The sequence below is a fragment of the Oculina patagonica genome, chromosome 1 (genome assembly GCF_052425735.1).
Source record: "Oculina patagonica isolate OP01 chromosome 1, crgOcupat, whole genome shotgun sequence".
In the NCBI taxonomy this organism is placed as follows: Eukaryota; Metazoa; Cnidaria; class Anthozoa; order Scleractinia; family Oculinidae; genus Oculina; species Oculina patagonica.
The window spans coordinates 1,053,434-1,168,810 of record NC_135758.1 but is presented as its reverse complement, the minus strand read 5'-3'; the positions used below and the strand labels follow the sequence as shown (position 1 = coordinate 1,168,810).

The 115,377-nt window shown below is 39.5% G+C and overlaps 14 protein-coding genes and 1 non-coding gene across 16 annotated transcripts; 7 read left to right on the top strand and 8 right to left on the bottom strand.

Annotated features, from left to right (window-relative positions):
• Nucleotides 1-1,399: 1,399 nt before the first annotated feature.
• On the bottom strand, nt 1,400-3,626 carry LOC144647854 (adenosine receptor A3-like). Its single transcript, XM_078507556.1, has one exon. The coding sequence runs from the start codon at nt 2,652-2,654 to the stop codon at nt 1,620-1,622; it is 1,035 nt and encodes a 344-aa protein (XP_078363682.1). The 5' UTR covers nt 2,655-3,626; the 3' UTR covers nt 1,400-1,619.
• Trnas-gcu (transfer RNA serine (anticodon GCU)) lies at nt 3,263-3,335 on the top strand. The gene has a single exon. It is a non-coding gene; the product is annotated as a tRNA-Ser (tRNA).
• A 640-nt stretch (nt 3,627-4,266) lies between the features above and the next one.
• LOC144654455 (WD repeat-containing protein 93-like) lies at nt 4,267-18,135 on the bottom strand. Its single transcript, XM_078514639.1, has 15 exons — nt 17,563-18,135; nt 16,886-16,950; nt 16,154-16,220; nt 14,669-14,796; nt 14,147-14,218; nt 12,507-12,808; nt 11,933-11,997; nt 11,630-11,707; nt 11,037-11,168; nt 10,387-10,603; nt 7,577-7,637; nt 6,998-7,189; nt 6,434-6,573; nt 5,442-5,568; nt 4,267-4,442 (listed from the first exon to the last, which is right to left on the bottom strand). Exons 1-15 carry the CDS (start codon nt 18,005-18,007, stop codon nt 4,422-4,424), a joined length of 2,112 nt encoding a protein of 703 aa, XP_078370765.1. The 5' UTR covers nt 18,008-18,135; the 3' UTR covers nt 4,267-4,421.
• Nucleotides 18,136-18,178: 43 nt separating this feature from the next.
• Nucleotides 18,179-25,460, top strand: LOC144667203 (peroxisomal membrane protein 11A-like). The gene is made up of 3 exons (XM_078528634.1): nt 18,179-18,371; nt 23,449-23,564; nt 24,148-25,460. Exons 1-3 carry the CDS (start codon nt 18,307-18,309, stop codon nt 24,663-24,665), a joined length of 699 nt encoding a protein of 232 aa, XP_078384760.1. The 5' UTR covers nt 18,179-18,306; the 3' UTR covers nt 24,666-25,460.
• On the bottom strand, nt 25,408-61,783 carry LOC144648448 (dmX-like protein 2). 2 transcript variants are annotated; one of them, XM_078508015.1, is made up of 38 exons: nt 61,599-61,783; nt 60,636-60,761; nt 60,375-60,443; nt 60,176-60,254; nt 59,504-59,618; nt 58,204-58,270; nt 58,046-58,085; nt 57,301-57,445; nt 56,395-56,888; nt 52,929-55,627; nt 52,052-52,304; nt 47,847-48,040; nt 46,779-46,944; nt 46,029-46,237; nt 44,934-45,104; nt 44,066-44,163; nt 43,789-43,954; nt 42,355-42,502; nt 40,436-41,617; nt 39,364-39,525; nt 38,575-38,770; nt 37,696-37,871; nt 36,859-37,155; nt 35,654-35,886; nt 34,826-35,090; nt 33,926-34,133; nt 33,341-33,461; nt 32,857-32,946; nt 32,247-32,383; nt 31,622-31,706; nt 30,854-30,914; nt 30,274-30,404; nt 29,870-29,947; nt 29,533-29,624; nt 28,915-28,967; nt 28,252-28,341; nt 27,818-27,945; nt 25,408-27,035 (listed from the first exon to the last, which is right to left on the bottom strand). In XM_078508015.1, the coding sequence occupies exons 1-38, from the start codon at nt 61,689-61,691 to the stop codon at nt 26,832-26,834; spliced, it is 9,321 nt and encodes a 3,106-aa protein (XP_078364141.1). In that variant the 5' UTR covers nt 61,692-61,783; the 3' UTR covers nt 25,408-26,831. The 2 variants fall into 2 exon arrangements, with proteins under 2 accessions (XP_078364141.1, XP_078364190.1); XM_078508064.1 differs by having other exon boundaries at nt 39,364-39,522.
• A 92-nt stretch (nt 61,784-61,875) lies between these two features.
• Nucleotides 61,876-66,965, top strand: LOC144652229 (tRNA-uridine aminocarboxypropyltransferase 2-like). The gene is made up of 7 exons (XM_078512242.1): nt 61,876-61,985; nt 62,253-62,343; nt 62,789-62,948; nt 63,548-63,675; nt 64,414-64,542; nt 65,116-65,216; nt 65,832-66,965. Exons 1-7 carry the CDS (start codon nt 61,882-61,884, stop codon nt 65,929-65,931), a joined length of 813 nt encoding a protein of 270 aa, XP_078368368.1. The 5' UTR covers nt 61,876-61,881; the 3' UTR covers nt 65,932-66,965.
• Nucleotides 66,966-66,973: 8 nt separating this feature from the next.
• LOC144652220 (uncharacterized) lies at nt 66,974-69,177 on the bottom strand. The gene has a single exon (XM_078512233.1). It carries the CDS (start codon nt 68,712-68,714, stop codon nt 67,443-67,445), a length of 1,272 nt encoding a protein of 423 aa, XP_078368359.1. The 5' UTR covers nt 68,715-69,177; the 3' UTR covers nt 66,974-67,442.
• Nucleotides 69,178-72,047: 2,870 nt separating this feature from the next.
• Nucleotides 72,048-72,748, bottom strand: LOC144629871 (histone H2B-like). The gene is made up of 2 exons (XM_078488149.1): nt 72,569-72,748; nt 72,048-72,493 (listed from the first exon to the last, which is right to left on the bottom strand). Exon 2 carries the CDS (start codon nt 72,489-72,491, stop codon nt 72,120-72,122), a length of 372 nt encoding a protein of 123 aa, XP_078344275.1. The 5' UTR covers nt 72,492-72,493; nt 72,569-72,748; the 3' UTR covers nt 72,048-72,119.
• A 4,212-nt stretch (nt 72,749-76,960) lies between these two features.
• Nucleotides 76,961-77,458, top strand: LOC144629791 (histone H2A-like). Its single transcript, XM_078488036.1, has one exon. It carries the CDS (start codon nt 76,961-76,963, stop codon nt 77,339-77,341), a length of 381 nt encoding a protein of 126 aa, XP_078344162.1. The 3' UTR covers nt 77,342-77,458.
• A 687-nt stretch (nt 77,459-78,145) lies between these two features.
• LOC144630149 (histone H4) lies at nt 78,146-78,752 on the bottom strand. The gene has a single exon (XM_078488466.1). It carries the CDS (start codon nt 78,564-78,566, stop codon nt 78,255-78,257), a length of 312 nt encoding a protein of 103 aa, XP_078344592.1. The 5' UTR covers nt 78,567-78,752; the 3' UTR covers nt 78,146-78,254.
• Nucleotides 78,753-79,073: 321 nt separating this feature from the next.
• LOC144629446 (histone H3) lies at nt 79,074-80,194 on the top strand. Its single transcript, XM_078487686.1, has one exon. It carries the CDS (start codon nt 79,074-79,076, stop codon nt 79,482-79,484), a length of 411 nt encoding a protein of 136 aa, XP_078343812.1. The 3' UTR covers nt 79,485-80,194.
• Nucleotides 80,195-81,499: 1,305 nt separating this feature from the next.
• On the top strand, nt 81,500-82,844 carry LOC144628581 (histone H1.2-like). The gene has a single exon (XM_078486735.1). It carries the CDS (start codon nt 81,651-81,653, stop codon nt 82,224-82,226), a length of 576 nt encoding a protein of 191 aa, XP_078342861.1. The 5' UTR covers nt 81,500-81,650; the 3' UTR covers nt 82,227-82,844.
• Nucleotides 82,845-88,179: 5,335 nt separating this feature from the next.
• LOC144655406 (uncharacterized) lies at nt 88,180-97,699 on the bottom strand. Its single transcript, XM_078515693.1, has 7 exons — nt 97,225-97,699; nt 95,002-95,315; nt 92,643-92,778; nt 91,951-92,121; nt 90,937-91,616; nt 90,151-90,259; nt 88,180-89,605 (listed from the first exon to the last, which is right to left on the bottom strand). The coding sequence occupies exons 1-7, from the start codon at nt 97,235-97,237 to the stop codon at nt 89,286-89,288; spliced, it is 1,743 nt and encodes a 580-aa protein (XP_078371819.1). The 5' UTR covers nt 97,238-97,699; the 3' UTR covers nt 88,180-89,285.
• Nucleotides 97,700-98,269: 570 nt separating this feature from the next.
• On the top strand, nt 98,270-104,187 carry LOC144659760 (synaptotagmin-7-like). Its single transcript, XM_078520297.1, has 5 exons — nt 98,270-99,809; nt 101,224-101,396; nt 102,019-102,163; nt 102,680-102,803; nt 103,523-104,187. Exons 1-5 carry the CDS (start codon nt 99,264-99,266, stop codon nt 103,825-103,827), a joined length of 1,293 nt encoding a protein of 430 aa, XP_078376423.1. The 5' UTR covers nt 98,270-99,263; the 3' UTR covers nt 103,828-104,187.
• A 624-nt stretch (nt 104,188-104,811) lies between these two features.
• LOC144652209 (nuclear receptor subfamily 2 group F member 1-B-like) lies at nt 104,812-111,292 on the bottom strand. The gene is made up of 3 exons (XM_078512222.1): nt 110,864-111,292; nt 107,693-108,241; nt 104,812-106,172 (listed from the first exon to the last, which is right to left on the bottom strand). Exons 1-3 carry the CDS (start codon nt 111,273-111,275, stop codon nt 105,838-105,840), a joined length of 1,296 nt encoding a protein of 431 aa, XP_078368348.1. The 5' UTR covers nt 111,276-111,292; the 3' UTR covers nt 104,812-105,837.
• Nucleotides 111,293-115,377: the final 4,085 nt, after the last annotated feature.

The following is a 115,377-nucleotide window of genomic DNA, read 5'->3' as shown; positions in this document are numbered from 1 at the left end:
CTAGAAGATGGTTTTCCTATGTCCTATAAGAAAATAATGCACTTTTGAGGTCTATAAAAGCAGCTGAATGCCCTCGCCTTACGGCTCGGGCATCCACTAGCAGCTTTTATAGACCTCAAGCGTGCATTATTTTCTTATAGAACATGGAAAACCATCTTCTAGTAGGTAAATAGAAATATTTTTCAAAAGCTGAGCAGAAATTCGCTATTATTAAATAGCATCTACAGTGTGGAATTAGAATTATTATTTTTTTATTTTTACAAATACCTTTTTTCCACCAAGTGCGAAAGTAAAACTGCTTTTATTAAAACAACTTTACCAGCTGTTGTGCTAATTTCCTGAAAAAATATATGTATATAGTGCCACAAAGCAAATGAACTTTTCAGGAATTACCTTCCAAATTTTCCAGGGTGTTTATCTTTAAAGAATATTTCTTTTTAAATGTGGCAAGATCAATATGGGAATGTATGTACGAAATTAACTCCAAAATCGTGTCGCTCACATAAAGACGTATATAAAACAAGCTAAGTTTGAATTAAATTCTTGTAAAAGTGACGTGTGGTGTAATAAATATTCAAAATCCTTTATGAGTATTGCTAAATTGTGTATTTGACACCGTGTTAATGGTTCCAGTTTAGATCGGTACTGATCATAATTGAGTATTGGCAAATTGTGACATTTTGAGAGCAGGGGAAGACCTTAACCGCACGTACGGAGGCGGCTGTTTTTTAAAATCAGATAGTACTTGCTCATTCGTAACAAGTCAGTGATGAGAAAAGATTGGTACAAGAATAGTGCCTGGCTGCCCTTAAAACTAAACAGAACGGTAACTGTTTAAGTTCACTCAAACAAGAGGAATCATTATCAGCAGCTGGGCCAAGTCCTCTTTGTAAAAACTTTCATAAAATTATCTTAAAGCGCCTTATCTTAAATTGTGCACTTAAAGACTCCTTAAATTGCGCACTGTTAAACTCGTAAATTGCGCTACTTTTCTTAAATTGCGCACTCTAAGACTCGTAAATTGCTCACGTTAAGACACGTAAATTGCGCACTTTTAGACTCGTAAATTGCGCACTTCTAGACTCGTAAATTGCGCACTTTAAGAGGAGTCTAGATCACGTTTCAGTAAAAAATTAAATAGCCCTGTCACGATTTACGAGGCAAAAAGGGCCTCTCGCGGATCACGAAAAAAACCCTTTACCATCCTCCATTATGTTTCACGAAAAAAATCCCCAGCCATTTCACGATTCATGAGGAAAAAAGGCCTTTCACGGATCACCAAAAAACCCTTCAAAAATTACCGAAGTTTACGAAATTGAAATAGACTGAGATTTTTAGCCATGGTGTTTAATAATGTAATACTTCTAAGTATAAATTCTCTACAGCATTCTCATGCTATTTATCAACGAATGGGGTTATAATTATGCGTGAGCAGCATGGCCCTTACAAAAGCGCATTCTCGAAGACCCAGGCGCAGTTAGTCGGGGTGAAACGAAGTAAACCCTGCAAAAATTGAAGCGACGAAAGTTTTCAAGAGGGGCTTAAAACGACGACGTTCTCGAAAATACCATTATAAGCTGTAGTACAGACCGAGTCAGGCTTGTCATAGCACTTGTTCTTCACACTGTGGTTTCATGGTATATAAATTCCTGTTGCAACAACGACTGATATCTAGGATCAGTTCGCAATGTTCTTAGCTGTGTGGCCGAAGTCAAAGTACTTGACCGATTTCTTCTCCTTTCAGTATTTTCCATGCTCATTGCCGCTTGCCTTTTAAAACAACACAAAGTCAGCACTTGTCTAAACTCGGCAATTCTAAATACATAAACGATTGGATTGATAAAAGAGTTGGAGTAATTTACAAGAGTAATTATGTAATAAAAGTTATCTGCAGAAATCGTGACACCAAATATGTATTCTAAAGCGTCCATGATAATTAAAGGGAGCCACGACAGCAAAGCAAGAACAGACACAAACAGCAAGGTTTTTGTTAAGCGTTTGCTTCGTGAGACTCTGTTTTGCTGTTGGAAAGTGACGCCGCCCTGTTGAAACTTTCTCCAAATGGCGATGTTACAACCGCATATAATGGATGTTACAATCAAACCAAAAGATATCCACGCACACATTTCGGCTTCCGAAGTTAAATATCCCAATCCGGTTTCAACTGCTACTACAATGGCCGTTAGTATCCAAGACATCAAAATAGCAATGCGGTATGTTCTTATTGACAGTGTTCGCTTATACGGCGAGTAAATGACGTAAAATCTCTCACCAGATATCATTACTGCAGAAATTAAAGAAGCGTGCATGAAAAACGTATCAACAACATCGTGAGTGTAATCTAAAGATATAGGCATAATCCCGGTCCACAGATGGAAATTTGTCGCTCCGATGAAAAAAATGTAGCCAGGCAGAGACAACGCTCCTAGCATCAGATCAGCAAACGCCATGTTTATGATTAGAAATAAACTTCTCTTACGTAGTTGCTTGTTAACTGCAAAGAGAACAATCGTGAGCAAGTTTCCAACGACAATAAACAAACTTGTTAAGATAAAAGCGCTACACCATGCGATGCCTTCCGCTTTGGAATAAACAATCACTGATGAACCAGGGAAGTCCGCCAAGCTAGCGTTAGCTGCCGTTGAGTTGTTCATGTCTATATGGCTTTTAGCTGAGCAGTGTTAACTCTTGCACTTCGCCGAAGAGTAGATATCAAGCCCCTTTTTTCCTCCTCCAAGTCAAGGCGATAAGTCAAGGATAGTATGTATGGTCGGTGAATATAAAACAAATATATAACAATTTGGTAATGACTAAGGAGACGATAAGGCCAATTATCATCATATCCAGCTGTTTTTTTCGCCGCGTTTCAACAAACATAAATGGACTTAATGAAGAATCTATGTAAATAAGAGCTATTTGTCATTTCTATCTTTATCAAAGATTGATCTCGCCAGTTGTCCCATGTTTCACCTTGCACCCCTTTTCTTGACAATTTGAGTGTCAAATTACAAGTATGGGCTTGTAGCAAATATTAGGTCATATTAAAAAACTCATTAATAATTCATAAAGAAAATACAAAAGAAATTAATGTTTAATGAGTGTCTTTATATCTGATAAAGACACGGCTAAACTTTACGTCCAATTTTCTGGGCCAAAATAACCCCAAATATAAATATTAGTGCAAGAATGAGTTGATCTACATCAGAAGATTTTTAAGCCGTTCAATAAATTCGCAGTTCGTGTTTTATCAAGTCCAGTCGCCGCCTGGTTAGCTCAGTTGGTAGAGCGCCGGACTGCTGTGCGGGAGGTCGTGGGTTCGAACCCCAGACCGGACCTACACTCAGGGTCTTAAAATAACTGAGGAGAATGTGCTGCCTTTGTAATTACATCTGCAAATGGTTAGACATTCTAGTCTTCTCGGAAAAGGACGATAAACCGTAGGTCCCGTCTCCTGTATCTTCAGTCTTATAACAGGGGACGTTAAAGAACCCACACACTATTTGCAAAGAGTAGGACATGAGGCTCCCGGTGTTGTGGTCTGGCCTTTACAATTGTGTAGTAAAATTGCAGTCCGTGTAAAGCGCATTTGAACATATACATATGAAAAATGCGCTATATAAATACATTATCATTAAAACACTCGGCTGCGCCTCGTGTTTTAAACTTGACAAAACACTGCTGCTCATTTATTAAACATTACTTAACCTGTGGACGAAAAACTTCCTGTCACTTAGGCTAATAATTCGTCCAAAAGAGATCGCCACCTGCCACACTTAGTGTGGAAATGGTTTTTTAATTGCGAATTGGAGGCGCTTTGTCGCGTGTTTAACTAAAAGCAAATTAACAGCAACACGTTTCCACTTCGCAACAGGTGTAAATTCACTGCAATTGTAGCTCTATTGATTACTTCGTTTTCTGAGGTTAATTCCCATTTACCAGCTCGGAAATTATCAATGAAAAAGAAACAATGGCGTCTGATAATGCGTTTTTATTTACAACAAAATGTGATCGATCTCTAAAAACACTTAAATTTTTCCGTGTCGAAGAAACTTTTTTTGACAATAATGATCTAAAAAACATTTACAAACCTGTGATAAACTGTAAAACACCCAAGAATGCTTTACTCTTATATACAAGACTGGTGTTATGTTAATTGTCCCGTAGATTATAGGGTAAATGTTTCGTAATTGAGCGGTGTCTTTAACTTCAATGGCCATGTCGCAGTTCGTATAAATTTTGCGTAATGTCTCTGAAGATGTCTTCTATCGCGAGATTCTTTACCCTTGTGAACTGCAGTTCAGCTAATCTTCCTCTTCAACTCTTCGGTATTGAGGTAAAATTGATGAAATGTGGATATGTTTTGAAGCTGCGTTCGTACGGCCTGCCATTTCCCCTTATTCGTTTTGATTCCAGCAGCGTCATCACAGAGTTGTAAATACGCTCTATAAAATGAAGGGAAAAAAGGCTACGTGAATTACAGCTCACAATGTTTTACTTTACAAACATTGTAAACGGAATGGATAAAGTTCACGCTTTTAAAGAGACTACTGTTATGAACAAATAAAATGTGAGCAATGACGTTTTCTTTAAACAACCACTGCCACGCTTCGGTTCTTGCTCTTCCCGTTTATTTTTCAGTCTTCAATATACCTTAAAATTCTGATAATACTGTGTTGAAACCAATTGTGGAATTGCACGCATTTTAGGCATCCTACTGATGAGCGGTTATGGCAATTGATATTTACAGGAGCGCCATTACGTTCATGTTCTGTCCCCTTAGAATTGTTTTAAAGACATTTTTGGTGGCCTTGTTAACGGAGGGTTTTTTATTTGTGCCGTAAAAAATGTTTGACTTTATATGTGTAATTAAATTGAGGATCAAAAAAGTTTACATGTATAGAAGAAAACCTAACCTAGATATACCGTAAAAGCTCTATTCAGCCGGGCGTGGGGGGTTGGCTATTTCTTTTCAAGACTTTTTGATGGGGGAGGGGAGGGAAGAAACAGGAGATAGGGAGTTTATTTCAAACCATATATCTGTTATACTCGTTCAAAACTAACTAATAAACAAAATCAACGGGGTAAAAATGGAACAAAATTAAAAGAACAGGAATGATTTTGGCCCAATTCATACGTTGAGTTGAATTTCATTGAAGGCACAGAAATCTCGCTGGCATTACTTGATTCGAATATAATGTAGATTTATTAGAAATTTTTTTTTCTTTATAATGATGTTTTTATACCATGTTTAAATAAAGTTTTGATTGATTTGATTGATTGAGCACACCTTAAACCAACGTGTCTTCTTTGCTATTTACATGTTGGCATTGCACTGAATTAAAGTAATTTCATCAAAGAGTTTTCTGTAAGTTTTATTCCCGGTGGTTTTATTACATTCGCGCCGGGTCTGAATTGCGACACATGAATCGAGCAGTACTCACAGATTTAGCGGTGAGCCATGTTGAGTGGTTTCTTCTCATCTTGGTGTTCTGAATATTCTTCAGTTCAGTTTGATACTGCGACCATCGCTGCTGAAGTCTCATCTGTCTGCTCTCTTGGCTGACAAGTCTTAAGAAAAAGGAAACAAAACTAAAAATCAACGAAGGAATGACGTGTTCTCATTGCACGTAATTCTATAAGGCGGACACCTCTCTTAGACGGACAGTTGGTGCTGGGCCCGACAGTGTCCGTCTTTGTGGAGACAGCACGGCCTAGTGGGGAGGGTGCTGGGCTTGTAATCTGGAGGTCCCGGGTTCAAATCCTCCTCCCTGACACTAGATGGATTTGTCTTCGGTGGTCCTGAATTCAACTTCTCCACGCTTTGTAAATAGCCTACTGGTCAGCCTCTTTCCAGTTGGGATTTTAACAAGTTTCCGACAATGTATACCACTGGAACACCAGTTACAGAACCCTATGAAGTTGACTGCAGTATCGATCCCTTAGGAAGTGCGTGCGAATGAGAACGATATTCTGAAATTGGACACCAACAACACAAGTTATATTGCCTGAGTACAGTAAAACCCGCGAGTAAGAACCTACCTGTTTCCAGGTTAGCCTAAACAGGTTCTTACAGAAATGGTAGTTAACACAAATTTAGGTTATCGAGGTTCGTAATAGGTTCTTAATTTCTGAAGAAGTTTATCTTGTTACTAATAAAACTTTCAGTAGTATTCGGCCTATTCCTTGTATAAAATTTGCATGCCCTATAGGTGTTTTCGTAAAAATGCGGCATTAATCATTCTGAACATTATATACAAAAACAGAAATTCCTTGCCCAAACTTATTTTCCCAAACGCAAACATTTTTAACTAATAGGTTCTTATAAAAAGGGGGTCTAATTTGCAAATTTTAGCCTAACAGGTTCTAAAATGTTAGGTTCTTACTCGCAGGCTTTTACTGTATTTTCTAACGTTACAGTAACACGTGAATGTACCTGTCCTGTATGAGAGAATGTAGTCTAGCGTCGATAGTGTTGTTTGGTTTCCATGCTGACACACCAGTGGTCATCTCTTCCTTCCAGTATTTTTTAAGAGTAGGAAAGAGTTGCAGATCATATGAAAATGGCACAGCCGTCTAAAAAAACGACATTGCTATTTTTATCAGTGCACAGGGATAGAATTAAGTAAATGTTACTCAACTTTGAAGTGGAAGTATTTCTAGTCTGAATTCAGAACTCAAATGGACCACTATTTAAAGAGTTAATTGGGTCTTCTTTAGTTAGTGGTGGGGTGGGGGAGAGGCGTCCAAGGAACCAGTACAGACTAAACAACAGCCACGACCAGCTTCTTTATTCTAGTGATAGAGTTAAAAAATTAAATCTATTTATTTAAAGAAACGTTCACAGAGACTAAACACTGAATATACTTGTGTGTTGGTACGGTGTACAAAGCCATCATGTTTTGCCAGATCACCGCTAAGTATTGGATATGTCTCTGGCCGCCAAGTGTAAAGAAGGTGCTTTCCATTCGTTTGCAAGATGTGACCAGACTGCACTTACCTCTATGTCCAGGCTCTCGTTGTTTTCTTCATCTATCTGAGCGCCAATCAGCACCAAGACCTTCCCATCAGCGCAGATGCATGGCAGTTGTGATGAGAGAAGGAAAGGCACAGGCAGCCCAACATGGCAAATTGCTCTGCAACTATTCACATCATACAGTGTTATTCTTCCACTCTTCGTTATGGCGGCAATCTGGATAAAATACAAATAAAAAGGTTAAGTTAGTAGTGAAAAATATGGTTTAGCAGCCACATTTTCTAAAAGAAAAAGCAATGGGATTGTAGTTTCCACTGACCGGTCATATGCTTTCCTTGCGGTGTTATCTCGTATATACACCTGTATCTGATTCGTGGCTAGACAACTGACATGCCAAAATTAAATCAGTGTCCTGGCTTTTTGACTTTCACAGTTAAGCAGTTTCGTATAAATAATGAAAATGCCCGAGATATTGGACAATTTTTCGCTTCTTCTATTCAGATAGCAGTCTTCTAACAAACTGATATTTCAACAAGTTTGGTTAATGACTAATTGTAAGTTATAACATGGAGGAAATGAAGCAAGTCGAGGGTTTCATCTTACCACTTGTGGTGTTTGGGGCATTGTAACAACCTCAGTGATGACTTCAGTGTCTATTGCTGATCTGCAAAACAACAACAACAACAACAAGTTGATCAATTATACTTTTTAACAACTAAGTTAGTGTGCTGGGCTTCGTTTTGAGCTTGGGTCTGGAAAAGACATTGTACTCTCACAGTGCCTCTCTCCATCAGGCTATATAAATGTGTACCAATAAATTAAATGTTTGGGGCAACCCTGTTATGGGACTAGCATCTCATCCAAGGGGGACTTGAAATACTCCATTGTGGTTCTTGATGCAAAACCGCAGATAAGCACCCGCCAGATAGGTCATTAGTCTAGAATGTTGCTTTTGCTTAGAAACTCCGTACATTTGACAGACGAGATACTTCATTCCCTGTGCTAAGCCTGCAGTTTTCGTACTTGTAAGTCTGTCTACAGTTGTACACAAAGAAAACATTTTAGGCCAAATAAAAGTTTGATCAACATTTTTTTCATTTTTCAACAGCCAAAGAAGCATCCCTTTAAGGTCGCGCAGGACCCTTGCTCATTAATAAATTCATAAGCCAAATTTCTTGACGGGGTGCTATCTTGTAATGCTTTAATTCGTTACGTTTTGAACACCGATTCCTCTAAAATTTATCAAGGATATTAAGGGATCATGGAATTACAACATGACTGTCCTTCTACTGAGAGATGACCGTTTACTGTAATGTTACAGGCTCTTAAGAGTTCAACTGCAGATAATGCGATTTTGTGTCCAAGTTTTCGGCTACAACAGCGCACCGAATTAAATGATTATATAACCTAGTGATGTAACCTCTTTTGTGTTATGACAAGAACGAAATTTTCCATTTCAAAAACCGCTAGAAGTTATCTGCTTCTAAGAGAGTAAAAATGTGAAATCTAAACTTTGAAACGTGCTACATGTACCTTCATTTTGAGAACGAAATTTCAAAATTCGGTCTTGTCATAACACAATAGAGTGCACCAAGTTCATGTTCCTCGCGAATCAACTCCTGAAATTCTATAACGGCGAAGAAAACTTGGACACAAAATTGCAGGATTTTCCGCTTCCGAAGACCTGCATGCATGTTTACAACCGACGTGTGCTACATTCACAGCTATGAATCTAATTATGATAATTCGCTTTGTTTCAGCGCACGGCACGCAAAGCTGAGAACAATACCGTGTAATTACTTGTACAAAGAACTTGAAGAAAAACGTTGTCATGAATATTTCGTTTGTTGTCGGCATTAGTCGTCGCAGTTCGTGCATACTCTTTAAATAAATACATACATGTATAATGATCTCAAGGCCCGGGGGGGGGGGGGGTACTCCCTACAATGGCCTATACGGGGAGGCTCCGCCCGAAAGGGGTACCTTTTTCAGGCTCCAGGTATATAAAAGGGTAGGGATTTCACAAGTTTAGGTATATGAAAGGGTAGGAAAATCTGCCATAATGTTATTTTAAAAGGCCTTTATATCATATATTTCGAGCAGACGCAACTTTTGGCTCTATCGTTTTAATTTATTAAGCGCTTCATAAAAATAACAAGAAAACTTCCCGTTTTAGGTAAATGTGATGTCGTGTAGGTATATGAAAGGGGTGCCTTTTTGCAATAAAAGGTATACAAAAGGGGTACCTTTTTCTATCAAAATGGTATATAAAAGGGTAAGGGGTTGGATCTCGGGGCGGAGCCTCCCCGTACAAAACTTTTTTGAGTGCCCCCCCCCCCCCGGGTCTCAAGGGTCCTGCGCGACCTTAAGGTCGCGGGGGATACCTACAGCATGAATAAATTCATGAAGGGAAATTTTGCTTGACCTGCATCTTTTAAAACGCTTATTTCTCAGCTGTTATGGGTGCGATTAAGCTCAAATTTTACAGAGACATAAAGAATTGATGAAAGATTGTGAATGTCGTCTTTTATCTGGTAGATTGCATTTAACGTCGATGTTATAGCCTCGTGAGTGCCAAATTGGGAAAAACATGATTTTGTGGCAGAGTTTGCGGAACGAGTAGAAGACAGCACACTGGGATCTTGTCAAAAACTAATCAGTCAATACCTCTAGAGTGTCATAACAGAAGCGGATTTTTAAATTTAAAGTTTGCCAGCAAATTACGGCGGTTTAAGTGCGCAAATTTGAATTTAATGTCTTCTACCTCTTTCTAAAAGCGCTCTTTTAAAATTCCGCTTCTGTTATGACACACTACAGTATTCATAGTTTACCTATCTGCAGTGGCAAGTCATGAAGTTCTGTATCCGTGCTGTATTCTCTGCCACAAAATTGTCGGAAAAGTCAAAACTTTGAGATTTCCGAAGGTGTCCCGACCTAAATACGATCATTTTGCCAAGGAGAGATGTAATTATGCTAACGTAATGATATTCCACGCTTTTACGGCGAGAACAATGCGTTTTTTAATAGGACACGATTGTTTATGCCGAATATTTTTGTGATTACTCTGAGTTGCAGAAATATTCAAATTTAAATGAAAATAAGCTCAAAGACTTCCTACAATCTATATGAACGTATATCGCTAAGTGTTGTTTAAATTGGTTAAAATATCAAAGAAACAGGATTTTTTTACAAATCACGCGCACGCGTCCATATTTTTATCCAGTCATAAATATCTCGTAAAGTTGTCGATGTCAGTCGTTGTACTTCGTGCATACGCTTTAAATAAATGCATAATGATGAGCCTAAGGTGTCCCCCGCGACCTTAAGCAATTAGTTTCTGTTAAATTGTTTACGTGCAGCAAAATGTATCCAATATCACCATATAACAACTACAATTAACCCTGTAAACTAACCTGTCAACAAGGGGTCTTGCTGGAGGAGAATGAGCAACTCCACATTGCAGAAGGCAAAAGGTTCCATCATCACAACTCACTATCAAGTTTGTATGAGATGATGACATTGAAGTGGATTCACCATCTTCTGTCATGGCAGGGACAACAGCACCGGACAAAAAGCACAGGACAAGTATTTTTCCTTTATCAGTGACAGGGCAGACTGTCAACAGAGTACCTGTAAGAAAAACAAAATGGGCAACAATGTTGAGCAACAAAAACCAGAATCACAGAGCCAGTTACTATATCTATTGGCAAATTATAACCTCTGAAAAGTACAAGGAGCATTGTGTAAGCCAATTAACCTTCAAAATAAGATGCAGCCAACATGGACAACAAAGCCTGAAATTCAAACTTCGGTTAAATCATCAGTACCTGTGTGCTTTAAATGTAACAACAGCTCTTTGTATCTAAATGAAAAGGAGATGTGCAAAACTGAAAATTACAAAAATTACGAAACTGCAGATACACTGAAAGCTTTTGCAGGAAAAAACGTGTTGTTTTCTTTGTGTCAGAGACCTAAGTTGGAAGTGTGTTGTACCCGTTTGTGTTCCATCAACGAAGTGCTGTTGTTTCAACTGTGACTGTTATTTGATAATTTGGTATCTCACCTCTGTAGACATCCCACACAACGACTGTTCCCGTTTTGAGCCCCATGGCCATGAAAGAGCCACATTCACTCACTGCACTGATGTTTATCTGCTCTGAATGTGGCCACACTATGTCTGGCTTGTGCTCTAGATCTGACAAGGAAGCAAAACAGACTTGCATTAACCAACTATTTTTGCTGGGACTTCAGACCTTCCCGCATCTTGTCATGTGACCAACAAGGTCACATAAATGACCTATACGCCACTTAGGTAGGACTCAAACATTTGGCAAGACAAACGTGCACCACTACTGTAGTCCAAATGTTATCATAATATAAGTATCAGTTGTGTAAATTCTTTATTGCTTCCTATGTCTGTATTATCTGTAACTATAGTATGGCTTATACATGGACTTTTACGGTATGCCATTGACTACAGTACCTGCAGAGACATCAGATGAAAGTGTACAGTGCCAATACACGTTCCTTGAATGTGTATTTTACATTGTTTTTCTTGTACATGTAGCATATACTTCAAAGACTATGGTCAACAGGCATTGAAGTGATTTTAAAAAAATGGAAGTAATCGTAAACTTGCTGTGACAAACTCCATACCTTTGGCAGTCTTGACCAGTGAATAAATGAATAACTGAGTTCCTCCAGACCACCATACTGACAAGGAGTTGACCTTATCTGAGGAGAAAGGATTGAATCCTTAAACATGCACATCATGCTCTTGAATAAAAGATACTAAGATCAATCTATCCTGGCTTAGTCAGCCATATAATGAGTTTTGAGAACAAAAGTGATTTTACTCAGGTGCAGAACTGTGACACCAAAGTGAGGTTACCTTAAAAAGATACTTGATGCCCTGTTTATATTGTTTTTATTGCATCAATAAAGATTGATTCCACTTACTTGGTGCAGACTCTAATCCTGAAGGAACTAATCTCCCAGGTGTTAAGAAATGTAATCTAGGGAAGCTGTAAAAAAAGAAAAAAACAAATATATCATTATTTACAACAGCTTGATTGCCTCTACCGACAAGAAGATGCATGTAATACAAACGTTTTTGCATGTATGCTCTCTTAATTTTGAAAGAATGAAAAAACCATTAGTCTGAGAGAATACCTGTACCATAAAGTATGTCTCGCGATGGGCCCAGTTTTGTGAATATTTATACGAAATAACTTCTTAGGCTGTGATATACATAAAATTTTGAATTATAACAACACTACATCTGACATGAATTAAGCCCGATTGAGCAGCAAACCTGCAAGTGCTTCAGAACGCCTTTCCTATCTCTTTCTCCTTAGTTCTTTCATCTCAGGAATTATTTAAAAAAAAATTAAAGCATCAAAAAATAAAACTATGACAGTATTTTAGATCAAGAGTAATGGAAGGGTAATGTTCAAACATGACCATGTAAACTAAGGTATTAATAGTGAATTATAGGAATTCAAGAATTCAAGGGGATTCAATGGCTAATAACCTTGTCAGATCCTCCTCGTCTGTATTCAGATATTGCAGTTCATCCTTGTGAAGCTGATTGAATGCTTTATCACAATTGTCAAAGAACTGCGACATCAACACATGACTGGAACCACTACCAATGACGTTTCCTTCTGAATCAGTAGCTTTTAGAGCTACAGAACAGTTGGTGGCTGAACAAGGGCCAACGGGAGCAGGGGGTCGCACCCGTAATACTGCTGTAGGCTTAGTGAAGGAGACAGCTGAGACGCCAGGCTGGGTCTGACCTCCCTGTGCAGAGCTTGGTCTTGAACCTGGTGGAGACTTACAGAGTTCATAGAAAGGTAAGTAAATAATCCAGGCTTGTTAGGTTAGGTCCTAATAGCTGCAGTGTCAGACAGAAATGTTGATCAGGGCATGATTAACATAATTAATAAAATTGCTAACAACTGGGTAGCATCTTTGATGCTATTAAGTTTGACAGTGCAAATTTACCGACATTCATTAGGCTGCCTTCATTATTGCCTATAATTTTTTCTTTGTTCGTGAGCGGGCTGTATTCTTCAAATCCTGCGATCTGATTGGTTCCGGGAGCGGGTGGTATTCTCCAATCTGGCCCGCTCACAGCGGGCGGTATCCGTTGCGAGATGAGTCGTTGAGTGTGTTTTCCGCGCAAAATCATTTTGCAGCGTTGTACGAACAAAAACATGAAAGATATGCTCTGTAAAATCGAAATAGCTGCTCACCAGTCGTTTATATGAGAAAGGACAAAATAGAAGTGGAATTAAAGGCCTCGAAGTTCTTCCAAAGGCGAGTAAACATTTCTTTATCGACAAAATCGAGTTCTAGTTTCGTAGTTTGTGGTTGTTTGTACATTTCGCAATCATTTTAACGCCATCGCGGTAAGCTGCACCGGTTTTTAACTTCAATTTTGAGTAACAACTGCCTTTTATCTGCCACTTTTTTGCCAAAACAAAACACTAGTTGACATCATTCAAGAAATTAATTAAAAACAGTCAAAAAACAGTCAAAATAATTCTCGCAATATTGTGCCGTACGTCCAAACTACGCATTTCATTCAGTTTCACTTTCGCACTGTTCATCACAAAGAAATTCTGCTGGGAATCAACGCAGAGTTTATTAATTCGTTAAAAACAAGTATGTTTAGCTGTACCGAAACTGTCTTTCAGGAGATAATATTTTTTAGTCCGAGAATTACTATCCTACGAACACAATTCCTTTCAAAACATTCATCGGGAAGCCGAAATCGATTTCAGTTTTGTCAATGATATAAATGCTTTGCCTCGATTTTACATTTATGCCATAAAAATAACAAACAGGCAGCATTTTACACTCTTGCTAATCCGTCGATCGACACAACATTGAAATGACGCGCGTATACAAACAAAGATTTGGTGAAAAAATCTTCCTAGGTTTCTTTTAAAAACAAATAAAGTAGGAAAAAAAACCCGTTATTCACCAACCTTGGTCGGTCCGTATTGGGAAAAACTGTGCCCTCGGGCACAGTTTTTCCCAATACGGACCTCCCGGCTGGTGAATAACCTATATATCTGGATAGACTCGAGTTGGACTCCAGTTGATCTCCATTAGATTTTGTGTAATTTTTGTAACTGACCAAGTGCTTCATAATTGGTAACTTACAGTTCCAGCCACTGGGTCTTGATCCTCTGAGGATTTCAGAAGCTGGTCAGCAGTAGTAGAGTCTTCCACATCCTAGTAAACATTTTGACAGTTCATTACAACGTGGCCATGGTGTGATTTACTCAGGGAGGATCATTGCAGCTATAATAAATTTATGTGCATACCAGGCAGTCTTCTAAACCTCCATACAGACTTTTTTGTTAGTGTTCAAGAAAATGTTTCTTTAAAGGATTAGTCTTTGTGATGATGAAAAAGGTTCAATTTTGAACTCTCTCTACTACTGTTCACAACAACAGATGAGAAAACATTTTCTTCTCAATCTGCCAGTGATCTTCAAGCAATAGTTGATGAATGTGAAAAGCCTAATACTGTAGATAAACATTATTTTTTTGCATTTTGTCAGAATTTATGGGAAATCAAGCAGGCCCTTGCTATCATTTCCTTTCTTTCTCTTTCTGGCATTTGACGCACCCCACTATAAATCAAAGCATGAATAAAATTTGTTAAAAACTGAGCTCTGACCGGTGCTGCTGAATCAACCAATGTAGGTTTCCTTGAGCGAACCACAGCTGTCACTGCTGCTTCCATTTCCTTTACCCAAGTATCCTTAGGAACTTTATAGATCTCCAACCAACTTTCCTTCATGGGTACTGCGTCACAAATAAATGAAAATAAAACAGTTAAACATTACTAACAGTGTATGTCTGAGTAAACAGGTACATGTGCATGTATGAGAGAACATCTCTCAGTTGGAACCCTGAAATCTCCATACTGAAGCGATAGCTACATGTAGTTAAACATGAAAAGATCCTTGTCCCAAATGATGTCTGTCTCAGATAACTGTATATACAGACCTGTGTAGATTTTGGTCTGATGATCAGTCAATGAAAAGCACAGGGAGCAGAGGAGCCAAATTCAACCTTTGCAAATATTAAAATGTTTGATCTATTTTGTAGCGCTTGTCATACGTTATCCAATCTTTTTGTTTACGCGGCGGTTAAGCCAGCGGTAAACTCGTTCAATAGTCTGTTGTGTAATCGCAGCGGTTTTCAGTTCGTTTGTTGCCCAAAGGGCAATGGACAGAAAGCGAAGCTTTCCGAGCAAGGCACGAAGTGCCGAGAAGAAAAAGAGACAAGGGATGAAACATAGTACCACGTGACTCGTTCGATGTGAACCGCAACATACTGGTGACGGAAGTGAAGTGCCGTTTGTCGTATCATCTTTTACTAATTAAAATTTCTGATCTTCATCGAAATGGTTAAACAGCGTTCGAGATACTATTAATGTAAGACCGTATACCGAAAATCAGGCTTATTGTTTGAATCTGTAGCGAGTTATCGGCGATCGAAAATTTGGCTCAAATCTGTTTCATCCCTTGTCTCTTTTCTTAGTGTGTAACGATCTTGTGGTGCCCACGGTCATTGAGCCTGCGGCTACGCTAAGTGCAACAAGATTCCTGCTGGTTTAACCGTCGCGTAAACAAAATGATCAGATAACCAGCAACCAGGACAGGAGAAGCGCTACGAAATAGATCGAACATTTTAATATTTACAAAGGTCGAATTTGGTTCCTCTGCTCCTTGTGTGAAAATATGACAAAGTTTGTTGTCCTCTCCCAATCAGAGCTCGGTTTTAAAACTTTACTTCACAAGCCATGTAGCCCACAACTGCTGGTGCTTACAATAATGTAACTCTGGTTTCTGTGGCTCAAACCACTTTTGTTTCAGTTTCGCTTTTCTCTCTTGGATGGGATGCTACTCCAATTCAGGCTACCCCCTAATATTTTTGCCAAAATTCCCCACTTACAATATTTAATGGTTTTATACTTCTGGGTTGGTTAAGTAGACCACCGTGAGAGTAAATTAAAGTACATGTAGCTTGTTATAAAACATGACACAGTGATCCCAGCCATGACTTGCCCTGACTCACAAGATCCAGAGTCCAATGAGCTACATCATTAAACCAGATCTCCCATTATTTTTTTTAAATTGATTTTAGATACATGTACCTTCCCATCCAACTCCAACATATCCACCATCTTGACTTATTTCAACAAGGGTTGCAACAGTCCCTTCCTTTAAAAAAAGTAATTTAAAGCGACACGGATTGATTAAAAATTTAATTATTCACAATGAGGGCTTTAAACGGGTGTGTGTGTGTGTGTGGGGGGGGGGGGGGGGGGAGGAGAGCTCTTTCTGTACATGTAGGTTTCAAGATAAGGAATTACAGTTTTAATGATTAACAGTGCAGTTTTTAAGCTACTTGCTGATAACAAAGGCCTCCAACTCTTGCACAATAATTCATAACTCTGGCTTTAGATCTACACTCCTCTCACAAATAATATTTTTGCATAGTCCAACCTGCCTTGAAAGGCTGGACTAAGCAGACAATGAAAATGTAAAACAAAGTACTTACAAGCAGAAAAATGATGAACTGGAAAATTTGAAGTGTGTAAATTGCACTGCTCTAAAACTAATTTCAAGGAAGGATTTGAAATTTGCAACAACAAAAAAATACAATTATTCACTTTTGAAATACTGGAACCAGTAGTGCGATCAGTAGAAGACATTTCAAGAAGGTTTTTTAAGCCGATCTGTTTTTCTTGTCTAAATTTTTGGCGACATCTGTTCACCTTCATCAGAGTGACTGAAAGTTTGAAATGTTAACCTTTAACTTGTCTGTAAGTTCTATTTTAAAATGAAATAAAAGGAGAAAGTAAAATACATCAATCACAACCTACCTGTTCGTTAAATGATCTTATAAGAAGAACTTTATCACCAGTGAAACAGAACAGCTTAGCAAAACCTAGACAATAGGACAGATTTTAAATAACAGTGTAACGTATAAGGGAGCTACATGTGTATCACGGTATTTACTAATAGTCACGTTTCTGATAAGTAACAAGTATTTTTTTATTGAATGTTTTTTTTTTCTTTAAATAAAGTGACATGTCCTTACGGCAAGTAATAGTACTTGGACTGAGGGGAGTACAGTTCAGGAGTAATCAAAATCTTGCAAGGTCAATTTGAAATTACAAGCATGATTACTCTCTGAATTACTAATCAATTGTATCAATAACAAAATTTGAGGTAAGAAATTCTTTGAGAACCTTTCTATGTGAAAAGGTCAAAGATATGTTCAATCGGTTTTACAAACAGCTGAAACAGTAGAACAACAAGAAAGAACCCATCTATATAAGTCCACGTGATTGACTTACAAATGCCATAATTATGTGTCCAATTACAGGTATCCAATTACAAGAAGTTGTAATTAGACACCCACATGATGGCATGCCAATTTATACACAACAAATAGGTGCATGCAGAACCAATCAAAATCGAAACCTTTGTTATAGACACGATTAGTTTATAAACAGAACATGTAAATTATTTACATTATTATTACATCAAAGCTTACCCTCATTATCCACGGTAGAAATCAGATAAAAACCTTCTTGGAGACAACAAGCTGATATCTGTACAATGTTGTTTCCTGGATCCTCAACCGAAGCAACGGTAGTTCCCAATAAACTGTCTACCACTGCAAGAACATTACTGTAACACAGGAACAAGTAACTCCCATCAGCAACCGTACAAACACAAGCAGTTTTGTTGCAATCAGACAGCTGCTTTGCAAGTTCAAACAACGGTAAAACGGCCTTGGAACGCTTCAAAGCTTTCCGTTCTTCAATGCCTTCAATAATTTCCCAGGCATCGTCGAAAATGCGTTTCACAGTCTTGTCAACAAGTCGGAAAGGCTGAGGCAAGTCGTCGAAAATTTGGTCTGGATCCACGACAAAATTGTCATCGCCCTCATCTTCTGAAGGGGGTGTTGTTGGTCGTTTTGGTTTCCTGACACGCATTTTTGATACTCGAAGGGTTCGAACGTTTTCAATACTTTTAAACAACGCAGTTAAAAAGATATTAAAGTTTCCCCGAGATGTTGTTTTGCCGCCATTTTGGCTTTCCTTGACAACAGCAAGCTAACTCGGATCTAGTCTCCCGCGAAATAATTTGTCCTCGTCCCAGTTTTTCTGTGGAAGGTCAAAGTTCTTTTCTCGATCGTGACTCGTGGAGAAAAGCACCATTTCGAATATCTGTGAATTTCTCTCCGATTCCGCTTGTAAAACAGTGATAACTGCTAAATTTGCTACAATACGACATGGACGTAGTAACAGCAGTGGTGAAATACAATCAACAGACTTTAGGAAGGGATAAACTCTGTAGGTAAGTGAATTTGAGTCAGGCTGGGTTGTTTACGTGGCTTCGATGTTTTTACTAAGTCATTTAATTCTTTAATAATAACTTTAAATTTTGGAATATTTCATTGTATGGAAACGATTTTTTTCGTGTTTTAAACTACAAATTGTATGTTTGTATTGTATTGTTTTGAAACGTTTATTTGCAACTGGGGTTTAGTACTTTCGTGGAATACTTTGAATGTCCTGGGATCAGGAAAACCATGTGATGCGATATATCTACTTGCAATATCAAACTTATTAATTCATGTTACGTGAATCTAACAAAGATCGGTATTTATTGCATGCTGCAGCAAATATCCTTATTGTATTTCGAGGTTTGCAATATAGAGACAAAGCTTCATGTTGGCCCATAGGGTCAATATGTGCTCATATTACTCAGCACTGAGGGGGGTCTGATATTTAGTCATGCAATCTCTGTATCTCTTCTGCATAGTAAATGATGTCACTTGAAAATGTTCAGCCCTAAAATTATAAAAGCCGACTGAGAGTTGATAATTTTGTGAGTTCCTAATAATATAATTATTTAATAATAAATTATTATAATGATTGTACATGAACCCAAAGAAGATTAAGTAATGGTCCGTGTAAGAACTAGGCAAAAGAACAATAGGCTAGTGAAATAGCGGCAGTAAGGCTTCAGGCGCTAATTTCTCTAATCAAATTAAATCTGTACGACCTGATTGGCCCATACGCGAAAAGCGCGAAATTTGAATTTAAAATTTAAATTAAGATAACTCGTAAATCATTCAAACAACATTTTATTTCGGCTACCCATTCAATACATTCAAAACTGTAACATATCTAAAATTTGGACAATTTCTACGTGCCAAAAGGGAGAAAGTTACAATGATATAAAATAACTTTGGGATTAGCTCAGCGATACATCAATCAGCGACCTCGTGAAAAACATTTTGCTCGGATTTCACAAAGGAACTGCCAATTTGTGATCCAAAACAGCAACAATTCACGCGGATATCGGGAACGCGCCAAAGTCGCACGAAATATCACCAACAGCAACAAACATTCTAAATACAGACTGAAAACAAAAATACCTCAGTGAAAACGTTCGATAATGCTTTTCAAAACGAGTCTTCTAATACATCTTATGCTGAAATAATGTCCACCACATCAACAATAATAATAATCGCCGTCTGCCGTGTCCGTTTCCAGGTCGAGTTCATTTCCGAGCCGCGGGAAAGGTTTTGATAAAAACAGACTCCATGTACTCCAAATCGATCCCCCTGGCACACATTTCTTTGAGACTCTACAAAGAACAGATACAAGCGATGACGAGAACGCCGAAATGTTCATTTTTAGCTCATTCTCAAGAATGAGGTATTAGAGTCATACAGATGTTGACGGAAGTTGTTTTGCACGCGTGTGCGTGTACCAAAATTGTGTGGACGGAAGTTGTAGAACGGAAGTAATTTTACATGCTACCCTTCCCCCCTTAGTAACGTCAAAAATAACTTCAATAAAGCTCAGATGCAAATGTGAAAAGAAATGAAATCCTTGTATAGGGTAATAAATAAATTTAGATGAAATCACAATTTCGGAACTGTCTACAATGAACCAAAGATAAAGCTACGTCAACTCTCTTAATTGTAGTAATGCACGACCCGCACGCGTCGTTATTACAAAAATTTATCAAATGTAAATTTTCATTTTTTTCTTTTCTAAGACCCCTCAACATGTCTTCGACCCTGACCCCAATCTGTCTACGTCCAAGAGAAAGTATAAAGAGCGATCTAAAAAATAAAATATTCAATGGAATTTTTTGGTACGTTTGAAGCAGAGTTGGTTTTAGCTGGTGACGTGACGCAGCTGATGTTCACCCGCACGCGACCCTGCACGCATTTCTGTTCGTGCACAATGAACCAAAAATAAAATTACGTCAACTCTCTTTTTAGAAATGCACGATCTGCGCACGTGGCAAAATTAGTATCAAATATCTATTTTTTAGCTCTTTCTAAAAGAATGAGTATTATAGTGGATCAGATGTGGACGGAAGCGGTTGTCGTCCAGCGCGTGGGCAAAAAATGTGTGGACAAAAAATGTGTGGACGGAAGTTGTAGAACGGAAGTAATTTTACATGCTACCCCTCCCCCCTAATGTGAAAAGAAACGAAATCCTTTTATAGTTTAATAAATAAATTCACATCAAAACACAATTTCGGAACTTTTAAAAAGGGAAACGTGTATCAAAAAGTCGAAATGTTGACAACCTGGGGGTTCATTTTATCATGTGCTGACACGTAATCAAGGTTCATTTTAACGTGCGCTGTTACACGCAATGAAGTCCCGCCAGGCAACCGGAAGTAAATTTAATACACTACCCCTCTCCCGTTAGTAAAAGTCAAAAATAAGTTCCATGAAGAAATCTCAATATGGAGTGACGCTTGCCATATAACGTGTTCTAATTAACGTTTATAAAGCTCACTGATAAAAACACGATATCCGAGCAGCACGTTTTTGTCTCCTGTCACGTCATCTCATTTCCCGTGACTCACGTCATCCGTTTAACACGACGTGTTCGTGCGCATCTTTCTCTCAAATTTCATTCGCTGCTCAATCCATGAACAATGATTGTCACTGCCCGGTAGATGCGTGCTGACAGGTTTTCACATGTGTATCTGAGCTTCGTGGAAGATGTGAACTATTTACACACTATCCAGCCAGAAGAAAGCTCGTAACCACAATGTCCACACGTTTTAGCAGTAAAAACATGTTCTTCAAATAACGAAATTATATTTGTCAAGAAGACGAAAAGCTTTGCAGTTTAATTACACAATAGAAATACCAAACGACTGCGATCCTTCTAAGATCGATTAAAGCGATTTATTGGTGAAAAATATTGTGAAAGCCCTTTCCGTGTTTAATTGTTATGTAAATATTCTAGCTTTTCTCTCTATGTTGTTGTTGACTTTGTACATTTTCCATCAATAATAGCGCTAAGAAGAGCAAACAAGACTGGATGTCTTCGGATGTCTCGTGTGTTTGCTGGCACAGAAGGGTAAAGGAATGTGCATGCATGCAAAAACTCCACTGTTTCGCAATTCCTCCCCGCGTAATACTGATTCTCGACCTAGGATCTTCTCTTCTTATCATTTATATTTTTATTTTGCTTATCGTTCCGCGATCCGGAAACGAAATACTATTTCTTTTTTAAATAACTGCTTGTGGACATTTACGTAGCGGGGAATGGGGCCATGTAAAATTACTTCCGGCTGCCTCAATGGACTTGATCGCTTGTGTCAGCGCGTGTTAAAATACGTGAAAATACGTTTAGGGTCCCTTAGGTCTAAACAGCTGGGCAACTTGATTCACGTTGCACCATTTTAAGAAGATGTGAAATTGTGATTTCATTTCTTTTCACATGCGTATCGGATTTTGACTTTACAAGGGACTGTACTTGACTTACTGTACCAGTACATTTTCATTACCCACCACCACTCCCAAACCCTACCCCCCCCCCCCCCCGAAAAAGGCAGAAGAATGAGCTGGCTCTAAGTGCCCTTTGATTGTAAAATGTTTATGCTTTCTTGTCAAGAATCGAAGCGACGGTTCAGCTTTGAACAGCGCTTGTTCTGTAATTCCGGCACCAGACTTGTATGTTCAATTCCTGAAGTGGCGTAGCAGTTGAAAATGAAGCAGCCTAGAAAAATAACAACGTCGAATGAGAGAAGAGTTTTAAAAGACAGACGCGTTTCGAAAGAAACAAACAAGCCAGTTGTAAGAAGTCACACGCGCGGACGTACGCGTGTGAAAATATTTCCACTGCCTTCAGCTTACCTCAATTCAAGTGCTAAATTCGCATCTCGTTTGGAGTGGTATTCTCCCTACAAAAGCATATCTTTTGCTTTCACTTGTTGTGACCAGTTAGACTCCATTTACCAGTGCCACAAAAATTTTCTTCTTGGCAGGCGACAGCAAACAACTGTTCCAGGTCAACATTTCCAAATCCGTCACCCCTCGTGTTGTGGAAAGCAGCAGTCACTCTTGAAGGTCATTTTCATCGATATTTTCGACGATATTTACTTTTCAATTGTAATAAATAATATTTTTGTATTCGAGAAATATATAATAAATAAATTTGGTGAAAAATACGACAAGATTCGCTCATAAAGGACTAGAAAGCTCAGAGCTCCGATCGCAAATCCAACATGGCGTCGCATGAGATCGCGCTTGCTGCATGTTTTGCGTTCTATCTTTTGATTGGCGCATAGAACAATGCTGAAACTTGGCCGTGAGAGGGATAACAGGGGCATGGGGAAAACTACGTGAAAAAATGTTGTTTTTGTCAGGATTTTCTTGTGTTTTGGGGCGATTTTTTGATATTGACCAATCACATGCGTCGATTTAATTGAAATTAATAATTAAGACTTAACACCTTTTAATCGATTTTGCGTTTGGCCTGCCTAGTTTTTACGCGGACCATTACTTAAGATATGGACAGATACAGTAGAATCCCGATTTCTCAAACTTCCAAAGTTGAACTCATGTCTACTTCGCGCAACATGTTGCTGCAACTTGCAACACGTATGGTGATACGCACTATTATACATTAACAAACGGAACAAACGGAAATATCAACTCCGTGATTAAACATCATGCAGAAATCGGCCACGACATACATCCAAGTTACGCCGAAATTCTTGAAACAGGTGTAAGCAGCAAGAACAAAAGACTGTTTCTGGAGTCTTTACATTCTTTCCTCGCCAAAAACACTATAAATGAAAGAGCGCCCTTCCCAAGGCAATACACATCGCTAGTTGCTCCCCAGGGGGGCAACGAATAATAACCTTGCAAAATCCACCATTCTCTGAAGAAGACCGCAGAAGGCGATCGAAAATTTAGAGTATCCTTTTATATTTTTAGATCTGTTTTAAACATTTTTTTTATATTTTAAATTATAACTTAAATTGCAATGGAAATACATGTATGTTACCAGACAATTTGAAAGAAAATGTTGCCCATATTACTGGGCCTTTAGGTTCAAATAATATATTAAAATTTTCCTTGAATTAAATTTTATTTTACCAGGATCATCCAGTATGCATCCAGATTGTCAAGTTATCTTCTTCAACAAGCTGGTACAAGTGCAGATTGGGTGAACAGGGCTAAAACACTTGATAAGCAAGCCAGCACTTCAAGGAAACGTAAGCCGATTCTGTATTGCAGTTATCATATGATTCTTAAACCTTGGGTGGGGGGCTCCCATATGAAACAGACTGGGATGCTTGTCAGAAATTATACCCCTAGAGGAGACCAGTCTGGGTGTGACACTAGCTTTTATCCACCCCTTAAAAATACCAAATTAAAAAAAAAATAGAATTTATATTTCTTTATTTCTTTGCCTTCAAACCTAAATGAGAACCCTTGACAGCAAAAAAGAAAAAAAAAAGCCTGGACGGCAAAAAAATATATATATTAAGTGTTTTGCCCAGGTCACCGTAAATGAGACTAAAAGCCGAAAATGACACCCGTGAGAAGGACAACATGCATCCCTGTCTCTTTCATATGGGAATTCCCCGTTCTTCAATAACTTGATGCAAACTTTTCTTTCTCTTCCATTTTTATACAACATGTAAGAGCAAAGCAAGGCTCTAACCTTTAACCTTAGACATGTAGCTGTACTCTCTGGTGCACCCTAGAAGCTCACCAACAGCCTCACACAGACATGCAGTACATGTGTGATATAGAGCCTGCTCTCCACTAATAACATGTTGCTTACATTTCCAGTCTTTAGGTTGGGAAAGAGCTTGGACATGATGCTGGGAGCCATAAGAGCAAGAGACATCCATCACGACAATGTGTTAAGAGTCCTCATCATGTGCCGCCGCATTACATATGTCATATATTACATCATTGATCACATCACCTGGGCTGCAAGACTGGGACTCTATAAGGCTACCCCAAAAGAGTGGTCAAAATTTCAAGCAAAATTCTGGCTCATCGCTCTCGTGTTCGGCCTTCTTAGAAATCTGTATGACATCTTAAATCTAATTTTTGTTCCAAAGAAGAAACACGATGGTGGAGAGGAAAGCTTTGCACAGGGAAGTTCGGCGGCTACCCGTCTGATGTCCCGCCCTCAAGTTTTGCTAGACACAGTCAAGAATTCAGCCGATTTCCTTTTGCCTTTCAATGTTATGGGCGTGATTGAGTTGAATGTTGGCCTAGCTGGATTGCTTGGATTGATTTCGTCAATTGCTGGTGCTATCCCTGTTTGGAGTCCTAACATGAAGTTGAAGCCTTCTTAGAGTTTAAACAAAAAACAATGCAGCATCCTTACCGGACACAGCTAGGGTATATTTTTGCATATCTTTGTCTACCGCCCCCCCCCCCCCCCCCCATAAGTTGTTTTCGAGTAGTATGTTTAATACTGTTACATGTGTTACATCACTGTCAATAGACATTTACACAAGTATGGAGATTATCTGGAACAGAATTTTTAATGCAAGCAGTTTCACATGCTTCTTTCAGAGAGTAGAACTTGAGCAATAACGTGAGGTAGCAGCTGAAAATTAATGCAGGATAGACTTTATTAGGTTAACGTATTTTATGAGTTAGGAGCCAGGTGCTAATACTTAGGTTTATATGGTTAGGTGTTGTTGGAGATGTTCTTATTCCTTGTAAGGACTTGCACAGGCATCCCCAGGGAAGGGTCCTGGATGCCCCCATCGCAAAGTTTTTTCTAGGAAATTGCTATAAAACAATTTTTCCTGCTTGGAATCTGAGAACTCGCTTGATCTTTGGGGTCACTTACAAATGCAGCAAGACCTTAACATACGCGGTAAGATTCCCCCCCCCCCCCCCCCCCCCCATATTTCGCTGATTGTGAGAAAGCTTTTCTTTCAGAATTGCTTTGCTAAATAAATATCTCACAGTGGCCTACAACCAAAACTGTGAATGTCCCATTTTTGGATATAAAAACCCTCTACCAAAAAGGGGAATTGTTGGCTTGGTAGAAATAACTCACCTGTCTGTTCCAATAAATAATCATTTCTTGCTTTGCAAGTAATATGTAATAAAATTTCTTTTATTTCATACAACAATGACGTACTTTATCCCTACATTTTTACGTAATATTTCAAAAACTCATAATTGCTTGTTATAAATTAACTTTGAGGAAACATCTGCTATTCATTGGCTTATAGCTCAATTAGTTCACATAGTTTGTGCGTTGGGTGGCCAAACGGACTCGCAAGTTTACAAAGTTGCAAAAGACAAAAAGCTATTTCAAGGCGGTAAAATGTAACCAAAATGTAAACCAATCATTTGCAATAAAATTGCGTTGACTTGCGTTGTGTGGCATAAACGGTAGCAGAAATAAAGTTGCGCTGACTTACGTGAAAATTTGAACCCGACGAAAGTAAGCCAACGCATGTCCTGATCAAACAGAGTCACAAGAAGACGCAAGTTGCGACTCCGTTTGGCCAGGACTTGAGGACATGCACTGACTTGGCGTTCACTTTGATCGGGATCAAACGTGTCAGCAAGTAACGCAAGTCAACACAAGTTTTGTTTACTTCAAGTACTAAATTGCAGCGCACGCGGTAGAGAAACTTAGGATCCGTAACAAACTCAAATACAATTCTATAATCTGCTTCATTTTCAAATATATTATACGTAGGTTTTGTTATAAAATGTTATAAATAGCTAAATTAGTTATATAATATTCTAATATTTACACGGGATCAATCGCCATGCCAATTAATTATTCTTTCGTAAAGAAATTACGCAAACAGCAAAATGTCATTTCAATATAAAAACAACGGTGGATTTACCATTTATGAATTCGTAATTAATCTAATCAACAAGAGCAATTAATTTTCACTTGATTGTCGAAAGTAATTGCATTTGCTTTGGCTTTGAATTACAACGCTAAGTCATTTGTTTAGAAAACTCGCGCCATGCACTTTCACAACCAATCAGAAATAAAACCAAAACCAATCGCGACTTACTAACGCACGTTTCCCGCGCTTCGCAACGGCTACATGGGTTTGCTTCGAGGTTTGATTGGTTCACTGGATTGTCTGTGTTCTTTGTGATTGGCCAGAGTAATGGCCATAATATGTAAACAACTGTCAATAGTATGAAATCCAGTAGTCATCTTTGAAACACAAGCTCGTGATCTTCCTCAGTACATTTGTTAGACATTCAACGCCATTCTTTGCAATATTTAGACAAGCCTTTCCAAAATGAAGCCACCGACAGTGGAGGGAGTACAGAAGCACTTCAGCCTAGTCCTGTTCTCCAACAAAGCGAAGAAGGGCTCCACTTCGTTCCTACCACCCATCAATTATTTCAATGTCTCCAAAGCTTGACACGCGTTCACTTTATTGTACCCTGATGACTCCCGCTTTTTCATGGAATTTCCCATTTAACGAAAACCCTTGGATCGAGAATAGCTCGTGAAACAAGGTTCAAGGAAGCTTGCTGTTGACAATAGTCTCTCTAACAGACAACTGTCTCCACTTGACCGTGCCATCTCCTCCACAAGAGAACAATTGACCATTGTGGAGGTTCATGAGTGACACACCCTGTGTTCCGTACTTGAGAAGGTACGCTCCTTTGCCGTGCTCTTTTGGGTAACATTCCAGTTCTTCGTGTACAGACAGGCCCCAGACCTAAGATGAAAATACAATCAATTACAATTTTCTTCCGATGAAACAACTGATGTATCAATAAATCAGTTAAATTGCTTTTTAGTAAGCGTTAGTCCTCTGAATTTCTTCCAGAGGTTTACTAGAGTAAGGAAATGATACTACATGCATCAAGCATAGTAAAACTTTGATCTTACGTTATGGCGGTTACAAGACCCGACTGTAATAGATCGTAGCTACATAAGATACAGAAGTTTAAATTGTCATACTTTTACTGCAGTTCTCGCCGCGTTGTAGCCAAGTCAAGCTATCGTTAATAAAAGGTCAAACGAAGTCACAAGGTTCCAACTATAAGCGACTGGCGACTCCGTTTGGTCAGATTTTGCGCACGAATTGCATTCAAATTGATCAGTATCAAAGTTGTTTACCTCCCAACACAAGTCGCTACAAGTTGATCACAACTAAGCCGTATTTTCAATCCCAGCACGCCAAATTTATTTTTTAGCCGTATTTTACAGCACTTAGCCAGTCTCTAGCATGGAAATGCTTGTTTTATTGGCAACGTGCGTTCACTTGCAAGTAAACTTGCGAATCTGTTTGGTCAGCCAACACAAGCCTGTACGCAAGTTTCTTTTCTAAATCGTGCGACTCCCTCCATTGCGACTTTTTTTTAATAAGCAATTTTTTAGAGACTCATTTCAAGAGTCAATATTGCCTTGTTTAAGATTGTCTCCAACGTGCGTTTGCTCTCCTTTAAAATGCGAATTGAAATGAAATGAACAGGGAATTGTCAAATAGGTCTGTACCTTAATATCGCCATCTTCAGAGCCAGAGATGAAGAATTCCTCATTTTCATCCACCACTATGCTCTTCACTGGAGCATCATGGGCTAAGAATGTGTGACGGAGCTGGCGCTGCCGCAAATCAAATATGCCTTGCTTCAGTCAAGGAACTGAAACAAACTCGTTTAAACCTGAAATTACGCTACTAGATAGACCTCTTATTAAAGGGAATAAACAAAGAAAAGAAGAAGAAAGGTTATTAAAGTAATGAAACACAGCGAAGTACACCTTTGTCAACAAGCTAATGTTTTGGCAACCTGAACAGATGTCCGTTCTCCTCTGTCAACCGTTATCGGTCGATTAACGATCCTACCCATGGGATGGAAGGAAACAGAAGGCGAATAAATGTAATAATAACATTTTATATAATTTTTTTCTTCTTAGTTATTCAAGGATACAAATGTTTCCTTTTCGTCCTCCTGAAATTACAAGCTGTTGGCCAGGAACATAAGCAAGACAAGGCGCTCCGTTTTCATGACAAATAAATGCTGCAGAAAATAAAAAGAAAACACATCCTCTTTATGCAATGGGGTAGTCAAGTTTGCTATCCAGTGAATAAATGCTAACAAAAAAATACTGCACTATCCGCTGGATAACGATTTAGAGCAGTTTTCAATTGAGTGTCGTAAAACCAAAACCAAAGTAATTACTCTGGCCAATCACAAAGGACCCAGACAACCTAGTTAACCAATCAAAACTCGAAGCAAATACACTTAGCCAGCACGAAGTGCGGGAAAACGTGCGCGAGCGAGTCACGATTGATTTTGGTTTTAGTTCTGATTGGCTGAGAAAGTGGCGCGAGATTTTTAAGCCAATCACTAAGCGTAGTAATGTAAAACCAAAGCAAACGCAATTTACTTTCGACACTCAAGTGAAAACCGCTCTAAGAGCGTAGTAAGTTATCCAACAACCCAACACAATTGTAACGATCCCAGCTTGGGCCCCGCTCGATCCGGAGTCCAGTTCACTAAACATAAACCAAGTTAAACCCTGAGAAAAACAAGAAGTTCTCCGGAATCTGATTTGGAAATGAAAGCACTGCTCATTGAAACATTTCTTACCGTGAACAAGCGAACTGTGCTGCGGAACCAGAGTGTCCCAAAGACAGACGTTACTAAAGAGGAGGAAAAAGTTCAAGTTAACCTCACCAATGACAGCTAAGAATATCCATGTCCAGCTTAACCAACAGAAAGTAATTTCACTGCTAGCTCAGTCAACATATCTCAATTGCAAATCAAATAAAAAGTGTTAAGTCATGTGTCAGTCATACAAAGCGTAATTTCACGTTTTATCATTCGACCTGTTATAATTTGGATTTGGCAAAATAGCTTTTGTATTTTTCTAGACAAGCGGCACCCAGCCCAGATAAGCCCTCCGCCCAAACTTATGTCAGCGTGTTACAATTTAGATTCAAAATTGCAATGTTTTATACTTGAATGATAATTAAAACAAATAGGTCATTTCCGAGTTATCCTTTGCCTCTGTTTCAAAACGAGTCTACGTGCGAAACCATTCAAATGAAAATGAGTTTGATTTGCATGAAAATGGACCTGCAGGTTGAACTTATTTTCAAATGAATGGTTTCGCACGTAGACTCGTTTTGAATTAGAGGCAAAGGGTAACTCGGAAATGACCTATTTAAAAATAACCAAGCAAACAGTTATAAATAAACAGTTTACCTTCCATCTGACGAGTGTCCTGCTGTTGCTATAAAACTTGACGAGCCAACGAACGAAAAGTCGTTTGTCTGTTTATTGTGGCACTTAAGGGTCTGTATAAGAAACAAAAACACAATCACCAAAACAAGCAAAACTTCAAACAATTCTTGCTTCCAACGACGACTGCCACTTTTCTAAGTCTGCGTTGTGCTATATAACAAAACACTTACTGACCGATCCCTTGAAAAACCAGTTAATTTTGTTTTCCTTGACATTCTCGTGAAACAAAAGTAACTGTTTCCCTCTTGATCATACATTAATTGTGTAACATGCACGGTGATTCATATACAGTCCTCACCTGGAATGGCTCAGCAGAGGTAGTGGTACTACTGACTTGCCACAGTAGCAGCTGGCCACTCGCATCTGATACTCCAACCTGTTAAATACAAACAGACAACATTAGAACATCACCGACATTTTTTAAAAGCTGTTCTGAGTGCCAATTCCATAAAGTAATGAGAAAGATTTCCTTTGCTTCCGCCAAGATGGTTAGAAAACGGTCAAACTTTGACCAACTGCGATTCGTCTGATAGATAAGATCAAAGTCATCAAACATTTAATAAAACCTACTAAATGAAATACTCAGGGACTAATAACTGCGATAAAGGTCATTTGCTACTAGTGGATATGTTCTCGCACATGGCTGAGGCCTGAGTAAAGGCCATAAGACATCTGTACTATCTGCCATTGCTACAAATGTACCTTGTTTCCATGAGGACTAAACCGTGCCCTGGTCACTCTTTGATAAGACCCAGATGTACGATGTGATGTGATTTCCTGGGCATGACCGAACTCCCACATACGAATACTGCCGTCCTGTGAGCCGGATATGTCTGTACAATGGACAAAAAAATTATTTATTTCATTTAATTATTTATAACAACTTTATTGCAATTAAAAAGAGAAAAAAGGTGTTGGCAGGGAGGAACCCAATCCTCATATAGAGCCGACCCCCTAAAATAACAATAATAATAGTAACATATATAATATAAAATATTTATAAAAAAAAAACTCTTAGATAAAATAAACTTATCATTTCATGTAAGTGTCACTCGATAATTCAGTTTCTTTTAACTGCAAAAGAGTTTAAATAAACTATTATTATTTATTATTTTTAAATATATATACATCTATACAATATTTACAATTAATATAATAAATAAATAATTTGATTTAATGTAATTTAATTTTTAATTTAATTTAATTTTAAATGAAAAACATCAGCCATACGTTCTAAGCTATTCTAGAACAGCGTTACGAAATGATCACACATTATACTTACAGTAAGGAAGATGAGGATGAGAATCCATCCGTTTGACGCCATGAACGGATCTCCTGAAAAGCTGCAATGACAATGAGTGTGGTTAATGTATGCTGCTAAGGGGCCAATCATTATTTAGAGAGGGAGGGCTGGTGCAAAAGGAAGGAGGCTATGTTCAAATTCTCCTTACCCTCCCCTTTTATAAAGCACATTTTTGCTGGCCATCCCCCCTCTTATCCACTCATTCCTTTAAACCTCCCGTGCAAAAATTTATGTGCCCCCTTTTTTCTCTGCATAAAAATATTGACCCTCTCCCTATCCGCACCAGCCCCGCCCTCTAAATAATGACTGGTCCCTAAAGCAATTCGCCTCAGTCATAATTTGTCAGTAAGAGGTAGAGACTCAGCGATCCGTGTAATGATTCTCCTTTAGGAGTTTGCTGGAGAATGGCAAGTTGACACGAAATAAGAATTACACCATTTACATCTGTTTGCAATCTTTTTTTTGTTCAAAATTCTTAAACCTGCACAGCCCAATATCGCTAGACACTGGATGATACGTGTAGTGCCTTGCTAAAGCAAGTTCCAACGCTCTAAGAAATAGTTTAATACTTTCTTTAATGCCGATTTAACTTGTTGAATAAAGAAGAACATGTCTTTTTTCTGGCAAAAAAGGGCAATGTTTACTGTTAAAAGTTGCATCACTTATTACTTAACAAACATTAGACCGAGTATCATACGCTTTGGGATGAGATTTTGAAAAGCAATTGGATAGTAAATGATATCATACCACTGTGCCTGAGTGAAGAGATTGTCCTCCTGGTGTAGTCTTCTGAGGACTAACATTTCCAGCTTGATTGAAATCTGGCTCGTCACTGGTGAAAAAATATAGATAACGATAAGACAGCCTGTTCCAGGCGTTCGGTGGGTAACGGCGCAAATGCCTATAATAGGCTTATTATAAGATAGCTCGAACTCCTGCAAATAACTTCCTTATCAAAAACACAGACACAAAAAACGAAGTTGTGTGAAGAAAGATATGATGTTTTTGTGAGTAAAATGCGCTGGCTCGGGCAATACGCGAATTTCACAAAAGAATTGCCGTTTGTCTCTACCTGATTGGCTGTTTCTTCATTTGACTAGTGAGAGACAAAGACCTCTAAAGAGCACGCCATCACTAGGAAATGATTCAGGTCGAATGCCAGATCTCTCTCCAACATGTTCACAATACGGCCGTCTACTCAGCATCAACCGCGTCTACTATCACATTTGTCAAGATTTAGCAAGAATCTACTCCTCGGCATCTTTTAAAGTTTAAATCAAAGATTTGTTTTGGCCATTTTACAGCAAATATACGGACGTTGCTTTCTAATACAGTAATATTTAAACATGCATCAAAATGTTAAAATAAACACCTTCTTCTCTGCGCGTCATTTTGTTCACGTTCAGCTTCATCATCAGCCCATAACAGTGGCTCAGGACTTAGCACACGAGAAATATCCACTTCTTCTACGTCCTTGAGACTTCCTACTGCGATACAGTTTGGGTTAGCCTGAAATGAGTAAAAAAAAATAGACATCATTGACTTCAATTAAGAAATATAAACAATTTTATCAACTCTATGCCTCCAAAGTTATTAGAACCAATGTTTAAAGTTCTAATTCAAATTCTTTTTTGTCGACAAACTTTCCCCTTTGACACACATTTGTTTAGAAATAAAAGTATTCTCACATTCATCGATTTCCTCTCAAGAACGTGGAGAGCACGAGCAAGATAAAAGCAGCTGCGAACGGACTACAGAGACGTCTGAGCATTGAGCAAACAAATTCCACACTGATGACGCAGGCCAACAGAGATACGTGTAATATCCTGATTGGTCGTTACTTGCACGCGAAAACAAGTAGCCGAGTATCAACCAATCAGAGACTACAAATACCACCTGTACTGCAGCGCAATCAGAATGGCGTTACTCAAGGAACGGCAAGTGATATCTGTTTTGCCAGGCTACAGAAGATATAGTTTTACCTTATTGATGCAAAATGTATTGATACCCTCTGCATCTTTGTAGAGAACTTTCACTGGCTTTGCATCAACTACAGCGTCCACCCGATCAACCTAAAATAAAAAGAAAGAAGACGCTCAGAACGTTTGATAGTTGGGTTAAGGTTTCTTACTACAGTTTTGAGGGGGGAGAAGAGCTCCATTTTTAATTCTTAGTTATCAGGGGCGATTATTTTCCTTTAATTAATGACTGCTATTACCTACAACTATCGTATGCGACATTTGAACAATACGAACGTTAATAAAACAGCCAAAATGAACCTCCGAATGCGGCTTGTGGCTTGTTGCGGTGGCTATGGTAGTGTGGGTGTTGTGATATGTTCATGTTGGAGTGGTGTGTGTTAATTATTGCGGGTTTTGTGGTTAATGTGGTCGCTGTGAGTTTCGTGGTCTCAACGGCCAACATTCAGAAAAAAAAAAACAGGGAAAAAGGGTTTATGAAGAATACCTCTTGTGAAGCTGCCATTTCTCTCTTGAAGATGTTGTGAATGAAGATTTCCTGTATAGCCTCCTGATGTACCAAGGTACGCCACAAACGTTTGACAGGCTCTGCAGAGTGGCGAGTAGACCTAGGACAGTAACAAAACCATCTTAATAAAGCTGGAATCTTCAGACGTCGGCGTCCGTCCGTCCGTCCGTCGGTGCGTGCGTGCGCTTGCTCAATCGTTCATTGGTTTGTCCGCGTGTCCGTTCGTTCGCTTGTTCGCTCGTTAGCTCGTTCGCTAGTTCGATCGTTAAATCGTTCGTTTGTTTGTTAATTTGTTTCAGTGTTTTTTTTTTGTTTGTATGTTCGTTTATTTGTTAGTCTATTTTTTCTCCAGGTGAACGTAAGACATCCAAGACATCCAAGGGCTCTCAAAAACCGGTTTTTAAATTCACGTACCTACGAGAAGAGCAAACTTCCATATTCGTAATAGTGGCAGCCTAAATCACAAATGTGGTAAAAGTACAGCTACAGCAATTTAGTGCCAGCTACAGCAATCTCGTAGCCAAACTAATAATCCCCTAATGACTTGAAATAATCTGTGATTACCTAAAAGGAGTATTTTGTGGATCCATCAGTGCTTTATATCTCATGAGTGCTCGTCCACCTCGTGGAAATCCATCTTGGCTGACAGGAAACTGTGAGATGAGGTCAGGTGGAGGACCTTGGAAACTCTCAAGTTTGTCATGAAAGGTTTGAGTCCAACGTTCAACTGTCTTGAGAGCGGCATGCAGCTGGGGTGACAGGGAAGGCAAATCTGGAACAAAAAGTAATAGTTCTGTAAATGTACAGTACAGACCAGGGCCCAGATGTTCGAGAGGTGGATAATGCTATCCACCGTATAAATCGCTATCCAGTGGATAAACGTTAACAAAACAGATTACACTATCCAGTGGATAACGATTGATCCAGCGGATAGCGTTATCCGCGTGACGAGCCCAAAGAACGTCAACGAAGGAGGACATTTGAACAACTGAGCCCAGTATTTTACTACCAAGGGTTGCTACCATTAAAACTGAACATTAGAACAACTGAAAGTTCATTTTGCAAAATATTGAAAACAAAAATTTTCCAACTTCCATACGTTGCTGAGGACACAATAAACTGTTTACCGTATGGTAAACAACAATCCCGGCCAAAAGCCGCCGTATATTTATTTTTTTGCATACAAATGGTCGCTGTCGTCACCTCCCCCTCCCCACCCCCAACACAATGTGATTTGTTGTCCCATTTTGGACCACGTGATGTTATGCTTGAGAATTATCTGTTTCAAATTTAAACAAATTCACGTAGAAATAAATGAATAACTTCCAGATAAACAAAGGGTCAATTCTCTGGGAACATCTCATGATCTGAAATGGGAAATCTACAAACGTAGCTCAAGTGGTCTACTGCCTTGCCCAAGGACTACGATTATTGACGGATTTCTTCATTGACATGTAAACAAACCTGTTAGCTCAAATCCCACATCAGGGAGGAATGCCTGTAAGTTATGAAGCACTAGTTTGCCTATGGTGTAGTTCATTAGACACCAACTGTATGACTCGTGATCCAAGTGATCTTCAGGTTCAGTTTTCTTTTTCTTTTTCGACGAAAAAATATCCTGCTCGCTCTCAGTGTCACTTTCAAAGATGTCATCATCCTCTTCTTCAGAGTCAGTGACGTCATCTTCTGAATTATAATGTTTCATTCCTTTCTCTCCAACATGTTGAGGCTGAAAGATGCAATATAATAGAAGAAATCAGGCAAAGTTTAGTTACTGGTTCTATACTGCAAAACAAAGATTGTTTTGGAGGTTCTGTCTGGCAAACAGAAACGTCATAGGGTTAACCTCTTGTTTCCCTTTTCGAGATTTGTTTTAAAGTAATTTTTTCTAACTTTACCTCATCTTGAATAAATCTTATGTTACCGGTATGTTATGTGATGTGGTGTGACGTGACGCGATGTGATGTGACATGACGTGATGTGACGTGACGTGACGTGACGTGATAGGATGGAATGGGATGGAATGCAATGTGATGTGATGTCAGGTCATGTTATGTTGTGACTTGTAAGACTAGTGTTGAAGTCAAGCAGAGTTGTCCGTTTAAATAGCTTGTAGTTTATTGTCAGACGAACAAAATTGTAAACAGATCGCATGTCTATTAGCAAAATATGGTCCGTTGTCCGTTATAAGCTGATAACAGATAAGAAGAGAACCATTGGAAAGCTACAAATTCAATATGAGATAGTTCTGTGGGTGATTTTGGTTTCCAAGCAATAAATGCCATTCTGTACCTTGCTGATAAAGTATTCCATGAGAGTACTTCTTGGCGGAATGAACTGTTCAACATAAACAGGTTTGACGTCAGATGTAAGCCACTGAGACATTGTTTCTGTTAAGCTTTGGCCTAACAGCTTGAAGTTCCATCGCTGCCGGGCACCTTGCCAGTACTTGTCACCTCTCCCTCGCCCATCAGGTGGACCAGTGGGAGGACTTCTTGGCTTCTTTTTAGCATCACTCACACTTCCTGCAAGGAGTTCGCAATTTCGTGTTAAGGTCGATTGATACACTTACATTTACCCTGTTTGCATGTTAACAAACGAGACTTTCTTCACGCCATAACTGGCTTTACGCTCGTCAATAAAACAGAGGCAATGTACATATACATTCTTCACGGCCACAAAAGTTGACAGACCGCGTTTTTTATTTTCTGCAGAAGCAAGTCGTACTTTTTTTCTCTTTTTAAATTTACACACATAAACCAACTTCCGTACTTACGTAACAGCAATAGTGGGAAACAGCCATACCATGTTTCCTATTTAAGTAATTTTCCTAGCCCTAACTCGTCCACTTATGTCAAAGATTGAACGCTAGTATTTCAAATAGGTACTTAATATACGACTAGGTTATTTTCCATTTTCATATTTAACAATTATTCCATGAGCGCGCGTTTGATATGATGGTAGATATAATAGCAATATAATAACAATAGCTATTTAATAACAATCTCTTATCCAACAAGCCCGAGTGGAAAAATTGTTTTGTTAAAAACACCCAAAGAATTGCAATATATGAGCTCCCCGCCTGTTCTCGCTAACGCATAGACGTACATATTTGTGGTCCGTGGTATATGAGCATACCATAGCCTGTAAACCAATCAAAACTCAGGAATTACAATATACCATGGCTAGTTTTTAATAATACTTGACAGACGCTATGTGATGCCCATCATAAGGAGCGTGCACCTTTTTAGAGTTTGATTTTGGCCAATTTTGATCTCATCTTAATCTAGCTACTTTCAACGTTTCTTGAATCCCATAATTTCAAACTTGGTGTTTTGAAGTTAATTTAAATTAGCCACGTTGTGTTTAGGTTAAGTTTATTACCGTGGTCAGACGGATGCACATTGGGAGTACAGATACGCCACATAAAGGCACTGACCAACATACAACATCCATCACAAACGCCAGCACCCATAGCAACTACACCTTACACCTACCTGAACTCTGCCGCACAGCACTTCGTAGTCCTCCTCCAAACACCATGCCCCACATCCCTGACTTAAGGGAGTTAACAACCAATCGGTAGAGTTGATTTGGCTGAGAATTGGACCAGGCAAGGGCTAAGAGACTCAGGTACACTGCTACACAAGCTTCTCCCAACAGAATCCGAAGCTTGGTGCTGTTGTCTTTGTGTTCTGTGGCTAGCAGAGAGAGGAGCAAGCGGACACCTGGCCATTTGGATGGCGCACTGGTGGGGCTTGCTGTTTTGCTTGGATCATCCTTGCCGCTTTTTCCTGCAAAAACATATATATCAGGATGTTTTAAATTATATAAAAAGTCTGTTGCCTGACTACCAGATGCCATTCACATTTCTGGAAATAATGAAATGTCCATTGCAAGCTTCTTACTACTTAAAATGGCAAAATAACAGGGCTTTTCAAGAGAAAAAAAGGAACATCTCGTTGCGCTGGACAAGAATATGTCACACCTTAAATGACAGAAATGTTTGTATTGTTTTAAAAGACTTAGCCAATGTGAAAAAGTTTTAGCCACAAACATCCACACCTAGCATTACGCTGCTCAAAAATAGCGAAGTAAAGTTGTCTGACATATAGTTTTTAGTATTTCGCTGAAAAATTGTAGTTAAATTTCGAACGCGTAGACAGATCTAAAAGTTTCTAATGATACCCCAAGCGATTCGTCTTTTTAGATAATGATTCCATGAGACATACGTCTTTCAACCAACAATGGATCGTTTGTCATTTGTGACGAATCCAGTCTCCCCCAAAATAAGGAACACATTTAACCAAAGAGGAACAGTTACGGCTTGCTACCTGTGGCAGGACTTGATGATGGTCTCCTCTTAGAAGTATTTGATCCGCCCAAAGCATCTTTTTCTTGGGTCATTCCTGTCAAACTCTGATAGATACAGTCTGACAATGTCCCCGTCAGGTTGTGTAGCACATTCGCTAAGCGAATAGGATGGCTGGGTGATGGTGGATCGGGCAAACTGTGCAGAAAGATACTTATGGTAAGTTCCTTTAACTCTCATAGTTTATTTAAGTAATCGGGCGGTTTTCGATTTAGTGTCGTAAAACCAAAAGCAACGTTACCACTCTGGCCAATCACAAAGGACACGAGCGAGTCACGATTGCTTTTGGTTTTACCGAGAAAGTGGCGTGAGATTTTTAAACCATCACTAAACGTAGTAATGCAAAACCAAAGCAAATGCGAATAACTTTCGGCACTCAAGTGAAAACCGCTCTAACCCACATTTATGTGGGATTGGGGATGTAAAGGCAGATCGACAGGATGTTCAAAAGGGGAGCAAAATAGAATTGAAATGCAAGGTCTTTGAGTAACTTCCCTGGAATTACTTATCTTCTTACTGTTTCACTCTTAAGGTGTAGGACGAAAGATTGAAGGTGTTGAAGTAATACACTCTAATAATCGCCTAAAAAATGTCAATCCTCCCGAGAATGAGCGATATTCCTGAAAAATAATGTTTTCCCTGATTATCTGAACAATACATCGATACAACATTTGATTTCAGTAATTGTAAGTTTAAAAACTGGCATAATCCTTAATCCAAGGTATAAGAATCATGTTGCCCCTCTTACTATTCACCACAATATACAACATCTACATGGGATGGTGGAAAAGTGTATGTACATTTCTAGCATGATCCGATGAAAACTGAAAATCTGTCTCACCTAAAGACAAATCTAAGAATATCTTGCGTAAGTGACTGTAGGAATCCAAGCGGACTGGCCAGAAATGAGTAAGCAGACACTGAAGCTAGGATGAGAGGTGGAACAGACGGCCCTGCTGACGGTACATACAGCGGAGAAACCAATGAATGCATCTGTTCAACTTCATGCAGCAGCAGCAAAAGTTCCATGTTCATTGCTACAATAAAAGAAAAAGCTAAGTCAAATATGCTTCAATCCATGAGATACTATCTCATGGATTGAAGCATATTTGACTTAATTATAGATGGGGTAGCAGGGGTGGCGTAGTGATGAGAGCGCACACCTCCCGCCATAAATGTGGCACGGGTTCAGATCCTGGACCTGGCGTCACACGTGGGTTGAGTTTTCCTCCCTTCTCAAAAACCAACACTCCTAATCCTTAATCGATCTTCCATCGCTTATGCACTTTATAACGAGTTCTTGAGCGCTCCTGTTTGTCACGTGGGTAAATAAATCACTTACATTTTACAATAGATAGCTTCTGTGTCGTGAAGCAGATAAAAGTACTGCTACTACCCCGGATGGGATGCGCTATTCCAGCGCGGGTTAAGTCTAGTATTTTGTAAGTTTGCCCTAACAATGTGTGAAGTATGATACAGTCACCTTGGTTGAGGAAAGCAACTGAAGTCTGCACATAATGATTTGAAGTTCAACATACTAACGATTTAAGAAATGGCCTCAAATAGCTTGACCTAGTCATGACACTTGTTCTACCAGGATATTATGTCAGATAAGAAGAGAAAACATTACCTGCTAGATCTCCACCGCTGGCCCCATGAAGAGAGCAATAGTTCAGTAAGATTGTGAGTAGTTTCTGGTTCTTCTTCAGCCATTGAATGTGCTTGGCAGAGCGATCAATTTTCAGAGCAATGTAATTTTTATCACCTGTGCTCCCTTCTTGTAGTTCATCTGCTGTGAAATAAAATGTCATGGGCAGTTAGCAAGAGGCAGGGAATACAACAAAAATTAAAAACTTACAGTCCTTAAAGCTAGTTTCAAGTCCGTACTGCGCAGACTCGGGGATTGTTTTCATATTTGTTTTGAATTCATTGATACGTTACACTTCGGTAATAGCGTAAATGAAGGGTTTTAGTCCGTCATTACGGGTTGTCTCGTTCGATGACCTGAAACATCGGTTTGGAATAGCATCGAGGTTCTTCTACTTGTTATTATTGTTTTCCGAGGATATCTAGCGGCTCTGGGAGCGAGAATGGCGCTAATAATAAAGAAAAAGGTAAGTTTATCCTGGATTTTTTTTTTTTTTGTTAGTTAACGTTCTTTCATGTGAGACTTACATAAACATTGCAGGCGGAGATTGCGCAATACAGACTGGAAATCATCTTTGACATAAATGTGCCATTATATTGCTTCTTGATTACGATAATGTGTTCGACATTTCTTTTCTCAATGAGAAGCCAGTCAAAACCAAAACTGTTCCGCAAGGAGGCAGATAAGAATTTAAAGTCTTGAAGCTAGAGATCTCTATCTTTGGACTTTACCAACAGCATCAACTTTTAAGCTTCCTCGCTTTCCATTCTTCTACACACTGGGAATTTGAAACTGAAAACTCACCAGGGCACGGTTGCATAAAGCAATTAAAGATTAAGTGGGATTTTCTGCAGCCATTCCCTATGTTTCATCAGAAGGTCTTCTTGTGAACTATTATGGATAAATCAGCCGAAGGAGGATTCAAGAGTATGGAAAATACAATCCCAGTGCAAAACGATCCTTGCGAACACAGAAACAGTTGCACAAAATCTCATTTTAATCTTAAGTTGCTTTATAAATCCGGCCCCAGAACAGGAAAGCAGCTGGCTCATACCTGATTCAACGTTGATTTCAACAGCAGCCTCTTCTTCATCGTCACTTTCCTCGGCCACACTTCCATAGTCACACATCTTGTGCAGGACCTCGAGCTCTTTCTCTAACCACTTAATGAAAAACGGCCTCAAATCTTCGTCAGCAATCTCACAGCTGGATGGCAGTCCGTGAAGCTCGTTGATCAAGAGTTTGAGCATTGCAGAGAACTTCATCTGCTGCGCTACAACATCTAGATGTCGAGTCTCTTTTGACTTTGCAGTGGGCGATTCACTATTTTGTAACTTAGCAACGTCAACTGAACTGTCGTTTCCAGGCTCTGAGTTCTCATGAATGTCATGGCTACCTTTCGAATTTGATGACTCGTTGAATTCTACGCCATTTATGCCATCCAGCCCAAGCCCACCAAGCTTCTCCGAGACAGGCTGGCTCCAATCAAAACCATTTGAAAGGTCGTCCAATCCACCACCACCAAGCTTAGATGAAACAGGTTTTGACCAATCGAAATCGTCAACACTTCCACCACCAAGATCAGAAGCCAAGGGTTGACTCCAGTCAAAATCAGCAGAGGAATCGCCACCGAGTTTGGACGAAACTGGCTTACTCCAATCAAACTCTTCAGCCTTACCATTAACAGATGCATCAGTGTATGTCCCACTGAATGAAAAGTCGCTTAGTGTGCCGGTACTGATCATGTCTCCAGTAACATCATCAAGAGTGTCACTGCTCTCCTGAACTGCTGATTCACCGTCTGGGTGTTTCTTCTCATCTCGTTCCGACGTGTCGGTCGCAGGTAGTTCCATCAAGACCTGCAAGGCCAAAGCAGGGCACCCAGAGTTCAAATGTGCGTGTGCCGTCTTGAAAAACAGTTGTCTTTCCATTGGAGTAAGAGGCTCGTCAATAATCTCTTCCTCACGAATGCCCCCTATCTGTCTTGAAGGAAGAACCCGCGCACCAGATTTCATCTTGTTTTTGCTGTCGTGTTCATGCATGAACCGTTTTCTTTTGATCAGTGGGTGCCTACGAAGGTAGAGATAGAAGTTGAAAATATCGGGATTGCCACTGGGCGCTAATGGATTGCATTTTCTCTCTTGTGATTTGTGAGTGGTTGGTTCAAATATCAACGTTTCCAGTGCCTGGTTATAGTCCTTCATGATCCAGTAGGCAATGCTTCGAAGAAAGGGATCTGAAATGTCAAAGCAATGCAACAATCACGTCTCAGTTAACAACAAAGGCATTTTAAAACGATATTCTTCTTCTTCGGTATTTTGTATGCCAATGACATCACAGCATTGTATCTCAATCATTTTATTTTTTTTCAAATTTGAATCTTGAACAAAAAAGAGCGAACACTTTCTTAACCTACAGAACAGGTAGTACAGTCCATCAGTGTTTCATTAACACAAGACAGGGCTGTTCAGGGTCAGTCATGCACATCTCAGTGTTTCTCTTTTGCTAAACCAACCACCAAAAAAAACTGCCTGTTCTGCAGGCTAACACTACTTTCTAAACGTCATAAATCTTTAGAGAAATCACAGAAAAACAAAAACATGTGAGAAACATTCTAGACAAAAACTTCTTCAAGCATAACCCAGTTATTAATTGAAGTGACACCATTTTGGTGTCATTGTGGTTGGAAACAATGATTTTCGAGCATTGTAAATGACACTTGCATACAAATTGTGATAAACTTAGAAAAGTCGGGCCGACGTTTTTCAAGTTTACCATTCCTTTTTCATCTTCTCTTGCCCATCCATGCCCCTTTTTGGCCTTTCTGTGTTTCTTTTGAGTTCTTCTACAGTTTTAGGCCGTTATTGTGATATTTCAGTTAACTCTATGAACAGTTGATCAGTGCCGAAATTGCCTAAAATTGCGTGACATAGCCCCTTTTAGTTTCACATAAGCTCTTTTTTTAGACCCTACCCTGTACTGGTTCCTGCGCATTTTCTCCCTGACCCAACAAACACTCCTTTAGTATGCGTGTGTAGAGAGGACCTCCTGAAGTGTCTTCCTCGTACAGCCGAGCAAGGACCAAAGCCAGCTGAAAATCATGCAGTCGGCCAATGCAAACCTGACAAATTAAGCAGGAAAATTGAATACTTAGACGGGTCAGGTAGCAGCTCGCGCAAACTATTACATGAATGGTTCGCAACCCTTTGAGAATAAATGAACAAACAAGGACCAAGGACCAAAGCCCCAGGCTCCAGAGGAAACAGCGACTGCTTTACAAGAGGATCAGTAGAATTACAAGATAACGAGAGATATTCTACTCTACTGGATTTAAAGCTTCCGCACAAAATGCACAAGTCATGTAAAACACACAGGTTATTAGAGAGGTTAAGCATGACCTTTACGGCAAACGGCAAAAATCGAAGTTTTGGTGTTTGATTTTAGCCGTTTGTACAATTTAGGGAAATTGTTTGCATTCACTGTGATTAAGGGATCTTTTTCCTATTTTTTGACTGGCTTTATTTAAGTGCTAAAGAAAAAGCGAGCAAAATCAGAATTATTTTTGCCGTTTGCCGTAAACGTCATGCTTAACCTCTCAAATCTCCCATAACGGGGCTTTCTAGAGGCAGCGTCTAAGGGTACCCTTATGGTAAGTAGCGTGCTACTGGGGGATACAAACGTATGTAAAGCGTTTCTGTACTCAAGATTACAAATGTAAAGTTCATATGACGCTGAGACCAGAACTAAGTGACTAGAAGCCACAGGTTTACACCATCTACCGGTGTTAAATGAAGCATTCCTTTGTTAAAGGGACTATGTCACGGGGATTTCGCAGATTTTTGGTCTAAAATGTTCTGAAATTAGTGGTACGCAACTTAACCCTAAATAAACAATATCATTGAACATCTATAGGAATAAACCTCAATTTGCGGATATAAATCAGGCTACGGCTATAAATATCGATATTTCGAAGACGCGCGAAAACATCTTGAAAACGTTTGCCTTATTTTTCTAAATTGCAATCCGTTTCCATCTTAGCCGTCCACACCCAACGATGCTCGTTAACGATTACAGTGCTCTAATATAGCAATTTTTAATAAAAATGGACTTTTATTTTTAGGTTTCCTGCGACACAAATATAAATTTTGACGGTTCAAAAATCTGGTAAAATCCGTGACATAGTCCCTTTACCAGGACTGTAACGTAGAATCCTGGCCCCAGTCGTTTAAAGGATGGAAAACGCTATCCGCCACATGAATCACCGTCTAATGGATAGCGTATGTTTTTGTCAAGACGTATCTACTCGAAAGCGTTGAACATAGCGTTAACCACATTTTGAACAACTGCGCCCTGAAGTAGAGGTTCTTTTGTAGTTTGTAAAACAAAGCAAGAACAGGTTTTAGGCACCTGCATCGCATCCCACAAGGAGCCTGCCAGGAGAAAAAACGCTGCAGCATGATCAAATCTCTGTTTGCCCAACAGAGAGTAGGCATTTTTAAGAGCTGCCTTACGCCATCGGTCTTGAGTGAAGTCACGAGCAAAGAACTGTGACATCTTGGAATCTCTGACAGTTCTGCAATAAAAAGAAGAAGAGTTAAAATCACAACGCTATAACATGCTCAACTGCCAAAAAAAATTGCTGACAGAAAAATCTCACAAACTTAAAATGAAAACTACAACAAACCTATACAATCCACAAATTACATTCTTCTTTCTCATCGCCAAGTAAAACAGTGCGCAATCAATGGGTTCCTGTTTCTTTGAGAACTGAGCCTTGGCAGTCTGAAAGGAACAAAATTCGCGACATTTAAATAAAGGGTTGTATGTACTTGAGAAACAGCTACGACATGTAACAGAGATGCCAAGTCCGCATGAGAAAAAGAATGTTGTTGGTAAATGACGTTTTGATAACCTGAGTGGAAGTCAGCAGGTTGTCGAAACGTCAGACTAGTCTTATTCAAGAATATTCTAACTTGAACAGGTACACTGCTGTAAAGAGAGTTTTACGATTATTTAGCAACTTATGTAGTCAAATGAAAGCCATAATAAAAAACAGGCTGCAAAAAGACTGGAATCTGTAACATTGGAGAAAGCGCGCCTTTTTTTTTTTCAGATAACCTTCACAGGTTGTTTTATAAAATTTCGATCGGATAACATGCGTTCTGATCGGTTGTAATTTAAGTCGTTTTGCATAAGGCTATGTGAACAATGTTGTGAAAAATTATTGCGTTTTGCTGGCTTTAATTCATAACAAAAATAGAAATAGAAAACGGCCGCTTTGTGTTTGCATAGCTTGATGCAAACACTCGAGATTACTCATGTAAGCCCTACTCTTAGTTATCAGACACAGTCGAACATCTTTAATACGGGCACTAAAAAGACGGGGAAGAGCGTCCGTATTGTGGAGGTATTCGTAGGTAGAATTTATATGAATATTGGTCTCTTTCGAACCAAGAGAACTGTCCGTATTAGGGAGGTGTCCGTATTATAGAGATGTCCATAAGGTGAGGTTCGACTGTAGGAGATTTTCTTTTTGGGGTTAGAGTGATTACCTTCTCGATGAGCCTTCTCAGTGTGTCGTTACTTCTGACCCACCATCCAATGCCGTATTTCCTCAGTTCTGTCCATATGGCTTCACCTCTCAGTACCGGTGGAACCATGGCTAACAGTTCTTCTTCAGATTCAGAATGGAAAGCCCAGCCATAGTATGAAGAGGACAAACCCTACGACAATTCAACACATACCAGAGTTAGTGTCAGCTCAAGGAAGTTGTGTGCCTGCTTAGGGTAGGGGCATGAGTGTCTACTTAGCATTACTGAGTATGGGAAGATGAGTGTATACTTAGGGTATATGAAGACCGGTCGGCTTAGGAAAGTTGTGCAGGGCTGCAAATAACAGTCGGTCATCGGACATTGGCCGACCAAAATGTGCTCATGTCTGACGAAATCCCAAGTGTGATCGGACATGATGTCTGGACAAAATTTTGTGATCGTAAATCATTTTACGCCAACAATGGATAAAATTTAACATTTTGTTCTTGGTGATGTCCGACCAAAATTTTGTTTTGTCCGACCAAGATGGTGTCTTCGTAGGACATATGTCCTTTCAAGTGAAAAAAAATATTTGCAGCCCTGGTTGTGTATTCCGCTCAGGAGAAGTAAATGCCTACTAAGAGATTGCAAGTGTCTGCTTAGAGTTAATGGGTGTGGGAGATCAGTGTCTGCTTGGCATTATACTAGTGAGTGTGCAATTGCAAGATGAGTGTCTGCTCAGCAGAAGTGAGTGTCTGCTTAAAAAAAGTAAGTTGGGGGCTAGGGGAGGTGAGTGTCTACTTAGCATTTCAAGTGTCTGCCTAGGTAAGGTTAGGTGCCTGCTTATGGTAGATGAGTGTCTGTTTAGGGTATCTAAGTGTCTGCTCAGCAGACGTGAATGCCTCCTCAGATAACTTAAGTGTCTGATTAGGAGACGAGTGTTTGATCTGCAGAAGTGGGTGTCCCTAACACTTAGTGTCTGCCTAAAGGAGGCAAGTCTCTGCTCTGGGTAGAAGAGAGTCTAGTCAGGGAAGGCGAGTCTCAGCTGCTCAGCAGAAGAGAATGTTCACCCAGGGAAGGTGAGGTTGAGTGTTAGTAACGGGACTTTCCACATACCTTTTCCTCCAGTACCGCTCTGTGTTTAGGGGGTAGTGACCTCATCAGGCAGGTATGGTGTCTCATGGCAAGTAAAAAGCGCAGTCCACACTCATCAACAGCATCCCCACCACTCCCTGCTGTGGCACCAATGCTTCCTGTTGTAGCATACCCACCCCCTCCCCCACCAGGGCCTCCCATTAGACCGCCAATGCTACTGTAACTTTCATCTGGGGAGAAAAGAAACAGTTTGATCAACTCAGCTTTAATGAATGTGTAATTACGTTACTGGTAGCCATAAGGTAGGGTAAAGTCTGTGTCCGAGCCAAGTGGCCCATACAGCCGGAGCTTATCCTGGTTTCCGTAGCATTAAGCGACTAGGAGTATTGCTACTCCACCCTGGATGGGATGCTAGTCCATCGCAGGGTTACCCCCCAGCAGTAAATTCGCCAGTATCCATTTATACACCTGGGTGGAGAGAGGCACTGTGAGAGTAAAGTGTCTTGCCCAAGAACACAACACAGCGCCCCAGCCAGGCCTCGAACCCGGGCCGTTCGACTCGGAGTCGAGCGCGCTAACCATTAGACCACCGCGTCTCCCACTACTGGTAGCCATATGCACAAAGAAAAAAAGGTGGTGACTACATCTTCATAAACACTTGAAGATCTTACTCTTTTTTTCGCGTTCGTCGAAGGAAAGCTCACATGAATTTTGTGTTGGTGTCCCAGCGTCTCAGGTGCGCACAAAAATTCGAAACTTTTTCTAACATACCGTCCTTCTTTGCAAACTTGACTCCTCTCTCAATAGAGCCAGGACTTTCTTCCAAGTCAAGCTTGGCTGAGGCAAACGTATCTGCCAAGGCTAACAATTCCAGTTGTTCAATACTGGTCAAGCCTGGAAGGGGTTTCTTTGTGAGTTGATAGGAAAGCAATCGAGCCTAAAATATATATAGACAAAAACAGCACAAAGATGAGCAAGAGGCAAAATGCAGTAATACAAAACCCAAATAATAGGCCTTATCACGATTTTCGACGCCATCTTGACGGGTAGGAAAAGCGGGTAGAAATTACAGTGTTTGTATGGGAATCCGACGGCAAATATTTGTTACAAAACTTGAATTCTGGACAACTTATGAATTGTTAAGTTAAGATACTAGGCAAAAGTTTTTATTCGCCGAGTTTGAGGTATGTAACTGGGCTAGTAAGCGTTCAGTTACGTTTTTAATTTCCCATACATTTGTCTATATTTTTTATGAAAATTGACGCGGTTCGCGGGAAAAAATCTTTTGCTAGTATCTTAACAGTAACTATACAATTCATAAGTTATCCAGAACTGCTTCAATTTTAGTAAAAGATATTTGCCGTCGGATTCCTATTTAAACACTGTAATTTCTACCCGCTTTACCTACTCATCAAAATGGCGTCGAAAACCGTGATAAGGTCTATCCCAAACATGCTTTTCAGGTAACTGTATTATACAATCTATGTTCGCACAGTGTCTGCTTGGTTAATTGTCATAATAACAGACTTTTGGCGACATGGATACGGCAATAGGGGAATCGGCAGAGATGGCCACGTGACCATTAGTTTCCCGCCATTTTCACGTCTGTCTTTCTAGTGTTTTCGCGTCTATCAAAATCGTGAGTACGATCTCAATTTTATCGTCGTTCTTAATCTGATATACATCGTATTAGCAAGCGCATATGTGCAAGCTAACGTTGTTTTATTTCATGCAGAACGATATTATGTACGCAATTTGGAAGATGCTGAGTGATTACAAGGCTAACTACTTCATACAAACTGTATCGTACTGTCACACTACTGTCCCACTATTACAAACCTGTGCCAAGCCAAAGTGTACAGGACTCCCAGCCTGTGCCACGTGTGTTGGACTGCTTTTGGTTCTCTTCTTGTCCAAGAATCTGTTGTCCTCATCGTCTGAATCAAAGCTGGAGCCATATCGTGGTGTTTCAAACAGGGCACTGTAATCAGTCTCATCTGCTAAAGTCCCTTGTGTTCCATCTACTGAGTCAGCTAGAAAAACAGTGAGGATCTCTTAGTAAATGCCTGGTCACTAAACAATTGTCAACCTGAATTTCAAACACTCGCAGTATTTGAAGCAACCATACTACATGTATGGATATTTTCCTCAATAATAACTAACTATAATTTTGAATATTTATTTGATGTTAAAATAATAATATATTCTAAAAGCGCTTTACAAGTACAGATAAAATGTTAAAAAATATTTAAACGATAAACTATCAAAGAAATATTTACGTCATTATTAAAAGATCAAATGTTAAAACTGTTAAATTAAATTCTTTCTTGAACGCATTGTGCTTTTTGCTTTTTTGCGCTTGGTTCATTCTCTATTAACATCCAATGAAACAAATTGATATACGGATAATGAGAATTATACTAGGGCCGCCAAGCGGCCTGAAGTAATAATTCGGATTATATAAACAGACGAAGTGAGAAATATATGAGAAAACAAATGGTAGGAATTTCCCAGTTAGTGCTTCAAACCACTTTTTAACGCTAAAAATATAAGCGGTACCCCCTTAAAAGCAAAACAAGGGCCTGGGTCTACCTATAAGGCCCTGGTGCCTAGGTCCCGCGGACCCATGATCCTTCACTGGCTTTTTGACGCCATGGAATAGACAGGCAAAGCAACACCCTATAAATACACCAGGGAAGGGTGAAGGGTGGGAACCTCATATATTTCTCACTTCGTCTGTTTATATAATCCGAATTATTACTTCAGGCCGCTTGGCGGCCCTAGTATAATTCTCATTATATTTCACAGACTCCGTTCGAAATATATGAGAAAACAAATGGTAGTTTTTAACGCCACTTGTATGAGCAATTAAAAAATCATAACACAGCCAGTTTTCATGTAAACTTAAATGAGAGGAAAAACCTCGATGTCAGTGTAGAACGGCTGTTACATCTACCTTGAGGAAAAAAACCTCCATAGCAAGGTTTAAATTAAACATGGGATAACAGTAAAATGTGCTGAATGCAGTTTAAGCACAAGACCAATAGGTCATCTAATGCAAAAAGTAAGTGTGAGAAATATACTGGCGGCTGCTATTGTAGAAGCAACACACACTAGCATAGCTTTAAAATATGACTGTCCATTCCCGCTGCCCACATAAAAATTTTCTAGCCAGCCCACAATGCGTTATAACGGTTTGTGGGGCAGTCTAATTGAAATTAACAACTAAACTGTTGACAGAATGTATGTTCCTAAAAAGATAAAATAACTAAATATCGTTCAAGACATTATTTGTGAGAAAGCTTTTTGCCTTGGTCAAAGACCGGCAAAACATGCTTCAGTAGGTTTGTCTGAATCTGAACCTTAAGGACTGGTGGAGAACCACTTCAGAGTGTTTTGACGACTTCCTTTAGTTGTCGAAGTCAAAGGAAGAATATCGTCCAGGTTTATAAGGACTTGAATAGACTTTCCCTTGAAGAAAGTTGAAAGAGGCTTAATCAATTCTGTAGGGCCAAACACAGGCCGAATGGGCGGGTCTTGAACCCGAACATATCAAATTTTGAAAAACTCGTAACGAGAACTGAAATGAACGAGTCCTTAAAAAATGTACTTGACATAAAAACTCCTGGTAAAAGCGACGCTTTAAAGCAACTGATGTTTTCCGTCTGGAAAGGTTCGGTACAATATTGAACTTCATTTGATCGGGTCTATCACTAGACACATGGGTCCTAGGTTTTTGGTACCAGGAAAAACGAGCTTTCGTGAAAAAAATCGTATCGTGAAAAGGGAAATCTTTCATAAAGATCCTTTTCGTGGTAACCTATGAAGTGCTGGAATAATAAAAGAGCCTCCTGACCCGATATGTGGGTAAAGGTGGAGACGTATAGGGATGGTATATTAAAAACCGAAGGCTCATTTCTGAGAACCCGTAATGATGTGGAGAATACACGGTACGATTATGGGGCGATTTTTAAGTCACAAGGCGCTAGGAGTAATTGTACTGTGCGAGTCTAATTGACTTCACCTTTTGATCGTCGTCAACGCTAATTCTGGCAACTAAGTTTGGAACGGTGCAAATACACATATCAAGTGGATTGATAATAAGTCAAGCTGTCTCCTTGATGTTTGTTACAAAACAAAAGGAACTATATAACTTTGTTTAATAAAGTATTGACTGTATAATGCGCCATATCTTTTCATCTCCCTTTTTTGGTGACAGCTTGAGGGTAGCTTTGCAGCTTTTGTGAAAAGAACACAAAAAGAGCTATAGTTTATAGTTTTTATAGTAATTTTGAACAAATTTACTGTGGTAAAATTAAGTTTCTTTTATCTGTCTGATGTCTCAAAATAGACAGAAAAGCATTTGCTCTGCCAGCAGGTAAAGCTTGCAGCATGGTTACTTTTATTATCACATAAGTTGGAGCTCAATCATTTTCGATACAATCGTGAAGGCCATACATGGGGCCAGTGGCATTCTAGAAGTCAAGGCAAACAATGAACATTGATCCTTGTCCCTTTCTTGGACAGGATATCTCATTCAAAGGGGAACTTGATTTGACAATTGCTGATCAAGTTTTGGGAGCAGATAGTGCATCCACTTCAGGAGTTCCCAATCTTCCATAATAAGAAGATATAGCTTATATATATATATATTTCCAAAAGTTAGTATCCACAAATTTGGGTAAAGAGGATAATGGTTTCCAGGAGGTTGAATTGGAAGTGAGTCGAACAGGCCATTATCATCACTGTAATACTACTCAAAGTTTGCAGCTTCGTCAGTTATGTCTTATCAGACTCTGTTTGTTCCTAAATGGTCTCTACGAGAGTGCCATCACTATAAGACTGCATTAAGTTCCCAGCTTCTTTAGATGTCTATCAGACTAGGTTTGTTCCTTAATAAGCTCGACGGGTGCCTAAAATAGGCTTTACAGATGCCTGAATAGGCTCTATTGGTGCCTCAATGGGCTCTATTGGTGCCTGAATAGGCAATATTGGTGCCTCAATGGGCTCTATTGGTGCCTCAATGGGCAATATTGGTGTCTGAATAGGCAATATTGGTGCCTGAATAGGCAATATTGGTGCCTGAATAGGCTCTATGGGTGCCTAAATAGGCTCCACAGGTGCCCGAACGGGCGCAGCAGAAGTCCAAATGACTTATCGGTCGCCAAAGGTTCGCTGAATTTCTATCCTGACGAGTCATTAGCCATATAAATCGACATATCATCAGACTGAACTTGTTCGCAGCGAGTCTATTCGCTCGTAAAGACTCTCGGGCGAGAGAAGAATCTCCTAAAGAGTATCATCGTCTTCTACGTGAAAGGTCTTTGCGTCGTTTGGCAGGACCATTCATCACGTATTTCAGGCAGACGCCGAAACAGTTTCGGCGGGAAGATGGCGACCAGCAACGAGTCCTTCTACGCGACTTTGTGTTGCCAAATGGATATCTTCAGTGATGCAATATATCTGAAGAGCGACAAAATATCGCTAAAAAGAAACCTACTGTGCCAAAAACACAGAGGAATAGCCTGAAAAGGTAAAAAATTAGCAAAAATACAAGATAAAGGGCAAATACTTACCGTAGGGTTTGAAGCACAAGGAAAAAAAGCCAGTGAAGGATCATGGGTCCGCGGGACCTAGGCACCAGGGCCTTATAGGTAGACCCAGGCCCTTGTTTTGCTTTTAAGGGGGTACCCCTTATATTTTTAGCGTTAAAAAGTGGTTTGAAGCACTAACTGGGAAATTCCTACCATCTGTTTTCTCATATATTTCGAACGGAGTCTGTGAAATATAATGAGAAAAAGAAACCAGCTAAACTAAGACAAAATGTTATCAGAAAAAACAAAAATGATGTACACCGCTGCCAACCCTAGGAATTCTCTCCGTACTCATAAATTCCTGTCACTCACTAGACCACATTTGCGTTACTGGAGGTAGGATTGCGTGACACTCCATTTCCAAAAGAAACCATATCAATTAACAGAAAGGATAATAAGGATGCCAATGTGGTCAGCGCACAGACGAAATACAGGAGGATGCTACAATACCTGTAGTTGCAGATCCACTGCCACTTGTGTCTTTATCAGCAGCAAGGAGAGCATACAATGGTAATGGCGGAACAGACAGTGCTCCTTCTTTCTCGTCTCCCTCCATTCCATTAAGATCTGGCTCACTCGCGCTTGACACGTTCCCAATACTCTTCATACTGCTCATACTGCTGAGGCGGGGCCTGCTGTGCGAGGACTGGTCAAGAGCTTTTGCTGCTGCTTCCATGGCTTCACGTCCAACCACACAGCACACCTGAAAACGCACCATATTTTAAAATGACAAGAAAATACTCAACATAATGTTCGCGAAGAGGATAAAATGTTTAAAAAAAGTTAAAAGGCTATAATTTATAAACAACTAAAAACCAAACGTTTTCAGCTAATGATGACTTTTTAGTCTAGTCTTTTTAGTCTGGTTTTTATTTGTATATATATTATAGTCTTTTAACTTTTTTTAACACAAGAAAATACGTTTTAAAACTACCGTAATTACAACTTGGTTAATAAACAAGAGTTCAACGTAAATGTTTGAAAGCTAACAAAATGTTTTACAGTCAACTCTCTCTAAAACGGACGCCGTTGGCGCCGGCTCCAACTGTTCATCTCAGCGAGGTAGATATCCATCTTTTTAGTTTCAGTAAAATGACCGAAAAACGGTAACACTAGGAGTCCGTCTTATAGAGGTGTCCGTTAGGAGAGGGTTGACTGTAAACGCACCAACAGTCATCAACCAAAACTATGGCCGCTGCAAGTTATTAATAACACAATTATGTATTGTCTAAGCTACAGGGTGTAGGACTGCGCAGGTTCCGATCACATTGTACGTTAATGTTTCTAATTGTAAGATGTAGTCGTAAACGCTTGTCGTAATTCTTACCAAATGATGCAATATAGCTCGGACTCTCCTCAGCTTGCCAAAGTTCATGAGTTCCATCAGATGCTTGGGATGAAACTGTGGTAAAACAGGAGCTATGGTGGCAGCTGCTTCAAACAGACCAATCCCGCTACCTGGAGCCAATGATAGAGGTACAAGTTTGCCTGTCCCACCCCGGGATGCTTCGCTGACTTTCTGCAGAGTTGCCGTAGGAGCAAATGTCATGGTGTCTGAGGGGGAGAGGGTGCCATCCTTCACAGCTTTCCACTGGGAATAGACCTGCATCTCGGTGCCAAGCCCAACCACAAGGACTCCATTGCGGATCCAGGACAACGCTCTGGTCAGCAGCTGCCATTTATTTTCTGATGTTAAATGGACACTGTGAAGAAGCAGCCACGTTTCTTTAGCATTGGAAGAGCTCTCCCCTCTCACAGATGTGTTAGCTATTCTTGACGCACAGCCGAGAATGAACACTTCACTTCCGATACAAACTGTCAGGACATACGAGCCGTCTTCAGCTGACGTCCATTCCAGACGAATCTGTGAGTTATCAGTAGCAAACTTGCAATCAAGTTTTAAAGTATCCTCAAGGACCCAATCCATTCCTCCAGAAGACCCATTCTCCCAAATGCAGACTGACAGGTCAGGCTTCTCATCTCCTTGGACTTCAGATTTCCTGCAAAGTGTGGCAATTCTCCCAGTATACGCACAACTAAGAGAAAGCACCTCGCCAGGAGCATCCAATCCCAAAACGCGTCCATCCGACTGTTTCGTTGAATGAGCACGTTTCCGTCCATCTGACAGCCACGAGGTCTCTTCCCACACAAACTGGTTCTCAGAGACAATTTCCCTGCAAGACCAGAACCTAACTTTCCCGTCTGAACAAGACGAGGTGAAGAGATACTGTGCGGGACATGTTGGATTTACTGCAGAGGAAGACATCTTATCTGCCGCCCTTGTGGCTGTGGTGACTGTTGTTCCATTTGGAAGTGGAAGTCTCTGACAGCACACACTCCTTGACACAATACTACTGCTCACGTGCCCTGACTGTGGTAAGTTTAGGGGGCTCGCACTTCGGTTGGACGCGCTACTGCTGCTTCTACTGATAGGCTGTATAACCTCGGGGTATGCTGCTATAGACTCTAAGCCGGTAGATCCCTTGATGTTTACTTCTGGTTTCGTGGCAGTGACCGTGACCTGCCACATGTAAATCATAGACACAATATCCTTGTCTTCACTGACGATGTTTTCTACACCAACAACGTAAAAACTGTCCTCGGATTTATGTGAACTTTGTTGTTGGTCTTCCTCATTTTCACTGCTCTGTTTCTCGTACGAAAAGAAACAAGACGACTTTACAGAGCTCTCAGTGAAAACGTGAAGCAAAAGTGGCTCTCGTAGGACATCTTTAGAATCAGCTAACGAGCAAAGCTTTAGAATACAGCCAGGTGTCGCTCCAGACTGCCGGCTCACTATTGACTCAATGAAGCATTCAATAGGAACTGAGTTACTTGGGCTCTCAAAGTCTAGCGAGTCTAGACTTCCTTCGCTGCCACTGGAGTACAGAGTTGAGCGTGTCCTGGACTTGTTGCTGGAAATGTAGCCTTGCAAAGTTCTGGCATCAAGGATGACTTGGTAAAATCTGTAACAAGTTCCATCTAAGGCCAAGAAACACGCACAAGGGGCCACGGCATGGGGCGGAATTGAGGTGTTACTGTCAAATGAAATCAGTGAGTGTGAGAATAAGGTTGGAACCCAGGCTATGTTCATAAAAGCATTCGGACGCGATGAGTTTACGCGTGTCAACTCCATTACTCCGCCACTCTGTCGTAAGGGCGACACGCTCTCCACCTTCCACACAATAAGTTCATTGCAGTGTACCTTTCGAGATTTGCCTTTGTTGTCATCCAATAGATTTAGCAAATCCATATTATTCCAGCTATCTTCTCCCTTTCGTGCTTCCATCTCATGGCTCGATGTTGAAAGCATCAGAGGTAATTCTGGATGCGCTAAAATGTTAGTAATAGGATACCTATGTCCACACCTGCGTGCGTGATGAGAAACACTAACTACAGTAGAAAATGATGAGTTGTCTGCAAACGCAAGTTGCCAGAGATTCAGCGCGCCATCCCTGTGTGTTGAAATCATGATCGCTGAGGGATGTGTTCCTCCTGTTAAACTGCCATAACTTGATCGGGAAATGTTCAGTGCCATGCCACCAGCTTTCGTTGCTATTCTCTGGCCTGCAGATACAAAGTCGCTCTTATTTAACATGACATTTCTCAGAGCCCTAACTTTGTCCTCCCTAGGGCAATACACAATGAGTTTGTTCAACAGTGAGTTTGCATCGGCGGGAGGAAGGACATTCGGAATTCGCGATAGAAAGCTAACTTGAGGCTGTCTGTACGGAACACCATTCTGAACGTCAAGCCATTCAACAAGCCACACTAACAGTGAGCCATCAACTGGATGGACAGCGAGAAGCGTGTCTGGACTGTTATACCACTCGTGGAGAAGATTTCCAATACAGGATGACACAACTACAGCATAAGTACTTGATTCTTCAATGTCACTTAATGTGTCATCTTGGAGGTGTTTCAAGTAATCCAGAGGAGTTCTGGGTCTTGGTGAAAATGGTACTTTAAATTCTTTAGTCCTCTCTGGAGTATGTTTCTCCTTCTTGCGGGATACAGCAGGTGATGCTTGAAAATAAAAGAAAAAAGAGACTATTTTAGGGGTTGACAAATTGCTTTATCATAAAAACACTATTCAGTTAAGGTAACTGTCTGGTCAAAATTGTCAACATTTCATTTTTTTTTTTTTTTTGCTCTTTAGTTAGAGAAAACACTTTCGTAAATCATTTGTCGGAAGAATAATTGCAAAATCTTAAACAGAACGCGAGATACGCTAGAAAGAGTGTTTCGGGGAAGCTGGTTATGAATAGCAAAAGGTGCCTAAATCCGATATTCCCAGATAGGCACACAGCAGCCTGTTGACAATTTCCCGCAGACAACGTTATCTGGAATCCCGAATTACTGTGGAAATATCGCACGTTTAAGCATGAGAAAATACTTATTTACTTTTAAGACCAAACACAAAGTAGGGATGCCATTTTTTACAAACTGTTCTTTCCTATCTCGTACACAAAAATCTGTAACAATGGACTTTGGATTGCAAATACTCCAATTAATGTAGGTTGCACCAATTATGCAATAAGAAAACTTTACGTTAACAGCTACACTTTTTTCTACCTGTTTTCTAAAGAACACACTCCATTTTAGGGTACAGGGTGGGAAAAAAGGGAGCACCACAGCAGAGACCACCCTCCACATGATCCACTCATTAATTGTCTTTTTGACCTTTCTCGCCCTGTTTACAGTATACTAATGGTGAAACCTAAAAAGTCTAGGAAGTCACTTTCAGTTCACTGTTTGCTGAAAATTATTGAAGGCACCATTTCAATACTTACGCTTGGGAGAATCTAAAACATCATCATCACTCGGCACCAAAAGTTCTGCCTCACTACCACTCATCGAAGAGTCATCACTAACATCAACACTCTGCACTTCCAAAGCAAGCACAGGAGCGCCGAGACAGGACTCGGCTGCCATAGTAAACTGGATCTCCTTGTTGTTCAACCAATGCAGAACAAAACTGCTGTGATTGTTGTTAGAAATGGAATCAAGCGAGGACAGCAGAGGGATATCACTCAAAGCATTCACTGCGGCAGCAATGTGAAATTGCAATGATGACGATAGTTGGTATCTTAGTAGAGGATCAGCTGATGGGTCATCCTTTGTTTGAGATTTTTTCGGCTGCTGGGATAAATGCCACAAGCACTTGTGGTGGTTTTTTGTGGGATGGGAAAGTAAGTCATTGTGGTCACCTTGCTTGATTGACTCGCACCAGATGCGGCAAACATTGTCAGTGCAGGACGTTAGCAGACAGTTAGCCACAGTAGAGCTGATAAAGAAAAATGATGACAACCATAAGTAAAACACCACTTACAGGGATTGAAAAAATCTTGAATTTCAGCTTGGTTGCCCACGGCAGTTATGAGTTTGTCTTAATTTTTTTTTTTTTTTTTTTGCTTTAAAACCATACTTTTGTTGGTAGATGGCTTGACTGCACCCTTGCTATCTGATCAAGTAACCATGAAAAGTTACTTGCCTGACACGTAAAACTAGTTGCCCCCGGATGATGACAGGAATGTAATTCTCTTTTATCCCTGTACTTTACAATATTAAAGCAGCCATCAAAATGAAAGTTAGTTGGTAGGTATATCCTCTATTGTTAACTTCAACATTTTTAAAAGCTAAAATTAATGGAAACTTAAAGGCAATTTTCCACCAAAAAATATTTTAAATTTACATACACAGGCATGTATTTGCTGGTTTTCCTCCAGGAAATTCCAGTCACGGGCCCAGGATGTGCCAGGTACACAAACGTGTAGTCTAAAATACCATTGCTCTGAAACTTGTCCATGTTCTGCAACTCCTCATTCTCATACTGTGGATTGACTAAAAAAATGTCCAGAGGATTTAATAAAATTATAATATGTTCCCACTTAACTCTCAGTGATTGTTTTATGCAAATGGTTAGTCAATAACACAGTACCTTGCACTGGAAGACATGGGGTATTCAGTGCGTGCTGAGTACACATTATGTGCAGAGGGCTGGGTAGCTGTTTAGAACTTTGTACGCATTGCAGACCTAAGATGATACTACCCAGACACTGCACCTCAGCGTTTTTTGTGATACGTTCTTAAGCAAGGCATTTTAACTACAAGCCCCTGCCACAATACATCTCTCCATCCAGATGTGTTTTGGAGTACCAGTGAATTGCTATTAAGGCAACCAGGCAAAATGCTGGGTGGTACACTTTATGGGTGGGGTAGGGGGGTGGAGGCATCACTGAAAAACATCCCCATCATGTTTATAGTGGTAGTAACCCTTTAGACTTTATCTGAGAAAAAGTTTCAGCTGGCTTATTTTTATTAGGCATACGACAATGACCAAGAGCTGTAGTTGTATGTACATCTATTATTACTGAGAAGAACATGACATTTTTATAAAAATTATAAACTTGACAGAATTTCACTCTACCAATAGACACTTACCTTGATTATTATCAAACCACACTTTGACAAGTCGGTCATGCTAAAATAACAGAGAAACTGATTAGTACAGAGGTGTCCACCATTAGCACAGGGATCTAATTACAAAGTCGGGAAAAGAAAGGACAAATAATTATTCCTGTCATTCAAACACAATGTACCTTTCCAACAGAAGAAAAATACTGCCCATCTGGAGAAAACTGGAGAAGGTGGACTGGAACAGAAGGCCTAAATGAAAGAGGAAAGCATAATTAATAATTATTCGATTTTGATTCAGAGCAATAATTTATTTATTAAAGATCAAGTAACTACAGCACAAATTAGTGCAAACTCAAAGGAAGGCCGGAGAACTAGCGGTTCTTGATGGGCATCCAGTCTTTCAGGCAATAGTTGTGCCAGTAAACTGCAGCTCAAATCATGTGCGACGTTTGACTGACTATAAAGTTTTTGTAATGAGTAAAAATAGAATTAAATTGAACTGAATTGACTGGACCTAAACATTTCATGCATTCGTGTAGCTTTCTCTTAAAAAATGAGTACAGCAAATAGCATCTCACCCTGAACATTGTAGCTAAGCATTCTTGAAATTCTTTTGCAAACTTACATATCTGACTGTGATACATATAATCTGTGCCTTTTTTTCCTGTACCTCACACCAAAGTGATGATGATTTTTCGCAATAAAACCAAAATATTGTGTATTTCTCCTTAGTTTATTTCAGATTGCCTTGAATATCTGGTAATGAAATTATTTGGACTTCCCTTCCCTTTATATTATTCTACCTCAAATTGTCAGCTGGTCCTGGGTTCAATTTTATGTTCATATAATTTCTATTCATTATCATATATTACCATGCATACCGTATTTACTCGAATAAGCGCCGCAGCGCTTATTAAATTTTTCGCGCCTCAAGTGCGGCGCTTAATCGAGGGCGGCGCTTATTTGAGGGCGGCGCTTATTTAAAATTTGGACGCCATAAAGAATCTTATATTTTGTAGTTATCGAAAATAGCATCTTTGGATTGTCAGTATTCGTCTCTTGCTGAAGAGAGAAGAGGCGCTAGCTGTTCTGGCAAAGTTCGCGGCCTTCACACATTTACAGAACTGCGTTTTGTAAGAATGTTGGATAGAAAAACTAATGTGCGAGCGGTAAAACAATTACTTCGAACTACAAAACATCACTTTTGATGAAAAGAAATCTTCAAGTTTGTTTTAGAGTTGCTATGTAGTGCTGTTTTTAGTTAAACGGAATTTCTCAAATAAGCGCCGCATCGGGATTGCGGCGCTTATTCGGGGGCGGTGCTTATTAACTTTATTGTCCCAGATGCGGCGCTTATTCGAGGGCGGCGCTTATTCGGGGGCGGCGCTTATTCGAGTAAATAGGGCATGTCAAACCAGAAAAAAGAAAAAACAAATTGTGCCAAAAGAAAAAAAAATCAAATTGCAAGGTATAGTTACATACTTGCATGCCCAAATACATGTCCAGAACACATTCTCCTCTAACAAGTTTCTTTGTTCATGATACTCTTCACAGCTCCACAGCTGAATAAAGTCACCACCCACAAGCAGCCGTTTACCTGGAATATACAATTATACAAGAAATGTCAGTGGTAACTAACATGTATTGCAGAAAAGAAAGCTCAAAATGTTCTCCTGTATTTTTTTTAATTAATTTTTAGTAATATAATGGGAAACTTTAATATTTATTTTTCAAATTGAAAATTATTTTTGACATTCTGTATAGTATGAGTCACTGAACAAAAGGTATACAATGATTTGTTGACATAAGCGACTGACTATCAATTTTGTCGATTGATTTATTACCTGATTGTTTCTTTTTTTAGCCATAAATGCCTACATAATGATTGATTGTTTTATTCATTGTAAATTTAATTAGCATAATTACGGTATAATATTAACATGCAGCAACATGCAGACCCACATGTACATGTATCATTGAATTTTCAGGTTCGCCTTGGTGTAAAAACTAGTGAAATTTTTCTTTGTTTTGAATCAATTGTTTTCCTGCTTTAAATACATTGTTTCTTTATTGTCTTGGTCGTTCTTTGTTTTACATCACTTGTGAGTTTCACAGGTTTTTACACCAAGGATGAGCCAAATTCTCTATAATTACCTTCTCGGTTCCACGACAAACAAGTGATCCTGAAGTTTAGACAAAGTTCTGCTGATTTTTCCCAATGAAAAGGAAAACCCTTAAAAAAAGCAAAAAATATCAATATTCGTTTAACAAAAATAATGGACTGGATGATTAAACATTCAAAAATTAAGTTTTTATCAATTCATCCTTTAAAAAGCCATTAGAAAACACTCACATGATTATTGCTGGATGACGCCGATCTTGCCTCAAATATTATAACTTGCTTCCCATAAGATGCTGCAATCTGTCAAATGAAATTTATTTTGCATAATTTTAACACCACCATTTAAAGAGAGAGAACATTTGTCACTAAAGGATAGCATCCAGGTTGGAACACTGAGGTTTTCCAGGTTGGAAAACTGAGTGTTAAATTAGAAGTGACATTGCTTTGAATATGAACAACAGGAACTAATGTAAGCAGCACTGCATCCTGTACCTTTCCATCAGAATCACAACAGTCAATGCAGCTGACTTCTTTATAGCCGTACAATGAACCAGGGATAATCTGCACTCTGGTAAATCCACTCAACAGAATAACAACATCACAGCCAGATGCATAGGCCTGGCACAAAAAAAAAAGACAACACAATTCAATTGTCATTATAAGTTGCTATTTCGGATAAGCTTCTCTCAGTTCCTTGCCCCCTGGTGGGGGATAGGGCCGGACGGATAAGCTTATCCTGAATCTAAATTGCATTCAGATCACAACTTGATTAATAAGTTTACTTGCACTAGATGAAGATTTCATACACAACGTTAAGACTGACCATTGAAACATTTTATAGCACTCTGATTCAAACTATATCATTGTTTTGTTATAACTTCCTGCGTAATTTGCCAGGAGAATTTCTTTGCCATTAGGAGGCCTTGATCAAAAAACCAGGATCCCAGGCAAAACTAAAGACCTTACCAAATCTGATTTTTAGTAATCTGATATTAAGTAACATCATTCTTTCATTCACTGACATTTTGGTTTTCTTTATTAATTTTTTGTCAGATATCAGTCTACAGCTACTGTAGTTTTAATTTCAGTAAATTGATTAAATGTACTTGTCAGAAAAGGATTACTTCAAAATCGATTGAAAAAACAACACGTCTCAGCGTTTATGCTGAACTTTTGTTTTATATGCTTTAAGCTAAAGGAAAAAATTGGAAAATGTTTTCAAAAATTCTCTGAATAAAGCTCATGTTGTTGAGTTTTATATCGGGAATTGTTATAAATTTCTTTCATTTTAAAAGACAATCTCAAACTAGCTGCAGGGCACAGTGCTATTTTCTTTTATTTATCAGCAGTTGTATTATTCATACGTTTAACATCTGCTGTTATTTGTGTGCATACTGTTTGATCGAAAGTAAGCTTACAAATCACCAAGATCGAATTATTTAATTTGCACTTTACCGTGAACGGGTGATCCTCTACACTTCCAACGTCAATTGCAGCCTTGTCATCGAAAGTGTTCGTTGCTCCAGTTAATACTTGATGGAGTTTCATCCTTTACAGATCAAACCACAGTCTCATCTTTGAGTTAAAAACAATACAAACTCCAGTTCCTGCTCTCACAGGCCGCCATATTTGCCTCGACTTGCGACAGAGACACTCATGGGTTAGTCCGCTGGTCCTTCTAGAAAAAAACCGCGGATTCACATTGTTCAGCGGTTACTCCCATTAGACTACATTCAAGATGGCGGACCGTGAAGACAGCGAAGATGGTTTCGATTTTTTCCGCAATTTAGCTGATGTTCCGTTGAGCCCTCCAGACAAAAGAGACATGTGTGCGAGATGCAAGTAAGTTTAATTTCATCAAGTATACTTTCTGTTCTATTTGCTGATCAAGAACATAAGAAATTCCAACTTCAAACCTTCACGTGACACAAGTTCACACAACTCCCCCATCATTTCGGATCCATACATGTATATGAACGTGAACGCTTATCCGTTAAACGGGGATGCAGTGCACGTAAGCTTGTATTTCAGGTTCCTTTTTCATGTCTTCATAATCCGATGATCGAAAACTTTTAAGGTTTCAATGCAAGTACCTAATTTGTTTTTCAGGAGACCACTTTCAGTGTGTCTGTGCGCTCATTTCCCAAGCAAGTTTCTTCAAATCTCAACAACAATTCACGTATTGCAACATCCTCGTGAGGTTTGTTATAGTTAATGCTCGATTTTTGTTCAAAAGAAATCTGTGTTTACTTCTCATGTAGAAGTGCACTTCCTGCTCATGTTGTGGTTCAATTTTACCCTTGCTACTATTTGCTATTTTTCTTTGTTCTGGTGTTTTTTAATATATGACAATGAATATAAAACAAAGGAAAATACTTGATTGTTCCGATAGGTAAAATTGACCCACAACACTTATGTAGCACACACATCACAAATTTTACCCATACTATTGTTCCTCAAATAAACAATGGCAGGTACAAAAGAATAATAAGGATAGACTGACTTGATGTATAATTCATTTCTTATAAAAAAAAACCTTTAACAAAATGGTAAAGATATTAGTAATGGGAATTGATGTTTTAAGTTTAAAACTGAGTGGATGATGTAGAGAAGAGAAAAAGAAGTTGTATTTTCTCTTTTCTCAGGAGTCTCGGCTTTTGACAACTGTCCCGTTACTGGAGGCATGCTTACCTCCAGAGAAACTTGTCATTCGGCGTGGAAGAAGATTCTATGAAAATAACTGGCCAGATCTTCACAAACTCCTCAACAAGCCTACGACGCTTCTTTTATATCCTGGGCCAACAGGTTTGTAACTCAGAAAAAATTAAGACAGAATTATTCAAACCAGTGCCAAGGTGAAGACTGATAAATAGATATTGCTGGTGCTAGAGTTTGGCCTTATTGACTGAATAGGAAGACCTGACACAGTAAAATTCAGTTTTCTTGGCTCAAGCTACCGGTACATGTTGGTTATGGCTGATGGATCAAGCACGGTGTGGTCCATGGATGTAAAATGACTAAGAGCCAAATATTATCATGCCTGGCCCAACCTAACTCAGACAATAAGTTTGTTATCATACATTCTTTGTTGAGCATGGATTTGTGGAAAAGTTTAGAAAATGGCTGAGTGAAGGATCTAAATTATGCATGCTAAATGAATTGCTGTTGTGAACAGGCCAAATAGCTTTTTTAATCCTGCTCACATCCACCCTTTAGGCCATACATGCGTCAGCTTGTGGTATTGATTTCTACAGGATTGTGGCACACTGCATACTGAGCTGCCAATGACCAGCCTTGATGCAAATATCAAAATTTTATTTGTCTTGTGTATAACCCGCATGCTTTTTTTAATAATAATTATTAATTTTATTGTCTGTTTTCCCTATGCACTGTATCTTGCACAGCTGTAAATATCAAAACACTGGGACCACCTCCCCCTGGAGAACATTATGATATCATTGCCCTTGATGGAACGTGGAGACAAGCAAGAGATATTTTTAATAACAACCCATTCTTATGCCAGGCCAGGCAGGTGAGTTTTAACAGAGAACCATGATGTAATATTTCCCACACTTTGATTTGGTCATAGTAGTTGGACAGTTTTTCCTACACCATGGCAATGTAACTGACTCTCCTCTCAGTACTTGCATGTACGCACTGAAAAATTCTATATGTACAGGCTTTATTACCTCGGTCATTATTGTGTATGATAAGCCACAGTTAGTAAGTTATGTGGAATTCACCATCAAGAGCTGAGGGTTTGTCAAGGCAAGAAGAAGGGTGGTGGTGAGGTGATGAAAATGGTGATCATGATAAGGGATGAGAACCACTGCACATGACAGAGAAGTTACAATGTAAACACCTCACATGATATCCTTTTGCCATATACACTTATCATTGTTTGCAATTTCTTTGGCAAAATAAATAAATAAAAAAAGGCCTCTTAGGTGCCTGCTCAATAAAATATGGTACATGAATTTAATTACAGAAACCAACATCATTGAATTGAAGGCCTGAGAATTTAGCAGTATTTCTCATCTTCTCTTGTGTTACATACGGGTTGTATTTACTTGTTCACAACCTTGAATGTGAGTGTTTATTATGTGCCCGGTTCATGTTGATTTACTGTTCATGTCCACATTTTTTTATGACACAAACAGTAAATATACAGTGTATTCATACATGTGAATGCTGTAGCACGTTCTTTGAAGTACAAATTCTACATACATGTGTACTATTTGATTTAAACATTTGATATAATTATTTCTAGGTTCAGTTAGAACATGACCACATTAGTGAATATGTGATCAGAACTCAGCCCAATAGTAAAAGTTTGTGTACCATTGAAGCCATTGCTTTAGCTTTATCAGCTCTTGAGGATAATGAGGAAATTGCAGAGGTGAGTGGGATGTTTTAAATAAACTGTTGTACAGAACAGCAAATACTACTGGTCTGGGTGCGAGCCCTGGCCGGGGTCACTGTGTTGTATTCTTGGGCAAGACACTTTACTCTCACAGTGCCTCTCTCCACCCAGCTGTATAAATAGGCACTGGCAACTTTACTGCTGGGGTAACCCTGCCATGGACTAGCATCCAGCTATGTCCAGGATTGAACGCTAATGACATGCACGTTCCTCATGACAGGCATCACAAAGTGTCCTCATTTATAAAAGTTCACCAAAACACACCAAATTTTGTCAAATAAGAAGTAATATGGAAATGTCAAATAACACAGTCAAACATGAAGTACTTATTAAACAATACTTGCGTTCAATCCTGGACATAAGTGGTAAGAATGTGAAATGAAAAAACATGTAAAGTGGTCACACTTTTGGGCTCCTTGTTGTAATGTAGCTCAAAATATTTTTTCCCGGCAAAATTAAGTGTGTTTGAGATGGTGTACACAAAAAGTTACACAGTCAACGGGTCAAAGGCTTGGTTTCATTGTAATCCCATTTTGTTTAATTCATCAGGTGTTAATTCGGCCTCTCAGGGCCTTGTGCCAAATTCAATTGAAACATGGTGCTGTGGAACACTTCAATAAGGACCATGAAGATGAAATCATGTTAAGAGCGTAAGTTGAATCACTTCTTGACAATCTTGTGATCAATACAAAGTTTAATCTTTGGAATATTTGGTAGAGCGATGGAATTGTGCTTTATATATCCAGATACATACAGATACAAAGTTAAATTACAAGTATTCAACAACAATGCAAGTTTCTTTTAAAACGTATTGGGGGAGGGAATTTTTTTTTTTCGAAGAGGAACATCAAAATAATATTTTAATAAGAAAGAAAAACGCGGAACAGCTAAATTAAGGCACAAACGAGCAATGGTGATGAAGTTTTGAGAGTTGAGGTAACGCGGATTGCAAAAGACAAACTTGAAAAACGACTACTTAGGCAAATTTTCCAACTTATTTGAGCCATGACTTAGTTAGCTCTGAAACTTAGGATAAAGTCTCCAGCTGAAACGCAGATTTTGAAAAATCATTAAGTTGTAACAGTGCGTAGTTTATGGCTTTTATACTTCAACTCTGTGGCAATGAATGTGAAAAGTTTTCATAAGTTCACGGTGGTTCGAATCCCTTTCTTTGGAAATGCTTCAGTTTTTAAAACTTGTCGTGCAACTGTGGAAACCTCTTTTTCTATTTAATAATTCATGAATCTTTGAAATTCCTTTTCCAGGCAAAGAGAAGCAGAAAGAAGCCGAAAAAGTAAAATGAACGGAGTAATCGAAACGATAACAGACAAGCACGAAGCTAATTGCATACTTGAAAATTCGTGACGTAGTGTTTTAACTCCAAATTTTTAATCGATGTGAATATTTATTTATGGAACAACAAAATATACCAGGATGGTCTGTGGATAAATTTCGATTGTTTTTCGTTTTCGGATTACAGAGCTGTGCTCTAGCAGAGCCCGGGTGCCACAGGCGACTTACTTTTGTCTTTGGGCGACTTGTAGAAGTTCTCGCTATCTGTAAAAAGAAATGTTCAAATGGAAACACGAAAATTTCGCCATTCTACATAAAATTCAGAATTTGTACATGTTGTTTTGTAAAAAAATAGTTAGGAAATGTGCTAAAACATACGTGTGAATTCATTGTACTGCTCAATAAACTTTTTAGTGTGACAACTCTCTTAAGCTTCTAATTATGCTGGTCCTCTAATGTAGCAGTTGCTATTGTTTTTGGAGCTAAGGGCATTTTTCTAGGCCTACTCTGGGACCCAAAATCGCCCAAAGTCGCCCAAAATCGCCCAAAGTCGCCCAAAATCGCCTAAAGTCCCCCCAAATCGCCTTAAGTCGCCCAAAGTCGCTCTAAGTCGCTTCAAATAGTATAGATATTTTTTGTAACAATGCTTTATGGTGTACCATGATGATTCTCATGTACATGTATATCACAACTGTACTTAGGTCGGTCACCTAAAATTGCCTAAAATGTCACCTAAAATTGCCTAAAGTCGCTCAAAATCGCCCGAAGTCGCCTAAAGTCGCCCAAAATCGCCTTAAATCGCCCAAAATCGCCCGTAATTTTGGACAAAATAAGCTAAAATCGCCTAAAGTCGCCCAAAGTTACAGCGACTTTGGGTCCCAGAGTAGGCCTTTTTCTGTTGTTTGTTCTAAACTGTTTTATCGAAGGGTAGCGAGTCATTCATGTGAGACCTTGTGAGGACTGCTTCACGACCAAACTTCCTCGTTACTTGTTTTCCTTCAGTTATTTGCGGAACGTACGTTACAGGATTTTGCAACCACGTATAGTAGATGTGAGATGTTAAATTGGTGTCGAATATTTCTTGCTACGAATAAAACTAAACAATATCGGAGCATGTTATGTTTTTTTATTACTGTTTATTACATCTTAGTAGCACAAAAGCTTATTTTCTCGACCCTCCCTTTCGTTTTGCCCCCAACATTTTTGACAAAATTTATCGCAGACTTCGCGAGCATTCACTCTCTTTTCCTCAGCGCATATTCTACACGAGAGCGTACTGAATCTATAAATTATTAAAAGAAAACCTTTTGGAAAAAAGGAGACAACTCGCAGTCTACTCGTCAAAGAAAACTCCACTTAATTTCGCGACTTAAAAACAGCGTTTGCAATATTCTGTCCACGCGGACACAACAATAGAGTCATTATCCAAGACGAAGGCTGGGAGTTATGTTCGATTACACAAAATTTTCTTTAACCAGCTAGCCAGTTTTGGATCTATTAAACACACTTAAGAGGTGCTTGTCAATTTTACGATACACTTATGCCCGGTTCAATAGCTTCGCAGTAAAAACAGCTTAAAAGATCTATTTGTCAGTGATCGCTTTAGCTCTTGCATTTTGTGCCTTAGCAATTAGTTCTGAAGTTTTTATAATTCCCTTGCTGACCCCAACCCCGATTAAACTCCCAAAGAAGCCCCCAACCATGGCCCCTACTACAGGAACCGGTATGAGCACCTGCCCCACAATGGTCCCCGTGGTGCCTCCGATAAACTGGCACCCCGAGTCACACAACTTTCGCCTGACGGTGGATTTAAACTGCGAATTTGTGATCAAGCCTTTGTCACGCTGTAACTTGGATCGCGTGACACTGCCTGCGGTAAGAGCGATGTCAACCAATACAGATATCGCTATGCCGGCTGCAGCTTGGCCTAACGCCATCGCCGCCGTTTCTATGCCAACCGTTGCCGTGCTTTCCGCTGCTGTTGACGTCACCACAGTCGCTGTCTCGATGATGACTTCCTTTACCGTAATCGCACTGTCAGGGGATTGACCGCTGGCCTTGATAACGTGGGCGCTGATGTCTAGGAGCTCGTCAATGGCTCGAAAAATTGCGTCCATTTTTGCCTGTCTTTCCTTGGAGAAAAAAGGAATATTAAAAAATGCAACGTCAAAAATATCATCGAGGTAGCCAATAACCAGCTCTTCATCAATCTCTAAGGTAATTTCCAGCTTAGGGAATTTCTTCGCAAGAGCCCATATTTCCATATTTGATTCCGCAGCAATATCAGGACCCGGAAGCTGGGAATTTGCAAATGAGAATACATCTAATCGTAGATTTATCAGTATGTAATCTTCATCCTCGTAGATATTTCGAACCGCGTTCGTTTCTTCACAGTTTCGCAGCCATACAAAGGAGGGGTAGTGCGGTCCAAAGTTTTGCTCGAACGACGCGTTCGCTCCTCTTTGCATAACATGCTCCCAAACCAAGGTCAGCCACGCTGAAGTTTGATCGCGGTTTCCATTGAGAAATCCTTGCCAAAGATTTCCGTGAGAATGATCCGAAGATCGAGTATTTATGGTATTTTCCACTGTGGGTTTAATCTTCGTCGTATTCGGCACGATGGCTGCGCGACGCTGTTGTAATAAACGTTGTAGCACACATTCGCTCCATGTTTTGTTTTCGTAAACCAAAACACATCGTGTGCACAACCTAATAACTGCAAATTCATCTTCATCTTTTGGTTCGGCTTGATCAAGGGGTGCTTCAGAATTTGCAGGCGTTGAATCCCGTAGAAGCGCAAAATCTTCCTTTTTCTTTTTCAAGAATGCTATCACTGAATATACCGCTTTCTTCATACGCGAAAACGTCGTCCTTTGCCAAGTTTATTCTAACGAGGTACGATTGTTAAATATGTTGTCATGTTGAAGAGCAGACCAGTATGGTTCCAAAAAAGCACCTGCCTCTCAGCCTACACAGAACCTCGGGAAATGTCATTGTGTTGCAAATGAATATTATATTTTACTTGCGCGTAAAGCAATTGGAGAAATTCTCGTCTATTATTGCTTTGGGTCTCGCAAAAGAGAGAAAAAAACAACAACATTAACGCAGAACAGAATCTGTTTGGCTGGCATATAGATTTCAAGATAAATTCAACATTGAAAATTTATGAAGTTTGTTGATCAATACTGAAACGAATTTTTCGGAATTAATTTTTTATAACATGTCGGTAGATGCGGTATTTGAGTGCGGTGCGATTTTATTAGGACCACTTTAAATGTTTCTTGCTGAGAAATAAATCGCATGTTATTGAAATAAGGAAAAGATTTCGTTCCTGCAAAAATTGCTCAGAAAGAAATATTTTCCAATTCTATAAAATTACGTTTGCGATACATTTTTAATACTTGTAAAGATTGTTTTTCTTTTAGGGTTTTCACCAATCTTGAAGAAGGTAATTCGAATTAAATTTTTAAATGATTCGTGAAAAACTTCTGATTGTATGTATTCTTTTTCCCTAGCCTTAGTCATAACTAGTGATAAATTTCACAAGTCTTTAGAATTATTACAAACGAGCTGCCAAGGTTCAAATTTTAAATGACTATTTGTTAGCTCAAGAAGAAAAGAAGAAAGCAACTAGGAAAAATTATTATGTATTTTCTCCTCGGTTAAGGGATTTCAAATATTTTTTTTTTCAATTTTCCATTTCAGACAAATCCTTTTAATGCACCTGTTTTTATTTTTTTTTTATTTTTAAAAGGTTTATTGTAATTCACAAAATTTGTCAGAAATATTTTGTTTTAAATTTTAATGAAATAGCTGGAAAAGAATATTTCAATTTGTTTCTGAACCCAGCTAAGTGCAGATCCACGTCAATCGATTAAATATCAGTACTTTTCTTGCATTGGGAATAATTTGTTTCTCCTAGATATATACCCTTTCACATTGCCAATAATATTTCAATATTTTATAAAACAGATAAAGATATCACATGAATGGAAATAACGTCACACAAATGTTGAAAATACCAGATTTTTAAATGTTGATAGAAATCAAACCAAAAAAAATTATTGTAAATAAATTAAGGTAAAATTCTCAAACCTTAAAATCGACCATCACAAAACAAATGCGAACAGTTTTGTTGGTTTATTTCTGCTGTATAATAACTGACCAGGCTAACTTTCAAAGGTTCATTTTGTTTGAGGTAGAACGCATAGGTAGAGGCGGGGCTAGATAAGAATTTCTCAAAAATTAAATCTTAAAACGAAGATCAAATTTTTCAATTTTTTCTTAATTCAATCCTTTAGCAAAATGTCTCAGCTAAAATAAGTGGCAGACATCAGGGCCATTTCTAGTTTACCACAAAAACTTGGCAACAACTGGTTGTGTGTCTCTTTACAATTTTTGCAAGACTCAACTCGATAGAAAAATAAACTTCATAAAAACTTGATAAATTTGGTGAACTAAGGCCTTCGTACTATTAAATTTTCTTTAGCTTTGTTATAATACTTGCTGTTTCGAGGTTTGCTGATTTGTGCGAATGAATACCGTGTTTCGAAAACATAAAAATAATAAAATAAAAAAAATAGCAAGGTTAGTTTGAAAGAGAGTTGAAAGAGACTGGACCCAAGAGTGTTGTCATGGTTATATCATGAGTGCATCTTTGAGGAAGGTCACTGTCGAATATCACTCTTATTTATCCTAATTTTGTTACCTTATACTTATTCTTACCAATTTTCGCGAAAATTAATACGCGCGAAATTTAAACACGCGAAAATTAATACCATATTATATGTCAAAACAATAAAAATATTAAATGTTTGGAACTGCAACTATCTACCCTTGAAAATATCTTTCTGTCTTGCTCTCGACTAACACCCTCCCTCCGATTATTGCGGGCTCCTTGTAGTTACATTGAGCCAGACCTTCGTATATTTTCAGTAGTCTTTGACGCTCCTTTAGTGGATGAAGGCGAAAAACACGCGAAAAAAACAGGTTCCGCGCGCTTATGTATCAGTCAATTCTAAGCGAGATCGCCCCCCCCCCCCCCGGCAACCCCCGGGTATTTGACCGCTACTGAGGCCCAGATAGTGGGGAATTTGATCGAACAGAAGCCCGGATGGTCGGGCATTTGACCGTTGACAAAATGTGTCATAAACTATAAAACGCTAGCGAGCTCAAGCACGTGAAGTTAGGGGGGGGGGGGGGGGGGGCAGGTCTAGGGGGGTCTGATGAACCTCCCGCCTCCCGTACCTTTTACTCCCGCCTCTTGCCCCTTTTCGTAGCTGTTCTCTCTTGTTTGTTACATGTCAGCTCATGTCCATTGCGAAATTCAAAATGTTACGAAATTTTACTCGTTTTCTCCTAGTTCCCGCCACCTTAAGAAACCCGCTTCCCGCCCTCTCTCCTCCCGCTTCCCGCCCCTTTTCTCCCGGGCTCCCGCCCCTCTGTCCCCCTCCACAAGTTAGTATTTGGCTACGCCAGAAACTTATGGGTTTTTGGTTACGCTAATGTAATATTCCACAGTAAAGTACCTAGTTTCAATGTATCTATCTTTTCCTACTAAAATTGGCTGATAAATAGGGCCGCAATTTAACGAGAAAACCGACTCACAATGACATTTCAGCCCCGGCCCCGACTGGTGGCGCATTTGACCGTGCAACTGGCCCACATAGTGGGGAATTTGAACAGACATACATTACTTTTCACCTCTCCCATTCCCTAGCCCGTGCGGAACACGAGAGAGTCCTCTGCGGAGGAGAGAGCTCTTTTGCTCTAATTCTTCTAGCCTGCGTCGCAGACGAACAGCAACGCAGGCTATAATTCTTCTTGCAATGGCGAAAATTAATTCTCGCGAAATTCAGCTCCTGAATGTTCGCGAAATTATGTACGCGCAGAAATTACCGGTAGTAAGAATAACGGTATCTTAAATCACTTTGCACATTTGCATAACAAAAACGTGAATATCAAAAGATATTTTAGCCTGCGTGGCAGGCGTAATTTCCCTCTCTCTTCCTAACTCCCCCTCCCTCCCCTTTCGACGCCTGCTACGCAGGCTTAAGATATTTTAAAACCATAGTTAGACTAACTGTGTCAAAACGGAGACAGATTCTTCTTTATTTCTAAAAGCCTAAGCAGCAAAAAAAATTACTTCATATGCACTTTAGATCTGACGACAAAGGAGATACTGTTGGTCATAGACTTTTGTAACATTTGGTGGCTCCTAAAGGAGCCGTTTGTTTTGGCGGGAAACCCACAAAGTGAGTTTACTTGCTGCTGGTGTACTTGGTCACAGCCTTGGTTCCTTCACTGACGGCGTGTTTGGCCAGTTCACCGGGCAGAAGCAGCCTGATGGCGGTCTGGATCTCGCGGGAGCTGATGGTCGATTTCTTGTTGTAGTGGGCAAGTCGGGAGGCTTCGGTAGCGATGCGCTCGAAGATGTCGTTGACGAACGAGTTCATGATGCCCATGGCTTTGCTGGAGATACCAGTGTCAGGGTGAACTTGTTTCAACACCTTGTAGATGTAGATAGCATAACTTTCCTTTCTCTTTCCCCTTCTCTTCTTCTTTCCCTCAGCCGAGGGCTTTGCCTTACCAGCTTTCTTCTCGCCTTTCTTTCCTGCAACTTTGGGTGCCATGTCTGTAGATCAGAATGGATTTGAAGGACGGACGGTACATCCTGTATTTATAATAAAATTTAGAAAAGATCAATTACCATACGGATCGAAATCCTCGATTACTGATTGGTTATCCTAGCATAACTGACCTTCGAGGTCATTATTTTGCATGCGCTTTGTTTATACCCCATGAGGTCTTTGTCTTATGTTATCAAATGCAAAGTTCTGATTGGCGTATTTCGATCCTCTCTACTTGAATAACGGCAAATATAATTCGGGGCGCATTAAGTGTCATTGTCAGAGTAAACCAGGCAATGCCAAAAGATGGGGGTCAGCCGATTTCCCTCATATTTTCAGCATTTAAAACCTATCAGATGAGATTAAGATTGGTGGCATTTAAATGATTTTCTGCCTTTTCAATCTTGAGATTGACCACCCCCCTAGTTTTTGGCACAGAAAGTGCCAAAAATCCTCATAAAAAAGGCCAAATTCTCAGTACAGGAAACAGATCTTGCTTTTGCATTTCGCGCACAAAACTTTTTCTCAAAGTAAATTAACTGGTTGTTGATGTTTTGCATGCTTAGAAACAACTTTCCAGTTCAACTGTAATTTTTACCATATTTTCTAAACTAGGTAGGTAGCTTGTGTCTTGCCACAGAGTGAATTTGGGGGATTTTCAAATTCAATTTTTTCAAAAGTGCGATAGTTTATTTTTTATTAAAAGCCATTTTATAACAGTCCATACCCTTCTTATTCGAAAACAAGAATTTATTGATTGGCACAATAAATTCTTTCTCCACGAATTTAGTTCAAAAATGGCTCTGATCGCTCTTATGGCTATTTTCCCGCCAAAATTAAATCACACTAAAATATCACATAACATCGATACAATTATATTTTGAAATGAAATAGTTGTATTTTAATTCATTGAAAGGAGTAGAAACTTCATTAAATGTGTTAATAATCGATTTCGAATTAACTATGTTAATTAACCCTCGGACGTACAAGGGGGGGGGGGGGAGAGGGTGGATGCCACCCCCCATGAGGTTTTTTCTAAATTTTGAAAAAAAAACGATTTACTCTACAATGCTGAAACTTTCATTAGCTGTTCATTCATCCTTTGCGGAAATTTTGATATGTCAACGTGTGTCCGTGGTGTGTGACGTTGCCATGGCAACGTCATAAATACAAGCAGGTCTTGCCAAAAATCGTCATTTTTACCATTTTTCTTAATTTTTTTTCCAGTTTTTTAAAACAGAAGTGCAAGATGTGTTTATTTTTACATTCCGTAAGCATTCTGGCTTGATTTTGCATCAATTCCCGTTATTTTCTGACTTTCTAAGAAAATGTTGAAATCCAAGATGGCGGATCCAAGATGGCGGCTCTAATGACGTCACAGCCAATTAAAATTATGTCATCTTATAGAGTACGCTGAGGGCTTTCTTCCAAGTTCAAAATAATTTCGCTACGCCTTAATATAACGAAAACTCCGTGGAGGGGTTCCATCCACCCCCCCCCCCCCCCCCCCCTTGTACGATGGTGGGGGTGTGAGTTGGCTTGTACGTCCGAGGGTTAAAGTAATAGATACCGCAGTCCGTGCATAAATTCATGGTGTATTTCCTGCGAAAACTAAGTCGTATCACGTAAGTATTGCTTCGATTTTCATAGTTTAGTTTGGTATGTCTTAAAAGCGAGATTATAAACGTAATATATAAGGCGGTCTTTGTAGTAATGATCCAAGGTACCAAAGAAAGAAACCACGAGTCGAGACGTTATTTCTCACGTTCACAACCCTTCTACCCGAGATGAGACAGCATCATTGAAGCGTGTCACGGCGTGGGAAAACAATATAGCTCCAAATAATTGAAGAAAAATATGACTTTTTACTGAATAATCGAGGCTTTTCGTCTTCAAAATGCAATCATCATCACCACCGCCACCCCCACCATCATCATCATCATCATCATCATCATCATCAACAACAACAACAACAACAACAACATTATCATCATTATCTCCACAGGTGCCCCATGATCTATGATTGTTATTTTATTATAGGAAATGAAAGCTCAGATTTATGAACTTTATGGGCCATATTGCTGAACGTTGTGCTTTTGTGCAAATTTAGATGGGTGTTGGGATTACAGTCGTCTTAAGTGATAAAAACGAGAATACAGTCCTCAACAACATATATCCAAAACAGAGATTTGTGCGTTTATTGGTCAAATGAGAGTACATTAAATAATTAGCACACAATTTCATCAAGAGTGTTACGATAACAGTTGCTCTATAGCCAGATTGTATAAGCAATGGTATAAGGAAAAAATGCTTCCTATTACTAACGATTCTAGCATAAAAATTGCTCAGCTAAACTTCTACCTGTGTACGTCTACTTGGGTCTTGTATGCGTGTTTGTGTCTGTTTTGGTATGAAAAGAACTAAAGACTAACTTGAAAAGAGAGGAGCTCGAATTACAACCAGCGTGACAGTGTTGCATACATTACAAAGGTCATGCAAACACGGCGTGGGTCATTAATCTGTTTGCATTGATCTTTGTGCAGTGATAACAACAGGTATTTTTTCAAGGTCGCCAGTCGCATGCAGTCGCCTGTTACTTCTCTTTTAGTGTTCTGGACAGATGCTCATACCTGCCACTCTATCTACGGATAAGTCAAAGTGACCTGAACTGAATGAAGAAAGCTCCCTCAGTGATTTCTGAACTTCGAGATCGCCATCCTCGCTTGCCACTCACAACAAGACCTCGAGTAGTAGAGTAGTAAGCGAACTGTAACATCTTGTTTACAAGCATCTAACGGTAGAACAGTTGTACTATATTCGAGAAGACTTCAAGGTGATTCTTGTGAAGCTAACGAACAATTCATACTTTATATAAGAGTGTTTGTCCCGAATGAAACGTGATAGTATGAATTGAAACTGACAAAATTCCGTGTCGAACGTGAGAAATAACGTCTCGACTCGTGGTTTCTTTCTTTGGTACCTTGGATCATTACTACAAAGACCGCCTTATATATTACGTTTATAATCTTGCTTTTAAGACATACCAAACTAAACTATGAAAATCGAAGCAATGCTTACGTAATACGACTTAGTTTTCGCAGGAAATACACCATGAATTTATGCACGGACTGCGGTATCTATTACTTTAACCCTCGGACGTACAAGCCAACTCACACCCCCACCATCGTACAAGGGGGGGGGGGGGGGGTGGATGGAACCCTTCCACGGAGTTTTCGTTATATTAAGGCGTAGCGAAATTATTTTGAACTTGGAAGAAAGCCCTCAGCGTACTCTATAAGATGACATAATTTTAATTGGCTGTGACGTCATTAGAGCCGCCATCTTGGATCCGCCATCTTGGATTTCAACATTTTCTTAGAAAGTCAGAAAATAACGGAAATTGATGCAAAATCAAGCCAGAATGCTTACGGAATGTAAAAATAAACACATCTTGCACTTCTGTTTTAAAAAACTGGAAAAAAATTAAGAAAAATGGTAAAAATGACGATTTTTGGCAAGACCTGCTTGTATTTATGACGTTGCCATGGCAACGTCACACACCACGGACACACGTTGACATATCAAAATTTCCGCAAAGGATGAATGAACAGCTAATGAAAGTTTCAGCATTGTAGAGTAAATCGTTTTTTCAAAATTTAGAAAAAACCTCATGGGGGGTGGCATCCACCCTCCCCCCCCCCCCTTGTACGTCCGAGGGTTAATTAACATAGTTAATTCGAAATCAATTATTAAAACATTTACTGAAGTTTCTACTCCTTTCAATGAATTAAAATACAACTATTTCATTTCAAAATATAATTGTATAGACGTTATGTGATATTTTAGTGTGATTTAATTTTGGCGGGAAAATAGCCATAAGAGCGATCAGAGCCATTTTTGAACTAAATTCGTGGAGAAAGAATTTATTGTGACAATCAATAAATTCTTGTTTTCGAATAAGAAGGGTATGGACTGTTATAAAATGGCTTTTAATAAAAAATAAACTATCGCACTTTTGAAAAAATTGAATTTGAAAATCCCCCAAATTCACTCTGTGGCAAGACACAAGCTACCTACCTAGTTTAGAAAATATGGTAAAAATTACAGTTGAACTGGAAAGTTGTTTCTAAGCATGTAAAACATCAACAACCAGTTAATTTACTTTGAGAAAAAGTTTTGTGCACGAAATGCAAAAGGAAGATCTGTTTCCTGTACTGAGAATTTGGCCTTTTTTATGAGGATTTTTGGCACTTTCTGTGTCAAAAACTAGGGGGGTGGTCAATCTCAAGATTGAAAAGGCAGAAAATCATTTAAATGCCACCAATCTTAATCTTATCTGATAGGTTTTAAATGCTGAAAATATGAGGGAAATCGGCTGACCCCCATCTTTTGGCATTGCCTGGTTTACTCTGACAATGACACTTAATGTATTTCAATCTCTAAGAATTTGTCTTCGTGAGTCGTTTTCAATCATGTCTGGTCGCGGTAAAGGAAAAGCAAAGGGAACCAAGTCCAAGACCCGCTCATCCCGAGCAGGGCTTCAGTTCCCAGTTGGTCGTATCCACCGTCTTCTCCGTAAAGGCAACTACGGTGAGCGTGTTGGCGCCGGTGCTCCAGTGTACTTGGCTGCGGTGCTCGAGTATTTGAGCGCTGAGATCCTCGAGTTGGCGGGCAACGCCGCTCGTGACAACAAGAAGACAAGAATCATCCCCCGTCACCTTCAGCTGGCTGTCCGTAATGACGAGGAGTTGAACAAACTGCTCGCCGGCGTCACCATCGCACAGGGAGGTGTTCTTCCTAACATCCAGGCTGTACTTCTGCCCAAGAAGACCGAGAAGAAAGCCAAAGCTTAAAGAGCTTTGAACCATAAAAACGGCTCCTTTAGGAGCCACCAAATATTATAAAAGTCATGACCAGCAATTTTCTTAAATATTTTACATACCCTTGCAAAATACTAGAGTGATTATTAGTTAACTTATTTTCAGTTATAAAATTCCGCCAAAAAAACGCGCGCGCGAAATTTGAACCGCGTGAATCGAAAAGATTTCCGCGAAAGAAATGGCCAAAACTCTACTCTTTAGCACGCGCCGAGACTAAAAAGGATTTGAAGCAGCCAAGTATATTTTCAGTTATAAAACGCAGTCAAAAAGCGTAGCCTTATTCCTTTATGAAATTGTAGTTTTAAAGATGCAAATTTAGAAAGTAATCAACCAGTCCTTTTGTTTGCAAACGCATAATTACGCGCGCGCTTCCATTAGCGAAAGTGCGCCAAAATTCGACTTCGCATCCTTTGTTTTCACAGTTGCGCACTCGTACTACCCGTTTCCTATAGAAGAAAATGGGTCGTAATTCAGCTCACATAGTCTGTGGGATTTCTTACGAGTGCTTTTGTCTTATGCATAGCTATAATGTTAAATGCGAAGACTCGATTTTCCCTAGCCGCATGCGAAGAGAAGGTATTGTGATAAAGCGCGCGCGAAATCGCGGCAGCTCAAAACCTCGGAAGAATACAAAAGCACTAGAACTTCACCCGATCTTTGATGGAAAGATGATCGAAAAGCTCCCACATTTTGGGGAAAGTAAGCCTTGAAGCAATTTTATTTCCGATTGCGCAAAGAGCATGGACTTGAACTATTGAAAAAGTCTATTTATTCTGTCTGACGTTACTACATGTATCTGAGTTCATAAAGAAACATTTATTGATCAAGACTTTTGAGAGATTTGGTGGCTCCTAAAGGAGCCGTTTGTTTGTGTTGGCAGTGAAGTCTAACCGCCAAATCCGTACAGAGTACGGCCTTGTCGTTTCAGAGCGTACACCACATCCATGGCTGTCACAGTCTTTCTCTTGGCGTGCTCAGTGTACGTCACAGCATCACGGATCACGTTCTCAAGGAAAACTTTGAGAACACCACGAGTCTCCTCGTAGATCAGGCCAGAGATTCGCTTGACACCGCCACGGCGAGCAAGACGACGGATGGCTGGCTTGGTGATGCCTTGGATGTTGTCACGAAGAATTTTTCGGTGACGCTTGGCGCCTCCTTTTCCTAGACCTTTGCCTCCTTTTCCGCGACCAGACATGTTGATTGCTACTTGTGTAACTGAGATATGAGTAACTTGAGCAGTTTATTCGTTTTTATACGGTGAAGAATGACCTCTCAGAAAACACTACATTAACATCTGTTCCTATTGGTTGATTGCATACAACAGAGCCAAGGGTCAAGTTAATATTCTTAATATTACCATAAAATATGTTCACGTTACACGAGCGAGCACTTTCTGTAAAGAAAACAATATTCCCTAAATTTGAGAAACATTCAGAAAAACTTTTAAACGAAATATTTTTTTCACCTTTCTATCTTTTTGAAATGATTTTTCCGTAGCAGAGCAATGCAAAAAAGCCTGAAAAAATATTCAAAGCTTGTTCGGATCGAAATACAGCCACAGAACCGTGAAATTATTTACTGGTTTTTCTTGCTAAGCCAATCAAATCACTTCGTTGTTAACCAATCAGGAACAAGCCCGCCAGGTATAAATCCATTTGTAAAATGATTTTGCTATAATCGGTTATCTTTCTCGTTTACGAAGATGGCGCGTACGAAGCAAACTGCACGTAAATCAACTGGTGGCAAAGCTCCACGAAAACAGCTCGCCACAAAGGCAGCTCGTAAGAGCGCTCCTGCCACTGGCGGAGTCAAAAAACCTCATCGTTACAGGCCTGGTACAGTCGCTCTTCGTGAGATCCGTCGTTACCAGAAATCCACCGAGCTGCTGATCCGCAAGCTGCCCTTCCAGCGTCTTGTGCGAGAAATCGCTCAAGATTTCAAGACTGATCTGCGTTTCCAGAGCTCCGCTGTGATGGCTCTTCAAGAGGCTAGCGAGGCTTACCTCGTTGGTCTGTTTGAAGACACCAACTTGTGCGCCATCCACGCCAAGCGCGTCACCATCATGCCCAAGGACATTCAGTTGGCCCGCCGAATCCGCGGAGAGCGAGCATAAGTGGATCACATCCCTCACAAAACAAACGGCTCCTTTAGGAGCCACCACATTAATAAAAGCAATGACCAATCGAACTTTAACGATATTTTCAACCCCAATGACATAATCCAGAAAAAAATCAAGTTCGATTCATAAGGTTCCGTAGTGACGGTCACCCTTTCCCGAAATTTTGCGCGCGACACAAAGATAGCGAATTACTGATCGCTACATATGAAAATCACGCAGTTTACAGCTTCAGTTCAATTCCAAATACACTTCTTTGTTTCCGACCTTCAAAAACATGCCCCTTGCTTCTTTTAAACGATACAGGAGTCTATTTTAAATTTGCGAGGTTTTAGTGAAGGCATGGAGTATCCAGACATTGTTGTTCGCTACAGCTACAACCTGAACGAAATATACCCATATACACTACATGCATGAAACTATATCTACTTGATGATTCAAAGTTGTAGGCACGATTGATAAAAATATAACGAATAAAATAATGCTATATTCGTGTAATTTATGCGTGTTATCATATGTGTCTACCAAAGTCAGTTTTGCGATCAACACGAACTCTAGAGAGCGGCAAGCGAGTCAGTTCGATCGATGACATGCGGCGCAGAACTGCTTCATAGTTATGTTTTTTTTTAATAATATCAAACCTGGAATCCTCTGTCAATGCTTCCCAAAAGAATCAGTATAAAAGCTTCTAGAGATGTTTTGTTGTTTTGATAATTTATACGCGGTTTTGTTGCAATATGGCGCGCGTCCCGCACGTGGTCGCAGTTTACAGTTATTCTGATTTATTGTCCTGAATAAAACTTTTAACTCTTTCTGTTTCTAATTTCCACCATAAAAGAAAAATTTATATCTCTACATGCAGAAGCTTCTGATACATGTTATGGAATTAACCAAGAATCATTCCTTGATTATATTGGCATTGGAATTTAACCCGGGGGGGGGGGGGATCCCATATTAAAGGGACGGGGATGCTCGTCGGAAATTTTGAAAAGAACCCCTAAAAGAGACCAATCTGGGTGTGGCTCAAGCCTTTCTTGACCCCTAAAAGATACCAAAAAACTAAGAATGGAGTTTATATTTGTATATTTCTTCGTGTGTAACCCTAAACGAGACCATTATGGCTAAAAATATTGGCGTTTTGGGCGTTTTTCCCCGGAACACCCTAAGCGAGACCAGAAGTCCGAAATTTACACCCCTAAGCGAGACGACGAGCATCCCCGTCACTTTCATATGCGAGTCCCCCCCCCCGGGGAATTTAATCCGTTGTTTGGCCGCGCTTTTGCACATATTCAATCAATTCACTGAGTTTACTGATTGAGAATACTTCTGCTTCTGGAACCACACACCTAACGAGTTTAGGACGCTTATGGTGCGTACGTAATTCTAACTGCGAAGGAGCGCCGCTTTTGACAAATAAATTTAGAATTTAGTTTGCGCGATGCGGTAGTGTTTACAATCTGTATCGTGTATCAATGTTTTATTCGATAAAGCCCGACAAAATGAAATGTATGGTAAAATTATCAACCTCAGCTCTTTGTTACACTCGAATACCCTCATATCTCCGAAAAACATTTCTTTTACACCATAAAGCGCACATGCGTGATCCGTTTCTAGGTAAGTTGGTCGGAATATCAAACAGTGATCTACCGGAATGGCGTACTGAAGGAGTCTGTCCTTGTTGTTCAAATTTTAAAGACATTTAACCTTTGAAGATTAGCAGAAGGTCTAATTTTATCGAAGAAACGTAAGGTTCAGGTTTTGTTCTTTCTAGGCATTTTCGATATCTTGAAGGATAACAATCAAAACTAGAGTTATTTAGCTTTTAAGTCGAAATGTTCTTTAGAATTTTACAGGTTTATGAACTTTTAAGCTTAAAATTTCGTCCTTTTACGATCTTTATCCCAAAACTGTTTACATCTTCAACTTACAAAATATCACAACTACAAATTAGCAAACTAAGTTTTAATCAATCTTATTGTTATAACATTTTATTTGTGCAAATCGCTGGGCAAACTAGCACAGAATTTGGGGACGCCATTTTCAAGCGCTGTTTCCTCAGTGGTCCGCACCAAGCGCACTTTACTGGCGCAAACATTCGAAGGAGCATTTCAGTCTTCAGTTCCGAAGTGATCGCAAGTCGATTCGACGTTCTAAAATTGCAACATGTCCGAAGCAGCAAAGTCTCCAGCGAAAAAGAAGCCGGCAGCGCCTAAAAAGCCAGCCGATCATCCACCTTATTTTGATATGATCAAAGCTGCAGTTATAGCATTGAAGGAGCGTAACGGTTCTTCCCGCCAAGCCATCGAGAAATACATCAAAGCCAACTACAAGGTTGGTGAGGTCGGCACGCACTTGAAGCTGGCTTTGAAGAGAGCCGCCGCTAGCGGAAAACTTGTGCACACCAAGGGAGTTGGTGCTTCAGGCTCCTTCAAGGTTCCCAAGGAGGAAAAGAAGGAGAAGAAACCGAAGAAGAAGCCCGCTGCAAAGAAGCCCGCCGCCAAACCAAAGAAGCCCGCCGCCAAGAAGGCAGCAAAGAAACCAGCGGCAAAGAAGGCTGCAAAGAAACCCGCGGCCAAAAAACCGGCAGCAAAGAAACCCGCAGCTAAGAAGCCAGCAGCAAAGAAGCCCGCAGCTAAAAAGCCAGCAGCGAAGAAGCCCGCCGCTAAGAAGCCCGCCAAGAAAGCGGCCAAGAAACCCGCGGCGAAAAAGACCGCCAAGAAGCCCGCAGCCAAGAAGTGAGGCTATCCTTCACCGAGCAAAAACGGCTCCTTTAGGAGCCACCACATGAAATAAAAGAGCAATTATCAACAGAGTACACATTCCTCAAAATATTTCAATATTTTGGATCTTGTCACATGCTTACTAAGGTCTTCTAAAGCTATAACATCGCTACGTCGTTCTCTCTCAACCTTCTTACACACAACATACTCGTGGATTACAGGTTTTATTTGAATCGTTCAATTAACGAACGAGTTTACTTCCTAATGATTTCTTGTATTTTGATAAAACCAGGAGCCCATAAAAAACACAAGTCTGTGTGACTCGCGTGAGCAAAGGTCAGGCTAAATGACAGATTGTTGATGTCTTGGGAATACAGTTTCACGTTTTGTCCCTGAGTGCCAGAGGCTTTTCTTGCGTGGCTAAGTGGTCACATTAATCCGCCAAGCGCGAGAATAATCCACTGGTACCCAAGATAATGTTTAGCAGGAATTACGGTCAAATCACAGGGTTCCCAAGCTCAAAATTCGTCTTTTTGATGTGTTTTTGAGCCTTTCGGGCGGCCGACTCTACATACGTGGTGTATGCGACAGCTTGTGTATATAGAGAAATGTATGGGAAAATCACGGGTTCTCTAAAATCGGGTAAATAAATATATAATTTTGAAATAAAGTTTACCTACCTCAAATGTGTCGCTTACTTGTGTCTTGTGCCGAATTTGGAGCCATTCCGACGCCATTTAGCGAAATTATTCGAAGTCGTTGTCTCTCCTTCTAAAAAGAAGGAAGAGACAACGATTTTAGAGAACCCGTGATTTTCCCATACATTTCTCTATATACACAAGCTGTCGCATACACCACGTATGTAGAGTCGGCCGCCCGAAAGGCTCAAAAACACATCAAAAAACGAATTTTGAGCTTGGGAAGCCTGTGGTCAAATAAGTCTGAATAAGTCTAAAATCCACAGATTTTACCCCTTAAAAGATACGACGAGCACCCCCTTCGTTTTTAAAAGGGTGTCCCCCATTGATTTCGTTAAGGTGGTTTTCACTGTCACGCCGCGAAAAATAAATCCAAAACTATTGGGTCAATAAAATCAAGACTATCACAGGTTGTAGAAAACTACTAAATAAACTTTTTGTACAAGTATCAGGTCAGTATGTCGTTCCGTACTCGAGTTATCCGTCAAAATGTTTCACGCAAATTTAGAGAGCACAGTATGGAAACTCCATGCTGGAGTCCAACTGGTTGGACTCCAACATGGCCTCCGGAAATCAATGAAAACATCAGGCATTAAATTTTGCTACAAAAAGCGGTCAGATCACCCTCATGAACAAGTAAACATTCACATAAACACTTCTAGCAAAACCTCAACTGTTCAGATTGTTAAAAATCACAAAATAAGGCACTTTTTAAAGAGAACGTGACAGCCTTCTGGCGGCCATCTTGGATCTCGTGTGGCGTGAAACTCCGAACTTCAAAATGCTCTATCTTAAAGACGGCGATTGCTATCGAGCTAAAACCCTTCAAAATGATATATATCAAGGGCGTCTAAAATAGCCAGTGAAGGATAAAAACTCAGGGGTCTTGAGATTCTAGATTTTAGAATTTTGATGACGTCACGTGAAAACCAAGAATAAGCGTGTGCGCGCGAAACCCAGTCCCGGAACGAAAAAAACTGGAGAAGAAAAGGTGGAGAGTCTCAAAACTAGTTTGGATTATTTCTCGTGCGCAAGCTAAGGACCGACTTCGGGGCTGAACGCCCCCGGGAGGGGACTCCCATATTAAAGGGACGGGCATGCTCGTCGGAAATTTTGAAAATAACCCCTAAAAGAGACCAATCTGGGCGTGGCTGAAGCTGTTTTAGACCCCTAAAAGATACTGAAATTAGATCTGTGACATTTGTACTTCCTTTTAGATTTTAATACTTTTTTATTTCCCATTTTTAACCTTAGTTAGTAGTATTTTAATTCTTGTCCTAGTTTTTAATCTTAGTTAGCATACAACATTGGTTTTGTCTTTTTATTGTATTTTAGATTTTAATGTATTTTAATGTTTAACATTTATTTTCTCAGAGGACCCTCCTGAAAACCACCCCCTAGGTGATTGGAGGCCTCCTCTTAAAATATTATTTATTATTATTACTTATTATTATTATTATTAAATTCTGAAAATAAATTGATATTCGTATATCTACGTGTGTAACCATAAACGAGACCATGACGGCTAAATAAAAATATGCCATTTTGCCCAGAACACCCTAAGCGAGACCCAAAGTCCGAAATTTATACCAATAAGCAAGACGACGAGAATCCCCGTCCCTTTTTGTCTCGTGTTACGTCACGGTCACGTCGTGAACGACGTGACCGTGACGTAACACGAGATTATCCGAGGGGACTTGGTAGCTCAGGATAGTGCTTTGTGTAAGACCTCTCGTAAGGTAACGAAGTGATAAAGTAGCAAGGAAACAAGGTAAGAAATAGACATATTTACATAGATACATTTTGCTGATAAGATGCATCGGGATGCTGTTCTTCGTATTGCGCGTTTTCTCTTGTCGAGTTTTAAACGTGCTTATTTACACGTGTGAGACATGGTGTAAATGTTTGGATTACTAAGGTATGTGAATAATGTAATATATTACATGAAGTATCATCTTTAGTAATACCGCCAAATCTGATAAGGAGATTTTATCTCACGTATGTTGCTTAAATAGGTAGTTTTTTACATGGAAAATGAATTTATCTTTACGGTAGGTTTGTGTTTTGATATTATATTTGCGGTGGGTATTGTTAAAGTATGCGGCTGGCTGAAAAGCTGTTGTTAAATTTCTGTTTGCGTTACAAGAAAGCCATTTTGGTGGGTGTTAGGGTCGAGGGTTGTTGAGGTCAGAGCAGTTTTCAGATATGTCAAATGATGTGTCAAAAGGAGAATATTAAGTGAAGTTACCACGCAAACAAAAATATTGATGTGGTATCTCATCTTCGGCTTTGTTCGTTTCTTTAAACTTTATTCAGTAAAGAATAGGAAGGGCGTATTATGAATAGTGTAGAAACAGAATAAAAGGATTAAGGGAAGTGCGATTATCGTTATCTGAGAAACAGGAAATTAATTTGCTTTGCTTTGTTAATTGTATACGCTTTCCAGAACGTGATATGATATTTTGAAGACACTAAGGTCACAAAGTCAAATTCATAATTCCTTTTTGTTTGTTTTTCTTAGGGCCGGGTCGCACTAAAAAAAATTTGGAAGAATTTGTTTACTTTGCGGTGAAAATCTATCAACACGCGAGATTTTTAAGTGCGACCTCCACTTAAAAAAAAAGGCGAACCGATTTTCCAAAATTTTGTCTTTAATAACAAAGGAAGCCGTCTCCAGTGATAACAGAACCTGTCAGGGAAATGACATTGAAGGTCATGATCGCACGCAATCACAAAGCGCGGGAACTTCGCTAGAACACTCGATCATGGATGGAGGTGGCTTTTTTCTCAGTTCAACACCATTTTATCCGGTTACTTTTTTGATCATCAGCAGCAGCAGCAACAGCAGTTTGGCCCTTTTATGAATGAACTGCATTCGCAGTTAAACGTGGGTGAAGGCAGTCAAAGCAGGCCAGGGAGCGCATCGAGCAATATAACGAGCTCCCCGACGAGTCCCGTTGCTGTTGCAAGTACATCCCGACGTTACTAATCGAACCAAATCGAACGTTCGATTAATCGAACTTACTCGAACTGAATCGAACTGTAATCACGCGATTAGGTTCGATTAAGTTCGGTAATCGAACAGAATCGAACTCTCACAAAAAATTTTGAGTAATCGAACTAAATCGAACGTTCGATTAAGTTCGATTAGGCTCGATTAAGTTCGACTGGGTTCGATTTGAAAATCATGGAAAATGGATGTTGATTAAAAAACAACGGTCGTAAAATTCACGGTCTAATTACATTTGGCTGCAAATGGCGGTATGTTCCCAATAAACGGGTGTGAATACGAGTGTCACAGGCGCGGTTGTTTAGCCCAGAACAACGAATAAATAAACAGAAAGGAAATTGATGTCAATTTTATTACTGTTTGTCGCTTATTACCGCAGCTGACGGTTTTGTTGGGGAGCGAGTGAGCGGCAAGGTCGCTAGAAACAATCGGCAAAGTGAAAGAAGGCGAGTCTTCGCAGTAATCTCCCACGCGTGCTTTCCGACGAAATCGCCAGCTACGCAGACTACTTGGGACTCCATAGGTTGATAACATGAAATAGAACTAGAGTGAAGGAGGATTTATTTTCTATTGTCTGTTGAACTTTGCGTTTCGGGTTTTTTTGCCGAAAGTCCATAAATAAAAAATTTATTCATTTATTACTGTTACTTAGACAGACTGTTCAATTATCTGGTTGTATGAGGGTGAATTTAAGATTTGTCTTTTGTGTTCGATTAAGTTCGATTTGGTTCGATTAGTTCGGAAATCGAACGGAATCGAACTCTCTCACACAAAGTTTTGGGTTCGATTCTGTTCGATTATCGAACTAATCGAACCGAATCGTTCGATTAAGTTCGATTCAGTTCGATCAAGTTCGATTACCGAACTGTTCGATTAGTAACGTCGGGAAGTACATCTACAGCATCTTCTCCCGAATCCGGACCGGCAAAGAGAACTTACGACAAATGGGTCCGACGATGATCAGAAAATGCTAATTCGTCTTTGGGCTGATAATTTCAATCGCCTGAAGAGCAGAGAAGCACGAAAGGTCTGGGATGAAATGAGGCGAGCACTGAACTCGAAATTTGGCACGAAGAGGACCAGGGATAAAGTCTTTTAAGCGTCAAGCAATCAAATTCATTTCCGGTTGTCACTTGCGAAGCCGGACCAAGATATATTAAGTGATAATACACAATACATCTTGCAACAGTATCAACAAAATGCAAGTAATCAACGTTTTCACGGAACATATATCTTGTTTGTCCTTCCACGGCGTAAATTTCGAGAGTTTAAAGCGTATTTTACAAATAGACTTGAGCAAAAACAAACTAAACTAGCAAAACATGTGGCAAAGAAGTGTGAAACAAACAGGAAACCACGCAGCGCAGACTATAAATGCAATGACCTCTAGACATTTCCTTGGCCACAATCTTACGGCTCTATTTAATACATAATGCCTCCAGATAAAACAGATCCCCATTAGAAAGAAGTGAGAAGCAAATTACGTCGAAAAACCTTCTCAGGAAACTAATTTGCTTTGCTTTTCACCACTTCGGCTTTAGATTTCAAGTGTAGTGTCAGGTGACGTTCTTGTTAAACAAAGACTGAACGTTCGGGCAACATCTGTCGAAGATACTGTGTAGTGGGTAGTCGGGGGGTAGTGTACAATCGGGTCGAGGGTTGTTGGCGCCAGAGCACTTTTCAGATATGTCAAATGATGTGTCAAAAGGAGAATATTAAGTGAAGTTATCACGCAAACAGAAAAATTGAAGTGGTATCTCATTTTGCGTTTTGGTAGGTTGTTTAAACTTCATTCAGGCCATAATAGGAAAGCAGTATATTGAATACGCGGTAGATACAGAATAAAACCATTAAGGGAAGTGCGAATATCGTTATCTGGAAGTAGGTAATTAAGTATGTAATTAGCAAATCATTTGATAGTGCGTTTTGCAGTTGTTGAATACCTTAGAAATCATTGCGAAGATTTTGTTGAGTTTTTGGAAGGACAGTTGGACAGGTTTGACTATTTGAGTAGAATGTGAAGAAAGGGCACATGGTGCGATGCTGGTATAGCACAAGCTGTTGCAAATGCTTGAGAATGAAATTTGAGAAATAATATTGTAGAATCCGGAGATGGTTTTTCTGAGCTTATATGATTGTTAGCAACGGGTGCTACTTTACTGATCTGTAACACGAGACAGCCCAACGGGCACTTTGATTTATGGTAGTCCCTCCCGGGTGAAGGCCAAAAGAAGCAAACAAAGCTTTCAAAAGTCATTTCTCAGTTGTTGTTTATATTGGTTTCACTTTTTACTTATTAGAGCTTTTGAGCTGGGGGGGGGGGGGGTACTCCCTATAATGCCCTATACGGGGAGGCTCCGCCCGAAAGGGGTACCTTTTTCAGGCTTCAGGTATATAAAAGGGTAGGGATTTCACGAGTTTAAGTATATGAAAGGGTATGGAAATCTGTCATTTGGCTATTTAAAAGGGCCTTTAATAAAAATATTTCGAACAGACGCAATTATGGCTGTATTATTTTAATTTATTAAGCGCTACATAAAAATGACAAGAAAACGTCCTATTTTAAGTTCACGCCATGTCTCTTAGGTATATGAAAGGGGTACCTTTTTCAGTTTAAGGTATACGAAAGGGGTACAATTTCTGTCAAAAATGGTATATAAAAGGGTAAGGGGTTAGAACTTGGGGCGGAATCTCCCCGTATAAAATATTTTTGAGTACCCCCCCCGGGGGGGGGGCTTTGTGGGTGATTGGAAATCGGTCACTTCTTTTCGCGGCTAACAAGTAGTGAATTTACTGGAAAAAGGGAATGCCGAGCGCCTTGTGCAAATCACGATTTATAAAAATCAAATAATAACTAGTTTGGTTGGAGACAATGATATAGCTTTCGCGGTACTAGTATGTTGTACAAAATAGAGATTTCATTGTCCAACGTAATTTTTTTTTCTATCGATTATAGGATACGAGGTAAAAAAATTCTACTGTTGAAATCCGAGTTATTTATCTAGGCTGGAAAACCTGTAATTTTTGTTTTGTTTTGTTTTTTTGTTGTTTTGTTTGTTTGTTTGTTTGCTTTTCTTTATGCATTTGTCTGCAAGACGCGTACGGAGCTGATATCTACGCATTTATTTTTAAGTGTTTAAAAAAATCCCGTAAATTTCACTGTTCAAGTCGGTCGATAATAGAGTGAAAGGTCTTTATATCAAATCTGTTTGGTAAAATCTGCATGTGTTTCTATAGCTAAAAAAAAAAAACAAAGAAAAATATATTATATTTATAGATTTAGCAATTGTAGTCAAATGGTATTCTTTTAAATACAAGTCATTTGTGTTTGTTGTTAAAAAACGCTGAGTTTCTGAAGTCTTCATTTGATCTATAAGAGAGACCAGTGAAGCTTATGCCACTCAGCGATTGGCTTGTGTGGAGATAGTACCACTGCTTTCCAGTGCACCAATTCCGACTGCAACGGCGCGTCTATTCCCAGTCTCACGTGACCTAAGACCTCGTTTCCACGTATAAAATCATGCTGAAAGACAGTGAACTGAACTCCAAAGTTCTCAAGCGTACATGAGCTGTTTGTGGCGACTTCAAAGCTGAATTCTTCATTAAAAACCAGGTTCTTCTTTTTAGTTTTGGTTTGAAGTTTCTGGAGGATTTCACCCTTGTGCGTGAGTTCCACGGCGACAGAAGGACCTCCAAGAAAAAGAAGGAAATACAATTTAATTTAACTGCAGCACTAGTTGTTATATAGCTAGACCTTTACTGCGACAGCACCTGCTCTTATTGGCTACTTCGAGGACACGTGACATCTAACGATAAAAATGTTTACCGCCAAAAGTCACTGAGCGAGCAATATTGCAATAGCCACAGTGTAACGTGCATTGTTACCCGCGAATAACGTTTACCGACGACCGCCGTTCTTCTAAATTAAAGTCGTCGTAGTGCTATATAACAAATCACTTAATGACAAACTGTGAAAAAGAAGTTTACAATTTTGCCTGTGCTAATATAGGACTTTATTATTCCACTATTGCGCCATTTTACCATATAAGGGCAAAAGAACGCGCAAAATATGCCACGTTGTGGGCAAAAATACGGTCGGACAAACTTACGAAATACGGACCCAAACTTAGTGGAAAAAATAGTCCGCGCGTATTATATGTTAAACCATCAAATAAGGTGTATGTATTCTTAGCAGAACAGAGTAATACGGGTTCAAAGCATTAATAGTTATTTACTTTTGATTGACTTTGGAAGATCTCTTAACTTCATGATGGTGACCTTGAGGTGCGAGGAGGTAGCTTCGTGACACAGAGATACCTGCAGTTCACCAGCGCACTCACGTGACTAAAATAAACAAAACAGTTTGTCGTTTAGAATCATAAATCAAACAACCCACCAACGCAGGCAGTTATCTAATTGGTAGACTTTACTTTGGCGCAAAACCCTACCTAATTAACGACGCACCCTTAACCTGCACCCAGGAACCCTTAGTTTAGAAAGATTTCCCCAGAACTGCTCTCCTCGCAGCTGCGCCCATAAACGCAACGAAAATCCTTTAATACGCAAACGGTTGACGCTCCTTATATTACGACCGCTGCCCCCATCTCAGTTCTTGACAATCAGTACTTTCGATTCTAGTATCTCTCTTTCAAGGAAAAAAGTGCGTTTTATTTGAGAGCTCCTCAGTTATTTTCGCTGGCAGCATAAGATGTATTGAAAAATGTTTTCATAAGTAATAAGACAAAAAAGCCAACACGTTTTCTCAGAAAGCCAACAACCTGGTGGTTGTGTGAAGGACTTCTCTCTTGTAACCCACCCAGTGATGTATGCTAACTTCGTACTACTGAAGAAGATCTTTACTGAACATTGTCTTGCCGCTACACACATTTCTTGCTCCTTCTTTCTCTCAGCATTCGCACTTGGGATTTTCACTTTCCGGACCTCATTAATTTGCTATTGGCTTTTACAATTTGTTTCTAGACCTACTACAACTCTAAGCACGTAATGCGGACCCAATTCACCTGTTTTCGTCCAGCTTTCTCAACCAAGTCTCGAGTAACATTTTCTCCACACATGATAGTTTCGTCGGATAGTGAAATCAATGCTTCTCCAACTGGTTCACACCTCGAAACGCCAAGGCGGTCCAGGAGCTTGATCTTCAAATGCGCCTGTTTTAACTCCGACAAATAAATATTTTCGAAAACGAATTTTTCATCAAATATCGGGTTACAGGTCTTCTTGTGAACTTTGCTTTGAACTCGCTGGTGTTTAGACGGCGATTTGAACGACAGCCGCGCAAATGCATCCAGCAGGCGACCATGCCTGATTGGGAGCTCTGTGGCATTGATTAAATGCACCTCAAGCTTGTGCTGGTCTGCTTGGTACGTCATCTTAAAGATCACATTGCCAGGTTTTTGCGGCGCAAGAGACTTTTTCCTCGCTGGCTTGTTGGCGTAGGTCATTTTACTTGTGCTGTGCCGCCTCTTTTTTTCCATCTTTGGCCGTGGCGCGTTTGTGTCTATTGTGGACACAACTGATTTGCGCATGTGCGGCATAGGATCAGGAAGTGTCGAGTCGCTATCTAAGGATTCGCGTGATAAGCTATTGACGCTCTCAGACCTGGTGCGAAGACCGATGGACCCTGATCGCGGTCTTGAATATGAACTTGCTGCGGAATAACACCTCCGAGATAATGATTCGTCTGTGGAAAGAAGAAAAACAGAGCGAAATTTCCGATTTAGTGCCCGGGCGGTAAAATAAATTTCCTTAGAGCCTAAGGAAGCGGCCGGACGCTTCATTTTTGGAGTTAGGGCAATATTCGAGACGGGACGTTTCAAATTAACTCTTAATTTAAGATTAATTTGGTACACTGGGCACTAGCATTGGAAGATAATTTCAAGTTATTGAAGTAAGAAAGATGGAAGCAAGTTTTTGTAAAGTGGGCTTATCTGGGGGACATTAATTGAGGTGGGCTCTTATTGGAAAGAAAGCGTTAAATCGAATCATTATGAAACATTTAAAAGATTTTAACTCACCTGTTTTGAGTCCAGACTTTTCAGCTGACTCACGTTTCGTCGCGTCACCATCCAGGGATTCACGTGACAGACTATTAGCGCTCTCAGACCGGGTGCGAAGACCAATGGAATCTTTGAGTGGTCTTGAATAAGAGCTAGCAGCAGAGAAACACCTCCGCGATAGTGATTCGTCTGTTGAAGGAGGAAAACGAAACATTTTTTTTAATTCTATGCTTCTTAAAAGCACTTGTTAAAGCTAACGTGTCTTCAGTCAGTCGGAGTCAGGGCTTAACGCGGGAAGCACGTTTTTGCGCCCTTGAGAAAATTTTCCCGCCATTTGATTTCTGAACCAATCAAATCGCTGCGTTGCCTCCAATGACGCAGGGCTGTTTATGCCTACTTTGGGAAGATTTTTCCACAACGATTTAGGGCGGAAGAGGACAGACATGTCATTGAGAACTTTGATTTTGTAGTCGATGAAATTTTTCTAAAATGGCCTTAGAATCTAAAAGGGCTCAAGGGAGCTGGACTATCTCAGGATGGAGATAAAAAACCTCGAGGGAGAAATCAGAGTTCAAGTGACGAAATTGGCAAAATTATAGATGTTACGTTTTGAATCATGTTTTAAAGGAGCCGTTTCCTAAACGATTCTCTCATAATTAAGACTGAAAGAGTAATGTTTCAAATAAAACACTGAAGCTTTTCAGTGTTACCTCCTTCATCAAAGAATAATGACTCTCCTCTATTTGTTCTCTGTGGCTTACTAAGGACGGTTACCCGCTGACCATATCTATCCAGTACACATGACGCTGAGTTTAGCCTTTTGAGAGGAGGATGAATCTTCGGTTCCTGAAGAAAAAAAAAACACTATTGTTAAACAATTTTTCGTCGAGCCTACTTATGAATTGTCGTGAACTGAGATTACTACTCTGAATGTGATCAGAAAAAACAGACAATTGAAAATCATACCTCATAGGCCAAATGAAGGATTGAACTCAAATTTTGAATTTTGATTTTAAAGGGGCTATGTCAACAATCCGTTTTAATCTTCGCGATTTTTGCCCATCCATGCCCTTTTTTGGCCTTTCTGTGTTTCTTTTGAGTTCTTCTACAGTTTTAAGCCGTTATTGGGATATCGAGTTTAGACCAATTTGAATGAACCCACGGTTCACAATGATCAGAATTACCTTTTTTTTCGTTTCATAACTGATATTCATCGATTAATTTGTATGTCATACCAATTTAAGTTGACACGGGCGCATCCAGGATTTTTGAAAGGGCTGGGGGAGGGGGGGGGGGTTGACTGTAAGCAAATATTCTGTTTACTATGTTACTGATATTATTATTTTTTCGGGTTTCACTTGGAGGGAAGATAAACGTTAGCAAATATTTCAAATTTATTTAAGCTAAAATTATCAACCATTTTTGAGTCTAATGCTTGCGTGCGCTTTGCGCATGCGCATTAGACTCTTTGTTATATGAAAAAAGCTGTTAGCAATCCCAAGGGAATGGTTCGGGATCGATAATCGTTCGCTGTAATGTAGAAAACAATGATCAGCTGCAAGAACGGACTCCGTACGGACACGCACGATTAGTTTCAATTAAAAACAGCCAATCAGCGACACGTGTTCCCACGCATAATTAAAAGTTCTTTCTCAAGTCACGATTATTCAACACTTGAACAGGACGTAATAATTTTCCAGTTAAGACATTTGTAAGCTTTTTGTGAAAATAAATCTTCGTTTTCAGTTCAGTTAAGCACTTGTGTTTTCGTCTTGCTTAAAAAGCAAGACGTCTTTGAGAAAAAATATTTCGACGGCGACTCGCGTTTATTTACACAATGCGACCAAATATTTATTTTGTTTTAAAAAATAGAAAACTTTACCTCGTATTTTGTATTTAAGTCATTCGAATTTTGACCAATTTTTTCTTTACAGTGCAAACAAAAACCTTCAAAAATAAAAGATGTACATGGATAAATGTAAATCAAGTTACGCGACTAAATCAAAATGCGTTTGTTTGGCCGCTTTGCAGTATAACACTGTCCCGGCGTTTGCCATACACTGAAATCGAATTTCATGCTTTTACGACTCTCAGAGATCTTAAGTTCTTCTTACAGCTAGAAAAATCATAAAATGGTTACATTGATATGGAAGTGATGATTCGCGAAATTTGTACATCATGATAAACAGTCTTCGCTCCTGTGTATGGTAGCTCGATAATAATTGCCTAGTTTCCAGCGTTCAAAAGGTCATCATTATATTGACGTGAGCATTTACACCCGTTTTTAGGAAAATCTGTCACTAAGTGCTTACAGTACAATGGAGTAACAGTCACTATTTCAAGTGCTTTTATTGCAAAATCTGTTTCAAGAGTCATCATCAAAATGGTGAAAAATCTGAAAGAAAACGATGTGAAGTTCTTCAACCCTTGTTGTAATGAACATGCTTTTTGTAAATCGTCACGCAATCTTGTCCAAATGTTTAATCGTTTCTGCTTTTACGGACAATACGGAAGAAGTAACATCAACTCCTGTTCATACTTTAAATTTTGTGAAGCATATAACATTTATGACTGTTTCGTTTTCATCCATAATCATCCACGATGCCCCTAGCTTGCTATAAGCATTTTAAATTAAACTCCCGAACACAAACCTCTAACCAATTTTAACCGGCTTACGAAAACCGCGCAATCTGTATCACTATGCCATACGGCATTAGACTCATGTCACCCTTGGTGACCTATTTTTTATACTTTACAAGGTGTCATAGTCCTTATTTCTATTTCAAAATGTAATTGTTATTGTTCTGGTGGATCAAGGGAGGTGACAAGACACCCAGCTGCAGTCCTCCTTCCATGGATCCGCGCTAGCAAGAATCGCTAAATATAGCAGTTTGCGGTATTCATCTCACCTTCCAGTTTTTGTCTGATCACAGCTAACTGATCCTCGGTTGATGTTTCAATTTCAGCCTCGGGTTTATTCTTAAAATATTTATTAAATTTTGCAAATTCAGCCTTGATGTCCCAGTTTAAAAAAAATTCTTAAGAAAAAAAAGAATGCATTCTTCTCACCTTCCGCGTTGTTTGATTTTTTGTCTGATCACAACTAACATCCTCAGTTGATGTTCCACTGACGTAACAATTCATAAGCGCACTGTCAAATATATCATCTTCCTCTTCCTCCTCGAGTCTATCTTGAAGCAACAGCGGGATAAAATCAACTGGCTGCGAGGACAGCACCAACTGATGTACTGCTCCTTCAGATAAACGCAACTCTTTCTTGTGTTGTCTTTTCCAGTTCAAATAGCACTTTACCACGATGACTGCTACGACTACCGCAAGGACAGTTGACGCTAGACTAATGGATAAAACGATGCCTAAAGTCCCTGTCGACAAGAGAAAATTAAGAAAATAATTCTTTGGTACAGTTACTCTTGCGATAATAAGTTCCTTGTTTCGTTTAGAACCCTCTCCCCCCCCCCCCCCCCACCCCCTGGGTTTTATGTCCTCGCGGCTTTGGCAGGTAAGTTGCTACGCAACAAAAATGTCATGACAGCAGCAGGTTCACGTGACAACTCACGTGACTGCAACCAGTCTCCCTCTTTTCGTAAGATACCAAAACTGGAGACTGCGTGATCCGTGACGCCAACAACTTTTGTCGTTCTTAAATTATTGTCTGGTTAGACAGAAAATAATTTAACAATTAGGCTAAGAGCTCGAGGTTTCTTTTATCGGCTGACAGTTGGCGAGAGGACACACCTCTGCAACACAGAAATGAAAAAAAAAAAAACAAACATATACCCGATGATAGTCGGTTTTGAATTTAACTTAAAAAGACTATTCCTGAACTGTTTTAGAACCCTTCCACCCACCCCCCACCCCCCCCCCCCCCTTATCATTGTTGGGACCTCATGTTACAACCCTGTGTGCGGAAGGTTGCTAGAAGCTCAACATTGAATACGGAAAGGGAGGGATGGAGAACACTTTTTTATGTGGTTGTAGCAGGAGATTAGATTCGCTGGAATGCGGAAATATTGAAATTGAAAAAGTGAAGTTCGCCGATCGGAGTTTTCTCTTTTTCCATCTGGCTGCCTTACGCAGCCAAACTAGTATAATATGTTTTGCAAATTAAACGTCAGAAATTCACTAGTCAGTACAAACAGAAATAAGAGCGAATTCAAGAATCAACACAAATTTAAATTTCGGAACATTTGGTAGTCAAGTCATGATGTACAGAAAACTTCTTGCAAATCTCTCTCAAACTGTAACCTAAGATCAGCCAAGACAAGTTTCCGCGTGTTTTGTGGTGTTGTGAAATGCTATTGTTGACATTGTTCATGCGAGCTGCAGTCGCTAAAACCGGTTCACAGGTCACAAAAAAGACGTGTCGCAAGCGCTGAAACGATACTCTGAAAAACCTTGTACAGTACTTCCTTGTCTTTTAAATGCACGTATTTTGTCTTTAAAGGGATCGGCAAAATGACAAAGGAAATATAAAGAGAAAATTTTTGCAGTTTTCAAACCTTTTTGTCTAGCGTGTCGACATTTGACTGGTTTGAATGTGACATGTCAACATTTAACTGGTTTAAATCCAGTATGTCAACACTTGACTGGGTTCTTTCTAATATAGATCACTGCGCACTTCGTGCGATGTAAATTACTGACTCATAATGAACAGCTTAAAAAGCAATTTTTCCTTCAGTTTCTTCATTCTTCAGATCTATCTATCTTTTAACCTTGAATTTTGACAGGTATCATGCGACAGTTTGCTTAATTGAGCATTCAAAATGTAAAGTATGCCGCACTTTATAATTTAACATTCACCGTGACGTCACAATACGCTACCGACTTGCCCCGTGCAGATTTCTCTCCCTAGCGCTTTAAATTGTAAATATATTAAATTCAGCTAAAAACTGCTTCTACTCTTTCTCTTAGAATAAAAAAACTCTTTGGTTTGATAAGTGGCTAGGACTACTCGATAAATGAAGCCTTTCTTTTATGATCCAGTGATTCAGTGTAATGCCCTCAAAAATATGACAATCGTTTCCTTATGGGTCCATTGCTTGTAAAAGTTTCCTTTTCACAATCTGAACCTAGAGATTTGCAAAGAAAACTAACAACTATGTTGTACAAGGTCCAAATCAAAAGCTAAAACTTTGAATAAGCTCCAAAAATGTTTGGCAAAATTTAAGCCGAAGGTAGAGTATTATGCGACTCAAGTTATCACTTGTCTCCACGCGTTAGCAAGTGCCAAATTTCCCTCTGTGAGAGAAATAAAAGAAGTATTCTACGTACCTTGCATTTTCATGTGATTATTTACTCCATCCAGAAACTTCTAACGAAGCTAGTTGATGTCAGAAAGTATCTCGTCTTTACCATATGTAGAAAACCGTAGGTTTTTCTCCGTAGTCGTATATTAGTGGTGTAACCAATGTATTGTTCTATAATTGTGACCTTTGGCGGGAATTTTCCGTGCTCCAATGCTCTTTGAAGCCTTTTAAATCTAATCCACAATAATTCCGAATTTCCCAATATTAAATGTCGGTAAAATCTTACCCCTTATTCAACAAAATTGATATTCGCGATGCGAGATACAGTACACAGACATCTCAAGACGCTGTTTGCTTCATAATGCTTGAAGAGCTCCGCATTCTCATGATTAGTTATTTTTGTTTCTTATCATTACGTGACCAAGTACATACGTCGTTCAATCTATTTCCGTTTTAGCAATAAGCTCCGATTGCAGGGAATGCAAAACACTTGATCCTCAAACAAGAAACGACACTTTTCACTCTACACTTCAAGAATAAGATATTTCATTGTTTTGACGAATTGAAAAATAAAACTGGTTGACATGTCGTGGGAAATGGTACAATTAAAAGCTTTCAAAATGCTATCGTGTTTTTAATTTTAGCCAGATCTCATCACATTACGTTCAAAGTCCTAAATGTTTGGGTATCATAACCTTGAAGCAAATTGATGCCTCATTAGCTATCTAAACAGTTCCTAATCTCTTTATGCACGCCTAGCGGTACTCGCGCGCGCGAATTGATCACGATTGGGTTCTTTGATGACCATATAGGGACACCATTCATAAGATCGAGGATGGTATCTTTAAAATTGAAACCATACGAAGAAGACGTACGTGTTGATGCCACTATTATTCAACTCGTCAAATTTTGAATTAAAAAAGAATGTACGTTCCTGAAATGGTTTTACTGGCAAGCCTTTGTTTCTGTCAAAGTGTAAATTTTAAAATGGTGCGTCATTCTGAAGCTCACATGTAAACATGCGCGGGAAGTGGAAACGAGCGAGAAGGGCAGCAGAGAGGGTGAGTGGGAAGAAAATGAAAAATCCAATTTTATGCGTCTTTCGTCTTTTGGAAAGCGGAGCTTCGTATACGGAACTTGTTTCGAAATTTATAGAAGTTAACGATGAGAGCAATCAGTTAAGTTCGCTATTTTTTCTAGGGGAGAGAGACAGCCTTGCTTTGAGGCCAAGTACATGTGTATCTTTTCGTATTTCTTGATAACATCAACTGTCATTTGCGTTTACCTTATGAAATTACCATATCAAGTTTAGTTTATTCTATATATTGAGCCAGAGGATCACAAAGTCAATACAATTAATAGAGGCAAAGTTTCAAAATTTTATTCGTGACATGTTGTTATCCTTGTTAAATTTCAGCTTGCTAAAAATGCTCCAACAATTACAACTGCGAGCGAAACTTCTGATTGTATTCCCTCTTTTTTGGCTGTATTCATTTTTCAGTGTCAATAAATAGCTTCTGATTTGTTAGTGGCTCTTTAGTAGCAGTCGTTTTTGCGTGACTAGACTGCGTTACACAGGAAGTGGGTCAGACATCTCGTTAAACATTAAAAGCGAACATGAAACTTCGTGTTTCGGATATTAGGGTGACTGGGGTGAAAACACTTTGAGCGGGACCTCAGCAAACGGTTTTTATCCACAGCTAGGCGGAAACAATTTATAGTCCAGATTTTCTGAAATATTGTCAAACTCACACTGAAATTATTTTTACGTGGCAAAAAATCTCAACAAATCGACGATTTGGGTAAAAAGAAGAACAGTCACGCTGGAGATTCACGCTACAATTCAAAATGGCTCAGAGTTTCAATTTTAAACCGATGAACAGCGAACTGGCAAGATCATAGCGGTGAGCAGTTGTAAATTTATGTATCCGTTTTGCTGGTAGTTCATGGAAGCCTTAGTGGAAATTTTCACTGGAATAGGAAGCGCCATATAGCTCTGGAAATTTGGCGCGCGTAACGTATTTTTCTTCTCTAACGGACAAGTCACTGATCGACGCGGGAGATATGAAATCTTCGCCGTCTATAGCTGCGTCAATTGGCCTAGGAATTTTAATTTTCCTTCTTCTGCTTTCTATCGTGGGAATCATTTTTCTCAGACGATATTTGAAGACACTGAATGGTTCAAAACCATCTCGAAAGCTAGGAACTGCCATCACGCCGAAAGAGCCACCGGAGTTCGTAATCCCGCCGTACACGCTAATTACAGAAGAAAGCGATGGAGGAGAAACTATAAGCGACAATGGTGACGCCAAAACAGACGAGGACGCGGGAAGTGTTTCTCCTCCTGCATTTAGACGAGCTATTTCAATGCCACCGCCTTCGGGTTATTTAGGCACTAAACAAGGACTTTCTCGCGCTGAGGAAGGCGGAGGGTCACCGGGACTAACAACAAAGGAATACAGACCACAGTATCGGAGAGCGGTGTCCCAATTCGCACCATACTCGGCTCAAACGAAGAGAGAGCCGGCGAGAAAGACTTCTGTTGCGCCGTACGGAAAGCTGGAGGTTTCGTTACAGTTTGTGACCACCAAAAATTTGCTGATTGTTCAGGTAATGTTTGCATATTAAATCTCGGTGTAAATAACGTTTTTGACAGTTGAATATTGTTTAAATGTTCGACAGTTCGTTTTTTTTTAAGAAGCACGCTATGAGGATAGTAAAAAACTTATTATTTGCTTTATTTTTATTGTTTTTTTTTTTTATTTATTTTTAATGCGCTTTAAAAGTTCATTTCCTTATGATTTCGCTTCCTGCTATATGATCTCGGTTATTTTCTTTATTTTTATTATTATTTTTTTAATTTTTAATGCGCCTTAAAAATTCCTTTCCTTATGAATTTCCCTTCCTGCTATATGATCTCGGCTTAAGTTGTATCGTGACTTTTTTTGTTTACTACCTTTTGTTTGTACAGTGGTTTGATCCTTGTTTAGTAATCTTCTGTAATCTTATTTTTCTCGCCAAAAACGAAATATTCGTACCCTTGAGGAACACAGGTGTAAATGTTTGCGCAAAAAGATTTGCTCCGTAAGTTGGTAGGCCTATCCTTGGCACAGAAAACTACAAGTTTTTTTGAGGGGAGGGAGGATTAAAATCGCACTTCTCTACGACTAAGCGTTTTAAAATTTTTCACCAAGCCCTCCCCTCCCGTAATGTAACTTTAAGAGAGAAGTGAGGCTTTTTATTTTCATTCTACGTCAAAGAAAAACGTCATCTAGGAGATAACACTTATCGAAGAGTAGGTTATTACGGGTCGAAAAGTAACCCTACCCACCCTCCAGCTACAACCCTCCTACTCCTCCCCGGCCCTGTTTTCTCTCGTGACGGATAATGCTTGCTGTTACAAGCTTAAGAATCTAGAAGGACACGAGGATACCTTATTACATGAAATTTTCGCGACACGTTTATTTCGCGATTTTGTGGTGCGCATATTTCGCGACACTTTAATTTCGCGATCGATTGCGAAAATTTCGTATGTTGAATCACTTTATTTTCGCGTTTTTGAGTAAAACATAATTTACATTTCCTTGGAAATATTATTAAACATGCCCTTGAATAAATAAAACAATAACGTCAAAACTTACAAAACGCAAGTCCGTGAGTTATTTTCTTCAGTCAATTGACGACAACATCCATTTACATAAAGATTCCTTCCTTCAGTGGTACTAAACATATTCTTTCTTGATTATTGACGTACTGTGAGTCACTTAATTTTCGCGTCATGTTATGTTCGCGACACTTATTTTTCGCGTCACTTTAATTTTGCGAATTTTTTGGAATCGCGAAATTCGGGAAATTAACGTGTCGCGAAAATTTCATGTAATAAGGTACTCGGGCAAAAAACCAGAGCGATTTCTTTCCTAAGAATTCCTACATTAGTAACAACAGGAAAAGTAAAGGGTTATTTCATTCATTCATTCATTCATTCATTCATTCATTTCATTATTTTATTTTTATTTTTTTCCAGGTAAACGGCGCTTTTGATTTGCCTCATGTGCGCCTTTCCGGGATTTCCACTCCTTACGTCCGTGTACATCTGTTACCAGGGCAACGCCACAAGGACACCAGGTCAAATTTCTTGAATCTTGGAACAAATCGGATATGCATGTTTGATCAAATTACATTAGAAGAAGCACAAAGGTGAGACACTCTACCTCAGCTGAAATCTGCAATGTACTTTTAAGTTCGGGGGAGGGGGGGGGGGGGGGCACTAGAAAAAAAAAACAACTTTCAAAAAGATAAGAAAAAAGTGGGGTGACATTTCTTGTTATTGTTACTCGGCTATTTTAACAGGTATTTGCAAAAACAAATATCTATACACAGTGAGTTACAAACATATTTTTACTATATTTAATGACTATCCCCTACAATGATATACTCACTTGCACACTCTTTTACACAACGATCCGTTTCTACTTATAACTATTTTCAGTTAAAGGGGCTCTATGACTGGAACTTTGCTGCAGTTTCAGTCAAAACGGGTGCTAAAATTATGACTAGGTACCACGGCTCATAAACAACATCTCCCTATAACACGAAGATCAAGATAATGAATTGTTGAAGGGAGAACAATTTGTGATAATTATGTTTTGACGATTTCACTACACTAGACTAGTATATAGCAGCATTTAGTAAAACTAAACTGTTATTTTTAGGCTTTCATTGGTGTGCATATGTCTTTTAGCTTTTAACTCATTATAGTGACTCCAGCGACTTCACTCACAAACTGGAGCTTAATTATCAGTGTTTTTTTATCCCTTAGTTCCACTCTAAAGTTTGTGGTCCTCGACTATGACAAGTTTTCTCGGAGTGAGTTTGTTGCTGAGGTAATGTTATCACTTCTTGATGTGGACATTACGGAAGGAACGACACTGTCGCTTCACTTAAACTCCAAGACAATCTCCGACGTAAGTACAGAGAACACTCAATAACCGACCTGTCATGTCTGTTTTTAGTAACTTTGTTTTGTCATATTTCTTGGGGCGCATGTGTTCTTTGTTACCATAGCAACATTTGTGTTTGATGGGCATTTGCGATACTGCAGTGTGACTACTATAGCCAGGGAATGACCACAAAACCAAGCGCGAATTTTAAAGCGAAACAGAGGATTTCGACTTAACTTCAAGTTAAAACGTTCAAAGAAATAGTGTTGGAATTCTCATGTTACAGTTTGCAAGCTCGCTGATGGTTTGCTGTCCACCGATATAGTAGTTGTTACAACAACAATAACAACAACAGTAAACTTTATTTCACTCAATAATTGTGACAATGCTCCTTTTAACAACATTGTTTAGACGTATTCTCGTGTTCCGTGCTCAAAGATTCAAGATGATTCCTCGCTTTTTGCTCATTTTTCCGTCCTATCTCATAATCAAAAGAAAGTACCCTCATTCATCTTATTATTGTTGTTTGCTTGTTTTCAGTCAGATGAGCGAGGTTCTTTGACGCTTTCGTTATGTCAGCAGCCCACCGCCGGCCATTTGCACGTGATCATTATGAAAGCAACTGGACTCCCTCCCCCAAAGTCAGACGCACCTGGAGGTCTTGGTAAGTGGGTTTGCACTTTATTTTTAACGTTTAATCGATCTTCAGTCTGCTTAAAGAAGCGGTGTCACGATATTTTAAGCCATATTTTCTGATTACCTCCAAATTGAAGGAAACTTCAAAATAAAAAATATAAATAATAAATAATACTAAAAAGCATCAAAAGAGTAATAAAAACGCGAAAATAACCAAGGATGGTTTCGACTGATGAAGATTAAGACAGATAACGAACAACAAACTTGAAAAAACTTGCCAAATTTTTCAAGATGCGTTCTCCATGACGTAGCTCAGTTAAATTTCAGGTCTCGATACACATTACAAAAAAAATTCCAAAAGAGTCTCAGTTTACTTTCGAAGTCATTCGTTTGGTTTTGAACAGCTTTTTAATCAAAATGTCGTATAACCAAAACCACATCAATAACAATGGTCAAACACAAGAAAAATAACAAACACAAGGAACAAGTAAGAGTTTGTAGCAAATACACGTAACCAGCGCCAAGCTCGTAAAAACGCGCGTCACTAAGTCGTGACGCGAGATTTGAATACCAATCACACTGAAAGTGCATAGCAAAGCAATAACAAACATTTTCAACCGGTAGAATATGCAACCAGTGTAAAGTGGGGATAAAATGGCGAACCCAATTCATGATTGGCTTTGTTTGCTCTTTTGAGCAGATACCTTCGAACCACGCTTTATAACGCGTTTTACATTTTTTTGCTAGATACCTTTGTAAAAGTTCTTTACTATGTCCAAGGCAAAGTGGTAGAACGCAAAAAGACCAAGGTGGTTAAGAAATCGACTTCACCAGTTTTCAACGAAGCCTTTGTCTTGGAAATACGAGAGGAGGACTTGAAGCGCTCGAGTATCATGTGTGAAGTGTGCAGAGGTGATACAGTGTTAAAAACAGAAAGGATTGGTCACATTACTGTGGGATTGGAATCGTTTGGCACAGAAGTACGACACTGGAATGACATGATCATGTCGCCTTTAAAGAGAATCACGGAAACTCATTTTCTGCATGCTTAGCGTAAAAACATTACTCTTGTATAAACTGCAGCCGACGCCTTACTTACAGGTTTCGCATGACTCGCTCTCATACCAGGAGTCTAAGGACTTCTTGGTCAGTGGATTTTGTCCTGCTGCAACCGCTGACTGAGGAACCCGAAGGCTCATAACCTGACTGAAAACCGCACAGCGCAGCGGTACCAAGCGCAAAACTTCAAAGCTGCCGCTTTCAATCGCCTTCAAGTTTTTAAAGTTTGAAAGAAAATGTTATAAAAAAAAACGTCGAAGATAAAACGAGGCGACAAAACTGATGGATAACAATGATAAAGTTTTTTGTTTACGTTTTCAGTAAAAGTGTTATTTTTTGTGTTTGAATGTAATAGTATAGTGGCAGTTTTGTCGGGAACTGCAAATGGGCCGTGCGTCTGACCGTTGTTTTTCTCTGGGAACAGTCGATATTGTGTCTCTCGGATTTCTCAATTTACATCACTATCAAAACAAAGACAGAACGATTCGAGAATGAATTTTAATGTTCCTTGGTAATTTCCTTTTTTAATTAACGTAATTCTAATTCCAAATCTATTCAATATAAATTTTATTAAAACTATGGACTACGAAATGATCATAAATTCTAATTCTTAAAATAGCAAGTATAAAAATCTGGAAAAATTTCGAATAGAGTTTTTAAGTATTTATTTTAATGCATAGTTATAAAAGTAATATATTGCTTAGGATTTCTACGAAATTGGTCAACTAATAAGCATTAATTACTAAAATTATAGGTACAAAATCGTAAATTCTGAAGTAGCTTTTTAATTACAACGATTCCTATTGTGTATGATTGTAACAATATGAAAATATTTCCTTCAAAGCTTATTTTGTTGCCAAATTTTTTAATATGTAATCCTTAGTTCATGTCTATCGTATTTCTTTCATGATCGTTTTTCTCTTTTATTTAAAAAAATATATATTTCATATTACCGTCTTTAATATTAAAGATTTTTCCCCTTTATTCATTTAATTGATGTTAGTTGTTACAGTGGACAACGTATAGAGATATAATTTGGTGAAATTGACTTTGTCGAAAAAGTTTTTCCGTGTATTGTCGTAAGCTACAACCAAAGTATTTATCTCAGCATTCAGAGTCAACTACCGCGGCTATAAAATGTTCAATCAATACTCACAGCAGCGAACCAGTGACAAGCGCGGGAAAACATGACACAGCCATGGCAAGCGCGGGTAAACATGATGTAACCGGTGGAAAACGCGGGTAAACATGATGCAACCGGTGGAAAGCGCGGGAAAACATGATGCAACCGGTGGAAAGCGCGTGAAAACATGATGCAACCGGTGGAAAGCGCGGAAAAACATGACACAACCATGGCAAGCGCGGGAAAACATGACACAACCATGGCAAGCGCGGGAAAACATGATGCAGCCGGTGGAAAACGCGTGTAAACTGTGTATTTTGCACGAGCCCGGTGCAGCCACGGTTCTGCTGCGGTACTCTCATGACAAACTTGCAGGCTTTATGATGGGAAACTGAGATGCAACTCAAACTGGGCCAATTCAAAACCTAACGCCCTGTCCACATTAACCTGTGCGAATTTGAAAACGGAGAAATTTGAAAACGCCGTATAAAATGTTTTCCGTCCACATTAACCCGGGTTAATCAGAAAATGATACGCTTAATGGCACGCAGAGTTGCAACGCATGCACAGAGCTAATGTAAATTTAATTAAACCTTTGGTTTTGACAGAGATCACATGACTATTTGACGTCAGCGTTTTTAAAAAGTCCCGATTTCGCCGTCCACCGGCTTCATCACCTAGCCGGCGTTTTTGAATTTACCCACTTTGGAGAGCGTTTTTGAAAATTACGGTTTTCGGTGAGCAAAAAACCCGTTTCAATGAGGAAGGTTTTCCTATCCGGAGAAAAAAAGATGCGTTTTCAAATTTTCCCGGGTTGGTGTGGAAATGGCCTTAATTTTGACTTCTACTACGCTGTAGTGATTATGCCACAGTTTACCAATCATACCACAGCAGTACCATTCATATTCATTGTGTTCATGTTACCATTGGGAAACACCGCAGCGGGCCAATTGTTTGGCGAACTTACAGCAGTGCTGGTAATAACAAGCATCTCATTCAAAGCACTTTCCACTGTGTTTCCCAAACCGATGGACGGAAAGAACAGCCCCTCGACCGTCCCAGGCCGAATCAGCCTCAGGGAGGGAAGCCTGAGCAGGAGTTTCCCAAAACGCGTTGGTTGGTTAGGGTACTGGGTACGAATGTAATCCTCCAATGCACACTGGGTACGTTCTTGAAGGCCTTCTACGTGAGTACAGTTTGAGAGTCCTTGAGAATCTGAAAAAGAAAAAGAACTTTACGTCATTCTATCAACAGCTAATTGCCTCCTCGGGTTTTGGCCCAGAGGCCAAAACCCGAGGAGGCACCCTAGGAGTCCCCGGGTGTATACATACAAGGACAAAGAATATTTGTTGAAAAAGTAAGAAATGTGTTTGTAATGGGCGAAGGGTTCTCGATTTGACAAAACTAGGCGCGCACGGTCGTGACGGGTAATATTTTAGCAAGCGCGCACGGTGGTGTTGGGTACTTGCAACCAAGAGGTCGCGTTTCGTCACCTTCGAGCTTCGCCATCTTCTAGCAGCATTTCGTTTTCCGGTTTTGGTTTACGCGTGTTCACAGATTTGTTCGAGCGGTTTCTCTGCTTTAAGTGATATTTGAAGCAGTTGTTAGTAATACGTCGAAAGATTTCGAGCAATTGGTTTCGTGTTCTTGGCTACGTGTGTTCCAAGAGCTGGTTCGAGCGTCAACGTTTGCTTTCGGGGGTTTGTATCGTATACGAGTAATAAACAAAAATGTAATACAAAGGTAATTCGTTTCGCTAACAAACTGTCAGATTATTTGATCCAAAGAGCGGGTTGAATAAGAATCAAAAATTGTTTTCTCGAATCTTTGAACTGTGCCATATTTTGTTACTCGCGGAAATTTTAGGCTTTTTGGCCTGGAAATTATTGTTAGTATAAAAGTTAATTTTGAATGTTATAAGCCAGGAAATAAGCTTGCGTGTTGTCACCACGAATAATGTGTTGTGTGTATTTCCGCTAGGTTAATATTTCCGCGCGCTAGGTAATATATTCGACTTAAACTTGTGAATTAATATTTTTAGGATGCAACGGTGTCACACAACAAGAAATTCCGCAGCAAACAATGTCATGACGACAAAAGACTCCACTAATCCTTGATTATTGCTGTAAAACAAATTATAAAAAGGCGGGGGCAGCTTTATAGTGAGAACTATTACTAGTATATAATTTAATCCGTATTCACCACCTGCAAAGAAAAAGCTTGAAGATGTAAATATTTTTTTAATAATATAGCTCCCATGTAAGGCGTGCGGTGATGCGACAGCTTAATGGTAGCGGGTTGAACTTCAGATTGAACGGTCCGGGTTCGAGCCCTGGTCGCTTTAATGTTTTTTTTTCCTCTCTTGGGCAAGAAACTTCTTTCTTACAGTCTCTCTTTCCACCCTGGAGTGTGAGCTGTAAATGCAAGCTGACGAAACGCAGGATGATAACCCCGCGATAGACTAGCATCCCATCCTGGGGAGAAGCAATTCTCCTAGTCCCTTTATGCTGTAGAAACCGGATTTTTAAAGCCGTCAGCCCCTTTTATCTTGTGTTTGAGATAGACATTATTATACCTTCTATAGTGCAATGAACGTACCAGAATGCATACAGTGTATGGCACCAGCGTGGAACCGTTTGGGACCGAATCTCGGAGGGCTTTCGATTGGAAGTTGGGAACATCTTCGCCATCCCTCGAAGTCTTATTGTTAAATAGAAGAAAAAATCACTACTTACCTGGATTAAATAGAATAATAGCCTTAAGACAACAGAACTCAGCAGAGTCTATATGCAGATTCTTAAGCTTTTCAACTTGTTCTTCAAATAATCTGAGATTTTCTGCCGAATCAAATGCCATTGGTCCGTTGCTACTCACTGTTAACAACTCGGTGCTTGATGGAGGTGTCAGCGCGGCTATGGTCAGCGGTTGCGCCATGTGAAAAGGCGAACAGTGCTGGGCAGCGTTTAATATGAACAATTCACTCCAACACGAGCGTAGCAGGATGGACTGATCGGGAAGTGAGAATTCTGAGAAAAACGGAATGTTCTTCGCCCATTCTGCTATGGAAACCAGTAGTCTTGCAGCTAGTTCAGACGCGCTTTCCAGTCCCGCAATGTTAGCGGGAATCCCGAGGGACTGTTGGTAGCGTGCGATCGTATCGGCGCGTAGTAACAGAGTGATGTAGCTCGAGTAGAAGGACTGAGGATTGCGCATGTCTCCTAGACCCATCTGAAGAGAATTCGCAGCGTCGGATTGTGTTGTTGAGATACGACCTTTCTGGACGGCTGTTAACAAAAGAAAAAGAAATTACGAATCAGCGAGTGTTTGTGCGTATTCTGAATAGCGAAGCGCGCGAGTGACGTCACGACTCAGACAAGACTCAGACAAACAAACCGAAATGGCGGACGATTTTCCTTTTAAAAACACTTTCTATAATAGCCTGTGTTCCTAAATAGCATTCATAAAAGGAAAACTTCGCCTTGAATTTTTCTATTTCTCTCAAAACACGCCGATGTTTTCTAAGCAGTCGTGGGGGTTGAATTCATTCACATTATTTAAACACCTCGCGCGCTTCGCTATCCACCACAAAATAAGCAGTGAAAATAAACATGGGATAAATAACGAGGGGTTGAGGCGAGACAAAAAGGCAGGGTGAGTGGGTGGAGGGGGAGGGGGTAAGATTTCCCTTGTTCATTCATTCCTTATCGCAGTAATTTAGAATGCATTAAACAGCCCAGTATAAATCCCCGTACTCCTTTCTAGCAACAAAACCTATCATTATTTTAAATGCCATAAAAACAACTCTTTTATCTTTTAATTATAATGGGGGTTATGGCTCCTAACAAGAACTACGGATGCTGGAAGAAAATCATAGAACTGTCCTTGTTAGGCAACAAAAGTAATAAACTGAACGCCGGTTAGCTCTTTGACAGAAACGCTTCTTCTTAGTTCCTTTCCCCCTGGTGGGGGATAGGGCCGGAAAGAAACGCTACTTGAAATTAATGTATATTCCTTTTATACTGAAAGAACTAAATAACGAGTGTACAGTCAACTCTCTCTAAGACGGACACCGTCGGGACCGGCCCCAACTGTCCGTCTTAGAGAGGTGCCCGCCTTATAGAGAGTCGAAGTAACGTGACACCAGAAATTTTGAGACGATAAAGGTAAACGGCTATGCACAACGAATACACGTCTGTTTTGAGACGCTTACGTTAGCAAAACATATAAAGTGGAACAAAAATAATACAGTTGACTCCCGATAACTCGAACCTTCAAGGGAAATTGAAAATGGTTCGAGTTATCGGGAGTTCGAGTTATCGGGAATCGAAAACAAATTACCGGAAATAAGGAAAAAAGGGTGTTTACTGATTTTCTATTCATAGAACAGTGTAGAACAGTGTAAATTTTAAATAAACAAATTTATTTAGAGTATAGGTAAGCCGAAAAAGAAAAGAACAACATATTTCTAAATCATTGTCAGGTATACATCAGTTGCTGCGAACTTTGTTTCGAAGAGAACAACGCTAATGCTATAGGCTACTGCTACGGAGTTTATTCGATTTACTTTTCGAGAAAAAGTCAGTTAATTCGCCCTGGCGATAATCTTTTAAAGTTTTCTAAGGTGGGGTTTGGAAGAATCGGTATCAACCTCCACACCCGGGCCTCCACAAACGAAGTGAACGTCTGTAGCACGTCAATGGCGTGGCACAGTACGTGTTTTGAGGGGCGTTCTAACTCGTGTACGTTTTTATTTCAAAATAATTTCAACGTTTTGGACTACAGCACACTGTTTGTTTTGACTTGTCATGTATTGACAGACATGGTTCGAGTTATCGAGGGTAAAATTATATAGAAAATGATCTGAAGGGAAACGAAAGTTGGTTCGAGTTAGAGGGAGATTCGAGTTATTGCGGGTTCGAGTTACCGAGGGTAAAATTACAGTAAATGTATAACGGAAATCCAGGGGAAATCGATTTTGGTTCGAGTAAGCGCGAGGTTCGAGTTAGCGAGGGTTCGAGTTATCGGGAGTCGACTTTAATCCAGAAGTTAACACCCTCCCTGGAAAGTTAAGGTTTATACGCCGCTTATGGATTTATTGATTTGATAATTGGTCTTCACTGAGTTTCCTATCTTGAAATTTTTTTCGACTTGTTTGTTAATCACAAACAGTAATACTGTAAGTAGAAAACTAAATCTTTGGTGCCCATACGCCTAAGCAGGGAAGTAATGCGTTTTAGCGGATTGTTTTTGGTAAGTTTGGTATTCTAAAGGCGCTGACGTACTATGCTATATGTCGATAACAAGTTTTAAAGTATTGTTCACTAAAAAATAACTTTTTGAGCGTGTCCGTTGGAGGTTTCAAAGTGTCCGTTGTCCGTCTTACAGAGAGTTTTCTTACAGAAAAATGACTGAAAAACGGCAGGGACCATGACCAGGTGTCCGTCTTATGGAGGTGTCCGTCTTACAGAGGTGTCCGTTAAGAGAGAGTTGACTGTATCCATTCTTTTAAGATATTGTTGTTAGCCACCTCTTCAATAATAAGGGCGCTTTCCATTTGACAGAACTGACCGGCCGGGCCGGTAGTTTTGAATGTAAAATGTGCCGCCTTTTCCACAGGATTTTCCAACAAATTCATTATAACAATGTATAATATTCATGTATTGACTGATTTGACAGGACAAAATCTGACTAACAACGGAATCCTGTTCTCGAATATACCGGTCTCGCCGCCCAGTTCTGACTGATGGAGAGCGCCCTAAGTTGGTTGCAAAGTTACGTACAAGCCGACACAGACAAATGAAGAAAACTACCTGGTTTCTTACTTCTGCCAACCGAAAAAAATTTTGGAAGCAAACTCACTGATAGAAAAAAATCTATAATAAAAATCGTGGTAATGACATACGTACCATCCCTTCTCATGCCAACCTTCATGCACTTCTTTAGCCTGCAGTACTGACAATGATTCCTGTGTTGAATATCCACCGGGCAATTCTTGTATCCCCTGCACGTGTAAGACAGATTGCGTCGAATGCTTCGCTTGAAAAAGCTCTTGCATCCTTCACAAGTAAAAACACCGTAATGCTTTCCAGATGATTTATCGCCACAAACGACGCATTCGATGGACGGTTTTGGCGTTCTGGGTCTTTCGTCGTTTTCCGAACAGTCTTCTGGCGAATAAAACTCACTTTCGAGAAGAACGGGTGAATGGGCGTCCACGTTGGTAAATTGCGCGCACGAGTTTGGCGTCTGCGGCAGGCCGGCCAAGTCATTTATGCTTACCTCAATAGCCGATGTCGCTTCATCGGTAAAAGAGTTCATAATAAACTTGAACTAGCTAGGGGTTACAGAACGGCCAGCTGGAGGGGTTGATCCCTCACTTAATACAAACAACAATGTCTATTGTTGGGCCATAGAGGGGAATAGCCAGTTAAGAACAAAAGCAATTAGTCGCCTTTGTGTCAATTATGTAATATTTATGAAGCTACCCGTTATAGCTAACAAAGTTAGTGTTCCATCTGAAGCTTGAAGACAGCTTTAGCAGTCAATGGTAAATCAAATTAACATTTCTGGGAACTTATTAAGTTCAATACAAGTTACGATTTTTATTTAAGTGATTTTATTCTTCACTTTGTTTTGTATTTGAATATTTTTAAGAATTCTTTACTAAACTAGAAAACTGCCATTTTACAAGACTAAGTCGATCCAACGCGAGAAAGCATAAACATTCTTCGCTAAAAGACCCATTAAAAACAAATTTTCGAAAGCTATACACAAATTACTCAGTATGCCGTCAGTTCAACAGAGTCAAGAAGGATCGACTCGACTTGTTTCAGATTCAAGTGAAGTCAAACTGCTTAGGACCAAAGGGCAACGAAAATGAATTGCTCACAAAGAATTTAAAAGTAATTCAAAGTAGTGCAACATACATGAAGGCCAATTCAACTTGAGCCCGTTGATGTTGTTGAAAAACTATTAAACACCTTTCCTTTCTCCGATCCTTCAATATTTTTCCAGTTTACAAGGGAAAATGTATAAATATTTTGTCTCTGTAGGTGTTCCCACGTCAAGGTAAAATACTGGTACCTAAATGTTTAATTGTGTCTAAACAATTCGTAGGAGGTTGCGGCTAGATTAAGTGAATCTCCGTTGAATGCAAGCGTATAAAATTGGCTGACTGATATGTCATATGAAGAATATAGATTGAAATATTACAACAGCGAAGAATAGAACTAAGACATAGTTATATTCGCTCTGAGACCGGTTACGTTGCATTAGAATGGGTTCTGTTTTGAACGGGGTTCTGTTTGTTGTGCCCGTGATTCAGTGTGATGAACCGTGAAACTTTGTTATTTTTGAGAAACGAGCCGTGTTCTTCTTTAATCCGGTGTTCTTATTTTCGATGGACCCGAAGAATAAGAAACGTTATATATTCTAGTTTGTCCAGGGAAAACCATGTATATGAAAAATGCCAAAAAATTTAAATTGACTCTGACTAATAAAAGCGAACGAAATAGCTTATTTTAGCCTTATGTCTAAACCAGCGTTTTGCAACATGTAACTGACGTTTTTATTATGGTTTTGTTTTCAACAAAGGCGTATGTGTATCTGGTGGCATGTTTGTTTGTCTTATTCCTGTCTTAAGAATTCTAAGAATTGTATTAGTCTGGTTGTCTATTGTATTTTGACTTCACCGATTCTTAACAATAGAGTTTCGAAACATTCACAGGAACGACATCGAAAATGAACTCCACAAGAAAAAATCAGTGTTAAATTGAACAACGATGATCTGTGTTATTGTTTTTAAACGGCAGGAACCTTTCTACTAAACAGGAAAACTGGGAAAAAATTTAAAGAACTGAGAATATCAATTTTAAACGACTGAATTGAATTGCAGGCCTTGGTAGAGCTGTGTGGCGGGAATTTCCATAATAGCTTCCGATCAAATCCCAGAAACAGATCGAAAACAGAAGTGATTTAGCCTTAACCTTGTTGACAGCGAAACAAAAGTTTTTTCTTCTGAATTTTTCCCGTGAATAAAAGTGTTTTGATCAACTTTGGCCAACGAAGCCAATGAAAAGTCGACTCGACTTTTTATTGGCTTTGTTGGTTTACAAAGGTCAGTGAAAAAGACGAGCAGTTTCTTTTTTTCTTTGTCCGTCGAGCGTAAAGCGAAAAAAACCGCTAGTGGAAAAATGGCCGCACGTAATCTGGGGAAAAGACGCTCTTTTCTTCGCGCGTTTCGCACCCAGATGTCGCGCGGCCATTTTTCCACTTCAGTGTTTTTTTTGTTTGTTTTCTTGTTTTTGTTTGTTTGTTTTTTTTTTCTCAATTCACGCTCTACTAACTAAAAGGAGTATTTTAAAGGACTATAATCAAACTCGGACTCCTAACAGGAGTCAAACCTATGACGTTCCGATTGGTACTTCGAAAATTTCTAAACTTCCGCTCTGAGGGATTTTGCTTTTTTTCCCCTCAGGAAATAAATTAACATAACATTTCCTTTAAAGTACTTTTAACCGCGGCCCGAACGTTCTTCAGTCGCCATGAAAACAGTAACGGGTTTAGTGAGGAGTTGATGTAGGCAATTGTCCACGAAACTTCAAATGCAAGCTTTGCTGGTAACGGAGCATCCATTCCGCCTTGAATAGAAACATTTACGGCAGTGGCCAGGTATGGTACATAACATACTAAACAAACTAAATATAGGTAGAAAATGTTAACAAAAGAACGTTTAAATCCAGTTGTCATGTTATTTGGTGAGCCAGTATAAAAGGCGGTTAGCTGATTCCAGACTTGAATCTGATGACGTCGCACCACACGGTAGATTTTGAAATACAGCACTGCATTCACGAGGAGGCACAGAAAAGCCACGGGTGTGGCGATAAAATCAAAGTAACCAGATCGCCAAACACAAAGAGATGCAACAACTAGGCAAGCAAACCACACACAAGCAACAAAGTAGCTTACTCTTCGCACGGTGACTATGCCATTGTACCTCAAATGTAGATAAACAGCGAGGTATCTGTCGATGCTTAAAGACGACGCGATGCAGAAAGAGACAGCGCATGACATACTGGATACAAAGAAACACGCTTTCCCCAGGATTCCAACCATTGCTGGTGTTTGATTCATGTGCTGGTGAAATTTCCATGCGATATAGACTGGTTGCACAATCAACCCAACGCAGAGGTCAGACATCGCGAGCGCGATCAACAGAACATTCGACGGTGTAAAGAGGGATGGAGTTCGAGCGAAAGACACCAGTATCAGAGAATTGCCAACTGCGGCAATCAGACAGAAGGGAAGGTTAAAAGCCGCGTTTATCACGAAAGGAACCGTACTCTCATTCATTTTACTCGAAATCCCCAGAAAATAACATTAATATATCTACCTGGGATCTCAATCCTCTTCGAAATGGTTGTCTTCTGTCTTGCGAATTTAGACGGGTATAAACAAGGGACAGGACAGATAAAATGAATTCTTTTTGCACAAAATTTAATAAAATATTATCAATGCAAGTCACGAGGCACTTGAATAGCTCTTTACAAAGTCAAATGAAATTTAATTTAACTTATTAGAATTTACTCACTGCTTTTAATGCAATAACCGGTTTTATTGTTCACTTTTCCATAATTGCCTTAAAATACAATGCCGGTTTCAAAATTTTGTCCCTTCGAAGAAATAATTTTGATGTATTGTTTATTTTTCTTGAATAGCTACCGGGACGCCCAATATTCCATAAATTGCATAAGTTCTCTGAGTTTTATCTGTAAGGCTACCATAATGATTATCTTTGCTTTGGTCTTTCCAGTGACTCAAAATCACAAAACTAATATTTCACCTGAAACAACAAAAGAAGTTTTTATTTTCTACCAAAGGTTAAAGATTTTTTTAGCTGCTTTAAACAAACAAAGCAGCTGTGAACTGTTGTCTGTTTTGATTGCAATTTCGTAGACAAGACAGCTGCACTGATCAAGCTCAGTGAAAAACCTGGGAAATCTTGGTTTTTATATCACAAATTCTGGAGGTGAAAAATTTAGGCCCGGACCCAACGTCGAGCTTCACATGAAATGAATTAAACTGAGCGAATTAAGTTCATGATAACTTCGACGTTTGACTCAGTTGAGTTCGTCCGACTGAATTAAGATCGACCAACACCGGCCCCTGCTCTGAATTGGTTCGACGGTCGAATTATCTCAGTCGACGTTTGACCCAACGGTCGAGCTTTACCTGTTTGGGTCGACCAAAACTGCAATTAAGTTCGTCTCATGTGAAGTACTAGTTCGACGTTTGACCTGGGCCTTAGTGTTCGCCAGTAGGGACGTCGTTACACCGCAAGTTATATGGTCAAAATTCTGCTGAGCCATATTATTTTCAGTGATATAAACTATAAACTTTATTTGCCTTTAGGTTTCATTAA

Bases quoted from the DNA above. Each gene is read 5' to 3' on its own strand.
- LOC144647854 (XM_078507556.1), bottom strand. From the start codon at position 2,654: ATGAACAACTCAACGGCAGCTAACGCTAGCTTGGCGGACTTCCCTGGT.
- LOC144654455 (XM_078514639.1), bottom strand. From the start codon at position 18,007: ATGCGTGTCAGGAAACCAAAACGACCAACAACACCCCCTTCAGAAGAT. The intron at 16,951-17,562 runs GTAAGCTTTGAT...CCTATTGTCTAG, and splicing joins TTCTACCGTGGATAATGAGG to GTTTTGCTAAGCTGTTCTGT. The intron at 12,809-14,146 runs GTAAGTTACCAA...GAACTCTGTAAG, and splicing joins AAGACCCAGTGGCTGGAACT to TCTCCACCAGGTTCAAGACC.
- LOC144667203 (XM_078528634.1), top strand. From the start codon at position 18,307: ATGGACGTAGTAACAGCAGTGGTGAAATACAATCAACAGACTTTAGGA. The intron at 18,372-23,448 runs GTAAGTGAATTT...TTATTTTACCAG, and splicing joins GGAAGGGATAAACTCTGTAG to GATCATCCAGTATGCATCCA. The intron at 23,565-24,147 runs GTAAGCCGATTC...TTACATTTCCAG, and splicing joins AGCCAGCACTTCAAGGAAAC to TCTTTAGGTTGGGAAAGAGC.
- LOC144648448 (XM_078508015.1), bottom strand. From the start codon at position 61,691: ATGAAACTCCATCAAGTATTAACTGGAGCAACGAACACTTTCGATGAC. The intron at 60,255-60,374 runs GTGAGTGTTTTC...GCTTTTTTTAAG, and splicing joins CGTCATCCAGCAATAATCAT to GGTTTTCCTTTTCATTGGGA. The intron at 28,342-28,914 runs GTAAGAAATGTT...TATTTTCTGCAG, and splicing joins GCACAGTTCGCTTGTTCACG to CATTTATTTGTCATGAAAAC.
- LOC144652229 (XM_078512242.1), top strand. From the start codon at position 61,882: ATGGCGGACCGTGAAGACAGCGAAGATGGTTTCGATTTTTTCCGCAAT. The intron at 62,344-62,788 runs GTTTGTTATAGT...CTCTTTTCTCAG, and splicing joins TATTGCAACATCCTCGTGAG to GAGTCTCGGCTTTTGACAAC. The intron at 63,676-64,413 runs GTGAGTTTTAAC...AATTATTTCTAG, and splicing joins TCTTATGCCAGGCCAGGCAG to GTTCAGTTAGAACATGACCA.
- LOC144652220 (XM_078512233.1), bottom strand. From the start codon at position 68,714: ATGAAGAAAGCGGTATATTCAGTGATAGCATTCTTGAAAAAGAAAAAG.
- LOC144629871 (XM_078488149.1), bottom strand. From the start codon at position 72,491: ATGGCACCCAAAGTTGCAGGAAAGAAAGGCGAGAAGAAAGCTGGTAAG.
- LOC144629791 (XM_078488036.1), top strand. From the start codon at position 76,961: ATGTCTGGTCGCGGTAAAGGAAAAGCAAAGGGAACCAAGTCCAAGACC.
- LOC144630149 (XM_078488466.1), bottom strand. From the start codon at position 78,566: ATGTCTGGTCGCGGAAAAGGAGGCAAAGGTCTAGGAAAAGGAGGCGCC.
- LOC144629446 (XM_078487686.1), top strand. From the start codon at position 79,074: ATGGCGCGTACGAAGCAAACTGCACGTAAATCAACTGGTGGCAAAGCT.
- LOC144628581 (XM_078486735.1), top strand. From the start codon at position 81,651: ATGTCCGAAGCAGCAAAGTCTCCAGCGAAAAAGAAGCCGGCAGCGCCT.
- LOC144655406 (XM_078515693.1), bottom strand. The intron at 92,779-95,001 runs GTGAGAAGAATG...TTTTTTCTTCAG, and splicing joins AAAATCAAACAACGCGGAAG to GAACCGAAGATTCATCCTCC. The intron at 92,122-92,642 runs GTAACACTGAAA...CTCCTTCAACAG, and splicing joins ATTATTCTTTGATGAAGGAG to ACGAATCACTATCGCGGAGG.
- LOC144659760 (XM_078520297.1), top strand. From the start codon at position 99,264: ATGAAATCTTCGCCGTCTATAGCTGCGTCAATTGGCCTAGGAATTTTA. The intron at 99,810-101,223 runs GTAATGTTTGCA...ATTTTTTTCCAG, and splicing joins AAAATTTGCTGATTGTTCAG to GTAAACGGCGCTTTTGATTT. The intron at 102,164-102,679 runs GTAAGTACAGAG...GCTTGTTTTCAG, and splicing joins ACTCCAAGACAATCTCCGAC to TCAGATGAGCGAGGTTCTTT.
- LOC144652209 (XM_078512222.1), bottom strand. From the start codon at position 111,275: ATGAACTCTTTTACCGATGAAGCGACATCGGCTATTGAGGTAAGCATA. The intron at 108,242-110,863 runs GTACGTATGTCA...TTTTGTTAACAG, and splicing joins GGTTGGCATGAGAAGGGATG to CCGTCCAGAAAGGTCGTATC. The intron at 106,173-107,692 runs GTAAGTAGTGAT...TTTCTTTTTCAG, and splicing joins TATTATTCTATTTAATCCAG to ATTCTCAAGGACTCTCAAAC.